Source organism: Hyperoodon ampullatus, assembly GCF_949752795.1.
Source record: "Hyperoodon ampullatus genome assembly, chromosome: 3".
NCBI classification, from domain to species: Eukaryota; Metazoa; Chordata; class Mammalia; order Artiodactyla; family Ziphiidae; genus Hyperoodon; species Hyperoodon ampullatus.
This window is the reverse complement of record NC_136916.1, coordinates 95,532,972-95,677,150: the sequence shown is the minus strand read 5'-3', so window position 1 is coordinate 95,677,150 and position 144,179 is coordinate 95,532,972. Positions and strand designations below refer to the sequence as shown.

At 40.6% G+C, this 144,179-nt stretch overlaps 2 protein-coding genes and 1 pseudogene across 4 annotated transcripts; 1 reads left to right on the top strand and 2 right to left on the bottom strand.

Moving 5' to 3' along the window:
• Nucleotides 1–43,011: 43,011 nt before the first annotated feature.
• On the bottom strand, nucleotides 43,012–80,872 carry EXD1 (exonuclease 3'-5' domain containing 1; the record flags this gene model as incomplete). Of its 2 annotated transcripts, XM_079699703.1 has the most annotated exons (11): nucleotides 43,012–43,671; nucleotides 48,927–49,118; nucleotides 49,854–49,997; nucleotides 52,289–52,369; nucleotides 52,452–52,556; nucleotides 67,177–67,263; nucleotides 70,502–70,560; nucleotides 74,220–74,347; nucleotides 74,637–74,694; nucleotides 77,562–77,630; nucleotides 80,740–80,872. In XM_079699703.1, 11 exons carry the CDS (start codon nucleotides 80,870–80,872, stop codon nucleotides 43,012–43,014), a joined length of 1,716 nt encoding a protein of 571 aa, XP_079555829.1. The 2 variants fall into 2 exon arrangements, with proteins under 2 accessions (XP_079555829.1, XP_079555830.1); XM_079699704.1 differs by lacking the exon at nucleotides 77,562–77,630.
• Nucleotides 80,873–84,210: 3,338 nt separating this feature from the next.
• Nucleotides 84,211–120,831, top strand: CHP1 (calcineurin like EF-hand protein 1; the record flags this gene model as incomplete). The annotated part of the gene is made up of 6 exons (XM_079700442.1): nucleotides 84,211–84,329; nucleotides 91,889–91,961; nucleotides 103,188–103,268; nucleotides 107,315–107,442; nucleotides 116,166–116,227; nucleotides 120,631–120,831. The coding sequence occupies exons 1-6, from the start codon at nucleotides 84,263–84,265 to the stop codon at nucleotides 120,829–120,831; spliced, it is 612 nt and encodes a 203-aa protein (XP_079556568.1). The 5' UTR covers nucleotides 84,211–84,262.
• An 8,327-nt stretch (nucleotides 120,832–129,158) lies between these two features.
• LOC307049584 (poly(rC)-binding protein 2-like) lies at nucleotides 129,159–130,303 on the bottom strand (annotated as a pseudogene). The gene has a single exon. The product of its transcript is annotated as a poly(rC)-binding protein 2-like (transcript).
• Nucleotides 130,304–144,179: the final 13,876 nt, after the last annotated feature.

Here is a 144,179-nt window from a genome sequence, read left to right as displayed (position 1 = left end):
ATGTAACTGTGAATATACTAAAACTGCTGAATTGTACACTTTAAATTGATGTATTGTGTGGTATGTGAATGTATCTCAATAAAGCTGTAAAATAGAAAAGAAAAGGAACAGCATGAAGAACTTAGAGACCAGATCTCCCCAGCAGCATCCTCCAGGGCCCCCTTCTTTTTCCTAGACAATGCTTAAAACAAAACAAAATGAAAACAAAAACAAAAACAAAAACTAGAGGTGTTCTTAAATTTATCTGTTAGTGGATGTGTCCACATTTTAGCTGTTCAGAATAATCCCAGCATGGTTATCACTGAACTCAAATAGAAAGTGATAATAGGACAGCCCAGAGACCAGGCTGGTTCTAGCCCAAATCTAAAGGTCCTGTGAGGCTGAGAGAGTATTCCTCAGTTGGTCCCTAGCAACCTTGAGTACCTGTACATGTCCCAGGCCTATCCTTATCTGAATTCATACCCCATAAATCTGGATCATATCTGGACAGATGTCAGGGACAGGATGAATAACTACTCATCATCTCTTCTCTTTGCCATTGCAGGCAATGTATGCCTGGGGAATGTTGTGTGTCAGATCTAACAAAGGGGAGAAACCAGTTTGACCTCATGCCAGTGCTAGAAGTGACATGACAAAGAAGGCTGGAACTGAACCATGTATGCACAATGGACTCTGAAGGAGAAGACAGGTTCCCCTCAAGTTTTAAAGCAAGAGACAAACTCAGTCAAGGGTTCTAGGTTGTTTCTACCACCAGCCTATTTTCTTTCCCCATGTCGGGAGCATACTGGGCAGGGTCTAGAAGAGCTTCCATGTGCTTGTCTCCCATTGATATGTGCTCAAGCCAAGTCCCAGGGAGAGTAAACCCCTTGCTCCAAGAGGACGAAATCCAGCTAGCTCTTAACAGGTCCACTCATTCTATGAAAAACATAATAAACAACAAGATCCTACTGTATAGCACAGAGAACTGAATCACTTTGCTGTACAGCAGTAATTAACTATACTTCAATGCTGTACAGCATTGTAAATCAAGTATACTTCAATTTAAAAAAAAAAGTGAAAAGCATGAAACATTCAGGCAGTTTTCCAGCATCCTCTCCACCACAGTCAACTCTTAGAAGTCCTCTCTGGTTTTCAGGCTCTTCCTTCACCAGAGAGATGGCAGTGCTAGGCCTCGCCACTCAAGGAGACACTTCGTTCCATTTCAGTCAACAACACACTTTCCACAGTACCCTTTGCCCTACCAAACTCCATTTCTGGGATTGTAAAAACATATTGGAGCAGAGTTCCCAGAGGACGGGGACATTAACCAGAAGGAAGCATCGTGTGTTCCATCTTTTTCCTTAGGAACTGTGGTTCTGTGGTTCTCTGTTTTCTTTCCTCTGGACTCAACTTGTAAATTTGAGGGAAAGTTAGTGAAAAGGAGTCAGTCAATGAGAACCAGGTCTGGAGTGAGAGGCACAGGGAGACACTGAGTTCATGCTGGTAATGGGCTATCCAGCAGACTGAAAGGTCAGCGCAGCCTTGGTTTAGACCTTTACTCTCATTTTTCAAGACTTCTGACACAGGCAGAACAAAGCTATACCATTAAAACATAGTTAAAGTATACATTAATGCATTCAGGGAGAAACCCAGAAGCTGACTGGAAACTCCTGGGTATCTATAGTTATGCTAGGGTACTTTTCTTATGTATGTACAGGATCTTCTGGTCCCCAGCTGGCTGAACTGGAACAATGGATTCTTTTTTTTTTTTTTAATATTTATTTATTTAGGCTGCGCTGGGTATTAGTTGCTGCATGCGGGATCTTTTAGTTGTGGCCTTCGAACTCTTAGCTGCAGCATGCATGTGGGATCTATTTCCCTGACCAGGGATCAAACCTGGGCCCCCTGCATTGGGAGTGCAGAGTGTTAGCCACTGGACCACCAGGGAAGTCACTGGAACAATGGATTCTGATAGACATCCACTACCAGCGCATGGACTTGTAGAGGGGGAAGGAGATTTTCAAAAAGATGGGGTGTTCCTCTGGGTAGCCAAAGCAGCAAAACTGTGTCAAATGGAAAAATAAAATCATAAAAGTACTAGAAGAAACATAGATTATTTTTTAACCTTGGAGTGAAAGATCCCTTTTGAGCCTGCCATAGAGTCCAGAAGTCATAAAGGAAAAGACTGATTGTAAATCAACTATACTTCAATTTAAAAAATAAATAATAATAACATAAAATAAATAAAATTATTCCAGAATTAAAAGTTCACTAAAAATAAACAGATAAATATGAATTTTAAAAAAATAAAATAAAGGAAAAGGCTGATAAATATAACAGAAACAGTTAATGTAACAACCTAAAAATCACCATAAGTCACATAAAAAAGCCAATTTCTTTAATATACAGAGAGCACTTATACACCAAAATTTAAAAATTAACAGCCCAATAGGAAAAGAGGTGAAAAAGAGAAAATCAATTTGGTTGTTCAATAGGTATTTACTGAATGATTAGTGTATTCAAGGCATGGTTCTAGGCACTGGAGATGTGGCTTTGAGAAAAACAACATAGAAAAATAAATATCAAAGTTTAGTAAACATATTAAAATATTCTCAACTTCACTTAGAATAAATACAATTTTTTAACAAATTGAAATAGTGTTTTTCACTTACCAAATTGGCAAAGATTAAGCTTAGTACAGGCAGTGTCCAAGGGACATACACACCACTATACATTAATGAAGAAGTCTAAACTGGCAGCATCCTTTTAGAGAACTCCTACCTCTCACTTTAACACGTCTGATTTGTTTGAGTCTTTTTTTTTTTTTTAACAAGGATCTACTTAACCTTTATAATTTAAAAGGATTATATTAAAAATGAAATCATAAAATATACCTATCCTTTTGTAAGGGCCTTTGAAGCTTTCTGATTTCTATGTGTGTTGAAGTTAGAAGACATTTTATTTATAGAGGCACACTCTTCTGGGCTTAAGTAATCTACACTAACTCTAGCTCTGTATTTTTATTATTCACTTTTTCATTCAGCAGACATCTACTAAGCTAACTGCTTTATGCCAAGCAATGTGTTAATCACTGGCTATTTAGTCTGATGAGGGAGCCATCAGATTAATCACAACATAACAAGTGCAACAAGAGAAGTATGTACAAAATACTTAGGAAGCAGACAGGAGGCATCAATAACTGTCAACAGACTTTAGAGAAAACTTTCCAGAGGAGAGATATTTAAGCCAGTTCATGAGAGGAGTCTTTCTTCTCATGGGTTTGCCACCCAATAAACAAATGGGAAATGAAAAGAATGCATTAACATCAAAGTCAGAAGAAAGGTAGATTCAGATAGGGCCACCATACTTGAATTACAATGTGGTGAAATCAAGAAGGGAACCACTGAGCGTTGGAGGAGGCTGCTGAGATGGAAGACACCTGAGTCCTGACACTGAAGGCTGAACGTAAACATGATATCATCATAAATATCTCCCTTATGAAATTTGAGGGACCACAGGCTCCTCACAGAAAACATGATTACAGGAACATTTTGGATGGACACTGTTGTTCTGATTATTGCTGTTGATAATGGTGAATACTAAGTATTTCAAGGAATGGGCAAACTGGTGAGCTTGGAATATTGGTCTGTATTTTTCTTTTCTTGAAATGTCCTTTTCAGATTTTTATATCAGGGTAATGTTGCCCTCACAAAATGATTTAGAAGTGTCTTCTTTGTCCTATGGAAGAGTCTGTGTGATTATTTTCTTAAGGCCTTATTTGTTAGAGATATACACTGAAATATTTACAGGGGAAATTATATGATGTCTAGAATTTGTTTTAAAATACTTCAGAAAAAAAAGAATAGATGAAACAAGAATGATAGAATGTTGATGTAATGTCTGGGGGTTTATTATACTATTTTCTGCACTTTTAAGTATGTTAGAAATTTTCCCTAAGAAAAAGGTTTTTTTAACTTTTAATTTTATATTGGAATATAGCCAATTAACAATGTTGTGGTAGTTTCAGGTACACAGCAAAGGGACTCAGCCATACATTATATGTATCCATTCTCCCCCAGACTCCCCTCCCATCCAGGCTGCCACGTAACATTGAACAGAGTTTCCTGTGCTATACGGTAGGTCCTTGTTGGTTATGCACTTTATTTATTTATTTTTATTATTTTTATTTTTTAATTTCAAACATAATTTATTGTGTTTTTATTTTTATTTTTTAACATCTTTATTGGAGTATAATTGCTTTACAATGGTGTGTTAGTTTCTGCTTTATAACAAAGTGAATCAGTTATACATACGTCCCCATATCTCTTCCCTCTTGCATCTCCCTCCCTTCCACCCTCCCTATCCCACCCCTCTAGGTGGTCACAAAGCACTGAGCTGATCTCCCTGTGCTATGCAGCTACTTCCCACTAGCTATCTATTTTATGTTTGGTAGTGTATATATGTCCATGCCACTCTCTCACTTCATCCCAGTTTACCCTTCCCCCTCCTCGTATCCTCAAGTCCATTCTCTAGTAGGTCTGCACCTTTATTCCCATCTTGCACCTAGGTTTTTCATTACCTTTTTTTTTTTTTTTTAGATTCCATATATATGTGTTAGCATACGGTATTTGTTTTTCTCTTTCTGACTTACTTCACTCTGTATGACAGTCTCTAGGTCCATCCACCTCACTACAAATAACCCAGTTTCATTACTTTTTATGGCTGAGTAATATTCCATTGTATATGTGTGCCACATCTTCTTTATCCATTCATCTGTTGATGGACACTTAGGTTGCTTCCATGTCCTGGCTCTTGTAAATAGAGCTGCAATGAACATTTTGGTACATGACTCTTTTTGAATTATGGTTTTCTCAGGGTATATGCCCAGTAGTGGGATTGCTGGGTCATATAGTAGTTCTATTTTTAGTTTTTTAAGGAACCTCCATACTGTTCTCCACAGTGGCTCTATCAATTTACATTCCCACCAACAGTGCAATAGGGTTCCCTTTTCTCCACACCCTCTCCAGCATTTGTTGTTTGTAGATATTTTTATCATGGCCATTCTGACCGGTGTGAGATGATATCTCATTGTAGTTTTGATTTGCATTTCTCTAATGATTAATGATGTTGAGCATTCTTTCATGTGTTTATTGGCAATCTGTATATCTTCTTTGGAGAAATATCTATTTAGGTCTTCTGCCCATTTTTGGATTGGGTTGTTCATTTTTTGATATTGAGCTGCATGAGCTGCTTGTAAATTTTGGAGATTAAGCCTCTGTCAGTTGCTTCATTTACAAATATTTTCTCCCATTCTGAGGGTTGTCTTTTCATCTTGTTTATGGTTTCCTTTGCTCTGCAAAAGCTTTTAAGTTTCCTTAGGTCCCATTTGTTTATTTTTGTAGAAAAGGTTTTTTTAAAATGGAAAAAAATACTGTCTAGTATGTTTCAGCACACTCTACTTGTGTGTGACTGCTCTTGGAAACTCAGTCTTCACTCAACCTACAGTGATGGGACCAATCCACCCTTCCCCTGGAGGATAAGACATAGGGATTGTCAACGTGACTAGTCGGCTGTAGAGGCAACGCAAGGCTTCAAACAGTGTTGTTTCAGTGGAGAGCCCTTATGGGTGACTTTCTATGCCTTGATCCAGGGCATGTTAGAGTTTGACTAGGACAACTTGTCCCCACTTCAACCAGAAATGCTACTGGATCTGGGTTTTAGCCAGTTTTCTTACTATGCATAGGTAATGGCTTCAACAATTTCCTATTTTATCTTCTGGCTGTGGGGTGGCTCAGTGGGATCAATTTTGTTAATACCATCAGTCAGTTGTTTCATACCTGGTATTATTACTGATGCTTTCAAGTCGGGCCCCAAAAAGTGTCCTCCTGCCCCGTGTCATTTGGGACGATTGAAAAAGACAGAGTTTGGTTCATAAGCAAAGGAGAGCTTTATTCTCTGATCAGAGAATGAAGAGGTGCAAGCTTCTGCTCTAGAGCACAGGCTCTCCCCGCAGGCCGTGGGCGGGGCTGCTTTATAGGGTTCTGGCCAGCAGGGAAGCTGCGGAGCTCTCTCCTGTTGGTCGCTGCTGTGCCTCCAGACTTGTAAGGTGCAGCGTCTCTGCACACAGCCCGCTGCCGCTGCCACCATCTTGAATTGCCGTGTCATGCAGGCAAGGGCTTCTGCTCACAGCCCGCCCATCGAAGCCATCTGGCACCAGGAACTCTGGTCTGAAATGCCAGGTGCAATGCCTTTGCATGCGGCAGCCTATGAACAAGTGAAACTAGAGTAATGACAAATGGGGAAAAAAGGTTAGACTTTATTTTATTACCCAGACTCTATTTTTATTTCCTGAGCATTGTTAATGGTCTTTGCCAGTGACAAATCCCTCCTCTGATTTTTGGCCTGCTCCTCATTCTCGAGGGGTGCTGAGGGGAGAAGTTCCGACTTCTGTAGCTTCTTTCTGCTGATCTGGGGGGTCGTCATAACCCTGGGTAGAGGAGCAGAACTTCTCCCCAGCTACCTTTACATATGTTTGTCACCAAGCCTTTGCCCTGACTGTGCATATCCCTGAGTGACCACCATTTGTCTAACCTTGGGTTTGCTTGTTTTGTTTTGGCCGTGCCACGCGGCTTTCGGGATCTTAGTTCTCGGACCAGGGATTGAACCTGGGCCCCAGCAGTGAAAACACTGAGTCCTAACCACTGGACTGCCAGGGAATTCCCTGTCTAACCTTTTGTAGACAAGGGACACCAGACAATTTAAGATACATGGCCCAATTAAAATAAATAAATAAATAAATAAATAATTTAAAGATACATGGCTCAAGTATTAGCAAGAGCAAATTTTTCCTAAAAATGCAGGTATCTAGGTCTTTTGCCTGTAGGCAAGTGTGCCCTGATGTTGAGGCACACTACTGTGACCTGCATATCCCTGGTAACACTTCTGTTGTTTTTCAGAAGAGAAGCTTCAGGTCAGAGAGAAGTTCACATGAGTAGCCAAAGGGGTCCATTGCCCCAGGTTGTCTCTCCAGAGTTTGGGGCTCGGGGTCCTCTTTACTTGAGGGTGATGTAACCACAGTGTGATCCCCTGCAACTTCAGGAAAGAATGGGTGGTTAGCATTGTTGCAGGAGAGGAAAATGTCATGTCCTGGGACCCACAAGAGTCCTTAAGACAGACAACCAAGTGAGGGTCCTTGGCATCACACAGGAAAGAATTCAAGAGTGAGCCAAAGAAAAGTGAAAGCAAGTTTACTTAGATACACACTCCATAGGCTGAATGCAGTCTGTCTCAGAAAGTAAGAGTGGCCCCAGGGCATGTGGTTGTTGGTTTTTATGGGCCGAGTAATTTCATACGCTAATGAGTGGGAGGAATATTCTTGCTATTTCAGGGAAGGGTGGGGATTTCCGAGAAATTGGGCCACTGCCCACTTTTTGGCCTCTCTTTTTTTTTTTTTTTTTTTTTTTTGCCTCTCACTGTTGTGGCCTCTCCCGTTGCAGAGCACAGGCTCCGGACGTGCAGGCTCAGCGGCCATGGCTCACGGGCCCAGCCGCTGCGCGGCATGTGGGATCTTCCCGGACCGGGGCACGAACCCGTGTCCCCTGCATTGGCAGGTGGACTCTCAACCACTGCGCCACCAGGGAAGCCCTTTTTGGCCTTTTATAGTCTGCCTTGGACTTTCAAGGCATAAAAGGGGGTATGATTTTTTAGTATTACAACGAAAGTATAATGAGCTAAAGGTCAATGACCGGACTATTCTCGAAGTCACCTTGGTTCCAGCCAGTTTTTATTGCATCCTAATAGCTGCGCCCCTTCTTCGTTTATCTAGCTGTTGTGTCCTGCCCCTTTCCCTCCTGTCTCAGAATCACCAAATGGGGTCCGTTCCACTCAGGAGTGAGCTGATCTTGCAGGCTTCCAATTTTCCAGGCTTTTAGATACACCTAGTCTCCTGGTGGGCAGGAACAGTACCTGGTTACCATATTCCAAGAGAGCTTTCATGGTTTCTCCTACCTGGAGGGCATAGTTGAGTTGTTCCATTTCAAGGGAGTTAAGGTGTCCTTTCAGGCTTGGCGAAGGGGTCTACTACACATGAGTTCAAATGCACTTCCATATAGTGATTGGATTGTTTAAAGAAATGCAACCCTGAGTAAGAGGTCCCAGTTTTTGAGCTAATACCCCAAGGGCCATTCCCCTTCTCTCCTGAATGTAAGGGTCAAAGGGTTTAGTTAAATCTAGGAGGGCCAGGGCAGGGACTTGAAGTAACTGCTTTTTCAATTCCTGAAAGTCCCCTTTACATTCTGAATTCCATTCAAAAGGATCATCCTTTCCTTTCAACTCTTCATACAGAGGCCTCACTATTAGACCATATTTAGGGATCCAGATGCGGCAAAACCCAGCCATCCTCAGGAAACCCCTAAGCTGTCTTCCAGTTTTAGGATGGGTGAGGCTGCAAAGGGCTTCTTTTCTTTTCTAGGGTAGGCTTCTCTGACCTGTGAGAATGAAGCCTAGGTAGGACACCCTAGTTTGTGATATTTGAGCTAAATCTGGGACAGCAGTGTGTGTCTGGGTTTTAGATGGACTATCACGGGACTGGCTCCTACAGCTAGTCCCACCCGTCCCTGTGCCTAGACCTCAGGATTTACTCCAAGGAGGTCGCTTGCTCTGTCTAGGGAGATTTTTCCTCAGCCATTACCATTATCACCTTGTGCCCCTGTCTAGGGGAATGCCCATCTCGTTTGTCTCCCATTAGGTGGATAGTTAGCCCCCAACATATGTAGGACATCTCTTCCTAGCAGGGGTATAGGGCATTCAGGGACATACAGGAAGGAATGAGTGAGAATGTGTTCATCCACTTTACATTCGAATGGTTCTATGAATGCTCATTCTTGGGCCTTCCCTGATACCCCCATAATTTTACAAATCTTGTGACTGAGTTTGCCTGATCTGGTGTTCAGAATCAAGTAAGTGGCACAGGTGTTGATGGGCTTTCTCCCTATGTCCAGTGTCAGCAGGGGTTCCTTAGGGGTCAATTGGAGTGCCAGCTTAGGAGTCCCCTGGCCCCATCATTCTTCACCTATGTGGATCATCTGCCTTCGAAGGTAATAGCTGGTACCTGCCATTTCCGTCGCTTTCCGGGGCGGGGCAAGGGTATTCTCCCTTCCAGTGTCCCTCTTGTTTACATATGGCACACCGATTGGGTCTGCTTTCCTTGCCTTGCTATCCCTCCGTGTGGGCCAGCAGTCACTCACTGGAGTTGAGAGTTTCTGAGGGCAGTTAGTCCAGACCAGTTGACATTGGAGGGCAACAGCCAGCAAGTGGACTTTCCTCCAGACCTTTTTATCCTCTGATTTTTCCTCCTCTGTATCTTGGTTATTAAACACCTGGTAGGCAACCCCGACCAGGCGAGAGGCAGGGCTATCTGGTTCTATTTCCAGTTTCTGAAGCTTACGCCTCATGTCCAGGTCACTTTGAGAAATTGAATAGGACCTCAGGATTGCATTCCCTTCCAGTGACTCAGGGTCAGTGGTGGTATAGATTTGGAGGCATTGCCTGAGGCACTCTAGGAATGCTGAAAGGTCTTCTGTTGGCTCCTGATGATTTCCTTTATCTTATTCCAATTGACAGGTTTTTTTCCTGCTGCCTGGTGCTAGTTTCTCTGAAGTAGGCAGGGGAGCCCTGTGAGCCCTTTGTAAGACCAGGAACCTCAATATCTGGAAGACATGTGAGCTGCTGGCCAGAACAAGAAACACCCACTGCCCCCCCCTCAACTTGTGAGGTGAACCTTGGGTGATTATCGACTGAGGTTCCATGAGCTCTCCTCCTGGTATCAGCACAGAATACCGGCTGCCCCAGCAGTCTGGTGAGTACCCCATGGGAATCCCTCGTGCTTTTAGCTCTCACCTGGTAGGAAGTCTGAAACACCTCCTTTTTGGCTGAAAGGAGGAAAGGGAAGACCCCTGACTCAGAGAGCTGTGCCACTCCCTAACAGACCAAGTTGGTTAGGAACTAATGTGCCTAAGCTGCTCTGGACCAGAGGCAGTCCGGTCTTACCTCCTGCGGGATATTCTGACTGAGGAGGGACTGTCTTAAGCACAGGCTGTTACAAATTCAAGGCAGACCCCCAGCTATATCAGAGTCTGCACCATTTGGATGCCTCCTATTTTGGTCTTTTGAGCAATCCATTAACAGTTTGGGGCTGGTTCCAAATCTCCCGAACAGAAATCTTATTTGGGTCGAATCTGGTGGTATTTGTGTGACTAAATTCCAAGCCAGGGTCCAACAACCTTCCAGGATTCCCTTTGAGGCAGGTCCCTGATGGAGAAGGAGGGCTCATCCAGGTATACGTCCCCTTTATGAAGGCCTCTGCACATGGCACACAATGAGCAAGTGAAAATAGACTAAGCACAAAGGAAAAAAAAGTTAGTTTTATTTTATTACCCAGATTCTATTTTTATTTCCTGGAAATTGTTAATGGGCTTTGCCGGTGACAGTATGTAAGCCAGAAGAACAAGCTGGAACATTGGAGGGAGGTATACCTCAAAACACACACACAGCCCTTTGGAAAGGTCCGGATTATAGGTTCAAGGCATTTAAAGTTTTCTCTGTCTACTCGTAAGCTGACTACTAAGCTAACTAAGAGGAAATATCAAACGGACACTTAGGTTGTTTCCATATCTTGGCTATTATGAATAATGCCACTGAACATGGGAATGCAGACATCTCTTCAAGATCCCATTTTCATTTCCCTTGGGAATATACCCAGAAGTGGGATTACTGATAATATAGTTCTATTTTTAATTTTTTGAAGCCCCTCCCTAGTGGCAGTACCAATTTCTGATCCCACCAGCAGTGCACAAATATTCCCTTTCCTCCACACCCTTACCAGCACTTGTTAGCTCTTGTCTTTTTTATAATAATCATTCTAACATGTAAGATGATATCTCACTGTGGGTTTTTTTTTTACTTTTTAAATTTTATTATTTATTTTTATTTTGGGCTGCGTTGGGTCTTCGTTGCTGTGCACGGGCTTTCTCTGGTTGCAGTGAGCGGGGGCTACTCTTCATTGCGGTGCGCGGGCTTCTCATTGCAGTGGCTTCTCTTGTTTCAGAGCACGGGCTCTAGGTGCGCGGGCTTCAGTAGTTGTGGCATGCGGGGTCAGCAGTTGTGGCACGGGAGCTCTAGAGCGCAGGCTCAGTAGTTGTGGCGCACAGGCTTAGGTGCTCCGCGGCATGTGGGATCTTCCCGGGCCAGGGCTCGAACCCATGTCCCCTGTGTGGACAGGTGGATTCTTAACTACTGCGCCACCAGGGAAGCCTCTCGCTGTGGTTTTGATTTGTATTTTCCTGCTAATTAGTGATGCTGAGCACCTTTTCATGCACCTATTGATAATTTGTATGTCTTCTTTGGAAAAATGTCTATTCAGCTCCTCTGCCCATTTTTAATATCAGATTGTTTGTTTGTTTGTTTTGATCTGTTGCAAGGCAAGGGTCAAGGTTTATTTTTTAGCATATGGATTTCCAATTTTTTCCACAATATTCTGGATCCTTTGTTTTTTCATATTAAATTTTAGAGTCAGCTTACCAATTCTATCTCAAAAGGCTCCTGGTATTTTGATAGGGTTTATGTTGAATCAATAGATAAATTTGGGAAGAATTAACAGCTTAACAATACTGACTCTTCCAATACATAAAGTATGCCTCTCCATTTATTTAAGTCTTCTTTAATTTCTGTCATCAATGTAGTTTCAAAATACCAATCTTGTATATATTTTCTTAGTTTTATCCCTAAGTATTCTGTGATTTTTTGCTATTGTAAATGGTATTTTTAACATTTTAATTTCCAGTTGCTTATTGCTATTATATAGAAATATGATTGATTTTTATATATAAATCTTGTGTCCTACAACATTATAATATTCACCTATAGTTCTAGTAGCTTTTTGGTAGATTCTTTGGGATTTTCTACATAGACAATCATGTTGTCTTTGAATAAAGATACGTCGCAGAGAGACAGAAGGTAACTAAAGGGGGGATCCCACTGGTCAAATATGGGACAATTTGAGCATCAAAATAAATAATAATAGTGAGAGATTATTATTTACAATATAAGAATAAATAAGCTGATATAAATGGATATATAGATAAATGAGGGAATGAGTGAATGAATGGTGGAGAAGGGAAAGCTCTTCTTTAGTTAAATGTAAATTAATAAGTGAGGAAGGAATGATAGAATTGGAAAATGATCATTTGAAACCTATCATTACACACTACTATATATAAAATAGATAACCAACAAGGACCTACTGTATAGCACAGGGAACTATACTCAATATCTATAATAACCTATAATGGAAGAGAATGTAAAAAAGAATATATGTGTATGTTTATATTTATATATATGTATAACTGAATCACTTTACTGTATACCTGAAACTAACACATTTTAAATCACTATTTTTCAATAAACCTTTTTTTTTTTTTTTTTTCCTGCGGTACGTGGGCCTCTCACTGTTGTGACCTCTCCCGTTGCGGAGCACAGGCCCCGGACGCACAGGCTCAGCGGCCATGGCTCACGGGCCCAGCCGCTCCGCGGCATGTGGGATCTTCCCAGATTGGGGCACGAACCCGTGTTCCCTGAATCGGCAGGCAGACTCTCAACCACTGCGCCACCAGGCAAGCCCTCAATAAACATTTTTAAAAACCCATCATAATAATTGATTCAGGCAAGTGTCTTCAATGTATGTTTTTCAGACTGGCTGGTGAAAGTTTGAAGAATAAGAAGATATTTACACAGTCTCAAAATATCTCTCTACAAAATACTTATTAACTATAAAAAGTAAAAAAGTAATGTCATAGTGGAGAAGCCTGGCAAACATCACCTTAACCAACCGATCAAAGCTAATAAAGTTAGTATCACTGGTAACGATGTTAATTGACAGCCTGTGCCTTCTGCTGTGATGCACTTCTGTGGAACTGTGGCTAAATTAGTGTAACCCAAATCTAATCACGAGAGAATATCAGAGAAACTCAGATAGAGAAACATTAACTCACAAAATAACTGGATTCCCAGAAAGGTGGAATAGATAAATTTCCCTATTCCTTGTACTAATTACAACTAAACCCCCTAAACACTATATATAAAACAAACATAAGATTCTAAAACGTGGAGAGAACCTCAGGACCCAAGGAATGACATGTTGGCAAGTTCCCTGGATTTTCTTTTTGTCTCATGGATAAGACTTGGATCTGAAGAAGCTGGCAACGGTGAAACAAATGGGTGCAGATAAGAAAGCCCCAACAAAAGCCTGCTTCGTAGCTAAAGGACCAGGAAAGGGGCCACCTAGCGAGACTGAAAATTTTTAAGCAGTAACCATTTAACTCCAGCCAAATACCACAGAAGAAAACTGTGGCCCGGCCTATATTCTTGCCAACAAAGGCTGCGGGGAGTCTAGACTTCCACCCTTGCAGCCTGTAACAAGGTGCCTCAACAACCCTGTAGGGTGACATCAGAGAAAGCCAAGTAGGGAGCCAGGACTTTCATCCCCATCTGGGAATAACAAGGATCACTACCCCAAGGCATCAGTGGAGACCGTGAGAAGATCTGGAACTCCAGTCCCCCAATCAGCAGTAATGATGAGCCCCTTCATTTAATATCAATGGAAACCAAGTGAGGAACCTGGATTTCTGCCTCCACCTGGCGGTAACAAGATGGCACCCCCTACGTTCCCTTGCTGGAGTGGTGTCAGAGAAGGCCAACTAAAATAGATTTAGGGCTTCCCTGGTGGCGCAGTGGTTAAGAATCTGCCTGCCGGTGCAGGGAACACGGGTTCGAGCCCTGGTCCGGGAAGATCCCACATGCTACAGAGCAACTAAGCCTGTGAGCCACAACTACTGAAGCCTGCGTGCCTAGAGCCTGTGTTCCGCAACAAGAGAAGCCACCTCAACGAGAAGCCCATGCACCACAATGAAGAGTCTGCTCGCCGCAGCTAGAGAAAAGCCTGCGTGCAGCAACGAAGACCCAACACAGCCAAAAATAAATAAATAAATAAATAAAAATTTAAAAAAATACATTTAGATAAGACCCAGAATCATATTTAAAGACATAATATGAAAATGTCCAGGTTTCAGTGGAGAATCACCAAGAACCAAGAAGATCTCAAACTGAATGAAAAAAGACAATCAATAGAAGCCAACACTAAGGTGACAGAGTTGACACATTACCTTTCAGAAAAAAATAATTCGAATGAGAGTGGATTTCTTATCAGAAACTGTGGAGGCCAGAAGAAAGTGGTACAATATTTTTCCAGTGATGAAAGATTGACAACTCCGGAATCCTATACCCAGTGAAAATGCCCTTCAGGAATGAAGTGGAAATCAAGACATTGTCAGATGGAGAAAAACTTCATCTGCAAAAAGAGAATTTGTAGTCACCAGACCTATCCTAAAAGAATGAGTAAAGGAGTTCTCTAAACAAAGGAAATTATAAAAGAAGGAAACATGGAAACTCAGAAAGAAAAAGAAAAAAACTATGATAATTTAAAACATAGGTAAATAAAATAGGCTTTCTTTCTACTCTTGATTTTGACTCAGTTTTTGTTGTATGTTTGTCATACATATTCCTCTTGATTATGTTTCACAGTTGAAGCAAAAATTATATCACTGCTATGGGCTGAATGTTTGTGTCTCCCCAAAATTCTTAAGTTGAGGGACTTCCCTGGTGGTCCAGTGGTTAAGACTCTGAGCTCCCAGTGCAGGGGGCCCAGGTTCAATCCCTGGTCAGGGAACTAGATCTCGCATGCCTCAACTAAAGATCCTGAGTGCTCCAATGAAGATCCCACATGCCACAACTAAGACCTGGAGCAGCCAAGTAAATAAATAAATAAATAAATAAAACTATCAAAACTCTTATGTTGAAAACCTAATGCCCAAGTTGATGGTATTAGGAGGTAGAGTCTTTAGGCTCTAGCAGAAGAAGGTGATTAGGTCATGAGGGGGAGCTCTTGTGAATAAAAGAGCTTTATAAAAACCTTTATAGGGACTTCTCTGGTGGTCCAGTGGGTAAGACTCCACACTCCCAATGCAGGGGGCCTGGGTCTGATCCCTGGTCGGGGAACTAGATCCCGCATGCTGCAACTAAGAAGTCTGCATGCTGCAACTTAAAAGATCCCACATGCCACAACTGAGACAACCTAAATAAATAAATAAATACTCTAAAAAAAAAAAAAGCTTTATAAAAGAGACTTCACAGAGCTCCCTAGCCCCTTCCACCATGGGAAGACACAGTGAGAAACCAGTGTCTGCAACCCAGAAGAGGGTCTTCACCAGAACCCAGCCATGCTGGCACCCTGATCTTGGACTTTCAGCCTCCAGAACTGTGAGAAATAAATTTCTGTTGTTTATAAGCCACCCAGTCTATGGTATTTTTTTACAGCAGCACAAATGGGCTAAGACAATCACTGTCTGATGTTCTAAATATATGTAGAGGAAATATATAAGACAACAGAGTGCTGGAAGTTCAGGAAATGCAATAAGGCAAGTAATGAAAATAAAAGGCATTCCAATTGGAAAGGAATACATAAAACTGTCCCACTGGAGATGACATGATTGTCTACATAGAAAAACCAAAGAATCCCCCCCTCCAAAAAAATCTAAGAAGCAATATGTGAGGTCATCAAGGTTTCAGGATACAAGAAAACCATAAAAAAATCAACTGCATTTTTATATACTAGCAATAAACATATGGACACTGAAATTAAAATACAATACCATTTAAACCACTCAAAAAAAAAAAAAGAAATAAATACTTGGGTGTAAATCTAGCATTGTATCCTATGAAACACAAAAGATTTTAATTTTGGTAAAGTCCAATTATTATATATTTTTTCTTTTGTTGCTTGTGCTTTTGGTGTGATATCTAGGCAAGCATTACCTAATCCAAGATCACAAACACCAACTGAATTGCAAAAAGCAAATCAATGGAAGAAAGAGTCTTTTCAACAAATGGTGTTGGTGTAACTAGACATCCATAGGTAGAAAAATGAGCCTTGACCTAAGTTTCACGTCACATAAAGAATTAACATAAAGTATATCATGGACTCAAATGTAAATTGGTTTTTTAAAAAATATTTATTATTTATTTATTTTGGCTTTGCTGGGTCTTAATTGCGGCATGCGTGCAGGATCTAGTTCCCCAACCAGGGATTGAACCTGGGCCCCCTGCATTGGGAGTGCAGAGTCCTACCCACTGGACGACCAGGGAAGTCCCTCAAACGTAAATTGTAAAACTATACAACTTTTAGGAAAAAATATTGCTGACAATCTTTGGGATATAAAATAAAGCAAAGAGTTTTTAGACTTTAAACCAAAATTGTTATCCATAAAATAAACTGTTAAATTTTACTTCATCAAAATGAAAAACTTTGGGCTTCCCTGGTGGTGCAGTGGTTGAGAGTCTGCCTGCCGATGCAGGGGACGCGGGTTCGTGCCCTAGTCTGGGAAGATCCCACATGCCGCGGAGCGGCTGGGCCCATGAGCCACGGCCGCTGAGCCTGTGCGTCCGGAGCCTGTGCTCCGCAACGGGAGAGGCCGCAACAGTGAGAGGCCCGCATACCGCAAAAAAAAAAAAAAGAAAAAAAAGAAAAACTTTTACTCTATGAAAGACCCTGTTAAGAGGATGAAAAGACAAGCTACAGACTGTAAGAAAATACTTACAAACCATATATCCAACAAATACAAGTATCTAGACCATAAAAAAAATTCTCAAAACCCACCAATAGCCTTTTGTCTTGTTGCATCCATGAAAACAAGATGTGTCAGCAGCAGTTCTACTGGAGTTACATATGAAAATTCAGTCAAGATTCTCACTGTTGCTGCTGGGCTCCCTAAACCTGCGCGGTTTGATCTGGAAATATCATGTGTCCCACCAGTGTCTATGTCAGTACACAAAGGATATGGACTTCATCAAACTGGAATAAACAATCTTCCTTAAATGGATCATTCTAAACATCTACCAGTCAAAAGAAAAAATGCTAGCTCTTCCTACAACAACAAACTCCACAGTAAAAAGCAAACAATCCACAGACAAAAGACATGAAGAGACATTTCAACCAAGAAGTCACACAGATGGCAAATGAACACATAAAACAATGTCCAACATCACTAGCCACTAAGGAAGTGCAAACTAAAATCACAATGAAGTACTACCTCACCCCACTCACACTGCTAAAATAAAAACTACAGACAGTACGTACCAAGTGTTACTGACAGTTTGGATTACTCATACATTGCAGCTGGGAAAGCAAAATGGTATAGCCACTTTCAACAACAATCTGGCAATTTCTTCAAAAACTAAATATGTGGGACTTCCCTGGTGGTCCAGTGGTTAAGACTCCGCACTTCCGATGCAAGGAGTGCGGGTTCGATCCCTGGTCAGGGAACTAAGATCCCACATGCCGTGCGGTCAAAAAAAAACCAAAAACTAAATATGTAATTGCCATACGACCCAGCAGTTGCACTCCTGGGCATTTATCCCAGAGAAGTAAAGACTTAGTGTTCACATAAAAACCTGAACACAAATGTTTATAGCAGCTTTATTCATAACATTAAAAAAATTGGAAACCACCCAGATGTCTGTCAACAGGTGAATGGTTGAACAAACTGTGGTAGATCCAAACCATGGAACACTACTCAGCAAGAGGGAACTACTGATGCATACAACAACCTGGATGAATCTCCAGAGAACTATGCTGTGTGAAAAAGACCAATCCAAAAGGCTGCATACTATGTACAGTAGTTCTATTTATATAACCTCACTGAAATGATGAAATTATAGAAACGGAGAACAGATTACTGCTTATCAGGCTAGGGGTGGGAGAGAAATGGGGGTGGCTATAAAAGAGCAACATGAGGGATCTTTCTGGTGATGGAAATGTTCTGTATCTTGACTGTATCAGTGTCAATATCTGGGTTTTGATATTGTGCTATAGTTTTGCAAGATGTTACCATTGGGCCAGATGTGTATGTTTGATATTTTTATAGTAAGATACTATTACAGGAGAAGGGGGAGCGAGAGAATGGTCATTTCCCAAGTCTCAGGTGAGTTCCTGGGATGGGCCACCAAGTGAGGGTGTGCTTGACTTCACATAGGAAAGAATTCAAGAGCGAGCCAGAGTAAAGTGAAAGCAAGTTTATTTAGAGAGATACACATTCCATAGACAGAATGTGGTCCCTCTCAGAAGGTGAGAGCGGGCCCTGGGATATGGGGTTGTTAGTTTTTATGAGCTGGGCAATTTCATACAGTAACGAGTGGGAGAATTATTTTAACTATTTTGGGGAAGGGGCAGGGATTTCCAGCAATTGGGCCACCACCCACTTTTTGGCCTTTTATGGTCAGCCTTGGAACTGTCATGGCACCTGTGGGTGAGTCATTTAGCATGCTAATATATTACAATGAATGTATAATGAGTCTCAAGGTCTACTGGAAGTCAAATCTTCTGCCATCTTGGGCCTAGCTGGTTCTAACCAGTTTTTGTCATATTCTCAGCAGCTGTGTCATTCTTTTAACTGTTGTGTCCTGCCCCCTTCCTTCCTGTCTCTATACCAGGAAAAAAAAGTCACTAGAATAAAACAGTATATATTCAGAAATTGTTACCAAACAGAAGTTTGTGTCACACAGTGAGGCCAAACAAACTGTCCACACTGAGTTTGGAGCAGAGAAAAGTTTATTGCAGGGCCAAACAAGGAGAATGGTTGGCTCAGGCCCAAAAAACCTAACCGCCTCCAGTGGTTTTCAGGGAGGAGTTTTTATAGGCAAAATTTGAGGGGAGGGCTGCAGGGTGTGTGTGACTTTCTTCTGATTGGTTAGTGGTGAGGTAACGAGGTGGTGTTCCAGGAGTCTTGTGCTCAGCCTGAAGTTACCATCCTCCACCTGGGTGGGGGCCTTAGTTGCTGCAGAACTCAAAGATATTGTTAGGTATATTCGTTTGGGAGGAACCACGACCTTGCCCCATCGTGTACTATTGTTTCTTGACTGCTCCTCCTTTGTTTCTGCATCCCTTCACTTCCATGATAAGCAATTGTTTGAATCTGCCCTTTGGAACTCAGGGAAGTCTAGGGGGCTGAAGCCCATTTCCAACAAGAAATGGGGAACACAGGATTTATACCCAGGAGGGCCCCATGGGGTCCTGCTCAGTTTCAGCTTTTTGAAAAATTCTAGGATTCAATTGCATACAAATAATGAAAATAATTTAACTCTGTCACTAGGCCACAATTTTGATGAATTGCTACATAATTTTAATCATAAGAAGGGCTCCAGGTGTGACCTTGTTAACTCAGACCAGTAAGTTTCATTTTTCAAATTTAGCATTGATTTCTCAAGCTCTTTTCAAATTTTCACTCCTCCGTGAAACTCTTTTTGATTCCCCCATCTCTCTTGTTAACTCCAGTCAAATTGGATCTATACCTCTCTTATGTAAAAGTCCCATTCTTAAATGAACTGCTTCCTGCTTGTTCCAGCCCGTCCTGGACATTTGTAGGCGCTGAGAGCCTGCTACTTGCAGACTTTGCCCCACCAGCCCCAAACTAATGAGGAACTTGCCTGGCACAATTTCTGTTCCTTTTCCTCCAATGGGGATGTGTCTTCTGCCTTCGGCCTTGTGTAAACAGTCTTGGATGTCTGCAGGAACACTGAATTGAGTCTTCCTGTTTACCCCTCCAATGTGCAGTCTAGACAAAGACTTCTGGCCTAGGTCCCTGGTTCTCACTCCAGTTTCCTGCCAGGGTTGCAGCCTGCCCCTGGAGCGTATTTCTCAGCCGGAGCTCTGACCCCTTACACAGTTTCAAACTATCATTTCTTGCAGTATTGCTTACACTGACTCATATAATTCTCTCTTTTCTACTTGTTGGCCAGTATCTGCACTGATAAGAAATCCTGCAACCATGTCCTGACCCCTCACTTTGGGATCTTCAGAGACCAACCCCAAAATTATGTTCTTTGGACTCAATGATGGGGCTTCATCCCAGCATCCCCTGCTTGATCCTGATCTCCCCCATTCTTAGATCCTTACTAGAAGGTCCCAGCATGTGAATCTGAGAGCTGTGTTATTACAACAATTATTTCCACACATCTTATTTTTCCAACTATAAGAGCCTTTAACGTAAAAGTTAAGTCTAATTTCTCACAATACTTAGCACATTTTTTGCATAGAGTAAATAAATCACAGACTGGCCAAAATATATAACAAATTAGAGGGTTCCGAGAATATTTTCATCAATTGCTTGGGAAAATAATTCTCACCCCCAGTCAAACTGGACACCTAGGTATGTCCAAATACATTCTGTGCTTGCTGGGCTTGCACCTACTTTTTGTGTGTGTGTGCCGCTCTGTGTGGCATGTGGAATCCTAGCTCCCCAACCAGGGATCAAACCCGCGGCCCCTGCAGTGGAAGCACAGAGTCTTAACCACTGGACTGCCAGGGAAGTCCTACACCTTATTTTTTCTTAATTTTTATTTATTTATTTTATTTTTGGTTGCGTTGGGTCTCCGTTGCTGCGAGCTAGCTTTCTCTAGTTGTGTCAAGCGGGGGCTACTCTACATTGCAATGCATGGGCTTCTCATTGCGGTGGCTTCTCTTGTTGTGGAGCACGGGCTCTATAGTGCAGGCTCAGTAGTTGTAGCACATCGGCTTAGTTGCTCCGTGGTATGTAGGATCTTCCCGGACCAGGGATCAAACCCGTGTCCCCTGCACTGGCAGGTGGATTCTTAACCACTGCGCCACCAGGGGAGTCCCTACACCTACTTTTTAACTACATGTATTCTCAGGATTCACCCTAAACTCACTGAGGAGCAATCTCTGAGGGTAAAGTCACAGTGTTTGTTGTATGGGTAGGGGCTCCACACACAGTTTTACAGAGCAAATTATTACAGGGGCTCAGATGCTAGCACTAAATCACTTACTCCAGAGCCCCCTCACTTTAGGGTACCACCTGGGGAGATTTTCAAAGGCAAATTCCTTAAGCCCAGTTCTGAAAACTGGAAGGGCTTGACAGGAGGCCCAGAAATCTGTATTATAAATCAGCACACAGTGGTTGTGATGCTGGCAGTGCTGGGACAGGCTGTGAAAAACACAGACTTGAGAAATTATCTTTTCACCCGTAGAAATTCCTGTCATTCCCTCTTGGCTGGCATCATCACAAGGAATGCTTTCCCTTGTGTCATTTGGTCCATCTGAGAGTCTCACCTCTAAAATCTGGTACACATTCCCTTAGCTCCCCAGTGTGACCACCTGCCAAATCCCCTCTCTGATATAGCATCAGATCCTGTTCCACTGTACCAGCATGCCATCTCCTACAACCTGTTCATCATTCATTCATTCATTCGCTCCCCCTTTATTCATCAAACATATCAAATATTGACCATGTACCAGACAACTGGCCTACAAAGTTGAGCAAGATCTGGTTCTTGCTTAAAGATTGCAGCTTGAGGAAGACAGACCCCAAAACCAATCAGTATGACTCAATGCAGTGAGTGCAAAGATAGGGATAAGCATGGGGAGCTAAGTGACACTCCTAACTCAGTTTGGGGTGGTGATGGGGGAGGACATCAGAGTTCTCCTGAAGGACAGAATACCTGAGTAGGAGTTGTCAGTTCTCCCCCTTCCTCAGGGAAATCACTTTAGAAAACCGACTATATCACTCTCACTCAAGAACTACCTCAGTTCTATCAACCCAGATAAAGAGACTTACCAGCCTGAAAAACATTAGCAAATCAGCCATCATAAACATCCTCAGTGTAGAAGAGAACTGCTGCAATTCCAATCCCGAGGTCTCTCTGGAACATACTCTACAATGACTTAAGAATTCCTTCTCGGAATGTAATGAACTGGGGAACTAAGAATACATACTTGACATTATACACTTCCTTCCAGGTTTTAACACTACCTGCAAGAGACATGAATTTTTTTTTCAGTACACACTGCTCTTTTTCAAATTCAAAAAGTATTACTAAGTGTTCATTACTGAAAATTGGATAAAGAGCTTAAAAAAAAAAATCAGCCATAATCCCGCAATGCAGAGATTACCACTGATAGTGTTTGGGTGCATTTTCTTCCCATCTTGTTTTACTATAGATTTTCAAAAACAAATTTAATTTGTAATGCTGATTATTGCTTTCTAAAACATGTAGTATGAGCATTTTTCCACATTATTAAAAATTCTTCATAAGCATTTTAACAGATGCATCATGTAGATTTACCATAATTAATTTAACTCTTCTTATAATGCCTAAGCTATTTCTAAATTTTTTCATAATTAAAAATAATGCTGTGGTTAACACGTGTCTACATTTCAGTTTTTTAAAAAATTTTATTTATTTTAATTAATTTATTTTTGACTGTGGTGGGTCTTCATTGCTGCACGCGGGCTTTCTCTAGTTGCAGCCAGCGGGGGCTACTCTTCGTTGCGGTGCGCGGGCTTCTCATTGGCGTAGCTTCTCTTATTGTGGAGCACGGGCTCTAGGTGTGCTGGCTTCAGTAGTTGTGGCACGTGGGCTCAGTAGTTGTGGCTCACAGGCTCTAGAGCGCAGGCTCAGTAGTTGTGGCGCACGGGCTTAGTTGCTCTGCGGCATGAGGGATTTTCCTGGACCAGGACTCGAACCCATGTCCCCTGCATTGGCAGGTGGATTCTTAACCACTATGCCACCAGGGAAGCCCTACATTTCAGTTTAAATTCTTAGATTTGATTTTTTTAAAGTAGAATTACAGAACCAAAGGGCTCAAACATCTTTATACCTCTTATATTATTGTTGAGTTCTCAAATGTTTTCACTGAGGCTGTTTCTTCTTACTCTCTTTTGCGACCCCTTTTTAAAAATTTTAGATATAATGTATATATAAAATTCACCCTTTTACAATGTATAATTCAGTGGGTTTTAGTATAGTCACAAGGTTGTGCAATCATCACCACTATTTAAATCCTGAACATTTTCATCACCCCCAAAAGAAACCCTGTGTCCATAAGCAGTCATTTCTGATTCTTCTTCCCCACGAGCCCCTGGCAAACACTAATCCACTTTTTGTCTCTATGGATCTACCTATTCATTGATTCAACAAACATTCACAGAGTACCTCTTATAGGCCACATAATCTTCTAGATACAAAAGATGTGTAGGACTTCTATGGGAAGAAGTATTAACCTTTTTAGAGAGGTGTTAAAGAAAACCTGAATAGAGAGGTATGCCAAATTCATGTTTTAGAATTTATTATTTAGTAACAATGTCAATTCTCCCTAAAGCAATTTGTAGATTCAATGCAATCCCAATCAACACTCTTAAAAGTTTTGTGGCACTTACAATCTTAACATTTTTATGGATATACAAAAGGCCAAAAAGAGCAAAGATTCTTTTGAAGAAGAACAAGAATGAGTGGTTTTGGAATACCAAGATCTATTATAAAGCTATAATAATTAAGACAGTGTGTTATTGACATAAGATAGACAAATCCCCGATAAACAGAAGAGAGAACTCAGCAACAGACATTGACACTGGATGCACATAGTATATCAACGCTGGATATCAGATAGTGGGAATAATGCGCCTTACCAATAAATGGTGCCAAATAATCAGGAATCTGTATTAAAAAACCCAGTAAAATTGGATCCATACCTCATATTATATTTAAAAGTCAATCCCAGGGGCTTCCCTGGTGGCACAGTGATTAAGAATCTGCCTGCCAATGCAGGGGACACGGGTTCAAGCCCTGGTCCAGGAAGATCCCACATGCCGTGGAGCAACTAAGCTCATGTGCCACAACTACTGAGCCTGCACTCTAAAGCCTGCAAGCCACAACTACTGAGCCTGCATGCTACAACTACTGAAGCCCACGCACCTAGAGCCTGTGCTCCGCAACAAGAGAAGCCACCACAGTGAGAAGCCAGAGCACCGCAAGGAAGAGTAGCCCCCCACTCACTGCAACTAGAGAAAGCCCATGCGCAGCAATGAAAACCCAAAGCAGCCAAAAATAAATAAATAAAATAAATAAAAATTTTTTTAATTATGAAAAAACAATTAAATTAAATTAAAAGTCAATCTGGGTGTATTATAGACCTAAATGCGAGTGGCAAAACCAAAAGGATATAACAATGGAAATATCTTCAGAAACTTGGAGTAAAAACGTTCTTAAGACAAAAAAGCACTAACTGAAAGAAAACAATGATATACTGGATATCATCAAAGTTAAAAACTTCTATTCATCGAAGGATACCTTGATAAGCGAAAAAGGAAACAACAGAGTAGGAGAAAAATGGGCAAAAGATCTGAACAGGCACAAAAAAATTCCTAGTCAATTAGTATGTATAGCAGCGTTCAATCGCATTAGTATTTAGGGAAATGCAAATTAAAACCACAATGAGCTATAACCATTTACTTACCAGATTATATTACCTAAAATTCAAAAACTTTTACCTAGAGTCAGTAAGGATGTGGCATATTTGGAACTCTTGTACACTGTTGGTAGGTATGTAAAACCATTTTGAAAAACAGTAGGCATGCCTAGTAAAGTTGAAAACACACATAACTAGCAATTCCACTCCTGGAGAAATTCATGCACATTTGCACCAGGCTACATATACAAGGAAACTCATAGTAACACTGTTTGTGACAACCAAATATGGGAACATTGATAGTGGTGATGAATTGTACCACATTTCCTTTTCAAAGAACTATATATCTTTCCCCACCATGTGACTTGTCATGCGTCCTGGGGGAGGCGTATACATACCACCTAATTAGCTTTTGATTTGGCCATAACATATGCTTTGGCCAACAGAGTGTGGGCAGAGTAGACATAATATATATTATATCCATGAGTTTCTGTCAGAGCTATTGCTTCTACCTCTTCCACAAAAAGTCATGTCCCAGAGTTTGCTCCTTTACTCTGTGTCCTGGAATGAGAAAACACATGGAAAAGAACCAAAGCTGATACAGTTTACAAGTATCAAGAGCAAGAAACAAATGTTTGTTACTGTAAGCCAGTGAGATTAAAGGGTTGTTTACTGCAGCAAAACTAATACACAAAAATGGGATAGATAAATTGTGGTATATACCAAAAATGGGATACCATATAGCAATGAAAATGAGACATACACACACAATATATATAACAACAAAATAATTTTGAATAAAAAGAAGCCAGATACATGGGAGTTCCCTGGTGGTCTAGTGGTTAGGATTCAGTGCTTTCAGTGCAGTGGCTGGAGTTCAATCCCTGAGATCCCACAAGCCACGTGGCACGGACAAAGAAAGCCATATACAAAAGAGTATATCCAGTATGATTCCATGTATATAAAGTTCAAAAACAGGCAAAGCTACTCATCTGCTGGAGAATTCATAGGTAGATGGTGACACTGTAAAGAAAAGCAAGGACATGATTGCCATAAAAGTCAGAATAATGGTTATCTCTGGGGGTGGGGAAGTAGAAGGGAGTTGTGACGGAAAATGATACAAGGTAAGGTTCTATGTTACTGGCAATGCTTTAGTTCTCGAACTGGGTGTTCATTTTAGAGTTTTCTTTAAACAATGCATTTTCATTATATACATGTCTATGAATATTTCACAACAACAAAAAAAAGTTTTAAAAAATTCCCTGTCATTGCTCATTTGTTCCTCTAAGCCTTCTTTGAAAGTTTCCAGTTACCACTCTCACCTGGAAATCACTATAAATTAATCTCGTAATTGAGATTTCACAAGATGCTAGCTCAAAATGCTTTACTGATAGTCCAGTCTAGAATATCTAATACTTCTCTTCTTCTCTTGTTCCTGGAATTTAAAATCCAAAAACCCCCCAGAAAACCACTCACGCCAATCTGGCAAGGTCCACTATTTATTATTTATCATTGCTGTTGATTAGTCAGAATTCCTTCATCCTTTAGAGGCTTACACATTTTTTCTTTTTAAATATTTATTCCACTCTTTTATTTAAGGTTGAGATCAGAGTTGCATGATGATTTCCAGGAACATTTTTTGAAATTCATGTATTTATTCCTCATTCTTCCCTAATTCCTATTACTTATTCAGCGCCTGCAATACAGATGGAGATGAATGAAAATAAAATGATATATTGTTGAGATTTTAGAAAAATTACAATAAAGAGAATATTTAACCCATGCCATATAATGAGAAGCACTATTAATGGACAATGCTTTGATTTCCTTTTTTTTTTTTTTTTTTGCGGTACACGGGCCTCTCACTGTTGTGGCCTCTCCCGTTGTGGAACACAGGCTCCGGACGCACAGGCTCAGCGGCCATGGCTCACGGGCCCAGCTGCTCCGTGGCATGCGGGATCCTCCCGGACCGGGGCACGAACCCATGTCCCCTGCATCAGCAGGTGGACTCTCAACCACTGCACCACCAGGGAAGCCCTCCATGTTGTTTTTTAAACATTTGCAATGAGTCATACGACAGTACTGCTCTTTGCAGTTCATTGTGACTGGGCCTTTTCTCCCCCTTACTGAAGGGAGATTTTCCATGTACATTCAGCTTTTCGGTCATCTGCCTGACTTTAATTTTCTAATTCCTCCCTGGTTATCAAATTTTGTCTAGTTTTATTTATTAGATATTACTCCAAAGACCACTTCCTTTCCTACAGTTACAATTCATTAATATACCATTTTCCAAAACATCCTTGCAAGTTTTCCTCATCTAATTCCAACTGCATCTCTGAAAACAGGTTTGTCTTATACCTCCAGGCATTACATGGGTGGCAGGACACAGATAAGACCACACAAATCCATGCAATGTAATTTTCTGTCTCTGGGAGAAATCACAGATGATTGTGGTAAGCACTACAGGTACCCTCTTAGGACATAAAAACTATGTGGTACACCCCTATATCAGTCAGGATCTAACAAGGAAAGCAGAAAGCAAAAATATACAGATATAATATGATTATCAAAAATTGTGGAGACAGGACTTCCCTGGTGGTCCAGTGGGTAGGACTCCGTGCTCCCAATGCAGGGGGCCCGGGTTCAATCCCTGGTTGGGGAACTAGATCCTGCATGCCGTAACTGAGAAGTCCGCATGCCGCAACTAAAAAAAAGATCCTGCACACTGCAACAAAGGATCCTGCATGCCACAACGAAGATCCTGCATGCTGCAACTAATACCCGGTGCAGGCTAATAAATAAATAAAAATTTTAAAAAAAAATTGTGGAGAGGATGGGGACAATATATGGAGAAAAAAATTCTTTTCAGTAATCATAACTTGGTGGTGTTGATTACTAGTGATTACTAGTATCACTATTATAACACTTCAGCATGTATAAAGTAGATAAAGCAAAGGAATAGTTATAGGATATTCTAACATCCTCTGTAACCTTCAGAACCAGAATTCTTTATGTGGAAGAGATACAGATATAATATGATTATCAGGATTGTGCTTACTTTTAGAGAGAAGCTAGGGACTGTGATGGAGTTGGGGTGTGTGAAGGATCTTTTGAGATGGTAGGCAAAGTCCTACTGCATGACCTGGGTGGTTTCTACAAAGAGTGTTCACCTTATTTTAGTAAGCTATAAAAATATATATCTCCTAAAAGTAATTACACATCCAAAGTATTAGCTAAAGAAATATTTAAAATAATTTGTGGTTAATGATGCAGTCACTTTGAAAAACAGTTTGGCACTTCCTCAAAAAGTCAAACATATAGTTACCATATGACCCCGCAATTCCACACTTAGGTAATGAAGACATGTCCACACAAAATGTTCATAGCAGTTATACACAAATGTTCATAGCAGCTTTACTCATAGTAGCCAAAAAGTGGAAACAACCCAAATGTCCATCAACTGATGAATAGACAAATAAAATATGGGATATCTATATAATACAATGTGATACAGCAACAAAAAGGAATGAGGTACTGATACATGCTACAACATGTATGACCCTTGAAAATTTATGCTAAGTGAAAGAAGGCAGCCACAAAATAACATGTGGTGTATGATACCATTTAAATGAAATACTCAGTGTGTTGGTTGTTTAGGTCTGGGAGAGGTATGAGGGAGGTGAGGGGTAATAACTAATGGGCATGGTGTTCCTTTCAGGAGAGACAAGATGTTCTAAAATTAGATTGTGGTGGTGGTTGCACAACCCTGAGAATATACTAAATAAAACCTGAATTGTATATTTATTTATTTGGCCGCACAGCATGAGGGATCCTATAGTTCCCCAAGGATCGAACCTGTGGCCCCTGGATTCTTAACCACTGGACCGCCAGGGAAGTCTCTGAATTGTATACTTTTAAATGGGTGAATTGTATGGTATGTCAATTATATCTTAGTAAAGCTATTAAAAATAGTTTGGGGTTCATATGTTCACAATGTGTTCATCAAACCACAGTGAATTATCTTCTGGTTTACATGAATGTTCTTCCTATTTGTCTGCTCCTTCTTGGTATCTGTGTGTATCTCTTTCTCCATACCCTCCTTTTGGAATGTGATTCTCATTCCTTTTCTCTTATACTCCATACTCAAAACCTTGAAAATATGGTACATGTCCATGACTTCAAAGACCATTTACATAGTGATACATTCCAAATCTCTCTAGCTCAGATCTTTTTCTTGCTCTATATCCACATATATCCAACTGCCTATTAGATACATCCATTTCAAAATTCCAAATGTATCCTTAATGGGAAACATGTAAAATTCAACTTCCTATGGAATCACTGTTCCTCTAACTGACCTCTCAGTGCAATCTGTCTATAAATGGCACCAACTTTCAAACAGATGTTCAAAACAGAAACCTGGGAATCAACCAAGACTCTTCCTCTTCTTTATCACCCATATTCAATTGGTCTTTTGATTCATTCTACTTACTAAATATCTTTCAAAAATGTATTTCTCTTCAGATTACCAACTTCCATATCCCTGTCAAATGCAAGCATTCAACATCTCCCCCAAATCAATGCAAGAGTTTTTGTACAAGTCTCCCTCATACTATTCTTGCCCCCTTTCAGTCCATCCTCCAATTTAAACCAGGATTATCTAAAATCTACATTTCTGATCATCTTAGTTTCTTATTCATAATTCTTCAATGGTCTCCTTTAGTCTACAGGGTAAAACATAAACTCAACAACACATATCCTCAGTGCACTTACATTCCTTTGGGAATTACCTTTTCCCCACTGTGGACAGTGTTGCCTGCCTCAGTAGGATAATAAATCAAGGTGCCCTTGATGGGTGGGTTTATGATATAAAGTCAATTACGCCCTCTCAGAATTTTGAATCCTGAGTCAAATTATGCAGGGATGGAAAAAAAAAATGTACTGGCACTCAGTCACTCTGACAGAAAGTTGAATAGTTCCTGCTGCCTAGAGTTCTGCAGCTGCCCTTGATCCTATTTCCAAGCCTAGTTCTCCAGCTTTCCCATCAATCCTGTGAGCCACTCATCTTTCCAATAAATCCTTTTTGTTTACATTAGCCAAGTCAGTTTTTTTGCTTATGACCAAAAAACTGTAACAGAAACATGGACCCTATTTCCCAGCCTTATCTCTCATAATACACCCTACATGTTTTCCTCTCTTGTAATAGTGAACTCCTTGTAGTTTTCTTAGCCAAAATGCACCCTTTCCCTACCTGTTTCAAAGCCCTTTGACACACAACACAGTTGCAAGGGCAAGTGCTATCTCCTCTCCAAGGCTACTCTGCCTCCTTCATCCCAACCCCCACCAGCAATTCACTGGTACACCTTAAACATAACTATTATTAAGCAAACTATGGATGGCATCCCAACAAGTTACACAATAATGAAGAGAATTTCTTTCTCTTTTCTCCCTCATTCCTGGAACTTGCCATTTTGGCTCTTCTTAAGGAATGTTTTCTTTAGAACGTGTTTCCATTACAAAGCTTTTATTTAAAACATTCAGGGTTTAGCCATCAGGTGCCTTTCAAGTTATAAACAGTAATGCTCTTTGGGGAATTTGAGAACTCCAGAATGTGGAAATATCTCATATAAATCAGAGAGGCTACTGTTGCAATGTGGAGAGATCAGCAGCATTGGGCTTAAGTTACTGGCTCTTCTGGTTTACATTACAATTAAATGCTTTTCATCAACTGCTCCATATCTACCAGTTTACATTCTAGTTCATTGAGGAAAGAGAGGGGAAAATAAAATATTAAAAGTGGATGCCGGGCTTCCCTGGTGGTGCAATGGTTGGGGGTCTGCCTGCCAATGCAGGGGACGCGAGTTCGTGCCCCGGTCCAGGAAGATCCCACATGCCGCAGAGCGGGTGGGCCCGTGAGCCATGGCCGCTGAGCCTGTGCGTCTGGAGCCTGTGCTCCGCAACGGGAGAGGCCACAACAGTGAGAGGCACGCGTACCGCAGAAAAAAAAAAAAAAAAAAAAAAGTGGATGCCTCTGGGGAAAAGTACTAAGGTCGGGAAAGGATGGGGCAGGGATATTTATTTTCAGTATAAGCCTTTCTCTATCATTTATTTTATAACCATGTGCATATATTACTGTTTCTTTTTAAATTTGTTTAAATTTTATCTGACTATATTAGCAACACATATTTGCTTATTTTGTCCATTGATATCGTTACCAAATTGTTGCAGGAAGGTGGACCCCTTCCAGGGCCTGAGAGTGGGCTCTCGTCTAACACTCGGAAATGAATTGTCTGAGGAGACACAGGTGCTGACAAAGCAAGAGACGTTATTGGGAAGGGGCACCCGGGTGGAGAGCAGGAGGGTAAGGGAACCCAAGAGAACTTCTATGACACATAGTCACAGTCTCGGGATTTATGGTGATGGAGTTAGTTTCCGGGTTGTCTCTGGCCGATCATTCTGACTCAGGGTCCTTCCTGGCTCTGCACACATCACTCAACCAAGATGGATTCTAGCGAGAAGGATTCTGGGAGGCTGGTAGGACATATGGACTGGTGTCTCCTCTCTCCTTTTGACCTTTCCCGAATTCTTCGAGTTGGTGGTAGCTTGTTAGTTATGTCTTCCTTACCAGGACCTCCTGTTGTAAGATAACTCATGTGAGTGGTAATTATTGGGCCTGGCCAAGGCGGGCAGTTTCGGTCAGTGGTTCCCCTAACAAAATTAGTCAACTGGACCTGCACTGGGGTCCTAGCTTGGGCAGAGACCCCCTGTCTCAGCCAGGTGGGTTTTTTTTCTGATTGGAGTCATGCAGCCAATAATGAAACTGATGCTGAGGATGGAACAGCACAAGCTTTATTCAGTGGCCAAAGAATGGAGAAGCAAAGAACCTAGTTTGCAAAGCAGCTTCTCAACTCAATTTCTGTGGAGACATCAAATATACAGGAAGGTCGAGTTAAAAAGGAGGGAATTGGAAAGAGTGGGAAGAATATTCATGAGTTATCCCAGAACAGGGGTGTGGTTTGGACCTGGAACTGATGCAACTCTCCTTTTCAGTCCTTGTATGGGCTTCTCTGGTTGTGGTCATGGCAGTCGTCAACTGTCATGGCTTTGGTGGATGTGTCATTTAGCATGCTAATGTATTACAGTGAGTGTATAATAAGGCTCAAGGTCTACTGGAAGTCAAATCTTCCACCATCTTGGGCCTAGGTAGTTCTAACCAGTTCTTGTTTTTTCTCTTTGCAGCTTCCTCCGAAAACTTTAGTAAGAGTAATTAGTTTCTATTCAAGGGAGGGGCAGGGTTATGATTCTGGGGCTACAGCCTTGGTAACAATATCGTTTAACAAAATGTTGCAACTCTAATGATTATTTCCCCCATACCCAGTAGACCAGTGGCTTCCAAATGTTTTTAAAATAAACTTTATTGAGGCATAGTCTATGTACAATAAAGTGCACGTACATTTCAATGAGTTTTGACAAATGTATACATTGGTGTAACCACCACCACAATCAAGATATACAACATTCATATCACCTGAAAAAAATTCCCTTGTGCCCTGTTGCAGTCAATCCCCAACGCCTTTCCCTAGCCCCCAGCAGCCACTCATCTGCTTTCCTATCACCATAGACTAGTTTTGTTTTTACTAGTTTCATATAATAGAATCATGCAGCATGTACTCTTTTGCACCTGGCATCTTTTGCTCAGCAAAAGTTTTTCAGATTTGTCCATGTTATGTGCATGATAGTTTGTCCCTTTTTATTGCTTAGTACTAGTCCGCTGTATGGATATGCTGCTTTTGGTTTATCTATTCACGTGTTGCTGGAAATTAGGATCCCAGTTTAGGGCTATTAAGAATAAAGTCAGGACTTCCCTGGTGGCGCAGTAGTTAAGAATCCACCTGCCAACGCAGGGGACACGCGTTCCATCCCTGGTCTGGAAAGATCCCACATGCCGCGGAGCAACTAGGCCCATGCACCACAACTACTGAGCCTGTGTGCCAAAACTACTGAAGCCTGCACACCTAGAGCCCATGCTCCGCAACAAGAGAAGCCACCACAATGAGAAGCCCGAGCAACACAATGAAGAGTAGCCTCTGCTTGCCGCAACTAGAGAAAGCCCATGTGCAGCAACGAAGATACAACGCAGCCAAAAATAAATTAATTAATTAATTAAAAAAAAAAAGAATAAAGTCATCGTAAGCATTTGTGTCCAAGTCTTTGTGTAGATATATGCTTTCATTACTCTTGGAATAAATCCCTAGGAGTGGATGGTGGGGGTGAAACTGGCAAACTGTTTTCTATAGTGGTTGTACATTTTATTTTACTTTAAAGGGTGGTTTTTAGTTTCTTTTTTCATTAATTAATTTATTTACTTTGGGCTGTGTTGGGTTTTTGTTGCTGCGTGCGGGCTTTCTCTAGTTGCTGTGAGCCAGGGCTACTCTTCGTTGCGGTGCACGGACTTCTCATTGCGGTGGCTTCTCTTGTTGTGGAGCATGGGCTCTAGGAGTGCGGGCTTCGGTAGTTGTGGTTCGCGGGCTCTAGAGCGCAGGCTCAGTAGTTGTGGTGCATGGACTTACTTGCTCCGCGGCATATGGGATCTTCCCGGACCAGGGATCGAACCTGTGTCCCCTGCATTGGCAGGCAGATTCTTAAACACTGTGACACCAGGTAAGTCCCAGTGGTTGTACATTTTATAGTTCTGGTTGCTCCACATTCTGCAACACTTGGTATTTTCAGTCTTTTTTTTAACTTAGAAAAAAATCAACTTTATTGATGCATAAATACTGAGGAGTTGAATTTCTGGATCATATGTGAATATTACACTTTTAAGAAATAGCCAGAACTTTTCCCAAACTGGTTGTGCCATTTCACATTTTCACTAATTATGTATGAGTTCTGATTGCTCCACATCCTTACCTATATTTGGTGGTATTGGTCTTTTTAATTTTAGCCACTGCAGTGATTGTGTGGTGTTAACTCATTGTGGTTTTAATTCACATGATAAAAAATACTGAACATTATTTCATGTGTTTACTGGCCATTCTTATATCTTCTTTCATGATGTTTCTATTGAAATTTTTTGCCCATTTTTAAATTGTATTGTCTTACCGAGTTATAAGATTTCTCTATATGTATTGGATACAAATCCTTTGTCAGAATATATGTATGTCAAATATTTCCTCCCAGTCTGTGGCTTGCTTTTTCATTTTCTTTGAAGTGTCTTTCAAGGAGCAGAACTTTAAAATTTTTATGATATCCAGTTAATAGGTTTTCTCTTTATGGTTTGTGCTTTTTGCACCCTAGGAAGGAAACTTTTGTCTATCTCAGTGTCATGAAGATTTTCTCATATGTTTTCTTTGAAATTTTTTATAGTTTTAGCTTTTACATTTAGGTATATGATTCGTTTTGAGTACATTTTTTATATGTCGTAAAGTAAGGACTGGCTTCTTTTTTTTTTTTCCATATGGATACCTAGCTGTTCTGCAACCATTTGTTTAAAAGACAGTTTTTTCTTCCATCGAATTTACCTTGACACCTTTGCCAAAAATTAAAAATATTGGCCAATTAATATTGGACTTAATATGTGTGGCTCTATTTATGGGCTCAATATTCTGTTCCATTAATCTCATGACTACCTTATACTAATACCATACTGCTTTGATTATTGTTGCTTTAAAGTCTTTAAATCAGGTAGTAAAAATTCTCCAACTTTATTCTTCCTTTTCTAAATTGTTCTAGCTAATCTAAGTCCTTTGCATTTCCATATAAATTTTGGAATCACCTTGTCAATTTCTACGTAAAACCTGCTTGGATTTTTTTAAAAATATTTATTTATTTTATTTATATATTTCCTTATTTTTTTGGCTGCGTTGTGTCTTAGTTGCGGCACACAGGGTCTTCGTTCAGGCATGCAGGATCTTTCGTTATGGTGCACAGTCTCTTCGTTGCGGCACTCGGGCTTCTCTCTAGTTGTGGTGTGCAGGTTTTCTCTTCTCTAGTTGTGGCGTATGGGCTCCAGAGTACGTGGACTCTGTAGTTTGCAGCATGCAGCCTCTCTCGTTGAGGCGAGCGAGCTCAATAGTTGCGGCGCGCAGGCTTAGTTGCCCCGCATCATGTGGAATCTTAGTTCCCCGACCAAGAATCGAACCTGTGTCCCCTGCCTTGGAAGGTGGATTCTTTACCACTGGACCACCAGGGAAGTCCCGCCTGCTTGGATTTTGACTGTGATTGTAATGAATCTATACATCAATTTGGGGATAATTTACATCTTAACAATACTGAGCTTTCCATGGTATAATTCCCATTTATTTACATCTTCTTTAGTTTCTTTCAGAAATACTTTGTAGTTTTCAATACACGAGTCTTGCACGTATTTTATTGAGCATATCCTTAAGGATATCATGTTTTTGGACATTATTGTAAATGATATTTTAAAAAATTTCAGTTACTGATTGACCATTGCTAGTATTTTTTGTATACTCACATTTTTTTATATTGGCAGTATACCCTGTAACATTGCTAAATTCACTTATGGGTTCTAGTAGCTTTTTGTAGATTCCTTAGGATTTTATATGCACATTATCACGTCATGTAAAAATACAATTTTACTTTTAAAACTTCTAATCTATATGCTTTTTCTTTATTTTTTCTGGCTTTATTCCACTAGTTAGTACCTACAGTACAATTTCGAATTGAAGTAGTGAGAGCAATTATCTTTTCTTGTTCTCTGTTATATGGGGGAAACATTCAGACTTTCACCATTGCAAGTGTGATGTTAGTAATAGTTTTTTCCCCCAATTTAAAAAAATGTGGGGGCGTCCCTGGTGGCGCAGTGGTTGAGAGTCCGCCTGCTGATGCAGGGGACACGGGTTCGTGCCCGGGTCTGGGAAGATCCCACGTGCCGTGGAGCGGCTGGGCCCGTGAGCCATGGCCGCTGAGCCTGCGCGTCCACAGGCTGTGCTCCGCAACAGGAGAGGCCACAGCAGTGAGAGGCCCGTGTACAGAAAAAAAAAAAAAATTGTGGTAAAACACATATAAAATTTACCATCTCATTCATTTTTAAATGTGCTGTTCACTGGTATTTTTAAAAATAAATTTATTTATTTACATTTTATTTTTGGCTGCATTGGGTCTTTGTTACAGCGAGCGGGGGCTACTCTTCATTACAGTGCATGGGCTTCTCATTGCAGTGGCTTCTCTTGTTGCAGATCACAGGCTCTAGGCACGCAGGCTTCAGTAGTTGTGGCGCATGGGCTCTTAGAGCGCAGGCTCAGTAGTTGTGGCGCACAGGCTTAGTTGGTCCGCGGCATGTGGGATCTTCCCAGAGCAAGTCTCGAACCCATGACCCCTGCCTTGGCAGGCAGATTCTTAACCACTGTGCCACCAGGGAAGTCCTGTTCACTGGTATGAAGTACCTTCATATTGTATTGCAACCATCAATCTCCAGAATTCTTTCAACTTGCAAAATTGAAACTCTACAAACAATAACTCTCCATTTCTTCTTTCTCCCAGCCCGAGCAACCACCATTCTACTTTCTGTCTCTATAATTTTGATTACTCTAGATACCTCATATTTATTTTTTGTGACTGGCTATTTCATTAACCATAATGTACTCAAGTTTCATCCATGTCATAGCTTATTGCAGAATTTCCTTCCTTTTTAAGGCTGAATAATATTCCATTGTATGTGTATACCACATTTTGCTTATCCATTCATCTGTTGATGGACACTTGGCAATTGTTAATAATACTGTTATGAACATGGGAAACAAATATCTCTTCAAGACTCGGTTTTCAGTTCGTTTGGGTATATATCCAGAAGTGGAACTGCTGGATAATATGGTAATTGTTTTCAATTTTTTGAGGAACACCACGCTGTTTTCCATAGTAGGTGCACCATTTTACATTCCCACCAACAGTGTACAAGTGTTTCAATTTATCCACAACCTTTCAAACATTTATTTTCTGTTTTTTGATAGTAGCCATCCTAATGGGTGTGAGGTGGTATTTGCATTTCTCTAATGATAGTGATGTTGAGCATCTTTTCATTTGCTGATTGGCCATTTGTATATCTTCTTTGGAGAAATGTCTATTCAAGTCTGTTGCCTGTTTTTGAATCAGGTTGTTTGTTTTTTTGTTGCTGAATTTTAGGAGTTCTCTATATATTCTGGCTTTGAATCCCTCATCAAATACATGATTTGCAAACATATTCTCCCATTCTGTGGGTTGTCTTTTTATGCTTTTTTTTTCTTTCTTTTTTTATTTTTTGGCTGAGCAGCGTGTGAGGTCTTAGTTCCCCAACCATGACTCTCGAACACGTTTGCCCTGCAGTCCTGTAGTGGAAATGCGGAGTCCTAACCACTGGACTACCAGGGAATTCCCTTTACTCTTTTAATATTGTCTTTTCATGCACAAATTTTTACAATTTTCACAAAATCCAGTTTGTCTATTTTTTTCTCTTTTTGCCTGTGACTTTGGTGTCAGTAGTAGGTTTTTTAAAAAAGAACTTTATTAAGTAGAGTAAGTCCCCTGCTAATCCTAGTTTGCTGACAGTTTTTTTGTTTTTGTTTTTTTTTTTTACCATGAATGGATGTACAATTTGTCAAAAAATGTTTTTCAGTAGCTACTGAGATAATCACATGGTCTTTCTCCTTTATTCTGTTAATTCGATGTATTACATTTTTATGTTAAACCACACTTGCATTCCTGGGATAAACTCCATTTGGTCATGATGTATTATTCTTTTTATATACTTCTGGATTCTATTGCCAACATTTTGTTAACACTGCAACTTTAGTGTCTATGTTCATAAGAAATATTTGTCTGTAGTTTTCTTTTCTTGCAATGTTGTTGTCTGCTTTTGGTATATGGTAATGCTGGCCTCATAAAATGAGTTGGGAAGTGACCCTTCCTTTTTTTTTTCTTGGAAGGATTAGTATTATTGCTTCCTTAGATAGAAATTCACCAGAAAAGCTATCTGGGAACAAAGTTTGTTTTAGGGAAGGTTTTAAATTATGAATTCAATGCATTTAGTTGATTTTGGGCTATTCAGGTTTTCTATTTCTTCTTGAATCAGTTTAGGTATTTTGTGTTTTTCAATGAATTTGTCCACTACAACTAAGTTTTTCAATTTGTGGGCATAGAATTGTTCACAGTAGTCCCTTGTTATCCTTTTTTTTAATATTATTATTTATTTTTGGCTGCATTGGGTCTTCATTGCTGAGCGTGGGCATTCTCTAGTTGCGGCGGGCGGGGGCTACTCTTCATTGCGGTGCGCAGGCTTCTCATTGTCGTGGCTTCTCTTGTTGTGGAGCACAGGCTCTAGGTGCACCGGGTTCAGTAGCTGTGGCACGAGGGCTCAGGAGCTGTGGCTCGCAGGCTGTAGAGCACAGGCTCAGTAGTTGTGGCGCACGGGCTTAGCTGCTCCATGGCATGTGGGATCTTCCCGGACCAGGGCTTGAACCTGTGTCCCTTGCATTGGCAGGTGGATTCTTATCCACTGCGCCACCAGAGAAGTCCCTATCCTTTTAATATATATATATAGGATCTGTAATAATAATCTTTCATTTCTGATATTGGTAATTTGTGCCTTTTAAAAAAAAAATCTTGGTCAGTATGGGTAAAAGTTTAACAATTTTACTGATCTTACAGGTTTTGGTTTTATTGATTTTCTCTCTCCACTTTTAGTTTTATTGATTTCTATTCTTATCATTATTTGTTTCATCCTACTTAGCCCAAGTTTAATTTATTCTTCCTTTTCTAGCTTAAGATGGAAGCTGCGATCACTCGTTTTAGATCTTTCTTGTTTTATTGTGTAAGTATTTAAAGATATAAGTTTCCTTCTATGCTTACCTTGAGCTGCTTTTTACTGCAACCAATAGTAAAAGTACACACACTCTAGCATACAACAGAGAAAAAAAGTTTCACAAAATGATACTTTCCTTTACTATGTATAACGCACTCTGATAGTCTCTATTCTGTTCCATGTTTACGAAATGCTGTTCATGACTGACTAAATTGAAGCATAGTTTCGACATTCTTTATTTGCAATATATATATTAAGATTGGGTTGCTGATTATACCCTGATTACAATTTGACAGCTTTTCCTGTTTAAGGAGGTCTATTAAATTATAGAGTTACAGGCTCAACTCCTGTTGAGTATGTGGAATAGAATGTATTAAATTTTGTCTTAGGGTAAACTAGCAATTTAGCTAAGATTCTTTCTCGTTTCGTGTAACAATAAATATCATTTTCTATGACATCCCTGATGAGAGTTCCAAGACATTTCAAAGAAGTCTTTCATCATGAGTATATAGACTTTGGTTTTATTTTAGGGTTTATGTAATTAAAATATTTTACCCATAATAATGTCCTTATTTAGAGATCAGGCACATTTATCAGAATTCAAATATTCCCAGTATGTATGTTTTCATTAATCTTCATGGTATCTATGCAGGTAAGTTACAAAATATGACAAGAAATCTTTCAGGTTTATGGATAAAGAAGTTAGAATTTTGAAAGTCAAAAGCATGCAATGCCTCTCAAGAAAAAAATCTAATGCTCTCAATGATGCGTCATTACTACAAAAATTGGAGTGGCAATATAATTGGTTAACACTTTTGAAAAGTAACTTAGCAAGAGCTGTAAAATACAAAACCAAGAAAACCTCTTTGACCTACTTCTGGAATTTCATTCTGACAAAATGATTCAAAACATGGAAAAAGCAGGAAATAAGGAATGGAAACACCCTGAATATACCAAAACAGAGCTAAGTAAACCATGGTGTATCCGCTTAGAAATATTATGTAGTCATAAAAATCCTGGGAATTCCCTGGCGGTCCAGTGGTTGGGACTCTGCGCTTTCACTGCCGAGGGCTCGGGTTTGATCCCTGGTTAGGGAACTAAGATCCCACAAGCCGTGCAGCACAGCAAAAAAAAAAAAAAAAAAAAAATCTTGGTACTTCCCTAGTGGCACAGTGGTTAAGAACCACCTGCCAATGCAGGGGACACGGGTTCGATCCCTGGTCCGGGAAGATCCCACATGCCACGGAGCAACTAACGCCATGTGCCACAACTACTGAGCCTGCGCTCTAGAGCCCATGAGCCACAGCTACTGAGCCTGCACGCCACAACTACCAAAGCCCACATGCCTAGAGCTCCGCAACAAGAGAAGCCACCTCCTGCGCACCTCAAGGAAGAGTAGCCCCCACTCGCTGCAACTAGAGAAAGCCCACGTGCACCAATGAAGACACAATGCAGCCAAAAATAAATTTAAAAAAATATATATTTTAAATCTTTACAAAGGGTGTATAACAGCATAGGAAAACATTCATAAAGTAGAGTGTATATATATAACTATGTAGAGGGTAAAACCTATGCATAAACACTGACATTAACAAAAATATTACCTGATTTTTCTGTTGGGTTAGAGAAGTGAGTAAATTTTTTCTTATTTTCCTCTATTTTCCGAATTCTATTTAATAGCATATTATTTTAAAATGAAACATCTGTTTAAAATGTTGGTTGTTAGGATTATAAAATGGAGAAATACTTGACATAAAAAACACAATAAATGTATTTACGGTATGGTTATGATTGTGTGTGTGTAGAGAGAGAGAGAATGAGAAAGGAAAAATTGAAAGAAAAGTGCCAAAATGCTAGGAAGGGTTGTATAATGTGGGATGATAGTTGAGTATTTTTTTCTCATTATTTTCTAAATTTTTCTGTAAGGTATTTATTGATGTTACCTTTATAGTAAATGCCTTTTTGATAAGTACACCTGGCTAATCACCCTCAGCTCCCCAAGTATGCACCAAGTCTTATCTTGGCTTGCTGCTGTGACTTGCCTTGTGTCAAAACAACGACAGGCCTATAGTGATTAAAATTCTTTTTTTTTTTTTGGCTGCGTTGGGTCTTCATTGCTATGCGTGAGCTTTCTCTAGTTGTGGCAAGCTGGGGCTACTCTTAATTGGGATGCACAGACTTCTCATTGTGGTGGCTTCTCTCGTTTCAGAGCACAGGCTCTACGTGCATGGGCTTCAGTAGTTGTGGCAAGTGGGCTCCATAGTTGTGGCACGTGGGCTCTAGTGTGCGCAGGCTTCAGTAGTTGCAGTGCAGGGGCTTAGTTGCTCCACAGCACGTGGGATCTTCCTGGACCAGGGATCGAACCCATGTCCCCTGCATTGGCAGGTGGATTCTTAACCACTGCGCCACCAGGGAAGTCCCAGTGTATTAAAATTCTGTTGTGTCATGTTAGGCTTTATCAAGCTCACAGCCAGATTGGAGGCAAAGCTGCTGCAATGATTTTTCATACTATAATTGAAAGAACACTGAATGGACCAAGAAGTAAGAAACACTGGTTCTATTCTCAGTGCAGCACTTTTATTCAGGGAAGTCTGTTTCCTAATTCGCAAATTAAAGGGATCAGATTGCTTGTGAGAACCTCTAACTGCAGATCATGTACAGAAAGGTCAGACCTGAGTAGGACAGATGCAGGAATTCAGTGTAGACTGAAGCAAGACTCCAAGAGTTTGGGAAAGCAGGCAGTATGGTTTATAAACTCTCAACTAGAAAAATATAGAGTAAGAACTCAACAATTGGTTGGGTCAAGAACCAAAGATTTTCCAAAATTCTGAGCAAAATTTAGATAAGAAATCTAAGTAATGGCACAGAGCACTAGCAACAGGGCTTGGATAACCCAGGGATTTTTTTTCACTCTATCCAGGAAAGGACAGAAGTTCATGGTTGGATCTGAGCACATGGAATTTAGGTAGGCACTCCAGGCTAGAATGAGAATATGGAGAAAAATGCAGTTCCAGTTATGTGACTGTTTCACTAAGAAAATACCGTGATGAAACCCGGAAGGCTCATTTAGTTCCGAGAGTCAAAGTACTTCTCAAATAGCAGTGTCCAATAGAACTTTCTGGAATGATGGAAATGTTCTATATCTGTGATGTTCAATATGGTAGCCACTGGGTACATGAAACTATTGAGTATTGGACATATAGCAAGTGCAACTGAGGAACTGAATTCTTAATTTTATTTCATCTTAATCAATTTAATTTTAAATTTCAATAGCCACATATAGCTACCATGTTGAGCAGCACAGCAAAGGTCCAACAGAATCCTGTTGTTCTTTATTAGTCACAAAATACATAATGAAAGAAGAATCCTTTTTTTAAATATGAAGAACATCACATTTTTCTTTGTAGCCTGTATATTTACATGTATGTATGTATAAAAATTGTGTGTGGTATGGTTCCATAAGAAGCTAAATCAATTCTATGAATTTCACAGAAATTCATGCCCTTCCCAGAGTAAACCTAGATTAACCACTTTCTGGGCTCAACCTGAAAACACATTCACCCAGGATGAACCAGAAACCACCTTGGCCTCCAATGACCTTCTAAACTATGGACAAAGTGAGGGACAGCAACTGCAGGGCTGAGCTGACTGTTCTTAGTCCTGCCTTCATCTTAAGCTTAGACCAGATCTGGGCTCTGGGATTTGGAAGACACAGCTGTTCTTTCAGTGGTACTCATGATAGAATCTATGAGCACAGACAAGGATGTTCCTAATTATAGACTGTCCCTGTCTCCCCTAAGTAGTAGAGGCCTGTATAACAGTCAAATTACAGATGTCTAGGGAATTCCCTGGCAGTCCAGTGGTTAGGGCTCGGTGCTTTCACTGATGTGGCCCAGGTTCCATCCCTGGTCAGGGAACTAGGATCCCACAGGCCATGCAGTGCCGCAAAAAAAAAAAAAAAAAAAAAGTTACAGATTTCCCACTGGATTCTAGACCTAGAAATCCAGACACATTCCAATTTATTCCTACCCTGACCCAATGAAGAAAAGTGAAAGATAACCTAATACCAGACAGGTTTACTGGTTACTATACACAAAAAAATGAGCAACTTGCAAGTATTCAACATAAAAAGGGCTCAGTACAGGCTACCTTCCTTTCACCCTAAGAAGGCATACCAACTCCAGGCAAATAGAGTGGAATCAAACTTCAAGTTTACATAATAGACATACTCTAAAGAAGGCCCTGCTTTGTTAGGGAAATGGACAAAACTCTCTAAAAGTAAATGGAATGAAAAGAAATTAAAACTGGGATATTGATTCCTGTAATAACATAAACTATTGTTTGTCTATGACATAAGACAGACCGAACATTTAAAATTCAAAAATAAAGTTAATATTTTTCATCTTTATTGAGGTATAATTGACAAAGGTAATACTCTAAAAAGGAAAAAAGTACAGGTAAAGTTGTCAGGTACTAATATTTTTAAACTTATGGCTAAGAGTTTTACCAACACCCTTCAAATCAGAAAAAACAACAAAAAATTTTAAGTATAGATTCTTCCAGACACTAAGTCCAAAATTTTTCCCTTCTTCAAATCCTTTAAACCCAAACTATGAGAAATAATTCAGTCTGGCCACAGGGAACATTTCTACACAGTGACATAATCAGAACATTTACTTCTTCCATTATTTAACTTATTCATCCCCATCCTAATCAAATTCCAAGAATATAGGAGTAAGCAAGAGGATATAATTTCCCCCAAAGCCTGTGACTAATTTACAATACAAGAAACTTAAGCACTGAGGAAGGTCTTGATGGCAGAGGAAATAAGCCACCTTTATTGGCCTCAAGAACAAACTGCAGATCTCTAAGGCAGATTGGGAGAATCTGGATTTATCCAGGAATCAGTCTTCTCCAAAACTGGGCAGGGAGGAAGTGTGGGAAGCACAGCTTTTCTAAAAGGATGAAAAATGTCACTTGGAGACACTCTGGTTTCCTGAGGAAGGGAAGGAGACACTAAAACATCTTGTTTTGTACATTTTAGATCTTCCTTGTTTTCCACCATCAGTAACTGTTCTATCTCCTCTTTTAAAGATAAATTTGTCTGAAACTCTTGTTTAGGTATCTTGAGGTATTCTTTTTGAGTTATTCTCTGGTCCTTAAACCCCTCTGACTCAGGGCAAATTCGTTTGTTACTGGAATCTTCACTGACTTCTTCCTTTATGGGAGGTAGATGTTGAGGTTCCGCTGTGGTTTGCTTACTCTTAGATTCTTCTTTTAGCAAATTTACATCCTTGTGAGATGTAAAATTTGGAGCTTTATCTAGCCTAGAATTTTTACAAAGCAAGAAACCTCTTACTTTTCCCTCTTTCCCTGCTGTCTCTGTCATAGATTTCTTTGGATGTAGTACTGTCCTTATTAGGAGTCCCTGTGCATTTACTCTATATTCTTTTGCAGCTCTCTCTCTGCGCTGTCTCTGGAAGTCCTTCAGTTGAAGCAGTTCCTCTGGGAGCTCCATACATGTACGCTAAGAAAAGAAAATGAACACAAGTCTACTATAACTAAACTTCTGAACATGGTCCTTAAAATCACTTTATTTATTTATTTTTTCATCTTTATTTGAGTATAATTGCTTTACAATGGTGTGTTAGTTTCTGCTTTATAACAAAGTGAATCAGTTATACATATACATATGTTCCCATAGCTCTTCCCTCTTGCGTCTCCCTCCCTCCCACCCTCCCTATCCCACCCCTCTAGGTGGTCACAAAGCACTGAGCTGATCTCCCTGTGCTATGCGGCTACTTCCCACTAGCTATCTATTTTACGTTTGGTAGTGTATATATGTCCATGCCACTCTCTCGCTTTGTCACAGCTTACCCTTCCCCCTCCCCGTATCCTCAAGTCCATTCTCTAGTGGGTCTGTGTCTTTATTCCTGTCTTACCCCTAGGTTCTTCATGACATTTTTTTTCTTAAAATCACTTTAAAATTACTTCTACACTTAGTATTTGGCAAGCAAGGGCCTATTCAAATGTGTTCTTATAGCACCCTCTAGTGTCTTCAGCTATGGTAGTACTATTTTTCAAGTAATTTAAATATTTTTAATCCAATTTTGTGTGTATGTTGTGCATGTGTGTATGTATAAAGATTATACAATGAAAGTAGTCCATTCCAACCTCGCCCCAACTGCCTTAGCAGCTGCCTCCTCTAAAAGCAGCTTCTTCTGTAGCCTCCAGAGACAGTCTTTGCATATATGATCCCTTACTAAATATTTATCTATTCATTGGATCACATTTTTCAATTTTTATTTTCCCCCAACTTTTTATTTTGATAACTCTTTCTAAAATTATTTTATACAAATGGTTACATAATATTATATATTCTTCTTCTTCTTGATTTTTCCAACTAAAAAATATGTCTTAGAGATTTTTCCATATTGGCAATTTTAATGGCTGTATGGATATATCATAGTTTGTTTAACCAAACCCTTGTGGATGGATATTTGGGTTGTCTTTAGTATTTTGTCATTACATAAATGCTACAATAAAGAATATATTAAGAAAATGTCCTCTTTGTTACATGAGGCAAATAATTTTTCCTAGGTTGCTTGCCCTCTGACTTTGTTCACAGTATTTTCGCCATACAAAAATTTTAAAGTCATATTTATTCATCTTTTATGAGTTCAGAGTATTTCTGTGTTGCATAGAAAAGCATTTCCTCATACAACTCAATAGCAAAAAAAGCAAATACTCTAATTTAAAAGTGAGCAAAGGACCTGAATAGATAATTTTCCAAAGAAGATATTTAGATGGCCAACAGGTACATGAAAAGGTGCTCGAAGTCACTAGTTTTCAGGGAAATGCAAATCAAAACCACAATGAGGTGTTACTGAAACCTGTTAAGATGGCTATTATCAAAAAGACAGATAACAAGTGTTGGTGAGAATGTGGAGAAAAGGGAACTCATATGCTTGATGCAATTTACATTCCCATGGAAAACAGTGGAAAACAACGTGGATGTTCCTCAAAAAATTAAAAATAGAACTATTATATGGTCCAGCAATCCCACATCTGGGTACATATCTGAAGCATATGAAAACAGGATCGCAAAGAGATATGTACATTCCCTTGTTCACTGCATCATAATTCACAATAGTCACAATATGTAAACAACCTGTGTCTATCAACAGATAAATGGATAAAGATGTGATGTATATATATTATACAATACAATATTCTATACAATAGAATATTATTCAGCCATAAAAAAGAAGGCAGTCCTGCCATCTGCAACAATATGTTTGAACTTGGAGGGTATTACGCTAAGTGAAATAAGCCAGACAAAGACAAATACTGCACAGTATCACTTATATATGAAATCTTAAAAAACAAAAACAAAAATCTGATTTCATAAAAACAGAGAATAGAATGGGGGTTCCCAGGGGTTGAGGGAGAGGAAAATGGGGAGATGTAGGTCAGAGGGTACAAACTTTCAGTTATAAGAAGAATAAGTTCGGAGGATATAATGCACAGCATGGTTACTGCAGTTAATAGTTCAGTATTATATACTTGTAAGTTTCTGAGAGTAGATCTTAAGCATTCTCACTACATAAAAAAAAGTTAGCTATGAGGTGATGGATGTTAGTTATCTTGATCTTGGTAATCATTCCACAATGTATATCAAATCATCACAATGTACACTTTAAATATACACAATTAATTTTGTCAACTATTCCTCAGTAAAGTTGGGGGAGGGGACATATTCCCTACTGTGACATAATTTTCTTTTAATACTTTGAAAAAATATTTATTTATTGGGCTTCCCTGGTGGCGCAGTGGTTGAGAGTCTGCCTGCCGATGCAGGGGACGCGGGTTCGTGCCCCGGTCCGGGAGAATCCCACATGCCACGGAGCGGCTGGACCCGTGAGCCATGGCCGCTGAGCCTGCGCGTCCAGAGCCTGTGCTCCACAACGGGAGAGGCCACAACAGTGAGAGGCCCGCGTACTGCAAAAAAAATTTTTTTTTTAAATAATATATATTTATTTACTTATTTATTTAGCTGCGCTGGGTTTTAGTTGCAGCATACAGGATCTTCACTGCCACATGTGGGATCTAGTTCCCTGACCAGGGATGGAACCCGGGCCCCCTGCTTTGGGAGTGCAGAGTCTTAGCCACTGGACCACCAGGGAAGTCCCAATACTTTTTTTCCAATACTTTTTTTTTTTTTTTTAGGCAGGCCTCTCACTGTTGTGGCCTCTCTCGCTGTGGAGCACAGGCTCCGGATGCGCAGGCTCAGCGGCCATGGCTCACGGGCCTAGCTGCTCCACGGCATGTGGCATCTTCCCGGACCGGGGCACGAACCCGTATCCCCTGCATCGGCAGGTGGACTCTCAACCACTGCGCCACCAAGGAAGCCCCTCCAATACTTTTATAATTCTAGTTCTTACATAAATACTTGATCCATGGGATTTATTTTGGTGTAGCAGAAAGAGATAACAATCCAACTCTGATTCTCCTCCCCCACAATGGTTAGTCAATTGCCTGAGGCCATTTACTAAATACATATCTTTTTCTCACTGACTGGAAATTTTACCTTTATCTCAACCATTACTGATATATATGAGATCTATTTCTGGGTTCTCTATTCCATCGATCTTCCTATACATGTACCGCTCGTATTTAGTGTAGACATATAATATGTTTTAATATCTGACAGGACTATTCTTATTTATGCTTATTTATCTCTATAAACACTATAATCACAGTTTGCCAACGTAATTATGGCTTTAGCATTTTTCTTAAAAGAAAGTTAAATTTAAAAGTTAATTTAGGGGGCTTCCCTGGTGGCACAGTGGTTAAGAACCCACCTGCCAATGCAGGGGACATGGGTTTGAGCCCTGGTCCAGGAAGATCCCACATGCCGTGGAGCAATTAAGCCCGTGCGCCACAACTACTGAGCCTGCGCTCTAGAGCCCACGAGCCACAACTACTGAGCCCACATGCCACAACTACTGAAGCCCCCGTACCTAGAGCCTGTGCACAAGAAGAGAAGCCACCGCAATGAGAAGCCCGTGCACCGCAACGAAGCGTAGCCCCCTCTCGATGCAATTAGAGAAAGCCTGCGCACAGCAACAAAGACCCAATGCAACCAAAAAAATAAATAATAAATAAATTTTTTTAAAAAAGTTAATTTAGGAATAATTGATTGCCAAAAATGCTTAGTGTCCCCATTCATTTAAGTCCTCTTTTATGCCATTCAGTAATACTTTAACATTTTTTTCATCTCTGTATTTCACATTTCTTGTTAGATTTATTTCTAGATAATCTATTTTTTGTTACAATGATAAATGAATTTTCCCCCCATTATATTCTGTAGTTGTACACAGGGATATAGGAAAGCTATTAAGTTTTATGTTATATTTGTACCCATTTTACTAAACTGCCTTTTTGTTTGTGGCAGTCTTTTTCAATTGATTCTCTTCAGTATTCAGGTATATCATAGGCAAGTCATCATTCCTATTCCTCCTGTTCAATTTTTATAGTTCATCTTTTTTTTCTAACCTCACTGGCTAATAGCTTCAGAAACTACTAAAGTAGTGGTGATAGTCACCATTTCTGTATTAAAGTAGTGGTGATAGTCACCATTTCTGTATATTTCTTGATATTGATGTTCCCAATCAAATATTAGGTAGTCTTCTTGCCTGAGATATATGTTTTATCATGTTAAAGTACCTATTCCAACTTTAATCAATAATGTATATAGAATATTATCAAATTTTTTCAGCAATAAACAGTGAGAACAAAATATTAAAAAGTTAAAAAACTGTCCTTGGCTTTACAATGATAAATGAAAAACATTAAAATTCTCCAATCAAGCAAACTATGAAAGGATTTTTACATTGCTCTTTTCTTGTTAAACAGTGAGAGCAAAATATAAAAAAGTTACAAAATAACTTTTTCAGCATTTATGAGATAATCATAAGACTTTCTTGGCCCTAATAAAATACAGAATTTAATATAATATTAAATATTAATAGATATTAATATAATATTAAACCATGCTTGTAACTAGAATCCAGAGACACATTAATAGAAAAGTATAATACATCTAAGTGGAGTTTGTACCAAAAATGCTATTATTTTATTTAGGATTTTGCATCAGTATTCCTAAATGAGAATTGTTTTTAGCAGTAACCTGTGAACTTTTTATGTAAGGAGTCAAATAGTAAACATTTTAGGCTTTGTAAGCCACAAACATGGCTTTTGCATACTTTTTTTTTTTTTAACAATCATTTAAGACTATAAAAATCATTCTTAGCTTGTGAGCTTTACAAAAATAGGCCATGGGCCAGATTTGGCCTAATGCAATAGTTTGCCAACAATGTAAGTTTTCTTATATTGTGCTGGCTTCATAAAAATAACTAATGAAATTTACCCTTTCTTTGAAAGATATATTTACTGGAAACATAACTTAATATTGTGAGAAAATTGGTACAATATTTAAGAAAGGAGTTAGGACTTCTAGCACACCAACTTTTAGTTTTATTGAAATACACATCACCAGTTGCATCATATGAAATAAATGTCAGTGATCATAAAAAATATATATATATTGTAAAAAAGTGCTTAAGGAGCTGAATTAAGCCCAAGCTATAGCCGCTTCAAGAATATTTATCATCAAGTCTGCTGAAAGAAATTTGGTGCAGCTGTGAAGAATGGGTATCACTATGGCCCCCATGAGGACACAGAGGTCCTGAAAACACAGCCACAGAGGGTGGCACCTACCTCCATGCCTCCCAGCCAGTCTGCAGACCCTTCTCGGTAGGTGTTTAGGTACCCGTCCACCAGGGTAGTTAGATCAGACATCATTTCATCTAGGAGTACCAAGCGAAGCGGGAGCAGGTAGGTAGCTTCCAGGGCCAAAATTTTTAGCAAAGAGGGTGAAAGAGGTCGTGTGAACCATAGTTCTGGGTTTTCCTAGAGACATCAAAACAATTTTCTCTGAATAGTAAGCAAATCTTTAAAGAAAATAATGGTTTATCTAAGTGCTGCTTAACTTAAATCACCATTACTGTCATTTTCTTCAATTATTACCTTCTACTTTCACACTATGGCTAGCCTTCTGAGAATATACACAGATACACATACACACACTTATTGTGTGTATACAGTGAGTGTGTGTATGTGATGGGGGAAAGATGTGGGGAGGGAGGGAGGGAGGGAAGAAGAGAGAGAGAGAGAGAGAGAGAGAGAGAGAGAGAGAGAGAGAGAGAGAGAGATCAGGGCTTCTCATTCAAAACTGGAGGCAGCAGGACTAATTAGATTATATGGCCAAAATTGCAGCCAATACGGTCATGACCTAAGTTTGCATGCAAGGCTATTAGAAGCTGAAGAAAATCTATCTTACTTTGGGAGAAATAATCAGCATGATTTTTGTTCCACTGCCTTAATCCAAATTCCCAATAAAATCCCCACTTGTCCAATTGAAAATTTATTTCAGAGTACTTTTAAATTGATAACCAACAAATCTGGATGCTGGCTTTTTTCCACTTGAGACCACAAACAAACTGTTCCCATTTGGAACAACTAAGATTTTGGCAATGTTCATAAGCTTACACAGCAGCTGTCGTTTCTCTATATAATATGCTGATAATCCCACTCACAAGACACTTGAAAATATTAATGTTATATGGGACATACGTTAATACTCACCTGAATCCGTTTTTGTCTCTCTTCCAGAAAGGAGAGATATTTAGGGGCTATTTTAAGGTGTCTGATTAAACTCTCCTGTAAAGTACTAATGCAGTTTGGAAGAAAGCCGCCTGTTTCCATGGAAAATTGAAGGACATCTGCTACCTGTGGCATTAAAAAAAGACAAACAGACCAGTCTGTAGGATATAGACAGAGAGCTATCTCATGACAGAAATAGCAGAAATACATTTAGAGAAACATCTTTAAATACCATTTTTCCCAAGGACCCACATGATAGACAATGCCATTAGAAAATTTAAAGTTGTTAGGTTATCTTATTCTGAAAAATTAGAAAAAAAAAAGAAAAGAAAAAGAAAAAGGATCACCCAACTTTAATGTGTCCCTGTCTATTTTCTTTTCCACTTCTTTTATTTGCCTGCCTTATGATTATTTATTACTCTTTGGTGCCTTCAAGGAATGGGGAAAGGAAGATAAAATTAAAGAATTATTTCTACTTATTAGCAACTCTGGTAAAGTTCTGGTAAGGAAAGCTAATAAAATTAAGAATTGGAATCATTATTTGTCTGTGTGTGGTAGGCTAAACAGCCCCCAAATATATCCACATCCTAATTCCTGGACCTGTGAATGTTATCTTAAATGGCGAAATGGACTTTGCTGCTGTGATTAGTTAAGGATATTGAGATAGGGAGATTAACTTGAATTATCCAGATGGGCCCTAAGTGTAATCACAAGTACTCTTATAAGACGAGGCAGAGGGAGATTTTACTACAGTCAGAAGATAAGGTGATGTGATGATGAAAGCAGAGATTGGTGCACTGTGAAGATGGAAGGAGCCACAAGCCAAAGAACACAGGTGAAAGCTGAAAAGCAAGGAAACAGACTGTCCTCTCAGAGCCTCCAGAAGAAACCAGCCCTGCTGACACCTTGACTTTTACCCAGTGCAAATGATTTCAGACGTCTGACCTCCAGAACTGTAAGAGAGTAAATTTATGTTTTAAGCCACAAAATTTGTGGTGATTAGTTACAACAGCAATAGGAAACTAATACACTGTGTTAAAGGAAGACAAATTGAAATAATTCTGAATTCCTGCTTCTTGTACTATGAAAATCTGAAAAGAAAAATATGGAAAGATATGCCAATGTCTTTATTAGACAAACATACGAGGTCTAATCAAGAAGCCTGATGGCCTCAAGGGAACAATGAGCAATTGTCTTACATTCTGGAGTAAGCATAGAAGCAATCTTTATATAGTGAACGCTCTTGAAAGAAGACCCAAAGGAACATGTAGACAAGAGAAGTGGCACAAAGTTCATTATAATCAGATACATAAAGAGCAAACTTAAACCACATACAATAACATAAAGTTGAACTTTTAGTAATTTCTGTTAAAAAATAATTGGCTAACTCATTATTTTAATGCCTCTCCAAAGGCTCTAGGTTTATATATTCAAGATCTCCCTTTCATGGCATTAACCTAGAAGACTAGAACAACTTAAAGAATACATAATGAAAACTAGTGGGTTTATGGCTCTTACAGCCAAACCAGAAACCCAGATCTAGTATAATCTGGGAATTTCTCATTTCTCTAGGTCCTTTATTTATTTATTTATTATTTTAATAAATTTATTTATTTTTGGCTGCGTTGGGTCTTTGTTGCTGTGTGCGGGCTTTCTCTAGTTGCGGCGAGTGGGGGCTACTCCTCGTTGTGGTGCACGTGCTTCTCACTGCAGTGGCTTCTCGTTGCGGAGCATGGGCTCTAGGCGCACAGGCTTCAGTAGTGTGGCATGCGGGCTCAGTAGTTGTGGCTTGCGGCCTCTAGAGTGCAGGTTCAGTAGTTGTGGTGCATGGGCTTAGTTGCCCTGCAGCATGTGGGATCTTCCCGGACCAGGGCTTGAACCCATGTCCCCTGCATTGGCAGGCGGATTCTTAACCACTGTGCCACCAGGGAAGCCCTCTAGGTCCTTTAGATCAGAGAAAAACCACTTATCTTCAGGCTATCTGGGGCCAGTATAGGCTTTGGGGGAACATCTAGGACAACCTGCATCCCTGAGCTAGATGCCAATTAGCCATTAGCCTTAACTGATACATATGTGGTAAAGGCATAGACATGACTGACTGTCCACCTCACAGTAAGAATCCATGTCAGATTTCCAAATGACCCCAAAATTGTTTGAGTTTCTGAATCTATGGAGCTTGCTTCTTATTTGAAAATTTCTGGAGTAAAATGAAGGGAAAAAACCCTAAATAATTATAAGTAACTTTTCTCCAGTACTTCCTCAGTGCACCAAATGTTCTCACATATTGTACAAACATCTTACATGAGAAGTGGGCAGGAATGAGGCACACACAAGACTTTCAATCATTCATCAGACAAGGCCTATTTTCTACAGGAGCTATATACACTGCATTGATTCCAGTGTTTCCCTGCATGTACCTGGGTGTCAAAGACATTATTCAGCAAAATTCCATACTGATGAGAGAGGCAATCAGAAAGCCAACGACAATCATGGATAACCTAAGGAATCAGAAGACAGAGAGAGAGTTATTAGAACCTGGCTGTTATTCTTACTAGCAGATGAACCAACTTACACACTCACCTTCAAAATTCTCTTGTCTTCTAATACCATCTGAAGTCCATTGATGAAAGCACGACTTCCCAGAAGGAAAATGTCAAATAAGTAAACTCGGCTATTTGTGGCCACCTACAACAGACCATCCAGACACACATAAGAACGAACTAGGGAAGGGGATCTGAGGATCAAGAAAGGCATGTGAGGGCTTCCCTGGTGGTGCAGTGGTTGAGAGTCTGCCTGCCGATGCAGGGGACACGGGTTCGTGCCCCAGTCTGGGAAGATTCCACGTGCCACAGAGCGGCTGGGCCCGTGAGCCATGGCTGCTAAGCCTGCGCGTCTGGAGCCTGTGCTCCGCAACGGGAGAGGCCACAACAGTGAGAGGCCCATGTACCACAAAACAAAAACAAAAACAACAACAAAGAAAGGCATGTGAAAAATATTTAACAGCCTCATCTTTAAAGTAAACAATAGGCACTCATTGATTCTTAGGGAAAACAGGTTTAAATTTACCTTAAGTAAAAAAAAGCAAAACACAAAAACACTATCACTGTGATTTTTAAAAGGAAAGAAAAGGACAAGCTAGTAGTTTAGCCTTTAGCTTTTTTTTTCTTTAATGTTTTATGTCTCACCTGTGGCATTCTAAAATCCAGGGATTATAGGTTTAAGGGAAATGAACAATGTTTCACTCTCGATAACACCAAAGGCTACTTCTCTGAGTTCCATAATATGCATGATTGTGTTGGGTGTTACATAAAATTACCCATAAAAGAAGATCCCTCTTCTCTAGCAGTTTACAACAGGCAACAAATACACTGGCACAAATGGTAGGATGTGAAATACTGTCACTTTGATCAATTTTATACAATTATAAGTATTCTAGGTTGTTTCTGATCATAAAAGTCACGAAGGCTGTACAGCTGGATAATCTACTGAATCAAAGAATGAAGGCAAGAACAGATCCAAATAGGTCTAGACAGCCAGCCACAGGACAGTCAGATGCCATCTTTGTCATTTCAGGAGCTAACTATTGATACAGCTACAATTACCAGGCCTACCAGGCACCCATTCTCAGATCTTTCACGTTGTTTGCCAAAATTTGACACCTGAAATAGTCAATCCCTGCTTTTCCTCTACCTCTTTAATTGTAAAAATTGAATAGACACATTATAGAAGTTTGGAAAATAATTCTCTGCTAGACTGTAAACTCTGTGAAAGAAGAGATTATGTCAGATTCACCACTCGTAACTGAAGCAACCACTAGAACAGAGTCAGGCACATAGACAGCTGTTATCCATCTCTTCAGTGAATCAGTGCATCATGCCACACAACACCCCCTTCCATTTTTTCATATAAAAATGTATAACACTCTAATAATATGCATTCAAATCTATATCCCACTTCTTTTCATAAACTTTCAAACATTTTTCTATGATGCATTTGTCATCGATTTTGACAGCCACATAAGATCTATCAAATGTACTGTAATGTCTGCTACTGTTAACTAAGTGGCTTCTGATTTTTCACCACTATAAATGATGCCAAAATGAATAGGTTCTCACAAAAAATTTTCTTCATGTTTTGAATTATTTAGGATAGATTCCCAGAAACAGCCCTGAGAAGTAGGCCAAAGGACCAAAAATACCTTTAAGACTCTTAAAAAATATTTGCTACCTTAAGACATAATATTATACCTGAAAATATCTGACCACAGATGAAGGTTAAACATTTAAATAATTTAAAGTTAAAGAAAAGCAGTGGGAGGGACTTCCCTGGTGGCGCAGTGGTTAAGAATCCACCTGCCAGTGTGGGGGACACGGGTTCAAGCCCTGGTCCGGGAAGATCCCACATGCCACAGAGCAACGAAGCCCGTGTGCCAGAACTACTGAGCCTGCACTCTAGAGCCCGTGAGCCACAACCACTGAGCCCATGCACCACAACTACTGAAGCCCACGTACCTAGAGCCTGTGCTCTGCAACAAGAGAAGCCACCGCAAATGAGAAGCTCGCGCACCGCAATGAAGAGTAGCCCCAGCTCGCCTCAACTAGAGGAAGCCCGTGCGTAGCAATGAAGACCCAATGCAGCCAAAAAAAAAAAAAAAGAAAAGAAAAGCAGTGGGAAATACTGACAGAAAGAAAGCAGATTAGAAAAAACAGAACAAAGAAAGAAACACAAAATGAAAATAAAGGTTTAGGAATTAAAGGTGACAGATACTGAGGACAGTGAGGAGCTGGAAATAGAGGGATAGGCTGGAGGTCTGTATGTGAAGAAGTAAGCCTCCAAGTTACCCCTTCCCACTCCCATGGAGGACAGAAGATACATTCTCTGGATAAATCCAACAAGGGAGGCTCTAGGGTTGGGAATATAAGATATAGAAGAGGGCAGAGGTTTGGTAATGGACTGAAAAATGAGTCTGCACACAATTGTGAGCCTCCAGACCTTTTCCCTTGTAGCTTCCAGCTTGGTACCACCAGCCTGTATTGGAACAGGAGGATAGAGGGCTCCAGGGAAGATGGCTTCAAGATAAAGATGCAGCACAGATTATCAGGATAGATGTAAGCATGTGAAAAACTACACTAAGGGGAAAATATGGGAAGGCTTCGTTACAAATGAAAGGAAAACAAAGCTAGTAAGATGAGGCAATTATCAATTCTATGAAAAACAAAAAGTTGGGCAAGAAAAGAAACAATCTTACTGGCCCAACAAGGAGCAATGGTTACATAGCCATAATCACATATAGCCTGAATCCTGTCTTAACCAAACATTGGGATATAACTTCCTCCCCAAAAAAAACCAAACACACTAATTTGAAAACATACACACACCCCAATGTTCACAGCGGCATTACTTACAATAGCCAAGACATGGAAACAACCTAAGTGTTCATCAGCAGATGAAGGGATAAAGAAGATGTGGTGTATATATACAATGGAATATTACTCATCCATAAAAAAGAATGAAATTTTGCCATTTGTAGCAACATGGATGGACTTGGAGGACATTATGCTAAGTGAAATAAGTCAGACAGAGAAAGAAAAATACTGTAGGATATCACTTATATGTGGAATCTAAAAAATACAACAAATGAGTGAATATAACAAAAAAGAAGCCGACTCACAGATATAGAGAAGAAACTAGTGGTTACCAGTGGTGGGGGGAATATAGGGGTGAGGTAGTGGGAGGTACATGCTATTGAGTGTAATATAGGCTCAAGGATGTATTGTACAACATGGGGAATACAGCCAACAATTTTGTGATAACGTTAAGTGGAAAGTAACCTTTAAAAATTGTATAAAAATAAGGGCTTCCCTGGTGGCGCAGTGGTTGGAGGTCCGCCTGCCGATGCGGGGGACGCGGGTTCGTGCCCCAGTCCGGGAGGATCCCACGTGCCGCGGAGCGGCTGGGCCCGTGGGCCGTGGCCACTGGGCCTGCGCGTCTGGAGCCTGTGCTCCGCAACGGGAGAGGCCGCGGCAGTGGGAGGCCCGCGTAGCGCAAAAAAAAAAAAAAAAAATTGTATAAAAATAAAATCTTTTAAAATTGGGGGGGACTTCCCTGGCGGCGCAGTGGTTAAGAATCCACCTGCCAATGCAGGGAACACTGGTTCGAGCCCTGGTCCGGGAAGATCCCACATGCCGTGGAGCAACTAAGCCCGTGCGCCACAACTACTGAACCTGTGCTCTAGAGCCCATGAGCCACAACTACTGAGCCTGCATACCACAACTACTGAAGCCCGCGCGCCTAGAGCCCGTGCTCCGCAACAAGAGAAGCCACCGCAATGAGAAGCCCGTACGCAACGAAGAGTAGCCCCCGCTCGCCACAACTAGAGAAAAGCCCGCTCGCAGCAACAAAGACCCAACGCAGCCAAAAATAAATAAATAAAATAAACTTTAAAATTGGGATATAACTAAACTGGGAAGCTCTAGGGAGGTGTGGGTGCTATAAGTGAGCAAAATCTTTGTTTAGCATAATAAAAGTTAATAATTTGTAAAACTGATGAATAAAGAGAGAGCAATAAGCATATTATCAAAAAAGGAAAATAGACACATTTCAACATGTTAAAAGTAGTTGCCTCTGTACTTTTTTTGTGTCTGGTTCCCTGGTTTTTGAGGATGCTACCAGAGGACACCCCTTGATGGCATGGATCTGGTGGCCAGGGTGGCTTGTATTCCTGGGTCTTGTGGGACTGTAGCAATTGGAGGGACAGTTCTTGGCAGGCTACCACCCCTAGGGCACTGCACAGACAGTGGACTGGAGCACACTCTCCAGTCTTTCTGTGAAGGAGGGCTCTTCGCTCATCCTGGAGCTTCAGCCTGAGAGGTAGGCTTCAGGATTGGTACACATTAGTGGCCTATGGAGTTGCTCTCAAGGAACATAAGCTGTGGACTCCATCTTGACGCTCTCCCTTGCTCCAGCTCACTTATATCACCGAGAAAAGAGCTTTGACACTCATCTGGAGCCCTGATTTCTGCAACTGCTGCTCAGGGGACACCTCCAGATTGCCTGGCTCTGGTGGCCAGCAAGGTTTATGCTTGTGGTCCCACAGGAATGTACATATTTGCATACTTAAAAAACTGATGCCTGAGGGTCTCACTTCCAGTCACCCCGAGTCTATGTGCTGAGATCCTCCCCTTTAGGACACTGACAGGTCTTGGCACATCCTCAACTACTGGGAGCTATTAAAAATATAATAGGCTGGGGCTTCCCTGGTGGCGCAGTGGCTGAGAGTCCGCCTGCCGATGCAGGGGACATGGGTTCGTGCCCCGGTCCGGGAGGATCCCACATGCTGCAGAGTGGCTGGGCCCGTGAGCCATGGCCGCTGAGCCTGTGCGTCCGGAGCCTGTGCTCCACGACGGGAGAGACCACAACAGTGAGAGGCCCGCGTACCGCAAAAAAAAAAAAAAAAAAAATTAAGCATACAAGTCCAAGGACCTGGTGGGAGAAAACATGCCCATTGACTTGCTTCCAGTCACAAAGACGATATTTGTAACCAACTGGATGTCCCCTCTGGTATCTAGACAACAAAAGGGGACAAATTAGGAAATAACCTAGAGGTGCCTAGGCCTGCATTACCAGGAAGTCCACCCTTTTGTTTTGGTAGAGACAGGTTTTGGTTTGGTTTCTTCCTCCCTCCCCAGCTTTATTGAGATAAAATTAGCATATAACATTGTGTAAGTTTAAGGTATATAACATGATAATTTGATGTAAGTATATACTGCAAAAGGATTACTATGATGAGGGTAGTTAACATATCTATTACCTCACATGGTTATCTATGTGTGGTGAGAACTTTTAAGATCTACTCTCTTAGCAGCTTTTAAGTATACAATACAGTATTGTTATCTATAATTACCATGCTGTGCATTACATTCCCATAACCTATTTATCTTATAACTGGAAGTTGTACCTTTCGACTACCTTCATCCATTTCCCCCATTCTCCCACTCCTGGCAACCACTACTCTACTCTCTGTTTCTATGAGTTTGGTTTTTTTAGATTCTGCATACAAGTGAGAGCATACGGTGTTTGTCTTTCTCTGTCTAACTTATTTTACTTAGCTGAATCCCTCCAGGTTCATCCATGTCATCACAAATGGCAGGATTTCCTTCTTTTTTATGGCAGAATAATATTCCATTGTACATATATATCACATTTTCTTTATCTATTCATCCATCTATGGACACTTGGTTGTTTCCATGTATTGGTTATTGTAAATAATGCTGTGATATGAACATGGGAATACAGTTATCTCTTTGAGATCCTGTTTTCATTTCCTTTGGATATATACCCAGAAGTGGGATTGCTGAACCATATGGTAGTTTTATTTTTAATTTTTTTGAGGAGCCTCCATACTGTTTCCATAGTGGCTCCACCAATTTACACTCCCACCAACAGTGCACAAAGGTTCCCTTTTCCCCATGTATTCATCAGCACTTATCTCTTGTCGTTTTGATAACAGCTGTCCTGTGTGTGGTGATATCTCATTGTAGTTTTTTTTTAAAATAACGATAGCTATATTTTAAAATATTTTATTCATTTTATTTATTTATTTTTGGCTGCTGTGGGTCTTAGTTGCAGCACACAGGATCTTTGTTGCAGCACACGGGATCTTCGTTGCAGCATGCAGGATCTTTCGTTGTAGCACGCAGGCTTCTCTCTAGTTGTGGTGTGCAGGCTCCAGAGCTTGCGGTCTCAGTAGTTGTGGCACATGGGCTTAGTTGCCCCGTGGCATGTGGGATCTTAGTTCCGCGAACAGGGATTGAACCCACGTCTCTTGCATTGGAAAGCGAATTCTTAACCACTGGACCACCAGGTAAGTCCCTCTCATTGTAGTTTTGATTTGTATTTCCCTGATGATTAGTGATGTTGAGCACCTTTTCATGTACCTGTTGGCATTTTGTATATCTTCTTTGGAAAATTGTCTATCCCAATCCTTTGCCTGTTTTAATTTTTATTTATTGATTTATTGATTGATTGATTGATTTACTGGCCACACCACACAGCATGCGGGATCTTAATTCCCCGACAAGGGACTGAACCCCTGCTCCCTGCAGTGGAAGCACAAATTCTCAACCACTGGACCACGAAGGAAGTCCCTGCTCTTTTTTTTTTTAATTTAATTTAATTATTTATTTATTTATTTTTGGCTACATTGGGTCTTCGTTGTTGTGTGTGGGCTTTCACTGGTTGCGGCGAGTGGGGGCTACCCTTTGTTGTGGTGTGCAGGCTTCTCATTGCAGTGGCTTCTCTTGTTGTGGAGCAGGGGCTCTAGGTGCGTGGGCTTCAGTAGTTAGTAGCACATGGGCTCAGCAGTTGTGGCACGTGAGCTCTAGCGTGCAGGCTCAGTAGCTGTGGTGCACGGGCTAAGGTGCTCCATGGCATGTAGGATCTTCCCGGGCCAAGGCTCGAACCCGTGTCCCCTGCATTGACAGGCGGATTCTTAACCACTGTGCCACCAGGGAAGCCCCCCGTCCATTTTTAAATTAGATTATTTGTTTTTTGCTATTGAGTTGTTATGAGTTCCTTATATATTTTGGATATTAACCCCTTATTAGCTATATGGTTTGCAAATATTTTCTCCCATTCCGCAGATTACCTTTTCATTTTGTTGATCCTTTCTTTTAATGTGCAGAGCTTTTTAATTTTTGTTTTAATGTTTATTTTTTATTTTTTTTTCTTATTAGTCATCCATTTTATACACATCAGTGTATACATGTCAATCCCAATCTCCCAATTCATCCCACCACCACCCACTCCCCCTGCCACTTTCCCCCCTTGGTGTCCATACGTTTTTTTCTCTACTTCTGTGTCTCAATTTCTCCTCTGCAAAGCGGTTCATCTGTACCATGTTCTAGGTTCCACATATATGCGTTAATATACGATATTTGTTTTTCTCTTTCTGACTTACTTCACTCTGTATGACAGTCTCTAGATGCATCCATGTCTCTACAAATGACCCAGTTTCGTTCCTTTTTATGGCTGAGTAATATTCCATTGTATATATGTGCCACATCTTCTTTATCCATTCGTCTGTTAATGGGCATTTAGGTTGCTTCCATGACCTGGCTATTGTAAATAGTGCTTCAGTGAACACTGGAGTGCATGTGTCTTTTTGAATTATGGTTTTCTCTGGGTATATGTCCAGTAGTGGGATTGCTGGGTCATATGGTAATTCTATTTTTAGTTCTTTAAGGAACCTCCATACTGTTTTCCATAGTGGCTCTATCAATTTACATTCCCACCAACAGTGCAAGAGGGTTCCCTTTTCTCCACACCCTCTCCAGCATTTGTTGTTTGTAGATTTTCTGATGATGCCCATTCTAACTGGTGTGAGGTGATACCTCATTGTAGTTTTGATTTGCATTTCTCTAATAGTGATGTTGAGCAGCTTTTCATGTGCTTCTTGGCCATCTGTATGTCTTCTTTGGAGAAATGTCTATTTAGGTCTTCTGCCCATTTTTGGACTGGGTTGTTTGTTTTTTTACTATTGAGCTGCATGAGCTGTTTATATATTTTGGAGATTAATCCTTTGTCCGATGATTCATTTGCAAATATTTTCTCCCATTCTGAGGGTTGCCTTTTCATCTTGTTTATGGTTTCCTTTGCTGTGCAAAAGCTTTTAAGTTTCATTAGGTCCCATTTGTTTTTGGTTTTTTTTTTTTTTTTGTGGTACACTGGCCTCTCACTGCTGTGGCCTCTCCCGTTGCGGAGCACAGGCTCTGGACACGCAGGCTCAGCAGCCATGGCTCACGGGCCCAGCTGCTCCACGGCACGTGGGATCTTCCCGGACTGGGGCATGTACCCGTGTCCCCTGCATCGGCAGGCAGACTCTCAGCCACTGCGCCACCAGGGAAGCCCTATTTTTGTTTTTATTTCCATTACTCTAGGAGGTGGATCAAAAAATATCTTGCTGTGATTTATGTCAAAGAGTGTTCTTCCTATGTTTTCCTCTAAGAGTTTTATAGTGCCCAGTCTTACATTTAGGTCTCTAATCCATTTTGAGTTTATTTTTGTGTATGGTGTTAGGGAGTGTTCTAATTTCATTCTTTTACATGTAGCTGTCCAGTTTTCCCAGCACCACTTATTGAAGAGACTGTCTTTTCTCCACTGTATATCCTTGCCTCCTTTGTCATAGATTAGTTGACCATAGGTGCATGGGTTTATCTCTGGGCTTTCTATCCTGTTCCATTGATCTATATTTCTGTTTTTGTGCCAGTACCATACTGTCTTCATTACTGTAGCTTTGTAGTATAGTCTGAAGTCAGGGAGTCTGATTCTTCCAGATCCGTTTTTTTCCCTCAAGACTGCTTTGGCTATTCGGGGTCTTTCGTGTCTCCATACAAATTTTAAGATTTTCTGTTCTAGCTCCATAAAAAATGCCATTGGTAATTTGATAGGGATTGCACTGAATCTGTAGATTGCTTTGGGTAGTATAGTCATTTTCACAATATTGATTCTTCCAATCCAAGAACATGGTATATCTCTCCATCTGTTGGTATCATCTTTCATTTCTTTCATCAGTGTCTTATAGTTTTCTGCATACAAGTCTTTTGTCTCCCTAGGTAGATTTATTCCTAGGTATTTTATTCTTTTTGTTGCAATGGTAAATGGGAGTGTTTCCTTAATTTCTCCTTCAGATTTTTCATCATTAGTGTATAGGAATGCAAGAGATTTCTGTGCATTAATTTTGTATCCTGCAACTTTACCAAATTCATTGATTAGCTCTAGTAGTTTTCTGGTGGCATATTTAGGATTCTCTATGTATAGTATCATGTCATCTGCAAACAGTGACAGTTTTACTCTTCTTTTCCAATTTGTATTCCTTTTATTTCTTTTTCTTCTCTGATTGCCATGGCTAGGACTTCCAAAACTATGTTGAATAATGTTGGTGAGAGTGGACATCCTTGTCTTGTTCCTGATCTTAGAGGAAATGCTTTCGGTTTTTCACCATTGAGAATGATGTTTGCTGTGGGTTTGTCATATATGGCCTTTATTATGTTGAGGTAGGTTCCCTCTATGCCCACTTTCTGGAGAGTTTTTATCATAACTCGGTGTTGAATTTTGTCAAAAGCTTTTTCTGCATCTATTGAGATGATCATATGGTTTTTATTCTTCAATTTGTTAAAATGGTGTATCACATCGATTGATTTGCGTATATTGAAGAATCCTTGCATCCCTGGGATAAATCCCACTTGATCATGGTGTATGATCCTTTTAATGTGTTGGATTCCATTTGCTAGTATTTTGTTGAGGATTTTTGCATCTATATTCATCAGTGATATTGGTCTGTAATTTTCTTTTTTTGTAGTATCTTTGTCTGGTTTTGGTATCAGGGTGATGGTGGCCTCATAGAATGAGTTTGGGAGTGTTCCTTCCTCTGTAATTTTTTGGAAGAGTTTGAGAAGGGTGGGTGTTACGTTTTCTCTAAATGTTTGATAGAATTCACCTGTGAAGCCATCTGGTCCTGGACTTTTGTTTGTTGGAAGATTTTTAATCACAGTTTCAATTTCATTGCTTGTGAATGGTCTGTTCATATTTTCTGTCTTCCCGGTTCAGTCTTGGAAGGTTATACCTTTCTAAGAATTTGTCCATTTCTTCCAGGTTGTCCATTTTATTGGCATAGAGTTGCTTGTAGTAGTCTCTTAGGATGCTTTGCATTTCTGCTGTGTCTGTTGTAACATCTCCTTTTTCATTTCTAATTTTATTGATTTGAGTCCTCTCCCTCTTTTTCTTGATGAGTCTGGCTAATGGTTTATCAATTTTGTTTATCTTCTCAGAGAACCAGCTTTTAGTTTTATTGATCTTTGCTGTTGTTTTCTTTGTTTCTATTTCATTTATTTCTGCTCTGATCTTTATGATTTCTTTCCTTCTGGTAACTTTGGGTTTTGTTTGTTCTTCTTTCTCTAGTTCCTTTAGGTGTAAGGTTAGATTGTTTTCTTGTTTCTTGAGGTAGGCTTGTATAGCTATAAATTTCCCTCTTAGAACTGCTTTTGCTGCGTCCCATAGGTTTTGGATCGTTGTGTTTTCACTGTCATTTGTCTCTAGGTATTTTTTGATTTCCTCTTTGATTTCTTCAGTGATCTCTTGGTTATTTAGGAACGTATTGTTTAGCCTCCATGTGTTTGTATTTTTTACATTTTTTTTCCCTGTAATTGATTTCTAATCTCATAGCGTTGTGGTCAGAAAAGTTGCTTGATATGATTTCAATTTTCTTAAATTTACTGAGGCTTGATTTGTGATCCAAGATGTGATCTATCCTGGAGAATGTTCCGTGCGCACTTGAGAAGAAAGTGTAACCTGCTGTTTTTGGATGAAATGTTTTATAAATATCAATTAAATCTATCTGGTCTATTGTGTCATTTAAAGCTTCTGTTTCCTTATTAATTTTCTGTTTGGATGATCTGTTGATTGGTGTAAGTGAGGTGTTAAAGTCCCCCACTATTATTCTGTTACTGTCGATTTCCTCTTTTAGAGCTGTTAGCAGTTGCCTTATGTATTGAGGTGCTCCTATGTTGGGTGCATATATATTTATTATTGTTATATCTTCTTCTTGGATTGATCCCTTGATCATTACATAGTGTCCTTCCTTGTCTCTTGTAACATTCTTTATTTTAAAGTCTCTTTTATCTGATATGAGTATTGCTACTCCAGCTTTCTTTTGATTTCCATTTGCATGGAGTATCTTTTTCCATCCCCTCACTTTCAGTCTGTATGTGTCCCTAGGTCTGAAGTGGGTCTCTTGTAGATAGCATATATATGGGTCTTGTTTTTGTATCCACTCAGCAAGCCTGTGTCTTTTGGTTGGAGCGTTTAATCCGTTCATGTTTAAGGTCATTATTGATATGTATGTTCCTATTACCATTTTCTTAATTGTTTTGGGCTTGTTTTTGTAGGTCCTTTTCTTCTCTTGTGTTTCCCACTTAGAGAAGTTTCTTTAGCATTTGTTGTAGAGCTGGTTTGGTGGTGCTGAATTCTCTTAGCTTTTGTTTGTCTGTAAAGCTTTTGATTTCTCCATCGAATCTGAATGAGATCCTTGCTGGGTAGAGTAATCTTAGTTGTAGCTTCTTCCCTTTCATCACTCTAAGTATATCATGCCACTCCCTTCTGGCTTTAGAGTTTCTGCTGAGAAATCGGCTATTAACCTTATGGGAGTTCCCTTGTATGTTATTTGTCGTTTTTCCCTTGCTGCTTTCAATAATTTTTCTTTGTCTTTAATTTTTGCCAATTTGATTTCTATGTGTCTCAGCTTGTTTCTCCTTGGGTTTATCCTGTATGGGACTCACTGGGCTTCCTGGACTTGGGTGGCTATTTCCTTTCCCATGTTAGGGAAGTTTTCAACTATAATGTCTTCAAATATTTTCTCGGGTCCTTTCTCTCTCTCTTCTCCTTCTGGGACCCCTATAATGTGAATGTTGTTGCGTTTAACATTGTCCCAGAGGTCTCTTAGGCTGTGTTCATTTCTTTCCATTCTTTTTTCTTTATTCTGTTCCACAGCAGTGAATTCCACCATTCTGTCTTCCAGGTCACTTATCCATTCTTCTGCCTCAGTTATTCTGCTATTGACTCCTTCTAGTGTAGTTTTCATTTCAGTTATTGTATTGTTCATCTCTGTTTGTTCTTTAATTCTCCTAGATCTTGGTTAAACATTTCTTGCATCTTCTCAGTCTTTGCCTCCATTCTTTTTCCGAGGTCCTGGATCATCTTCACTATCCTTATTCTGAATTCTTTATCTGGAAGATTGCCTACCTCCATTTCATTTAGTTGTTTTTATGGGGTTTTATCTTGTTCCTTCATCTGGTACATAGCCCCCTGCCTTTTCATCTTGTCTATCTTTCTGTGAATGTGGTTTTTGTTCCACAGGCTGCAGGATTGTAGCTCTTCTTGCTTCTGCTGTCTGCCCTCTGGTGGATGGGTAGAGCTGGCTGTTGCTCTGGTGGGCAGAGCTCAGTAAAACTTTAATCTGCTTGTCTGCTGTTGGGTGGGGCTGGGTTCCCGCCCTGGTGGTCGTTTGGCCTGAGGCAACCCAACACTGGAGCCTACCTGGCTCTTTGGTGGGGCTGATGGCAGACTCTGGGAGGGCTCACGCCAAGGAGTACTTCCCACAACTTCTGCTGCCAGTGTCCTTGTCCCTTGGTGAGCCACAGCTGCCCCCCGCCTCTGCAGGAGACCTTCCAACACTAGCAGGTAGTTCTGCTTCAGTCTCCTCTGGGGTCACTGCTCCTTCCCCTGGGTCCCAATGTGCACACTACTTTGTGTGTGCCCTCCAAGAGTGGAGTCTGTGTTTCCCCCAGTCCTGCTGAAGTCCTGCAATCAAATCCCGCTAGGCTTCAAAGTCTGATTCTCTAGGAATTCCTCCTTCCATTGTCAGACCCTCAGGTTGGGAAGCCTGACATGTGGCTCAGAACCTTCACTCCAGTGGGTGGACTTCTGTGGTATAAGTGTTCTCCAGTTTGTGAGTCACCCACCCACCCAGCAGTTATGGGATTTGATTTTATTGTGATAGCACCCCTCCTACCATCTCACTGCGGCTTCTCCTTTGTCTTTGCCTGTGGGGTATCTTTTTTGGTGAGTTCCAGTGTCTTCCTGTCGATGACTGTTCAGCAGTTAGTTGTGATTCCAGTGTTCTCAAAAGGGGGAGTGAGAGCATGTCCTTCTACTCCGCCATCTTGAATCAATCTTGAGCTTTTTAATTTGATGTTGTCCAAATTGTTTATTTTTGCTTTTGTTGTTTGTGGAGGTTTGTTTTAAATAATTTGCATTTGTGCTGCTAACTCTAACCTAGTCATCTAAAAGCTAAGGTTTACCTAGAAAGTGCATGAAACAAGAGGGAAGCAATTTAATCCCTGAGCAAAACTGGGCTTGATAACTCCATTCCTTACCCTTTGAGAAAGTAAACATTCCAGAGGAAAGAGTTCAAGAAGGCAGATTGCCAATCCTAATAAAAATATTCTCTCAGTAGGCTGATGTAGGTCTTCACTCAAAGGATGGAGGACATTGATTGGGAATTCAGCTGGCTTTCTTGGCCCACTCCCCCTTAAATACTGATGATACTGAGTTTGGTCCAAAGGTGGTTACCCATCCTCTAGCTATTCAAGGCTCACTACAAAGTTCTTTGGATATAATGGATATCCTCACCTACATCTCCTTGATCCAGGAAAATGAGACTGATGTGGCAGAAATCTACTGTGGAAATCTACCAATCAGAGGAAAGATAAGAAATTCTCCATATTTCGGGACTTCCCCGGTGGTCCAGTGGTAAAGAATCTGCCTTACAACGCAGGGGATGCAGGTTCAATCCCTGGTCAGGGAACTAAGATCCCATATGCTGTGGGGCAACTAAGCCCGTGCACCAGCTACTGAGTTCGCACACCTCAACTAGAGAGCCCGCATGCCGCAAACTACAGAGCCCACACAGCCTGGATCCCGTGCACCGCAATGAAAGATCCTGCATGCCTAAGCGAAGGTCCCGTGTGCCACAACTAAGACCCGACACAGCGAAAAATAAATACAATAAATAAATAAATAATAAATCTTAAAAAGAAATTCTCCATATGTCTAAGGCAAGAGAACAGAGCTGGGAAAGAAAACCTCAGGTAGAGCCTCTGAGACAGCAGAGACAGCAACGATGATTGTAAAGCTCTTTCCTTTTTTTTTTGGCCGCACCACACAGCATGCAGGATGTTAGTTCCCGGAACAGGGATCAAACCTGTGCAGTAGGAGCACGGAGTCTTTTTTTTTCTTAATTTATTTTTGTCTGCGTTGGGTCTTCGTTGCTGCGCACAGGCTTTCTCTAGTTGCGACAAGCGCCGGCTTCTCATTGTGGTGGCTTTTCCTGCAGAGCACGGGCTCTAGGAGCGTGGGCTTCAGTAGCTGTGGCACACGGGCTCACTAGTTGTGGTTCGCACTCTAGAGTGTGGGCTTAGTAGTTGTGGCACATGGGTTTAGTTGCTCTGCAGCATGTGGGATCTTCCCCGACCAGGGCTCGAACCCGTGTCCCCTGCATTGGCAGGCAGATTCTTAACCACTGAGCCACCAGGGAAGTCCCAGAAGCAAGGAGACTTAACCACTGGACCACCAGGGAAGTCCCTAAAGCTCTTTCCTTTGAAAATAATAAACTGAGTACAAGAAAATTGAAAGGCATTCCAAACAAGCTATAGGATAGTGACACTGGGGTGACATAAAAAAGACAATTAAAATAAATTTACCAGTGAATCTACAATTATTTCAAAATAAAAAGTTTTAAGAAATCTTTTACCTGAAGCCAACATAGTCTCCCATGACGACACACATTAGCTCCTTCTGCTGCCACACTCAGGACACTTTGCTTCTTGATGTGGAGCATCTGGTAAGAAAAGGAAGAAAATAAAAATCTCCAGGAAATAAATGCTGCAATTATGACATCATGAATGGCACAAGTAAAATGGCTAGAAATAAACAAAGTGGATCACCTTCTTTTAAACTTACAAAATCCGAAACATGTGTCTGCTTCATACACACACACACACACACACACACACACACACACACACACACACATCACATTGAATGCTTATGATCCTCTTTTCAGTGTTCACAAAGTTATTCCACAACTGGAAAATAAATCATTCATATTGCAAATGCTAATAAGAGTTGGAAACTCAGATACCTTTTGTTACCATTGATGTTACAGCGAAAGGTTTCTAGTCTTTATGGCAAGATTCCTCATGCAAAGAACAGCAATTTACTGTACCTAAAGGGAACTCACACAGTGGCTGAGTCTCACAGTATCTACTGTTCAGAATGAGAAAAACACAGACTCAACAGGTCCTTTAAAGTCTTGGATTCATTAAATTATTTAAAACTGAAATAGGGGTATCCTGGAAACACATGCTGGTCCTCTTATTATCTATATTCTTATTATATTTCAAAACATTATACAATTCTAAAATCTTTACTGCATAATCCATGAAAATATCTGCATGGCACAAGATTCTCCCCATTTTACAGGTAGATAAATTACTCAAGAATAGAAAGGCAAAGTAACTTACACTAGCACAATATCTTCCTTTACAGAGCATAAAGTGTTTTATATTCTGAGTATCTTTCATCAATGATAAAAAAAGGGGACTGAACTTCAGTTCCATTCTCAATCAACAAGAAGGCTGCAAAACTGGGAACAAAAGCTGTATTTCCCTATTGATAAGAATTTCCAACTAAGTCTTTAAATTTCCGGAGCAAAAGTTCTTATCCTATTATTTGTTGTTGTTGTCATGGACCCTTTAAAGCATCTGTTGATATATAAAGAATTCTTGTAACTCAATTAAAATGGCAAATGAATAGATATTTCTCTAAAGAAGATATACAAATAGCCAATAAGCCTATATGGGAAAAGAATCTAAAAAAGAGTGGATATATGTATAGGTATAACTTTGCTGTACACCTGAAACTAACACAACATTGTAAATCAACTTTACTCCAACAAAAATTTAAAAAAGAAATAGCCAATGAACACATGAAAATATGCTTAACACTATTAGCCTTCAGGGAAATGCAAATCAAAACCACAATGAGATACTACTTCACAGCACTAGGATGGCTATAATTAAAATGACAGATAATAGTGTCAGTAAGAATGTGGAGAAATTGGAACCCTCACGCCCTGCTGGTCGGAAAGTAAAGTGGTGCAGCAGCTTTGCAAAACAGTATGGCCAATCCTCAAAAAGTTAAACACAGAGTTATTACATGAGCCAGCAATTCCACTTGTAAGTATCTATCCAAGAGAAATGGAAACGTGTCCACACAAAAACTTGTATACGTATGTTCACAGCAGCAATATTCATAATAGCCAAAAAGTAGAAACAACCCAAATGTCCATCAAATGGTGAAAGGATAAATGAAATGTGGTATATCCATACAAAGGAATATTTTTTGGCAACAAAAATAAGTGAAATACTGATAAATGCTATAACATAGATAAACCTTGAAAATATTATGCTACGCAAAAGAAGCCAGGCCAATCACAAATGACCACATATCGTATGATCCCATTTATATGAAATGTCCTAAACAGGCACATTCATAGAGGCAGAAAATAGATTAGCGGTTGCCAGGGGCTGGGGGTACTCAGAAGGGATTAGAGGTGTTGGCTAAGGAATATGGGGTTTCCTTTTGGGGTATTAAAAATGTTCTAAAATTCACTGTGGTGATGGATGTACAATTCTGTGAATATGCTAAAATCCAGTGAAGTGTACATTTTAAATTGGTAAATTTTATGGCATGTGAATTATATCTCAATAAAGCTGTTTAAAAAGCAAAGAATCTGGGGCTTCCCTGGTGGCGCAGTGGTTGAGAGTCCGCCTGCCGATGCAGGGGACATGGGTTCGTGCCCCGGTCCGGGAGGATCCCACATGCTGCGGAGCGGCTGGGCCCATGAGCCATGGCCGCTGAGCCTGCGCGTCCGGAGCCTGTGCTCCGCAATGGGCGAGGCCACAACAGTGAGAGGCCTGCGTACCGCAAAAAAAAAAAAAAAAAAAAGAATCTGCTGAAAGCTAACCCTCTCTTAAAAAATACACCTGTGCATACATGAGCATAAGCTTGCTTCTAAACAAAAAACTTAACGACTTCCCTAAAGTCTAACTGTGAACCATAGCCTAGGCTGAATAATTAGTTACTGCCACATCTCAAATTAATAAAATATTATAGAGAAATTGCCTAAATAGAGCATCTAGACTGGTCTTTTAAAAATAGAAGTAAAAAAATTTCTGACTCTCCTCTAAAACTGCCAATTGCTCTCCATCTTACTCAAGTCAAACTCAAAATCCTTATGTCTACCTGACCTGCCTCCTGCCCCCTTCCATTCCCTAACACTCTTTTTCACTGCCACAATGACCTCCCTGCTGTTCCTCCACACAAGTCAAGTGTGCTTCAGCCTCAGGGCCTCTGCACTTGTAATTATGCCTTCTTTAAGTTTTTTACTAGATATCCACATGGTTAGCTCCCTTACTTCTTTTAGATCTCTGTTCCAATGTCACCTCTTCACAGAGGTTTTCTCTGTCTACCCTAAATAAAATAGGAACTCCCTGTCATTCTATTCACCATACTACACTTTTTCTTCATAGCACTTATCACCAGTTGATATACAATTATGTGTTTATTTTCTTGCATTAAAATAAGCTCCTTCAGGGCTAGAACTTTGTCTTGATTATTATTTTAACCCAGACCTCAGAACAATGCCTGGCAAATAGCCGGCTCTCAGATGTTTTGTTAACTCATTAGGAAAAACATTAATGATCTTTTTTTTTCTTTTTTTTTTTGCGGTACGCGGGCCTCTCACTGTTGTGGCCTCTCCCGTTGTGGAGCACAGGCTCCGGACACGCAGGCTCAGCGGCCATGGCTCATGGGCCCAGCCGCTCCGCGGCGTGTAGGATCTTCCCGGACCGGGGCACGAACCCGTGTCCCCTGCATCGGCAGGCGGACTCTCAACCACTGCGCCACCAGGGAAGCCCAACATTAATGATCTTATAATAAGAGAGAAATTTATGAGACATAGACATGATACCCATTTGCAGACAATATGGAGAATGATTGAAGGCAATACTTACTGCAGCACCAAATTTCTGCTGGAACTGATCAATGACTGTGTATGTCACCTCCTCTTCCTCTACAGGAGAATGTTATTATATATATTTGTCTTCCTTGGCAATAGAATAGCCCTCCCACCAATTTTAGCCATAATCCTAAAGTCCTACTCTATTGCAACTCAGATGTCTAGAACTACTGAGGCTAAGCCTAGAATACTGAGAACTATTTCATTATCACCTGCGTCAGTCCATCCCGTAGTGAACACTATTAGCATTATTTGTCAGTTGAGAATAAACAAAAGCCCCACTAATGATATCTTATAAAATAAAATATTTACTCATTTCCTTTGATAATCCAGTAATGTTTCCTTCATCATAAGTTTATATCTTGAATACTTCAAGACATGTACTTTTAAAAAAATTTTTATACAATTTTTGAAGGTTACACTCCATTTACATTTATTAGAAAATATTGGCTATACTCCCCGGTGTTGTACAATACATCCTTGTAGCCTATCTTATATCCAATAGTTTGTAACTCCCACTGCCCCACCCCTATATCCCCCCCACACTGGGAAACACTAGTCTGTTCTCTGTATCTGTGAGTCTGCTTCTTTTTTGTTATAGTCACTAGTTTGTTGTATTTTTTATTTTTATTTTTTTTTATTTTTTTTTTTTTTGTTGCTGTACGTGGGCCTCTCCTGTTGTGGCGTCTCCTGTTGCGGAGCACAGGCTCCGGACGCGCAGGCTCAGCGGCCATGGCTTACGGGCCCAGCCGCTCCGCGGCATGTGGGATCTTCCCAGACCGGGGCACGAACGCACGTCCCCTGCATCGGCAGGCGGACTCTCAACCACTGCGCCACCAGGGAAGCTGTTGTATTTTTTAGATTCCACATATAAGTGATATCATACAGTATTTAAGACATGCGTTTTCTAAAAGCACATTCATAATAAAAAATAATAGCTTAAAATAAATTAGTCCTGGAGATGGACCAATGTCCACACGTTTGGAATTCTCTGGATCCTGAAAAATTAATTATTTTTCTAATTATGTAATTTAAAAGATTAGAGGTATAGCATAACATATAGTTCTTCATCTCCCAAACTTTAAAACTCTGGAGTGGCTCAGGACATAGTCCATAAACCGCTTCCTTTTTTCTATCCATACTTACTCTCTTGGTGATCTCATCTAGTCTCAAGGCTTTAAATACCATTTATAGGCTAGATCTTGAATTTATATCTCCACCTCAGATCTTTGTCTTCATCTCTCAGCTTACACTCAAACTTAGGTTGACCAAAACTAAACTCCTAACCATCTCCCCAAAACCTTTCCCACCCAGAATCCTTCCCATACTTCAGGCTGCTCAAGCCCAAACCCCTGAAGTCATCCTTGTTTCCTCTTTTTCTCTCACAACTACATCTAATCTGTCAGTACATTGTGTTGGCTCCACCTCAATATACATGAAGAATTCCACCACTTCCTACCAACCATATTGCCACCACGAGGGTCAAACCACCATACCCACTAAACAAAATTATTTCAGTAGCCTCCTAACTGGTATTCATGCTCTTACGCTGGCCCTCCTCTCAGCATCTATACAGCATCCAGAGTGATTTTGTAAAAACAGAAGTCAGATCATGTTACTCTTCTGCTCAAAACTCTCCAATGGAAAATAGAAGTTTAAAAAAATACCTTCTATAATAGTATAAAAATAGAAATACTTAGGGATAAATATGGCAAAAGATGTGTAAGACATACAATGAGAACTACAAAACACTGCTGAGAAATTAAAGATCTAAATAAATGTTGAGGTATACTGGGTTAATGGAATGGAATACTCAATACTGTTAAGATGTCAATATTCCCCAAACTGATCTATCAATTCATTGTAATCCCAAAAGAGACTCCAGCAGAGTTTTTTATTTTTTGGTAGAAATTAACAAGCTGATTCTAAAATTCATAGGGAAATGCAAAGAACAAAGAACAGCTGAAACAACTTTGAAAAAGAACAAAATTGGAGAACTAATACTACCTGTTTTCAAGATCTATCATAAATCAACAATAAACAAAACAGTCTAGTATTGGTGTAAAGATAGAAAAATTAGATCAATGTAACAGAATAGAATGTCCATAAATAAATAAACCTATATACATACGGAAAACTGATGTTTGACAAAGGTGAAAAGGTAACTGAAGGGAGAAAATACAGACTTTTCAATAAATGGTGCTGGAATAATTGAATGTCCATATGGAAAAAAAGAACCTTGTCCATATCACATCATATACAAAAATTAAAAATGGATCATACAGGAATAAAGACGCAGATGTAGAGAATGGACTTGAGGACACAGGGAGGGGGAAGGGTAAGCTGGGACGAAGTGAGAGAGTGGTATGGACACATATACACTACCAAATGTAAAATAGCTAGTGTGAAGCAGCCGCATAGCACAGGGAAATCAGCTCAGTGCTTTGTGACCACCTAGAGGGGTGGGATAGGGAAGATGGGAGGGAGACGCAAGAGGGAGGAGATATGGGGATATATGTATATGTATAGCTGATTCACTTTGTTATAAAGCAGAAACTAACACACCATTTTAAAGCAATTACACTCCAATAAAGATGTTTAAAAAAAAGTATATATAAACATTAAAAAAAAAGGATCATAGACCTAAATGTAAAACCTAAAATGTCTAGAAGAAAACAAAGGAGAAAATCTTTGTGACTTTGAGATAGGAGAAATTACTTAGATATGACATCAAAAGCACAATCCATAAAAGAAAGAAAATGGACAAATGGTACTTCATCAAAATTTAAAATGTCTGCTCTTCAAGAGATGCTTTAAGAGAATGAAAAGACAAACCACAGACTTGGAGAAAATATTTGCAAAGCATATATTTGAGAAAAGGCTTGTATCCAGAATATATAAAGAACTCCCAACACTGAATGATAAGAGAACAATCCAATAAGAAAATGAACAAAAGATATGGATAGACATTCACCAAAGATATTCAGATGCCAAATAAGTACATTAAAAAATCCTCAACATCCTTAGTCATTAGGGAAATGAAAAAAACAACCAACCAACCTCCAATGGCTTCTCTTCTCACTGCAGAGTAAAAGCCAAGTCTTTTCAATGATCTACAAAGTCTTCCATGATCCACTCACCCCACTTCATCCCCTACTGCTCTCCTTGCTCCAGCTACACTCATCTCCTTGCTGTCCCTTCAAGATCATGGCATGTTCCTCTCTCAGGCCTTTGCATCTGCTAATTTTTTATGCCTAAAAACCATTCCCCCCAGATATTCATACATCTTAGTCCCTCACTTCCTTCAAGCCTTTACTTCAAATGTCACTATTTCAATGAGACCTGTCCTGGATATTCAAAAATTGTAAAACCACCCTCTCCACACATTTCTTCTTTTTCTTCTGTTTTTTTCCTACTTAACATGTGGCACCAGCATACTATATAGGATACTAATTTATCTTATTTAGTGTGTTTCCTGCACCATAACTCAATGAAGGTAGAGATACCAAACTTTGGTATCCCCAATGTCTGGCATATAGTGTGCACTCAAATGTTAAATAAACAAATGAATCATGATATTTTATCTTAATTCGGACCCTAGAAACAACGGCCTAGCTGAGAATTCCACATAGAACCTTGACTTGGGGTTATACCAACTCTGAAGAGTTCTGAACCACAAGAGAGCCTAGAAAATTCAGAGCCCTGGTACTCACCTGATGGGCTGTACTTGAGGTCATTTAGCAGAGAGGTGGTTGGTGCCTCAGAGGCAGGAGAAGCAGCCTTATATGTATTTAGGTCTTCATCTTTTATTGTATCCATCCTGTTTCTTTCTGTATTTAGACTATGCTTACAAAAAAACAACACTTAGGTGAACTTGTTCTTTGTTAATGCCATACACACATCAGTGGTAATGACTCTGGATCTTTCATAGAGAACCCATTCATCCACTGTTTACATTGATTTGAAGATACCATCTAAAGATGGAAGGAAACATCCACCTATTTCTTCTCATTTTAGGAATTACACAGCTAGTGAATTATAGTTAAGGCTAATGTGTACATCTGGGTTAAGGCTAGATTATAGTTAAGGCTAATGTGTACATCATAATTAAGAAAATCATTCCATCATACCTAACAGAAGATGCCTTTTCTCCTACTGCACCTTGTTCTTCTTCATCCAGTAGTTCCACTGTAAAATAACCAAACGGCTTCCAACAGTACTTCCAATCGGAAAGCAGTTAACTATCCCTCTGTCCCCTCCACAGCCACAGTTTGATTATGTAACATAGACAGTAATTGGGAATGAAATGTTAGTCCATAGAGCCTTCATCGGCCAGCAATAAATAGAGCAGAAAAGACTATCCAAAGTACTGAAGACCCCTAATCTTACATCCCTACATAGCTTCCTTGGTCATTTAGCAGGATTAGGAACCTCTCTACATATCCACTTTACCCTTTTTGTTCCAGGACACCTTTGTGGTCATGCAGAATGGTTCTAGAAATATCTCTTCTTTCCTATTTATTCCCAACCTAATGCATTTTCCCTCACACTATGTACTGTTTGGGGGTTTTCTCTTAAATCATTCACACTGTCCCTTCCACTTTCTCAGGCTGGTGCATTAACAGTTCAGTGACGTGAAAGGTAATAAAAGCTAGACTGGAAATCACAAAAGAAATATGAGAGAAACATTCCACAGAGACTCTGAAACCATTTATTTTTAACCTAACAGTTCACGGAATACAGGGAAATATTGTATATCCTTGATTCTAAGATGCACATTTTAAACAACTCTGAAATTGGATATGATTTACAGTAAATGCGCATGATAGTTTAATTGGCAGCTTCTTTTTCTTTCTTAGGGTGGGAAAAGAAATAATGCACCTTGTCATTAATGGCATCTAAGATTCAATTAAGTACACTTAGGTACTTTTCATGGAAAAGGTTTCTCAGGGGCCACTATGTTTCAAATGTCTCTTTCTCCTACACTGTCTAGAAGTGTTGAGTCTGGGTCAGAGAAAGTAAAATTCACTAAAAACTCAGATTAATCAATTATTATCCTTTATCTTGATAATTCTTGTTCAAGGTGCTTTTCAGGGAGAACTCTCTATGGGTGATTGAGCCACAGGGCAAAGAAAGAAGAAGAAGGCCATCCTTTGAGCTTAGAGATTATAAACAAAGGCCAAGTTCTGAGAATGAATTTAGGAAGAAATGAATCCATGTGTACAGATCACAAAGCTGGTCAGTGGTCAGCCTTCTCCTGAGTTAGGAGATAGTGGTGATTCCTTCATTTTTCTTCACAAACTCATCCACAGCCTAGCTTTGTTCCAGTCCAGAGCTCTGTTCTACTGCAGAGTCTAACAGTTAACACACAATTAACAATCCCTCTACTTCCACCACCATCACTGCCATTTTAAAAAGGTGCTCAAGGGACAGAGTGTTTACAGTAGCGTACTCAGTAAGAAACGAGAATTATATAAGCTGGCTGGGGACTTCCCTGGTGGTCCCGTGGCTAAGACTCCATGTTCCCAGAGCCTGAGTTTGATCCCTGGTCAGGGAACTAGATCCCACAGGCTGCAACTAAAGATCCCACATGCTGCAACTAAAGATCACACATGCCGCAACTAAAGATCATGCGTGCCACAACTAAAATATCCTGCATGCCACAATTAAGACCTGACGTAGCCATAGAAAGAAAGAAAGAAATACTAAAAAAAAAAAAAAAAGCTGGCTGGACTTGTCTGCTTTAAAGTAGGTCTGGATTGGCAGGAGTCCTTTCCTTTCCTCATATCTGCCCCAACAGTAAGAAATGCACAGTTCTGTGAGGTCCCAGCTCACCCATTCCTCCACCCCACACTGATATTCACTCCTCCTTGGAAGGCTTTTTGCTTTTGAGTTCTTGAAAGAAAGAATAGTTCTTGTTCCTAACCCTTTTCCCTTACCCCATTTGGCTTGTCTGAAGCACACTGACCAGATGAGCTTCTATAGCGCTTCCTTTAGGCAAACAATTGTATCTATTCTTGCTAAATTGTTTTAGCTGGCAGAAATAAAGAACAGGGCTACTTCCCACAATTCCCAAATCCCAAAAGGTCTGAAAACCAAAAATTCTTTGTAACTCTTTTGGCAGCAAAACCTGAACTGACATACTATTTATAGTCCTACTTTATTCCACTTAATATGATTATCCATCCGTTTCTCTGTAGAAATGTGTTTTATTACGGAGTGCTGACCAGACCCACTCGAGGTGTTATGTAATGTGACCAGTATATACCCTTTGTTAGCTTTTCGAAAAATCCAGAACTAGCCTGAGATCTGAAACCTTTGGCCCCAAGGTTTCAAATAAGGGACTGTGAATGTACTGTGAATGTCTGGTGTTAAATTCACTTGCTGAGCAAGACAGTTCCTTTCTTTTTTTTTTTTAATTTATGTATTTATTTATTTTTTGCTGCATTGGGTCTTCATTGCCATTCATGGGCTTTCCCTAGTTGTGGCGAGTGGGGGATACTCTTCGGTGAGGTGCATGGGCTTCTCATTGGGGTGGCTTCTCGAGGTGCATGGGCACTAGGACTGTGGGCTTCAGTAGTTGTGGCACACGGGCTGGGCTCAGTAGTTGTGGCTCGCGGGCTCTAGAGCGCAGGCTCAGTAGTTGTGGTGCACGGGCTTAGTTGCTCCATGGCATGTGGGATCTTCCCGGACCAGGGATCAAACCCGTGTCCCCTGCACTGGCAGGCGGATTCTTAACCACTGCGCCACCAGGGAAGCCTGACAGTTCCTTTCTGTTCAGATTCCTAACTCTGCCTGCAAGCTGAGTCTCTAGTACTGAGTACCAGATGTCCTCACATTGTAAAACCAACATGATTAAAATTCTCTACGACTGCTCTGCTCATAGTACCAGTAAGATAAGGGACAATTCCCAAATACCAGTTTTAAGAGTCCGTAAATGCAAGATAACATCTTAGTTTTCCCTCCCACCCCCAAACACTGAAATGAGGTGGAGCAATGAGTTTATTGCTACTGAAAATCCCGATACCAGCATTTAGGGAACGTGAAGTTCTCACCATTTACAATCTCGTGTCCAAAAAACATCTTCACTCCTGGGACACTTTGATCAGTCTCCACATTCTTCACTGTTATAGAAAACAATTCATTTGGTTGATAAAAAGTAATATTCCCTAAAACTATAAGAAAATATGTCTCACAAAAGTGCCCAAATCTGAGTTTTATAAAAATCCCCAAATTATCTTCCCCAAGGAATAAAAAGTCAATAATAAATTACAAAGCTATAACCTTGAAACAAGTAGTATAAAGAACAGAGGGAACCCCAGAATGGCCCAAGATACACTAAAAGGGCAGTAGTAGTACACTGAATTTAAACTTCTTCCAAAAATATTCTAAGGCCTTTGGGGCTAAGGATTATCTACTTATTATATTTCTACTGATTTGTACTCCACCTAACTCCAGAAAAAAACTTAAGTCATCTGACTATTTCTAGAGTCCACACCCTGTTTCATGTCATGCTACATGCTTGAGCTATTAATTGTCGGAGACAACAATGCAACTCCTGGCCCAATTACAGGCTCTTCTATGAGTAGGTAAGGGAGTTGGGAGAAGTTTATTTGTCATGTTTACAATACAGTGTCATTTTTTTCTAGATGGCAGTGCTCACAGCAGCTGTATATTTCCACATTTCTCAGCAATCCAAAACAAATGAGTTTTACCTTCACTAGTCCACTGAATATATTCTTACATAGGTCAAAGACCACCAACTGCCTATTTGTCAAATCCCCAAAAAAGTTTACAGTCTTATACTTGGTTCCCATGCATCCACTGACAATACTGTTCTCTCCTTTCTTCTTTGGCTTACAAGACACTCTTAGTGTTTATTTCTTTTCCTACTAATTATCTAAAGCCACCACACTGAGCACCCACTCCAAACCAGGCATCTTGCTAATTACTTGCCTGTGTTTGACTATCCAGTAACATAATGAGATAGGCATTTCACTGTCTCCATTATGGAGGAATTTGAGGCTCAGAAAGGTTGAATAACCTGCTCAAGGTCACACTACTAGTAAAAGACAGAGTCAGGATTCAAAACCAGGCCTCAATGATTTTAATAAGCATCTTGTAACCAGTGTTCCACTGTCTCCCTGATTTGCTCCTTCGAGTCTCCTTAGCTGTCTCTACCACCACCGCTTGCCCCTTACACACTGATAATCCCTAGGGTGATATTCTTCATGCTTCTTCCTTCTCCTTGAATGATCACATCAACTTCCTAGTTGTCCTGACATACATTATTTCTCCAGTATGGATTATTTCTCTGAGCTCCACTCTCATTTTCAACTAATAGCAGACTTACTGCAATATTTTTCAAATTGATCATTATCTTCTCCCACTAACCAACAAACCTGTTCCTCTTCCCATTTCTATCAATTAATAACAGTACTATACACATAATCTGAGTTATAAATGTAGGAGGCTCTTTGACTATCTAAATCAGCAGTCCCCAACCTTTTTGGCACCAGGAACCAGTTTCGTGGAAGACAATTTTTCCATGGACTGGGGTGGGGGGATGGTTTCAGGATGATTCAAGTACATTACATTTATTGTGCACTTTATTTCTATTATTATTACGTTGTAATATATAATGAAATAATCACACAACTCACCATAATGCTAACAAGAGGTGGAGCTCAGGCAGTGCAAATGATGCGGAGCGGCTGTAAATACAGATGAAGCTTTGCTCGCTCGCCTGCCATTCACCTCCTGCTGTGCAGCCCGGTTCCTAACAGGCCATGGACCAGTACCGGTATGTGGTCTGGGGATTGGGGACCCCTGATCTAATTGATTACTAGGTTACTTATCCTCACTCCTAAGCATTTCTAGAATCTGTCTTCTCTTCTCCATTCCTTGCCAAACCTTAGCTCTGACTCCCATCATTTCCTCTTTATTGGGTCCCTTGATTGTCTGAATAGTTCCCTGTCTATTCTCCTTGTCTCTAGTTTATTGCTACTTCAAACCTTCCTTCATGCTGCTGTCAGAGTGATGTCACTCCCTGCTTTGTCCAAATGGTACATAAATTAGTAAGCAGGTGTAACAGTTCCACCATCAATTCCTCCTTTGGGAAGCCTTCCCCACTGTCCTAACCCTACCATTCTCAGATCTAAATTAGCTGAAATTTTTTTTCCATAGCATCTTGTGCGTCCCTCTATCACAGAGGGTATCACACTGCATTACATTTTTCTACTTGTTTACCTGTCTCCTTACTAGACAAAGTTTTTTGAGGACAGAGACCATGTTATTCTTATCCATATCCCTGGTACCCAGCACAGTGCCTGGGATATAAAACTCAGTAAATGATTACCAAATGAATTAATATTGCAAAAGCCTGGTATAGTCCCATCCTAGCCTACAAAAGTCTATTTTAACTCGTAATATGGCTTAACAATAACACTAATCTCTCAAATGTCATTTACACGTTTCAACAGTGAACTTGAAATTTATTGTGCCAGGAAATCAACTACTCTTAACAAGTCAATATTCTAGCTGAATAAAAACTATATATTGGGGCTTCAAGGTGAGCACATGGAGGAGGCTAAGATGGTGGCATGCCTAGAGAAGGTAGAAACTCTGAGCCCTTTCCCACATACCTTGCCCTATAAATCTCTTCCATCTGGCTGTTCCTGAATTTTATCCTTTAAAAATGAATTGGAATTGAAACTGGGAGGTGTAAAGGCTACCTTGTGACCAGGAGGATAACACATGGTCGCTGAGGTGGCAGAGCAGGAGCACAAGACACCTGATCCCTCCTGGCATCTTTCAGCCACCGCACAATTCCTCAGTAGTCTACCTCTGGGCTTCTTTTTGCATGAGAAAAATTAACCCCTTACTGTCTTTGTGAATTTGTCTGTTGAAGCCAAAAGCAATTCTATCTAATACAGTGGTTATTTTTAATTTCAAGGTGCATATGGAGCGAAATTAAAAGAAGTACCCAGTTAAAAAAAACTATATATTGAAAATTTCCACTCTCATGTCAATAAAAGTATAGAAGTGGGGACAAGCCAGCATATGCAGCCATGTTGCTCTGTTAGGGAAAACAGCATTCTAATCCTCCTCCCACCTCTTCCCTAAAATAGGAATAATGCCACTCTCCCAGGTGCCAAGGGAGCGCGGAACCATCACCCAAACTGAGTTATTAGTCTCCTAAAAGGCAGGAGATTATGAGAAATAAAATGAGACCTTTCTTCAGGACAACAATCTTGTTAGGGTCCACATGCTGGAGCACTCCCTCAAAGACGCCACAAACCAATGTGAGTTTCACTCTTCTCCACAAAATCTGGTTGAGGAAATGGTAGTCACTGCTGGGATCCATGCTATTTGATTCCAAAAGGAGTCTTCAAATAATCTTCTTTAAGTATCCAAACCCTTGAAAATAAAAGAGATCTATGATTTTTTAAATATTTTGGGGAAAATGGGGTTATTTTTCCTTTCCCCATACCTGGGATAAGAAAAATTAAAATATTAGAGAAATTCAATTCTGTTCATCTTTTTAGAATGATAATGAGAAAAATATCATTGCAAGCACCAACTCTGATTTATACATGGGAAACTGAAAAGTATAAGACTTCAGGCAAGGTGGGTTTGACGTCTTTGTCTATAAAATGGCCTAATATCACTTTTCCTTCCTTAGCTAAATGGAATAAGAAGAACATTTAGAGGCTTTTTAATAGCACATGCATACATCATTTTAACAGCAACCAAAAAAACGAAAAGAACAAATGAAAAAAATTGATATTGGCAAACACCTGCCAACACATTGCAATGAATTGTTTACCCAGAAACGTCTGGGATCTAACCTCTTCTAGATGAAGCCTGTTCTAGGTTAATCACATTTCCAGAGTTTCACACTGTAACCAACCAAAGAATAAGTGACTTAGAACTATCACAATTTATGCATTACCAATCCAGCTGCCATGTCACTATGAGGGCCATTCCACACCACCCTGGCCACAGCTCAGGGACTGGGCTGCTGTAATGTCACCAGTCATGTGCAGCCTGACAGATTAACTGACACATGCCACACAATGGTTTTGTAAAATTCAACTGTTTTTGTAAATATGATGCATGCTCATAAAAAGGATAACAATGCAGAAATGTACAAAGAAAAAACTTTATCTTGAAGAAACAGCTATCATTCATAGTAGACACTCTTATAATCCTTAGGGTAATACTGTAAATTAAAAGATGAATCCTTTTTTTAAAAAGTATCTTTTAGAACAATCCTGTTATTCGGATGTCTTTGTATTTAGAACCTTAGCTAAGTGTTCCTCCACAGTGGTTAAATTTAAAAGTGGCTTGCCTTTGCCCCACTTGGAATAGTCAACCAGTGAATTTTGCAATTTAGTTTAACTATAAAATACTGACCAAATAACTAAGGCCCAATTTGACTAGGAAGAGGTGAGAAGTTACATAGCATTTTTAACCAGATAAATAACTTACACTTTAATATTTTAAGGTCTAGCAAGTGCCTTCACAACTATTATTGTTGCCTACAACAACTACCTAATTTACAGATGTAGAAACTGAGGCTTAAAGATTTAAGACACCTTCCCAAAGTTACACAGCTAGAAGGTAATGGAACCTGCACTAAAACCAGGTCCTTAGTGGAGGATGTGTGCAGTCTAGTGCAAGACAAAGTGTTATGTATCCAGAGAGAACGTAAAACAAGTCACCAGAGTGCCTGGAAAAATCATTCTTCTGGGCTTCCCTGGTGGCGCAGTGGTTGAGAGTCCGCCTGCCAATGCAGGGGAAGCGGGTTCGTGCCCCGGTCTGGGAGGATCCCACATGCCGCGGAGCGGCTGGGCCCGTGAGCCATGGCCGCTGAGCCTGCGCGTCCGGAGCCTGTGCTCCGCAATGGGAGAGGCCACAACAGTGAGAGGCCCGCGTACCACAAAAAAAAAAAAAAAAAAAAAAAAATCATTCTTTGTTCAAGTCAATCAACTGGTAAAAGGGGAATTTTTACAGAAATAAAAGACAACATAAAACTGGAAAAACCAGCCCTTAATAGAGGTAAAAATTAATTTATATTTTTAAAAGATACATAAGAAATAAGCTTGTGAAATGCCTGGATAATAAAGAAATTTAAGAAATGTTAAAGTAAATCAGAAAAACATTAACACAAAGCAAAGAAAGCCTCGACTGAGGATGGCTGCAAAAGGTTAATATTCAAGATTAGGAAGGAGCAAGTAAGGTCAGGACCTAGAGATGGGCTTCAAGACAGACTCAGAAAATGGACATTCACGTCGGTGACATCACAGGTTTTTCTACCATACTTAGGCTCTCAGAATAAAAAGAAGGTCCTGTGGCCTAGATGGGCATATCCAACATGTCACACTCTGCTTATTCAGGCAGACATCATTAGGTCAGACAAGAGGAAGTCTATCGTGAAAACAATTCAGTAAGACTAGAACCTCAGTCTCCTGCTAAGCCGTCAAAGCCTTAGGTAAAGTTTAAAACTAGTAACCTAAATTGACTTGACCAGCTCGCTAATACAGTGTCCTAGTGCTTAAGTACTAAGTGATAGCGGTCATAATTTGATTCTTCCATAACTCAAACCAGTTCTGTACAAAGTAACACTCGAGGGGTGGGTAAGGGGCGTAAAGGCACTGAAGCCACAGGAAAAGAACTGGTTCACCTGAAAGGGTGTACTAATTTAACGGGTGGCTTTAAATGTTTTCAAGAAAACAAACAAAAATATGCCACAGGAAAAAAAATGCAAGTTTCCTCGTTTTTAAGGCAAAATAAGAAACTTCAAATAAACGGCGGGCCATACGCTAGAAATTCTCTCCTCCGCCGTTAGGTTTGTTTTTCTTTTTCCTCCGACGAAAGTTTGGGAAATCTTGTCTCTATTTCAGCCCAATGGTGAGTTCCTCGAGCTTCAGTCTTGAAGTGAAAGAAGAGGGACTGCTGTTAAGGAAGAACCCTCCGGGAGCTCCAAACCCGCGGTGGCGGCTATCTACGGACAGTCCCGAAAACTAACTAAAGTACGCAGCCTGCGAACCCACACTACAGGTCGGACGCCAGCCGGCCTGAACAAGAGGTCGCGTCTGTTTCCCGAGGAGCCAATCGGCGCGCGGTCCCGAGGCTGGCTCCCGAGCGCCCCTTGCGGCCTGGAGGAGAGAGGGCCCCCAGGAAGAATCAGGAGGTGCAAGTCCCAGCATGCAGTTCCCAGGAGGCGCACCCTAGCATTCACCCAAGCGACGTTTTGTCTGTTTTTATTATTTCTCTCCGCAATCCATGCCAACCGTAGGGTGGGATTTCTCGTGTAAGAGTTCTGTGAGAAACAGGTTGGTTACACCGCCTGCCACACGTTATTGTGTTGTAAAACAGTGGGTCAATGGCGTTGCCCTTTTAATTGAGGGCGCTAGGGTCAGAATTGCCCCTTTAAGGCCGGTGGCATCATGTTTCCGGGGGTGTGGTCCGTCTTTAGCTAGACCTGGCCCGGCGCTGGGCTGATTCATTCGGGGGCTGGAGCTAGGAACGTCGACGTCGGCTCCGGCGCTGAGCTCAGCCTCACTCCCAATTGGCTGGGCCTCCGGGCCGCCCTCCCCCGCGCGCCATCCCTGGGTTCCCTTCCCAGTCCACAGTAGAACCACTGCCCTCTCCCTTCTTGACCCCTGGCTCTTCCTCCCCTTCTTCCCTCCCTACCGCCGCCGCTGTCGCTTTTGGCGCCGCTGCTCCCGGAGGAGCTCCCGGCTCGGTGATGGGGTCCCGGGCCTCCACGTTACTGCGGGACGAAGAGCTCGAGGAGATCAAGAAGGAAACTGGCTGTGAGTTCGGGTAGGGGGTGGGAACGCGGCCGAGCGCCTCCGGCTGGCCTCAGGACCAAGGGCGACTGTCGCTGAGGTCTGGAGATGAGGTGCCGGGAGGTTGGGGGCGTCCTGGGCAGCCTCCAGCGCTGGAGCTTCGGGGATGATGGAGGACCTGTTCTTAAGCTACAGCTACCTGGAGCAGGGCAGTGCCTCTTGTGGGGCTGTCCTTCCCACCAAAGGCGGGAGTCACGATCACCCGCAGATCACTGATCCCGCTCTTTTCTCTTCCCCCTGCTCTTGAAAGCCCCCGAACTCTTTTCCTTTATCTTTCCTCGCACCAACCTCAAATTCAGGAACTGTGGATGGATTCTGTAGAAAACATTCTGTCCGTTCCTGTGACGTTTCTGGGCAAGGACTTAAAACCACTGACAACTGTGGGAAATCAAACAAATTCTTGCCACAACCGGAAAAATAAATCCAGAAAGTGAGATCGTACAGTAAGGCTTTGGAAGACGGGACGGGACACCTTAAAGAATCAGGGGTCTGAGTATGAGACTTTTTCATTCTGAGCTTGTGGAGAGAAAGCACGGATACTGTGACTACCAGTTTTTTATTTACAGTGAGGATGCTTGCTGTCCTAATTTCAGATCTATTGATTTCTACTATGCTGGTGTACTTCATACAGTCGCCGTGGAAATTGGACGTGCTGCAAAAACCTCAGTGTGAATTTGTACTGATTTTTTTACAGTCCAGTCTCTTCCTCATTAACTTGAAAGGGGCAACAGAGTTTTGGGAATTCAGAAGCCCGGTAAAACACCATCATACATTTGTGTAGCCCTTGATAATGCATACATTATTTTCTCTTCTCAGTAATTCATTATGACTCTTGTATTTTACATGAGTTATGTAAACATCTGGGCTCTGAGTCTTCATGATACCTGTCTTTGATAACGAGATGGCCAGTAAATAACTCAGTGGTCCATTCGCAGATAATATTGAGTGCTGGGGGAACCTCAGAATTATTCAGGCAATGGTGGCCTGAGATAAATTAAATGCTGTCCCATGCTTTCTGACAAGTTCAACTTTCTAGAATCTTCAAATTGGAAGGGGTGTTATCCAGCCTCATCCCTTGTCAGATTGGTTTACTGCTTTCAGCATCTCCTAACTTACCGTCATTAAGCCTCTCCATAAAGACTTTAAGGACCTCACCGCCTACCAATGTAGTCCTTTTGATGATTTTGAATGAATGACAGAAAGTAGTTAGCTGTTTATAATGTGCAGTACTTATTTGGCCACTTGACCTTATGGTCATTTTATGACTTACCCTGATTCCAAGAGTAGAAACGTAGGCAGTTTGGATTCAGCAAGCATTTTATTACATTTTGTGATTATGACCTCTGGCCACACTTGTGAGAACATAAGAACTACTGTAGGGCTAAGGTGACACCAGAGTTAAAGCATTCATGCTTAAAATAAAAAGTCACATAATGAGGGAGTGTAAACCAGAGTGAGGGTGGGAAAAAGCTATTTTTGCCTCAAGAGGAAGGGAGCAATAATCTCATTCTGGTTTTATTACATTTGACCAGATGGAAGTGGCCTCGATTGCCTTAGGACTCTGGATTATATTTTACTGTGTGACCTTGTGAGAACTGAGTACTCCTGCAGAGCTGTTTTCCTAGTTGCCGAAAAGTGAATCAAGGCTGAGGGAGAGTCTCAGCCACAACCAGTACAAATGTATGTATTGAGCCAGAAAGCCTAATGAAACAAGTACTTACTGAATTTTTGCAATGTCTGTATTCAGTACGATACTGGGTACTCAAAGCAGATGGTGACAAAAGATGCTCACAAACCTGTCATAGAGATAAGCCCACAGGAGTTAGGATTAGCATCAGGACATAGGGTACCTGAAATTGTGTAGCACCTCTTTCAGAACTCAGGGAAGAGTCCTTGTGAGCTGGCCTTGAGGAGGACAGGAATTGGGCCTTGATACATGCATGAATTGATTAGATTTGGATAAATTAACCTAGGGCATTTTTGGTGGCTTCCAGGTGCTTTCTCCCCCAGCATGCTACCTGTCATTCTTCTGCTCTGGGAGTTGAGCCATCAATTTATCCAGTTAGTGCTGATCAGCAGAGTTGATTTTTAAAACATTAATCTTAGCATGATGCAAAAGGTTTAGAAGAATAAAAACAACGGATACCTGAGGGTAGGGTAGAGAGGTGGAATTAGTCCTATTTTCCTCTGCATCTTGTTCTGTTAAGAGTTTGGGGAACTATCAATCAGAAACACTTAAAGTTAAGAACAAGTATAAGACATTTCTTCACTCGCTTTGCCAGTAAGAAAATGTAGCATGATTGAGTAAAACTGACTTTATATTCAGTATGAAAGCTTTGCATTCATAAGTCTAAATTGATTAGAATTCATGTATGACTAGGTTATCCGGTATTTGAAATTTAATCTCTAAGTGTTTGGAAAAGTAGTTCTAAGTAAGAATTCCTTGTAAGCCTCAACTTTGTCATCTGTAAATGGGAATAATAATAGTACCTACTTTATAGGATTCCTAGTGAGAATAAAATGAGAAAAATGTAAACTACTTAGAATAGTGTCTGGGTATGTAATGAGCACCAGGTGTTAGCTATTACCTTTTGAACCATAGATAACAACCATCTTATTGGGAAAATACCATTAGCATATGCTAGTTATAAAAACTATGTCTAGAGCTATATAACTGGAGAGGTGACAGCATTTTACACTTTTCCTATTTTCAGGGAATATTTGATTAGGAATCATGTTTTCCCAATTCTAAGGAAATAAAACTTTGAAAGGAGTAGAAATCCTTTTGTTTCTAACAGTTTAAAAAACACTGTCTGAAAACACTTTGTGTTGGCGTAAAACATTTGCTATATTGTCTTAGTTCTATCACCTTCTTTCACTCATCAACATTTCCATAAATTAAAATCATTTCAATAAAAGTTGTCATTAAGGGAAAGGTCATAAGTGTCTTGGGAGTTTCTGTATTCTCCACCTTTAGTTCACTTAACTGTGTGGCAATAACCTGGCTGTGAATTACTTAAAACCTTTAAAAAGAATAGCCACATAATCTGTGAGAAACAACTCATGCCAACTGAGTAGTAATAAATGTCGATTGATTTATTTTTAGCCTCTACCTTCTGGTGTGTGTCATGTGACATGGCAAAGATATTGAACAGGTTTGGGAAGTAAGTTTTACAGGCCAGTGAGGTTTTGTTTGTTTGAAAGGGTGTAGTGATGATAGAACTAGTGTGGGTTTCTCTGTAGTTGCAACAAAGAGCACAAGACAGGCAAAGGCAATTGCTTGAGAATAATTTCCTGGGCTAGAATGTAAGCGGAAGTTCAACTTCAGGCTGCTCCTGCCTCAAAATGCAGGACCCCTTCATGGCCCTCATCTGCCTTGCCATAGTGCCTGAAGGTTCTGTCACTACAGAAGACCCTGCTGCTGTGTTCCAGCTCCTATTTTTTAATTTATGGCTGTGTTGGTCTTCTTTGCTGTGGGCATGCTTTCTCTAGTTGCAGCAAGCGGGGGCTACTCTTCGTTGCGGTGCACGGGCTTCTCATTGCGGTGGCTTCCCTTGTTGCGGAGCACGGGCTTCTCATTGCGGTGGCTTCCCTTGTTGCGGAGCACGGGCTGTAGGCGTGTGGGCTTCAGTAGTTGTGGCATGTAGGCTCAGTAGATGTGGCTCGTGGGCTCTAGAGTACAGGCTCAGTAGTTGTGGCGCACGGGCTTAGTTGCTCCGCAGCATGTGGGATCTTCCCGGACCAGAGCTTGAACCCGTGTCCCCTGCATTGGCAGGCGGGTTCTTAGCCACTGCACCAGCGGGGAAGCCCTATATGTATTTTTTTGATGAACCATTTTAAAGTTGCCGATATTAGAACTCTTCACCCCTTAAGCCTTCTGCATGTATCTCCTGAGAATAGGGATTGTTTTTCCTACATAACTAGAATACTATTATCACACCTAAGAAAGTTGACAATAATTCTATAAATATTATCTATCATTCAGTCCATATTCAGACATCCCCAGTTATAAGAAAGTTTTTGTTTTTGTTTTTAATCTCTTTTAAGTCTCTTAATCTATAGGTTTCCTGAGAGAATAGGCCAGCTCTTGAAGTCCTCTTGCCAGGGGAAATGCGAAATATTGGGGTGTGGAGTGTTCAGGAGGAATGGTTAGGGTTGCAGGCTTCAACCTCTCAATCTTTTGAGAGTTACCTTCGGTTGCACGTATATGCTTTACCTAGGTTATTAATCTGTTCTTCTGTGTTAAGATTTAGGATAAAGGCAAGGGCAAAATGACTTTTTTCCTTATTCCCTTTTCATTTTTACTCTTCACTTTGCTTTTCCTCCTTAGTGCTTGGCATTTCTTTGAAATGCCTTCTTTCTCTGAGCACAGTAATGATAGTCAGAAAGGCTTTTAGTCAGAAGATTAGCAGTGTGTTTTAAGTAACCTTTCAACAATAGAAACTAATTATTTGCCCATCAGTGGAGAAAAATATAGCTTCATTGAAGATATGCCCACATTCACAGCCTTTTCTGAAAGTAATTGTCAACTCCTGAGACTTCCTTTGGGTTACCAAGAATGATGCAGGTTTTGGGCACTTGTCCTGCTAACCTAGCGCCTTCTGGTGAGAATAGTTTCCTGGAAACTTGTCCTGCCTTCATTTGGGGCAGTTCCAATACCTTTTTGCTCCTTGAAGTTACTCTGAGGTATACACCTTGGAGTTTGCTTTATATTCTTGGTCATAGTGAGTTTAGCACCTGAATTAAAGCCTGCTTACTTGCTGCTGCTGTTGCTGCTGCTTCTTCTTTTTCTCCTCCTCCTTCGTCTGTTCTAACAGAGCTCTTTGTAACAATATCATTATAACATTAGTTCCGAAATTTAGGAGGTAGATTGAGATGTAACCATATTGAGTTGTGTTCAAAGTTGGCATTTGGTTGTACATTTCTCCACTGATTTCCACATAGCCCAGTTTGTCCTGGAAGATAGCAGTTTTATGGTTGTTTGGTTACTTATTTACACATTTGTTTTTAACATATTGGTAAATTATGAACTCAAGCAGCCATAAACTGATCTCTTTTTCTGAAATATGGGATGTAATGTCATACATTCCCTCACTAAGGGAATTTTAAAAATCGTACTATAAGGTTTCAGTATCCCTTTCTTTTGGATGGTGTTCTAGATTAGAAAGATGACTGATGGCTCACTCGTTAGTTGAAGAAGTTGGACAAGGTGACAACATTTCTTCCAACTTAAAAATTTTATAACTTGCTGTACATACTTATATGTACATACATATGGAATTTCTAGAAGGATTCACAGTAAACTGGTAATAATGTTTGACTCTGGCAACGGAGACTGAGGAATGCGGTTGTTAGGGTGACTTTTCATTATGATGACTTTTGTACCATTTTTACCATGTGAATAGATTGTTTTCTCAAATTAAAAAAAAACTAGTATAAAAAGAACTGCAATATGAATGTGTTCCTTGTTAAAGAAAAGTAACCTGAAATATATAATACTCAGTGGACTAAATATTATGCAGTTATTAATAAATGAAAAATAAGCTATTATGTTTATGTAAAGTACACAGTGACATGTTAGATGATATATGAAGAAATGAAAGCAGTGATGTTGAGATTGTGAACGAATTTTGTTTTTTGAAAAAATCTTTTGGGAAAGTTAGTCATTCTTTTTTTCTTTTTTTTTTTTGCGGTATGTGGGCCTCTCACTGTTGTAGCCTCTCCCGTTGGGGAGCACAGGCTCTGGACGCGCAGGCTCAGCGGCCATGGCTCACGGGCCCAGCCGCTCCGCGGCATGTGGGATCTTCCCGGACCAGGGCACGAACCCATGTCCCCTGCATCAGCAGGCGGACTCTCAGCCACTGCGCCATCAGGGAAGCCCATTTAGTCATTCTTTAACTGACTTATTTTGTGAAAACTAAAGGGAACTTTAGTTCTAGAGCAGCCTTTGAGGCCCGAGGCCAAAGCCTAGTCAGGTTCCTGAAGAAAACGGTTGTGACTGGCAGAATCAGGAGAAAGCTGGCGATTAATTAGTACAGCAGTAAAACTGTACCTGCAGGTGCACAATGTAAGGATAATGATGATAATAGCTAACCTGGAGCACTTACCAAGTGCCAGACCTTTGCCAAGCACTTTCCTCTCCTGGATTCTGTTAGTTCATTCCACAACCCCACTCACTCACCCCTCACTGGTAAGCTGTGGTGCCGTGATTGGAATCAGAACCTGTCAACCTGACTCTCACAAGAGTGTACACCAAGCTACTGACACCTGCCTGACTAGCAGAAAGGTCCACAACTGCTTCAGTGTCTGGACCCCTGCTGGCTCTGCCCTGGCTGGGCATTCACAAAAAAAAAAAAGCATCAGTGGCTTTATCTTTTCCCTCAGGACTGATCTTCAGGTAAAAGATCACCACAGCCTTGGGTCAGCCTCTTCTCTGTGATGGCATGACCTCCACTGAGTTCCCAGTAAAGGAATGGGCTCCAAGAAAGGAAATTAGGTAATTTGTAAAATGGTCATGTTATCCTCAGATGACATCTACAAGGAAGCTATTTTGCTCCTCATTTTGGACTAACTCAGGCACAAGCTGACAATTATGAGGTAATAACTACAGGTAGACAATGAAACTTTGGAAATGCAAAAAGAAACTTCTGGGAAATAGTTTAGTCTCCTGGCAGATTGGAGGTAGGAGGAAAAAAAGAAGTTATCAGAGAAAAGACAACAGCCAAAAAGGGTGTGGCAAGTGTGGACTTTGTCCTAGGCTGTACCTTCACGGGTAAAGGGGTGGCTGAGGGAGTCCTGATAGTTGTCTTCCTCCCCCAGCTCAAGAAACAAAAATCCACCTGCAGTTTTAGGAACAATGGGATAAAATAAACAGGGGCACAGGCAGGAGAAACAGGAAGTGAGTGGCCCAGAGCTAGGAGGAGAGGACACACTGGGCAAAGCTGTGAATTCTTCAGCGTCAGGTTTCAGCGCAGGCTGGGCTCCGTTCTGTACTACTGGCTCTCTAAGGAGAGTAGAGAGCAGAGGAGAAGGCCACTGCGCCACCAGGGAAGCCCAGCCCCGATCTTTAATTCAACACAAGTTACCTACCCAGCTGTGCCAGCCTGAAACATCAAACTGATTAATAGAGATGTGTTTTTAACCAAAGCGTGCATTTTCATAGCCTCTAAGTCAGGGTACTGAAAGGTGAAAGTTTCACAATTTCCTTTTAAACTAAATTTGGCCTTGTTTTGTTAAATCTTAACTACCTGCCATTTAACACAGTCTTAATTAAGCCTAGACTTCATTCCTGAGAGTCAATTTTGTTTACTCTGGATTTAGTTTATTTTCTAACTCCTTTCATTCTTTCTGCTTTGACACTCTAGAGGTGAGTTGGAGTTGAGATTTCGGCCCACTTTACTGACTTTGAAGCATTTAATGTTGGCCTGGGACCAGAATAGCAGCTGGCTTCTGAAGGGCCACATTCAGGTTCAGTTCGAGTGGAGGGCAACTTCTCCAGCTGGGACTAATTTTGTGTTCTTTAGTTTCCCACAGTCAGATCACCCGCCTCTACAGCCGGTTCACCAGCCTGGACAAAGGAGAGAATGGGACTCTCAGGTAGGCAGTTCTGTTCTTTATTTTCTGACAACGTCTGAATAGCTGCCTTTATCCAGAGAGCAGACACAATAGGCATCTGGCATGCAGAGAACAGGGACCATTTCTTCACTCATCTCTGAGTATCATTGATCCACAGGGGACTTACATACTAAGCAGGACAATGAATTTACTTTTATCACTAGGTGCTTGCTGTTTTACTCCAGCTCCCCTTAGTTTGGGTGGCCATTGCTCTGGTCCTATGAATGTACCTTTGGGAATTTTGGCTCTCTCTGCTTGAGTTTTCCCACAGCTCTTTTCCAAACATGTTAGCTTTCAGGAGGCTGACCCATAGCAATCCAAGATGGTGTAGGTTGTTTTGTCCTTTCCCCTCTCATTTCCCAACCCAACCCAACCCATATTCCTAGGGTACATCAGTTTATATGTATTAATGTTAGATAAGATGTTCAGTATTTTCGTCTAGAGCAGTGGTTCTCAACTGAGGGCTATTTTCCCTTGGGTGGCCAAATATCTGGAGACATTTTTGATTGTCACAGCTGGGGAATGCTACTGGTGTCTAGTGGGTAGAGGCCAGGAATGCTGCTAAACATCCTAAAATGCACAGGACAATCCCCCCTAAATGTCAGTAGTGCCACAGTTGAGAAACTGGTCTTGAGTAAGTATATGATTTCAGAGTAATGTAATGCTGTATCATTTCATATTTGTAATTGTCTTATAGTCAAATGAAATATCTCCTTACCACCACCTCCCAACCTAACTCAGTAGCAGCATTTTGTTACTATTGTTCCTCAGCTTTGATTGACTGATACAGAATGAAGCTGTTTGCCTTTCTGGCGGCTGTCAAAAAACAATGGAGGACTTCTTTAGAAGCCTTGTAGCATAGGTGTGGGGTGTAGCATAACAGGGGGAAGAATATAGTTTCTGAGCCTTTGTGCATAATCCTCAGGCAGAAGAGCTAGAAAATGGCTGATAAATCCATAGGGCCATGTTTGTTTAGGGCAAAATATGGCTTCACTGCAAGCTGGAATTGACCAAAACCATGCTGCCCAGTCATTAAAGTCAATGACTACGGAATACCTGTCACGTGCAAAGACCACACTAAGTACTTTTTCTTTTTCTTTTTTTTACCGCACTGCTCAGCATGCAGGCTCTTAGTTCCCCGGCCAGTGATCGAACCTGAGCCCCCTGCAGTGGAAGCGCAGAGTCTTAACCACTGGACCACCAGAGAAGTCCCCTCTTTTTTTTTTTTTTTTTTTTTTTTTTTGCGGTGTGTGGGCCTCTCACTGTTGTGGCCTCTCCCGTTGCGGAGCACAGGCTCTGGACGCGCAGGCTCAATGGCCATGGCTCACGGGCCCAGCCGCTCCGCGGCATGTGGGATCTTCCCAGACCGGGGCACGAACCCGTGTCCCCTGCATCGGCAGGCGGACTCTCAACCACTGCGCCACCAGGGAAGCCCCCCCTCTTTTTTTAATTGAGGCAAAATACACATAACATAATATTTACCATTTCAAAGTGTACATTTTAGTGGCATTAAGTACATTCACAACACTGTATAATACGTTTATATATTACCACAGTCTAGTTGCAGAACAGTTTCATCAGCTCAGATGGAAACCTCATACCCATAGAGCAGTCACTTCCCATTCCTCTCTCTATGGACATTTCATATAAATGGAATCATGCAGTATGTGGCCTTTTGTGACTAACTCTTTCATTTAACATAATGTTTTCTTTTTTTTTTAACTTATTTATTTTATTTACTTTATTTTTGGCTTCCTTGGGTCTTGGTTGCTGTGGGCAGGCTTTCTCTAGTTGCAGTGAGCGGGGGCTACTCTTCGTTGCAGTGCATGGGCTTCTCACTGTGGTGACTTCTCTTGTTGTGGAGAAGGGGCTGTAGGCACGTGGGCTTCAGTAGTTGTGGTTCGTGAGCTCTAGAGCACAGGCTCGGTAGTTGTGGCACAGGGGCTTGGTTGCTCCACGGCATGTGGGATCTTCCCAGACCAGGGCTTGAACCCGTGTCCCCTGCGTTGGCAGGCAGATTCTTAACCACTGTGCCACCAGGGAAGTCCCCTAACATGTTCAAGATTCTTCCATGTTATAGTGTGTATCAGTACTTCTTTCCTTTTTATGGCTGAATAATATTCCATTGTATGCATAGACCACATTTTGTTCATTCATTCATCAGATGGTGGAGATTTGAGTTGTTAACACCTTTTGGCTACTATGAACATTTTTATGTGGACTTATGTTTTAATTCTCTTGGACATATACCTAGGAGTAGAATTGTGGGTCACATGGTAATTTTATGCTTAATTTATTGAAGACCCACCAAACTCTCTTGCACAGCTCTGTACTGTTTTACATTCCCACCAGCAATGTAATGAGGGTTCAAATTTCTCTGCATCCTCATCAGCACTTATTATCTCTCTTTTGATTTTAGCTATCCTAGTGGATGTGAGTGGTAGATCACTGTGGTTTTGATTTGCAGTTCCCTAGTGGTTAATGATGTTGAGCATCTTTTCTATGTGCTGGTTGACCATTTGTATGTCTCTTTGGAGAAATGCCTATTCAAATCCTTTGCCTATTTTTTAACTGGATGTTTGTCATTTTGAGTTTTTTGTATGTATATGTATACACACACACAATATATATGTATTTTTTGGTATATTTATACAAAATGAAAAAGAAAGTAGGGACTTCCCTGGTGGTCCAGTGGTTAAGACTATGCACTTAACCCACTGCAGGGGGCATGGGTACGATCCCTGGTCGGGGAACTAAGATCCTACATGCCACGCAGTGCAGCCAAAACAAAACAAAACAAAACAAAATGTGTGTGTGTGTAACGATAGATAGAAATGTAAGAGTCAAACTTTATTTTTTGGCCTGTGGATATCTAGCTGTTCCAGCACCATTTGTTGAGGAGACTATATAAATTTGTATTAGAAAAATTAACCAGACTAGAAATTTCTATTTTTCCTTCAGCCTGAATACTTGAATAATTTACTTGAGTTTGGGATTACGTCTTCCTCATAAATTCAGATTTAACCACTAAGTGAAGATATAGAATTCACATTAGTTTTGAGTCCTTTTCTTCTTTCTAGAAAGTGGGTGATTTGTAAATGTGTGCTTTAATCACTTTCATTGTTTGCTGGAAAACAATGGAAAATCTTTTGTAAAAGGAGCTGTTTCTCCTCAGAAAAGGTGAAAACTTTCCATGTGTCAGTTAGTCTTACCTGCTCCTTAAAATCTAGGCAAGATTTGCTCTGCCCCTAAAACATAACTTCACACTCTATGGAAAGCCAGTGAACTAACTCACTCATTTGATAGGTATTTATTGAATACCTATGATGCACTAGGCACTGCTTTCTGTTCTGGTTTCTACAAATTCTTGGTAGGGGAAGAGGTGGTAGGAAGTGATAGGGTAATTTTTGATTTCATGGTTACCTGAGTCTAGCTGATTCTTTTGTATTCAGCTTTACAAAGCACTTGGTCTGAAATCTGTTCTTTGATCTCCATCATGGTATGGATTAAAATACGGGAAAAGCCCCAAGCCAACTTGAGTGCCAGAAGAAATTACCCCATTGTACTACATAGTAAACAACTAGCATGTTACAGTTGACCCTTGAACAATGCAAGGGTTAGAGGTGGTGGCCCTCTGCACAGTCAAATCCGAGAATAACTTATAGTCTGCCCTTGGTGTACGTGGTTCCACATCTGCAGATTCAACCAATGATGGATCCTGTAGTACTGAAGTATTAACTATTGAAAAAAATCCAAGCGTGGATGGACCCACACAGTTCAAACCCATGTTGTTCAAGGGTCAACTGTGTATATATCAATAAATCATTTTGTTGGACCCTCCCAATATCAAGGATTTCACAGTGGCTGTGCCTCCGACAATGGCCATCTCAGCCTCTGGCCATCTTGTTATAGATTGTCGTCCCCTCTCCCCCAACCCCATCTTTTCTACTCCTTCCAGCTGTAGAGATAACCTGGTAAACTCAGAATTCTTTTATAGTAATAGAGTGATTTATCCCTCTCCAGCCTTTACTGCCAAACTCAGCTCAAGGCCTGACTTGACTTTTCTAGAACCCATTAGGGTGCTCAGCTGAATATAAGTTACCTCCAGTCTTTTGTTACCTTTAACATGCCCCACTTTCCTAAGAAAGTTAGTAGGAGAAATATTTTTCCTTCCACATTTTCTTCACTTTCCTCTCCCAAGATGCTCTATGTTTGAGGCTTGAAGCCAAATTCTGCAGAGTGAGAGACTATAGTGTACTGTCCAAGGCATTCTGTACTCCTTTTTTTTTTTTTTAATTTATTTAATTTATTTATTTATTTATTTAGCCTGTGTTGGGTCTTTGTTGCTGTGCGCAGGCTTTTCTCTAGTTGCAGCGAGCGGGGGCTACTCTTCGTTGTGGTACGCAGGCTTCTCATTGCGGTGGCTTCTTTTGTTGCGAAGCACAGGCTCTAGAGCGCAGGCTCAGTAGCTGTGGTTCACGGGCTTCGTTCCTCCGCGGCATGTGGGATCTTCCTGGACCAGGGCTTGAACCCGTGTCCCCTGCATTGGCAGGCGGATTCTTAACCACTGCACCACCAGGGAAACCCCTGTACTCCTTTTTTAAAAGTGTCAGTCTCAGTGGGAACATGAAGCAGAAACTATAGAAGGCTTTGGTTAGAAGTGGAACTTCTGCAAAATGCTTTCAGAGATTCACCCCCAAAGTATGTTTTATAGAACACTAGTTCCTTGGCCTACCAATAGGTGTTGAGTTAAAATGATTGGTAATCTTTAGATCGGTATTTCACAGAATATAAATATATACTATAACCTCACAAATCTTACTTTCTTCAGGTGCCATTATTTTGGGTGAAATATTTCTACCACTGCCATTGAAACTGGTCTTTGAAAAGCCAGCTGGGTCCTATAAGGTGCCCTGAAATGGTCCTTTGTAGGTCAGATCAGGGTGAGAGCCTGGTCATTATCTGGATACAAAGAAGGTTTCTTTTGTTTAAATATCCTTGGTGCTGATCTAATCTGTGTTAGATGTCAGGATAATGACTACCCTTTGAGGAGGGGAGCAGATAGAGACACAGAGAACATGAAGGAGGTATCTGGGTACTGATAGTAATCAATTTTTTGATTTGGGTGCTGGTTATAATCTTCACTTGGTGAAAATTCATCATACTGAATGCTTGTGATTTCTGCTCTTCCTTGTATGTATGTTATACTTCATTAAAAGTTCACTTTAAAAATATCCTGTGTGGGCTTCCCTGGTGGCGCAGTGGTTGAGAGTCCGCCTGCCGATGCAGGGGACACGGGTTCGTGCCCCGGTCTGGGAAGATCCCACATGCCGCGGAGCGGCTGGGCCCGTGAGCCATGGCCACTGAGCCTGTGCTCCGGAGCCTGTGCTCCGCAAGGGGAGAGGCCACAACAGTGAGAGGCCCGCCTACCGCAAAAAAAAAAAAAAAAAAAAAAAAAAAAAAAAAATATCCTGTGCATTGAGCAATTTTTTTGAGCAATTTTAATATTGGATTTTTGTCAGATACTTTTTCTCAAATAATACCATGATGAAAAGTATTCCTGGATAGTAAATTCATGCAGGTTAAATTGACTACAGGGGACAGTACAGACCAGTTAAACTCTGCAAGAAAGTTATTACTGAAATTACTAGTTGGCTGTGTTGTTATATATCACTTTTAAAAAGATCACCTCTAGGGAATTCCCTGGTGGTCCAGTGGTTAGGACTCAGCACTTTCACTGCCGGGGGCCCAGGTTCACTCCCTGGTTGGGGAACTAAGATCCCAAAAGCCTCAAGGTGCAGCCAAAAAAAAAATTAATAATAAATAAATAAGCAAATAAATAAATAAGATTACTTATAAATTCTAAGAGATTGTTTCCTGAATGGTAGCCATTTATCTGCTTAAAAACTAAGTGCTTTTGAGACTCATTTTATTCTTTGACTTTATCCAAGAGGGCAGATGATTTCAATATCCTGGATAAGCACTTGCTTTGTACACAATGGTATCAGTCATTCCAGAATGGAGTTTCACAGAACCACAATGCCAGTCTAATTCTCATTCTTTTAGTAGATAATCTTTTTTTTTTCCTCTCTGAAACCTTCAAATATCTCCTCCTAATGTTCTGAAATTTCACAAAGTTGTACCTTTTTGTAGGTTATTTTTCATTATTCATTGCTCAGTATCAGGTGAACCTTCTCAATCTAAAAATACATCCTTTAGGGATGTCCCTGGCAGTCCAGTGGTTAAGACTCCACTCTTCCCATGCAGGGAACGAGAGTTCAATCCCTGGTTGGGAAACTAAGATCCCACATGCTATGCAGCATGGCCAAAAAAAAAGTTAAAAATATGTCCTTTAGCTGGAAACTTTTCTTCTGCTATTTCTTTACTTCCTCCCCCTCTTATTTCTTTATTGATTTTCATGGCATTTCTGTTGATTGGCTATTGGACCACCATGACTCAATTTTCTCTCATATTTTCTGATTTTTTTCCATTGCTTTTTGACAGATATCCTTGAATTTATTTTGCAGACCTTTTGATGAACTTGTCTACAGTCACATTTTTAATTTCCAAGAAACTGTCTCATTCTCTGACCTCTGCTCTATCATAGTAGCTTATTTTTGTTTTACAGATGCAAGAACTTATCAAATATCTATTGCGTTACTTACTAGAATCTTTCAGAACTCCTTTTTGTTCCCTGAATTATGATTATCTCTATTCATCTTGATCCTACTTTTTTATGTTATTGATTTTCCCAAAATGCCGGTAAGTGTTGGTTGTCCATTCATATTTATGAAAAAGTGTGGATGGATTACTGTAGAAAACTGGCATGGGCTTGTTTGTGGTTGCTTTCTCCACAGGTCTTTGCCTGGATGGAAGGACTGACTTCAAGCCCTCTATACTCTGAGCAGGGCCAGTAAGTTGCTAGACCTCACTTTAGGGCATACGGTCAGGGAGCAAGGGGACAAATTTGCAACTCTCTTCCCAAAATAAAAGGACTGTGTTCCTGGGGAGCCAGCCTCCCACACTTGGCCGAAACCCTGCCCAGGTGGATCTTTCAGTTTCTTTCCATAGCAGTTCTCCATTTTTATCCTGGGGACAAATGGTTTTATATTCTTGGGATGGGTCCTGGCAACAGTGGGCAGCTGACCCATTCTTTAAGAGTTCCTTTAATTAGTTTTTCTAACTGCTACTTCCCTCACCTGGCAAACCTGAAAAAAAATTGTATTACCAAGACAAAAAAAATCATTTTTATCAATTTAATTTAAAATATTAAATGTTTTAGATAATGGAAATTATTATCATTTCAATGTTAATAAATATAAATAATTACATAATAAATACAAGTAGTAAATGATTTATCTCTATTATACTAAAATGTGGAAAACTTCTTTTTTTTAATTAATTAATTATTTTATTTATTTGGTTGCACCAGATCCCAGTTGCGGCTCCAGGCCTCCTTAGTTGCAGCAGGTGGCCTCCTTAGTTGTGGCATGCAAACTCTTAGTTGCAGCATGCGTGTAGGATCTAGTTCCCTGACCAGGCATCGAACCCGGGCCCCCTGCATTGGGAGCGTGGAGTTTTATCCACTGTGCCACCAGGGAAGTCCCCAGAAAGCTGTTTTCTTAATTGAATGTGTGTTCCCACAGGTATGTCCAACTAGCAGACTTTAATGTCCTCATTATGTATAAGTTATCTAAGCATCTACCCTGAGTCCTTAAAATATAAGAAGTTAACTGTGAGGCTATATCTCTGTATAAGAGAAAGAACTTGCACAGTGAAGATCAGTGTAGAGGGCTGGCATTTCTGGTTACTGAGGTCTCTAAAACTGGTTTCCCAGAGCATCTCTGTGCTTGTACATATCTGGAAAACAATTCTTCATTGTGAATATTTTGGCCATAAAAAAATGCCATTATACATGGTTCTGCTCTTAGATTTGCCTACTACCAGTAATAATGTCTTAATCCTCAAGGAAGATTTTCCTAGGTATACTATGAGATAGAATATAATATTGGTATGTTTTTTAATGAGCACACAAAAATTTGCATTTTGAATGAATTATAACACTTGTGGTATGTGAGCTGCTTGGAGTATTTCTTTTTCTCCATTAGATTTGTGTTGGCAGACAAATTTGAGAAGCTGAGTTTTAGAGATACTGTCCAGATGATCTCCATTCCACTATAGAACAACCAACAATAATAAACTGTATATTGTTTGACAGTTTATAAACTATTTTTTATACTCTTTCATCTTTATATTTATATTTTCAACTGTATTCCCCTTGATCTTGTAGACCCCATTTTATATACAATCTAAATTCTAAGAGTAAAGTTTAAAATTGTCATAAGACAAGGTTTAGGTCCTTATTGACATTGGAAGTCCACGACTAGATTCTTCATTGAGACCCAAGGGGTTAGGCTAGGTTGTGGACTCAGCACGTGATACTAGGCCTGGTATTTAAACTGTATCTTTTTGCAGCTAAAATTACTTACGCTCATTAGACATTAAACTGAGGTATGTGGCCTTGCAATTCAAATCAGCCTTAATCTTCATTTAAAAGGGAGTAATTATTGTTTCTTAACCTCTGTCAAATAAGAGGAACTACATTGTGTTGATAATGTAGACTTTGTATTATAGAACACATTATATAATAAGAGCTTAGTACATGTTTGTGGAATTAAATAATCAGGACCTCAGTAATTTTCTTTCTTTCATCATTTTAAGCAACCTAGTTATCTTATGAATGGCTTCTTCTAATTCATTAACTGATATAAAAATTATTACCCTAAATGATGAAAGAAGATTAGAATCTGGAGTTATTTTACCAGAACTTTGTGCTTAGTCCCCTGGGTCATTTTCTACCTGTGTAGAAAATGACCAGATGTGGTGGAGATGAGCTTGTTGAATTAATTAAGCACCCTGTAAATGTTAAACCACGAGAGGACCAGAGAGTTGAAGGCTCCTGGGTAAAATACGAACATTCCATTAGCTTCTAGTGCAAAGAGGGTGAAGGAATAAGTTTTATCTCTTCTGTTAGTAAACGTCTTGAAGGCAGGAATCACCTTTTGAGTTTGTATTCCTTTTTCCCCCTTTTTATCTGGAAATAATTTCAAACTTACAGAAAAGTTGCAAGAATAATGCAAAGAACTTCATATACTTGATACCCACATTTACCACTTGTTAACATTTTTTTTTTTTTTTTTTTTTGCAGTACGCGGGCCTCTCACTGCTGTGGCCTCTCCCGTTGTGGAGCACAGGCTCTGGACACCCAGGCCCAGCGGCCATGGCTCACGGGCCCAGCCGCTCCGTGGCATGTGGGATCTTCCCGGACTGGGGCACGAACCCATGTCCCCTGCATTAGCAGGCGGACTCCCAACCACTGCGCCACCAGGAAAGCCCACTTGTTAACATTTTGCCACATACTTCAGTGTGTATTCCCTATAACAAGGACATTCACATATCAAAATCAAGAAATTTAGCATTTTGATACAGTACTATTATATAATATTCCATATTTTATATGGTACATATTCCATTTTTACCTATTGGCTCAGTATTGTCCTTCATAACAGTTTTTTTCCTAGTCTAGGATCATGCGTTGAGTTCAGTTTTATGTCTCTTAAGTCCTCCTTGATCTAGAACAACCCTCTGCCTTTCTCTGTCCTTTATGACATTGATATTTTGTACATATAGTGTCTTTGTTGTAGGTAGCTTTATTTTTTTGGCACAGAATATCAACCAAAGAATTTTTTAAAAAAACAGTTACTGGGCTTCCGTGGTGGCGCAGTGGTTGAGAGTCTGCCTGCCAATACAGGGGACGTGGGTTCGTGCCCCAGTCTGGGAGGATCCCACATGCCACGGAGCGGCTGGGCCTGTGAGCCATGGCCGCTGAGCCTGCGCGTCCAGAGTCTGTGCTCTGCAGCGGGAGAGGCCACAACAGTGAGAGGCCCGCGTACTGCAAAAAAAAAAAAAAAAACAGCAGTTACTGAATGTTTTTTGGGAGAGTCCCTTTCTTTCAAAAAGTTTATGTACTATGGGAAAGAAGTGTGTTTTTTTAGGAAAAAGAACATGTGCTTTGACTTACAGACTTAGATTTAAATTGCAGTTCTGCCACTTTTTGCCTCTGTAGCACTGGACGAGTTACTTTATCTCACTGACTCTCAATATCCTCTACTCTGGGTCTTCCCTGGCAGTCCAGTGGTTAAGACACTGTGCTCCCATTGCAGGGGGCATGGGTTCAATCCCTGGTCAGGGAACTAAGATCTCACATGCCACATGGCACGGCCAAAAAAAAAAAAAAAAAATCAATTTCCTCGGCTCTAAAAGGGTATAGATAAAGTGGTGACATAAAGAAATGAGATGAAGCATATAAACAGAGTTAGAATGGCACATAATGTATATACAGTGAATGATAACTAACAATATTCATTTCAACAGACTTCAAGTTCTGAGAGGATGACTGCTCTTGCCATATTCTGTGGTTAAATACTTCTAGTCTGTAGAAGGCAATGGAGAAAAGGCCAGGCAGTTAGTTGTCACATTTTATGCTTTTTTTTTTTTAGCTGCACCAGACCTTAGTTGTGGCACATGGGATCTTTAGCTGCAGCATGTGGGATCTTTTAGTTGTGGCATACGGGATCTAGTTCCCTGACCAGGGATTAAACCCAGGCCCCCTGCATTGGGGGCGTGGAATCTTAACCACTGGATCACCAGGGAAGTCCCTGTCATGTTTTATTCTCTACTTAGATGTAAATATCACCTAAGAATTCCTTGCATTTCATAAGTGCTGTATGTCTTCTTATCAAGGGTACGGAGCACCCTCTGAATTTTTCCTCCCATATTCAAGCTCTGCAGTGTTTGATACTTTGCAGTTGCTCTCCATTCTCCAAACTTACTAAGTACAAAATAGTAATGTTCAAGGAATCATTTACAGGGATAGCTTAGTATTTGTTTGTCAGTTGGTTTACTGACATAACCTTGTGCTGAATTCACTAGAATGCGGCATAGTCAAACCTGGTTTCTTCCACTCCAGAGTTGGTGCAAGAAACACTTGGCAGCTATTAAAGTGCTATTCTTTGCAGTTATTTGGTATAATTTGCCACGGAAGTAAATTCCAGGAGGTAATATCCTTGCTAGGTTGTACTCTAGCATGACTGAAGGAGTTCCTGCTAAGGGCCAATGGTCTCTAACCCAAGGTGATTCTCTTGGCAGCCGGGAAGACTTTCAGCGGATTCCAGAACTTGCCATCAACCCACTGGGGGACCGGATCATCAATGCCTTCTTTCCAGAGGGGTGAGTCCCTGCATTTATTGGGCTTCCTTTCTGAGGCTAATCTGGAATGTTGCTATCGGTTGGGTCATCTCAGACCATGATCCTCCTGATTACATTAGGGCTCTCTAACTCAATCATATCTAAAATATCTCTACCCTCATCCTTGTTTTAAACTTCAGATAGGTCTATTAGCCCATCTTCGAAGTTGTCTTTAATCTCTGTTTATCTTTGATGTAAAACTAAACATTTTTAAAACTTTTATTTGGAAATAATTTCAAATTTACAGTAAAGTTGCAAAATTTGCAAACAGTATGAGGAACACCTGTATGTCTTTTACCCAGAAGCATCTGTTGTATTGTTAACATTTTGCCTCATTTGTGTATGCTCTCTGTCTCAGTCCTAGCTAATAAAAACATCATTCACGGGCTTCCCTGGTGGCGCAGTGGTTGAGAGTCCGCCTGCCGATGCAGGGGACGCGGGTTTGTGCCCCGGTCCTGGAAGATCCCACATGCCACAGAGCGACTGGGCTCGTGAGCCATGGCCACTGAGCCTGCGCGTCCGGAGCCTGTGCTCCACAACGGGAGAGGCCACAACAGTGAGAGGCCCATGTACCGCAAAACAAAACAAAACAAACAAAACAAAAAAAACATCATTCAGGCCACATCATTCAGGCCATACATAATTACTACAGATTTTCTAGTAGTCACATTTAAAAAGTAAAAATAAACACGTTAAATTAATTTTGGATAAGCAAGTTAAATTAACTTTGGCAATATATATTTTATTTAACCCGATATATCCAAAATATTCAATGTTATCAATATTTTTAAATTATTATTATATTGTATATTTTTCATATTAAGTCTTTGAAATCTAGTGTGTAATTTATACTTAGCAACCTATCAAGTGCTGTAATAATATTAATATGAAATATTATGTATTCTTTTTTTCCAGCTTTATTGAGATGTGACTGACATATAACATTGTATAAGTTTAAGGTGTACAACATAGTGATTTTATATATGTATATATTGAAAAATGATAGCACAATAATATTAATTAACACATTCATCACCTCACATAGTTACTTTTTTCTTTTTTTTCTCTTTTTTATTTTTTAGTTACTTTTTTCTTGTGATGAGAACTTTTACCTCTCGTTAGCAACTTTCAAAGATACAATTCAGTGTTGTTAACTATAGTCACTTTGCTGTACATTTCACCCCCAGAATGTATTCATCTTATAACTAGAGGTTTGTACCCTTTGACCACCTTCATCTATTTCCCTCATTACCTATTGTATTCTAATATATTACGGATATTCCAATTTTATCAGTTTATCCAACAATCTTTCTAGCATGTCCCCTTCCTCCAGTATAGGCTCCCAGTCTGGCTCAGTTGTCATATCTCTTTAGCCTCCTTTAATCCAGAACATTACTTTACTTTTCTTTTATGACATCGACTATGGATATGTTCCCCTACCACACACACACTTTCTCAAACAGATTTAGGTTTGTGTAATGTAAAACTAGGCTTTTGATATGCTTCACTAACCTAATACACTGCCTTCAAAGTGCTGAGTCAATATTTAATGATTCAATTAGGTACCTTTTCCTGAATAAAGCTTATCATATAATCTTGTTTTAAGTAATCTCTTTAACAATGTCTTCCTGGTTCCTTGTGACTTGTTTATATGACCCAGAGGACTTTAAAATGTTATATGTTTGCCAGTTCTTAATAATGAGACTAAGTGTCAGTGAGTACACCATCAGATAAAATGCGTGGAGAGGAAATTTTAGAACTCTGAATTAAGAGCAAAGGAATTTGCAAGTTGAGAAGACGGTCACTCAGTAAATTTGAGTGACAGTCAAAGGGGAAGACTAGCAGCCAGTTCATGTGAAGATAAGACTCAATCAGACTGAGACCTGCCCTTTTCAGATTCATGTTGACCATGAGTAATCACTTACACTTCCTCATTTCCTGATTTTTTTTTTTCTCTCCCTGAAATGCCCTGTTTGTTTCAGGTGTGGTTTTAGTGCTGAATTCTTGCCTTTTTTCACTTCCTTTTTTTAGCCCTTGCAGAGAACTGTTCAGAGATAACTTTCACTGCTGTTTTGTATCCAAACCTTTTGCAATGAAAAGTAAACCCCGTAGAGTCATTTTGCCAGCTTTTTTTTTAGCGTTCCTTAGTCACCATTGATTATTTGAAGAAGCAGCTTGTGGAAAGCTGTTTTATAAAGGCCAGACCACCTTTGCTGTGACTACAGTGTTGTCTGTCATCCTTTTCACTGATCTCTTTCTTGCTAAGGACACAATGTGTGCTGATGTACTTGAGGTATATATGAGGAGGCTGAGGATGGCGCTGGACTACACTACTCGGCTCTTAGCACGCTGCACCTCTGCTTCTTGCTCAATCAGATACAGATATTTGGCTTCTGGGTTTTTTGTTTTTCTCTGGTCATATTTAGGTTCAATTTGTTTTTAAAGAATGAGATTTGAAAGTAGGACATTGGTATTTAGTTCCCTTTTACTCAGAGACATGCCGATAATATATGTACTCATTTATCTGTTTGTTCTAGCATGTGACTCAGATCTTATTACACATTCCTTGATTCCTTAGCTCTTACTCGAATTTTTTAGAGATAATGCTCCATTAGCAGTATAGCTACCTTAAAGAATGAAAGGTCATTCCTTTGAGTACAAGTGGCTCACAAGCTAGCCTTTGAACTCTACCTTTAAAAGGTCTCTGATCTCTGTGTTGGCTGGCACTTAGGAGACCCGACATACCACATCTATTCAATGGGGGCAAAGACTCAGATGTATTTTTAAGTAGCCACAGGAACCAGGCAACCTGTTCTTTCCATGACTGTCTTAGATAAATAACTATGTCACATGGGACATTCTTTCTTAATATTAAAAACATTCTTTATTCATTCAAGTTTTAGAATTATTTCTTATAGGGTTACTGATTAGCCTGTGGTGTGATAAAAAGATTTTCTCTCATCTTAAGTACCCAAAAAGCTTTATACACAAAGAGGTCTTTCAAAACATTATGAGGAAAATATCTATCCAATTATGAGGGAATAATAAAATCATGATACAGCCACACAATTATTATGCAGATGGTTAAAATGTTTCAAAGTGTTTATACTGATCGTAGACATACCTAAAAGTTTAAAAAAAGCAAGCTACAAAATTATGCAGTATGTTCACAATTATCCAAAAAACATAGAAAAATTACTGGGAGATATATTAACAATGATTGTGATTGATTGGTAGAACTAGAAGTAGTATTTTTCTCTTTTCTTTTTATCAAATTTCCATAACTGTGTTTATTGCTTCTATAACTAAATAAACTTTATTTCAAAGGGAGCTTTTACATAATATGCCTTAACGTTAAAATATCACTACGTACATGTGACTGCAGGGGAGACATGAGAGGTGGTTAGGGAGACACTGGGTTGAAATGACCTAACTTGCTGTTTGCTGCAGAGTCTGAAGCCAGTGAGTTCAAGTTCTGGCTTGTCTGATAGAACAGCCCTGCTGCTACTTAAAATCCTCTTTGGGAAAAGAGAAGTAAATTCTATAGGTAACTGACTCTGGTAAGTCCTGTTACCTCTCTAAGTCTGGTTAATAATTTGTAAAGTAAGAATAAAACCTCACAGGCTTGTGGCAAGACTTAACTGAAGATATTTTATGAGCCCTAAAATACCATGCGTATGGAAAGAGACCTCATTAAATGGACTTTCAGGCCACTCTAACTAAACCTGTTAATGTATTGAATTCATAAGAAATAATCGGGCTTCCCTGGTGGCGCAGTGGTTGGGGGTCTGCCTGCCGATGCAGGGGACGCGGGTTTGTGCCCCGGTCTGGGAGGATCCCACGTGCCACAGAGCGGCTGGGCCTGTGGGCCATGGCCACTGGGCCTGCACGTCCGGAGCCTGTGCTCTGCAACAGGAGAGGCCATGGCAGTGGGAGGCCCGCGTACCGCCAAAAAAAAAAAAAAAGAAAAGAAATAATCACCTTGCCTTCACTGACAAGATGTTCTTTTTGTTATCTTTCCTGATCAGAGAGGACCAGGTAAACTTCCGCGGATTCATGAGGACCTTGGCTCATTTCCGACCCATTGAGGATAATGAAAAGAGCAAAGATGTGAATGGACCAGAACCACTCAACAGCCGAAGCAACAAACTGCACTGTAAGGAGATAAAGTCTTCTGGCTTAAAATATTTGCTTTTCATTTCTCACAAATCATTTATTTACTCATTCATTCACTGAACAAGCATTTATTCAAACATAGTGGTTAAGAGCTCAGACCCTGGAGCTAAACTGGCTGGATTTGATTTAATTTAATTAATCTATTTATTTTTGGCTGCGTTGGGTCTTCATTGCCATGCACAGGCTTTCTCTAGTTGCGGCGAGCAGGGGCTACTCTTCGTTGCGGTGCGCGGGCTTTTCATTGCGGTGGCTTCTCTTGTTGTGGAACACGGGCTCTAGGTGCGCAGGCTGCAGTAGTTGTGGCACACGGGCTCTAGAGCACAGGCTCAGTAGCTGTGGCGCACAGGCTTAGTTGCTCCACAGCGTGTGGGATCTTCCCAGACCAGGGATCGAACCCGTGTCCCGTGCATTGGCAGGTGGATTCTTAACCACTGCGCCACCAGGGAAGTCCCAACTGGCTGGATTTGAATCCCAGCTCTGCCACTTTTTGGCCCTGTGTCTTTGGGCAAGTTACTTAAAATCTTTGGGCCTCAGTTTCCTTTTCTGTAAAATAAAGTATTAAGGGGTTTCAAACAGGAAAGTTTGAAGGCAATAAGAGTTAGCTGCTAATATATCCTGTGTGCCAGGCACTGTGATAAGTGCTAGAGTGACAACAGTGAGAAAGACCCATCTCACCTTAGAATTTGATAGATACTGGGATGTGACTTAAGTAGGGGTGGACAGCTAGGTTAGTGCAAGACTTAATTTTTGTCCCCATGCCTCTTGCCGCCTTTCCTTGGATACTTGTTAGATTTCCCTCTGCCCTTTGTTGGTTCATGTATGATATTGCCTAATCCCTTACAATACTTTTACAAGAAATTAAAATTAAATTTCTCTTTTCATTCAACACAAGTTGAAACTGAAATTGTATTGAACTGGGGATTTCCCTGGTGGTCCAGTGGTTAAGACTCTGCGTTTCCACTGCAGGGGGCATGGGTTCGATCCCTGGTCGGGGAACTAAGATTCTGTATTCCATGTGGCGCAGCCAAAAAAAAAAAAAAGAAAAGAAAAGAAATTGTATTGAATTGATTGAGCCTGAGCTTCTCTTGCTTGGGTGCACAGTGAAGTCTATGAAGCCACAGAATAAATGGGGCCCATCAAGTTTTTTGTTTTTTTTTTTTAATTAATTAATTTATGCCCATCAAGTTTTTACTGAACGATTTAAAGAAAAATTAAAAGCTTTCTTAATATTGAAACCAATATAGATAAACTATAGAATATAATGCCAAATTTACATACATTTGAAAGATAGTACATGAAACATAAACTTTTAATTTGTAGCGCTTGGGCCATATCCCCAGATCTCCCTTGCTTATAGGAGTGTGAGTTCACTCTGTTAGTATTTCAGGTAAAGAGTTTGAGAAGTACTAAAATAAGTTTTGTTGTATAAGACAGGGAAGATTTTTGAACCAAAATAATAAAACACTGCTTTTCTTTACCACAATATCATATACCTTAATGAAGAGTGGAAAATTTAAGTGCAAAGAAAACTAAATATAAAAGAAAACAGAATTCTAATGAATTGTTCTCAAATTTATTGGATACTTTATGTTTATTAGTGAATTTCACTTTCTTCTTTCAAGACTAAATACTGTTTGAGACAAACCCTTGTGTCTTAATGTCTTATGAGTTTTAGTATATATTTATTACATGTTTGCCTGATGCTGGCATTAATGTAGTAGAAATTTTCTCATTTAAAATGTTGTCAGACCAGGAGTTGATCAGTAATTGAAAAAGTCAGCTAAAGCATAGAATCATAGAAAAGGATACATGGCTTAACATTTTAATTTACCTTATATTATTTAAAAACACATTCACTGGCCAGTCTTTAGATGTAGGACCAAGAGTTGTTTTGTTTTGTTTTGTTTTGTTTTGGTAAAGTTCTGCTGATGGGAGGTGTGTGACGTTTTTGTGTAGAACACATCTATAATGTATAGTCTAAGGTTTCTAGTTGCAGTTTCTTTTCAGTGGAAAGAGAACTTAAGGGTACTTATAAAGCATTCTGAGAATAGAATCTTCCTGCTGTTAACATTTTTTCCTTGATCTTTTGCAGTTGTCCTGCCACACATACTTTAGCAACAGTTTGGTGGGGTTTTTTTTCTTCAGTGCCTTAATATTGAGTCTTTCAAAAGCAGTCAATCTAATATTCATTTAAAAAATAACTTTCTGGGCTTCTCTGGTGGCTCAGTGGCTGAGAGTCCACCTGCCAATGCAGGGGACGTGGGTTCGTGCCCCGGTCCGGGAAGATCCCACATGCCACGGAGAGGCTGGGCCCGTGAGCCATGGCCGCTGAGCCTGCGCGTCCGGAGCCTGTGCTCCGCAACGGGAGAGGCCACAACAGTGAGAGGCCCGCGTACCGCAAAAAAAACCCCCAAAAAACAAAAAAAACAACTTTCTTTTCACACGTTTCACTTCCTATAAAATTATGTAGTTTTATGAAAAGTACAAATAGCACAGTTCTAGGACAGTTGACACACCTGATTCTCGGTAAGCATACAACTCAGCAGGTGGAGTAGACACTCCAGAGTTGCCCATTGGTTACAACTATGCAGTGTGCTGCCATATCAGCTAGAACGATTTGCAGAGGGGAGGGGGAGCATCTGTGAATCCAGTGAGTTGGTTAAGAAGACAGTTAAGAAACATTGTGTGCTAGGGACTTCCCTGGTGGCGCAGTGGTTAAGAATACGCCTGCTAATGCAGAGGACACGGGTTTGAGCCCTGGTCTGGGAAGATCCCACATGCCGCAGAGCAACTAAGCCTGTGTGCCACAACTACTGAGCCCACGTGCCTAGAGGCCGCACACTGCAATGAAGAGTAGCCCCTGCTCGCCACAACTAGAGAAAGCCTGTGCGCAGCAACGAAGACCCAAGGCAGCCAAAAATAAATAAATAAATTTATAAAAAAGACAACATTCTGTGCTCTACGAAACTATGCTTGCTTTTCTAATCCAGGATTAGAGGAGGCTTTAAAGGTTATCAGGTATAACACAGACCTGTTACCTGAATTCCCTCTACAGCCTGGGCTCTACTTTTTTCAAGTCACGAATTCCCTTGGCAGTCTGGTGAATCCTGTCGACCCCATCTCGGAATGTTTGTGAATGCATAAAATGAAATACATAGGATTATAAAGGAAACCAATTATATTGAAATACAATAAACAAAATGTCAAAACAACTTTGTGATACAGTAATAAAGGTGTTTATTATACACTAAATAACAGGATGTGACATTGGAGCCCTGTGGCTATGGAGCAGCTCTGTATCTTGAATGTGGTGGTGGTTACATGAAACTACATAGGTGATAAAATTGCATAGAACTACACACACATGCACATACACACATGGTGAAATCTAAATAAACTCTGTGGATTGTACCACTGTCAGTTTCCTGGTTTTCATGGTGTATTATAGTTATGCAAGATGCTACCATCAGGAGAGGCTGGGGTGAAGGGTATATGCAAAGTCTTGAGGAGATATTTGTACACTCATGTTCACGGTGGCATTATTCACAATAGCTAAAACAAGAAAGTAACCCAAGTGTTCATCAATGAGTGAATGGATAAGCAAATTCATTAATACACATTGACCCTAAAGAAAATATTCCAGGTAGCATTAGGGGATTTGGTAGTTACTTAGAGTATCAGTGAGGATGCCTTCAGCTGACTCAGCTGACTTCAACAGTAAGGAGATGTATTACCTCACTTTACGAGTGAGGTGGGGCAAGCGTCAGGGTTGATTGTGTTGTCAAGGACCCAGGTTTTTCCTATTGCTCTGCTCTGCCATCCTTCGGGTCTGTTTCATCCAAAGGCGTGGCTCCTCATGGTCACATGGTGGCTTTCAGTGGCAGCTGGGCTATGTGCTTCCCTATTCATATCTGATAGTGGGGAAAGAAAGACAGAGACAGAGAGACAGAATGCCCCCTGAAGCCATGGATGAGCTTCTTTTAGGAAGGAAGAAGGCCTGAATGCCACCGAAATGGCAGACTTTAGGGTGAGATAGAATAGTAAGTGCTGTGCAAGTTATGCATGGTTTTTACCATTACTTTAGTCTTGGCTTTCAGATCAACTTTTATAGGAAGCTGAACATGAATTAGAATTCTGTTGCATCCTATATGTTAGGATCACATTCATGTAAGTAGACCAGTGAAACCAGAGCTACAGAGGAGTCCTGGATGTCTTTTTCTCTGTCTGTATTTTGGTTTTCTCTGAATTTCCCACAGAGCTGTGGAAGCAGCAAGACGGCGCTTCTTGTTGTAGACTGAGAGCAACTGAACATCGTACACCTAGACCACTAAGGCAAATTTGTTTATAGTCCATCTTCCTCAGAGAATAGTCTCTTCAGGGACTCTGAGAGCATGCTTTGTCCTATTTCTTTTTTATACCACAGTGAAAGAATGTCAAGGACAATCAGCAAGGCTGAACTGTACCTATGTAGGCACAGGCTCAAGCACACATAGTACTACTCTCTGTTTGTCTCCCAGGAATGGTTCCCTTATTGTTCTCCTCTTCAGGTCAGTGAGGTTATAAAGTCTGATGTGGAAGGTACAACCCATCTTAGAATGCTCCAGGGCATGGTAAGCTTCCTTTTTGATGTTCTAATTGTCCTCTTAAATAGTTTAAGTTTTTTATAACACATAATGAGTAATGTGGGAAATGAGTCTGCATGAAGATACTTTATCTGGACGATAAGGAATATTGGTGATGTGGACTTTGCGAGAGTAGCCAAGAAGAAACTGAGCAGCATTATTCACAACAGCCAAAAGGTGGGAGCAACCCAAGTGTCCGTCAACATGAATGGATACACAAAATGTGGTATATACATACAATGAAATATTATTCGGCCTTAAAAAAGGAAATTCTGTCACATGCTACAACATAGAAAAATTTACTTATGCTAAATAACAATAAGCCAGACACAAAAGGGTGAATATTATTTGATTCCTCCTCTATGAGGTTCCTAGAGTAGTCAAATTCATAGAAAGTTGCCAGGGCCTAGAGGCAGGGGGAAATGGGGAGTTATTAATGGGTCAAAATTTCAACTGGGGAAGATGAAGAAGTTCTGGAGATGGATGGTGGTAATGGTTACACAACAGTGTGAAAGTACTCAACTGTACACTTAAATTTTATGTTTATTTCACTATAGTGTTGTTTTTTTTTTTAAGAAGTAACCGTGATTAAAATGTAAAGGTTTGACTGAGATCATTCATTTGGTCTTTCATTAAGCAAATGTTTGAGCAACTCCTGTATGCCAGGCACTGTTTTAGGCCTAGGATACAATGGTGCATAAATCAGATAAGGTCTTTGCTTTCAGAGATCTTACAATGTAATAAGGGAGATAGACTATATGGAAAAAGACAAACGAATAAACAGGATTTATGATCGTGGCACGTTCTGTGAAGGAAATGAATAGGTAAGATGAGAAAGCGATGGGGGAGGGTGTCACTGCTTTAGAATGAGTGGTCAGGGAAACCTCTCTGAGGAGTTGAAACCCTAAGAATGAGCCAACCATGCCAAGAATAGCAGAAGAGCACTCCAGGCAGAGGGGACAACTGGTGTAAAGGTCCTTGGGTAGAAATGAGTGCTTGGTGTTCAGAGAACAAAGAAGCATTATCAAGAAAGGAGTGAGTGGTAGGAGAGGAGGGCAGAGAGGTGACGGTGGGTAGATGACACTGATTGAGCTCTTCCTGTGTGCCAGGCACTGTTTAAAGTGCCTTTTGTGTACTAACTCATTCAGTCCTCACAACCCTATGAGGTGGATTCTGTTACTCTTATTTTGCACCTCTTGGGCAACTGAGACACAGAGAGATTAAGTAACTTGCTCACGTAGACATAGCTAGTAAGCGGTCAGGCAGGACTAGGCAGAGTTAGAGTCTTTTTTTTTTTTTTTTTTTTTTTTGCGGTGTGCGGGCCTCTCACTGTTGTGGCCTCTCCCGTTGCGGAGCACAGGCTCCGGACACGCAGGCTCAGCGGCCATGGCTCACGGGCCCAGCCGCTCCACGGCATGTGGGATCTTCCCAGACCGGGGCACGAACCTGTGTCCCCTGCATCGGCAGGCGGACTCTCAACCACTGCGCCACCAGGGAAGCCCAGAGTTAGAGCCTTAACCACTGTACTGTATTGCTCTGCTGTCAACATCAGGAGCTCAGAGGAGGTGTCCAAGCTGGAGATGCACATTTGGGAGTCATCAACATTAGATGGCATTTAAGGCCCTGGGACTGGAGCTGAGAGATCACAGCTCTGGAGACAGGCGAGTCCAAGTCTCCTGGATTAAGGATGGGGGGAAAGGGAGAGGAGGAGAGGAAAGAGAGAGAAGCTAACAGAATGGCTCAGTCATTTGGCATTTGACCATTCATTATCTCGGGGAAAATGCTGGTTCTGCTGGTTCAGGACCAGAGCTGAGTGACAGGAATCCACGTCAGTTCAGAAATAACCACTGTTGCTGTAGTTTTTTCTAAAAGATCCTATCGTGTGATCGCTCTGGTTACCCCTCTGCTGGTGTCTTAGTCTGCTCAGGCTGCTATAACAGGATACCATAGACTGGGTGACTTAAGCAGACATTTCTCACAGTTCTGGAGACTGGACTCTGAGATCAGGGTGCCAAAGTAGTTGGGTTCTTGGTGGGGGCCCCCCTTCTGGTTCAAAGTCTTCTTGCTGTATTCTCACGTGGGGAGGGAGGTGGAAACAGAAAGAGAGAAGGATAAAGAGATCTCCTGTCGCCTCTTTTTATAAGGGCATCATGAGGGCCTCACCCTCATGACCTAATCTAACCCTAAATACTTCCCAAAGATTCCACCTCCTAATAGCACATTGTGAATAAGTTATGGTTCCAACATAGGAATTCTGGGGGAGACACAAACTTTCAGTCCATTGCAGTTAGGTTTCAAAAATTAGCTTTTCAGCTTTCTGTAAATACTTTGGCAGAAAGGGATGTAAGTGTTTATTACAGTTACCCCCCAATTAAGAAATTCAGAAACAGATGTTTATGGGTTATATAGCAAACAGATTTCCATCGCAAAATCTTTAGTAAATAACACATTTTATGGTATTTTAGAAAGATGACAGCATATGCAGAAGAGTGTGTGTGTGTGTGTGTTTAGTTTGGGGAATATATATATTTTTTTCCATTCATCTGTTTTATTTTTATTTTATATTGGACTATAGTTGATTTACAATGTTGTGTTAGTGTACAGGTGTACAGCAGAGTGATTCACTTATACATATACATATACCTATTCTTTTTCAAATTGGGAATATATTAAACACACATTCCTTTAGGAACACTTATGATCCTTGTCTCCTTCCCCTTGGAATCCAAACTTCCTAAGCATATACAGTCTCAAATTTGATAAAGTTAGTTACTCAACTAACCAAATTAAAGAAAACAGACAAACATCAGAGAACGTCTCTCCTAGTGACTCCCCCTTCCAGAATTTTAATATTGTGCCTTACGAAAAGTAAATTAGATTTTTCTAAAAGTTTTTCTTAGACTTTTAGTGGACTCAGCATGCCCCCCCTTTTTTTTCTTTCGGTGGAGGCAAGGAGTAATGTTTAAACTTTTATATATTCATCCATGTTCTCTTGCCCTTGTACCTAGTATTAGCTCTGCCTGGAATGCCACCCTTCATCAGATTTCTGTTTGTCTTTCAAGACCTTGTTCAAATGTTGCTTGAACCAGAAAGGCACATCTGCTATATGCTTTGTTCCCTGGTATTTCATATGTATGATAGCACTTGGACTGTATTAAAGTGCATAGTGTGTGTTGCTTTCCTCTACTAGCCTGTGGGTTCCAAGGACCAGATCTAAATCTGTATATCTTAATAACTCTGAAGCTGGATTTGGGCCTTTTAATATTGGCAGTACCTACTGAAAACCAAAAATCTTAGTGGCATACTTGAAATGATTCAAAACTACAGTATATTCAGCTATAATTATAAGGTAGTTACTTCCTCAGTGTGATTTGTCACAGTGCCAAAAAGTCATCCAGTGTTACCATACTTTTCACTTGGTGGCCCTTCAGGAAAATGGCACTGTCTGAATGATTTTTGCTCTTCTGAATTCTCTCAGATATCCTAGTTTCTAAAAGACTTACCTATTGTTAAAGAGGGAGAAGCATGAGAAGGCCAGGACATTATCAAATTCTTGGCATTTGTTTGACACTGAAGTTCTTTACCTTCAGGATTCCCAAGTAGTTGAGGATTATTTGAAATTTGACGTGAATTTGCTGAAGTGGTCATTTTTCCAGAGTAATACTTTGTGTAGTCAGCTGTTTGGTTGCCTCTGTGGCTCCTATTGTTGGCTCCCCCTGAGTGCGGTGCACGGTAGACTTGGGCTGTGTGAGATGGCCTAACTGACAGAGCCACTTACGGGTTTTGGATTTTTTTTTAAACATTCTAAGTTAAGAAAAAGGACATTCTACTTATTACGTTATTGATTTGTGCAATAAAGGGCCATACTTCATCCAAGCTAGGATGCCATCAATTATGAGATGCATCCCAGTTTCTTAAATGTTACAATGTCTTTAAAAGCTGTACAAGTAATTGCACTTGCTCTTGGAAAAACTATTAATTCATTGTCAGTTTTCTGTTAGGTGTCCTTTATATATTTAGTTCCTTGAGAAGGGGCAAAACACTATTGAATTTCCACTAAATTCTTGTTTTTTCCTACCAGTTGCTTTTCGACTGTATGACTTGGATAAAGATGACAAGATCTCCCGTGATGAGCTGTTACAGGTATGTGGGAGAGTTCCCATGCACACGAATAACTTGTGTTTGGGCCCTGCCGGCTTATTCTTGTGGACAGGAATTGTTCTTTCCTTGAGTAAGCATTTATTTAACACCTGCTGTATGCAGAGTCCTGTCCTAGATATAAAGCAGAGCAGATGACCTGGGGAAACTTGAAATGGCTCCTTGAGTTCTCACAGATGTCTCCACTATTTAAAAGCTAACTAAATGTCATTTAAGTGCAGACTGGCACTAAAATATGTGAGATGATTTAGATCAGATAGTTCATTTATTGTCAGCTTATTGGTAATTCTGATGACACGAAAGTAAATGCTGCTGTTACGTATGTCCTTAGGCCTGATGTAAGAGTCAAGGAACTGCTGCTGGGACAGTGTAGCTGAGCCACTACTCACTCGCCTTTGTTGCTCCCCCTAGATAATTCCCTGTTCTAATAGCAGTGACTGGCATTTCATCCTATTAGCATTGCCGTTCTCTTTCTCCCCGCTCCCCTTTCCCTAAATACAAGCTTAGGTGGGGAGAAAATTCTCCTTTTTTCTTTTCTTTTTTTAATATTTATGAATCTTGAGGGGCTTCTGGTGGTCCAGTAGTTAAGAATCCACGCTTCCACTGCAGGGACACAGGTTCGATTCCTCATCAGGGAACTAAGATCCTGCATGCTGCGCGGTGTGGCAATAAATAAATAAATAAATAAGTTAATTAATTAATTAATTAAAGGTATTTTAAAAAATATTTATGAATCTTGAGGACCCTAGGGGCTAACACATTCAGGAATTTCCATGGGGAGATTTCCCTATTTCAAGATAAAACTAAAAAGTAAAGTGGTTTCTACTCACCCTGAAGTAAGTCTGAACTCATTGCCTTGAGAAGTCTTCTAAGTTGAGGTTAAGGACCAACCCAGGGTACTCCTACATTTCTGTGTCTGAGTAAAAACCAAAACAGTCTGCAGGTCAATGATAGTGTCCTTTGCTTTTGAATTGGGGACATCTTTCTTTCTTTTTTTTTTTTTTTAAATAAATTTATTTATTTAGTTTTGGCTGTGTTGGGTCTTTGTTGCTGTACGCGGGCTTTCTCTAGTTGCGGCGAGCGGGGGCTACTCTTCGTTGCGGTGCGTGGGCTTCTCACTGCGGTGGCTTCTCTTGTTGCGGAGCACGGGCTCTAGGTGCTCGGGCTTCAGTAGTTGTGGCACACGGGACTCAGCTGCTCCGCAGGATGTGGGATCTTCCCGGACCAGGGCTGGAACCTGTGTCCCCTGCATTGTCAGGCAGATTCTTAAGCACTGCGCCACCAGGGAAGCCCTATAGTTGCATGTTTTTATCCTCTGGCCCAAATCTAGCTGCCAGAAAGATATTTTTTGGAGTGGAAGGTTGATTTGTTTTCTATTATTAGGATAAAAAAGCCTGTGGCAGGGAGTGGGGAGGAGATCATATGGCCAGAGTGCCAGTCAGTGACTAGGGTGTTCCTCAGGCCTGAAATGACTTTAGGACAAATGTGCTCAAGGGTTGTTGAGGTGTCAGAGAACTAATTTTACCCTAGCAAGAAGAGGATTTGAACATTTTACCAAAGTTTACTTTTCTAGACACTGCCATTTCTAAAACATTTGGTAATATGTAGTTCTTAATTATTCAGTTGGTATTAAAAAGTTTGTTCTTGGGACTTCCCTGGTGGTCCAGTGGTTAAGATTCTGCTCTTCCACTGTAGGAGGCTCAGGTTCAATCCCTGGTTGGGGAACTAAGATCCCTTCCACACGCTGTGAGGCACAGAATAAGATAAGATAGGATAAGATAAGAAAATAAAATTTCTGGTTGAACTTTTGGGGGTGATGGATATGTTTATTATCTTGATCGAGGTGATGGTTTTACAAGTGTGAACATATGTCAGAACTTATCAGATTGTACATTTTAAATGCGTACATTTTACTGTATATCAATTATGCTTCAGTAAAGATAGTTGCTAGACTCATTTTATGAGGCCAGCATAACTTGGACATGAAAACCTTGTAAAGACTGTAGGAAGAAAATTACAGCGCAGTCTCCTTCACTCACATAGATATAAAAATCCAAAACAAAATATTAATACGTCGAATCCAACAATATAAAAAGGATACTATATTATAGCCAAGGTGGCTTTATACCAGGAATTCCAAGAATTCAAATTAGAAAACCAATCAATAGTATTTCTCCACGTTAGCAGATTAAAGAAGAAAAGTTGAATGGTCTTTTCCATAGAATTTTAATAAAATTCATCTTCCACTCATGATTTTTTTTAAGGTAGCAATGTTGACTTTTTTTTTTTTTTTTTTTTTTGGCAGTACGCGGGGCCTCTCACTGTTGTGGCCTCTCCCGTTGCGGAGCACAGGCTCCAGACACGCAGGCTCAGCGGCTGTGGCTCACGGGCCCAGCCGCTCCGCAACATGTGGGATCTTCCCGGACTGGGGCATGAACCCGTGTCCCCTGCATCAGCAGGCGGACTCTCAACCACTGCACCACCAGGGAAGCCCGACTTTTTTTTTTTTTAATTTTAAAATTTTTATTGGAGTACAGTTGATTTACAATGTTGTAGTTTCTGCTGTACAGCAAAGTGAATCAGTTATACATACACATAGGCCCACTCTTTTTTAGACTCTTTTCCCGTATAGGTCATCACGGAGTATTGACTAGAGTTCCCTGTGCTGTACAGTAGGTCCTTATTAGTTATCTGTTTTATACATAGTAGTGTGTATATGTCAATCCCAATCTCCCAATTTATCACCCCCACCAATTCATGATTTTTTTTTAAAGTCTTAGAAAAATAGAGACGGGAGCTTTCTTAAACTGATAAAGGGTATATACAAAAAACCTCACCATGCATTAAAAAAATAGTAATAATAAAATTTCCATTTGCTAATAAACTTCTGACTGGAACCAAAAGTGACACCATGGAGAGGTGGAAAGAGCATTGGCCCGGTGTGGAGGCCCGGGCAGGCGGCTCGGGCCAGTGGCTGTTGGGACCTGTGTCCAGGCACTTCTGGACCTTTATGTCCTCATTGACAGACTGGATGAGTGATTTTTAAGACACCACCACTCCTGTCCCCACCCCACTGTATACACACAGCACACATGCACAATTCAGTTCTATAATTCTAAAAATAAAACACTTCAGAGAATAATTAGACTGTGACCTGAAGATGAGGATGGATTTGTCTAGTTGGCCACACACAGTCAGGGAAGATGGCAAATGGCTTGGCCGTTTAATAATTTTGTTAGCATTGCCACTTTTTATTTATCCTTCAATTTGTATACATTTCTACCCAAATGTACAACTTCCGATTTTCAAGAATTGATTTGTGGGTCGGGGGTGGGGGGAACAGTCTTGATACAGATCAATATTTCAGCTCTTCTTTTCTTTTCAGAAAATCCTATAATATACTTTAAAAAATCTATTTCAAGAGATTGGGGAAGGATGTAAAGGAATAGGGGAAAGGGAGTCCTGTGAACAGCTGGGCTAGAAGGCCTTGCTTTCCTGGGGTAAAGCTCACCTCTTAACCTGTTGAAGACAAAGGTGGTTGACTAGGGCAATGCAAGGCATCATAAAAGCACCGTGTCCCCCATTTCATATTGTCTAAGAGCCATGTCATTAGAGTTGCTTGTTTTGCTTAAGGTAGCAGTTTTCAGTGTATATTCACACCCTAAAGATGTTAGCAGAATAAGTGGGGAGCAGGCGATCCCTTTGTTACATCTGAGAACAAATTTGGAGAAACAGTGTTTAATTCTCTTTTTTTCCACATTTCTCGCAACCCTTTAAATGTGCTTGTCATTTTTCTAAAAGGGGTGATTTAGTATTTAACTCTTCAAGGATCTTTATGTTTCTTGACCATACTTTAGGAATAGCTGGGCTAATGCACTGCCTCAAAGAGGACTGCATTCGGGTGAGATTCCAGAAAGCCCTACCAAACTGACTTAAACTTATAAGGGACTAGTTTGCCTCGTGCAACAAGAAGCCTGGGGATAGATTGTCCAGGTTGGTACAGTACCTAAATGATGTCCAGGAGCCAGGCTTCTTCTTGCTCTGGCATCCGTAGCACATTTGACTTTCACCTCATGGTCCCAGGATGGCTGCTGTACCACTAAGCATCATATCAACGTTCCGGGCAGGAAGAATGGGGAGGACCAAAATGCAAAGGACTCTCCCTGAAGTGAGGCTTTGCCTTCCTATTCAGTGACCTTGCCAGAGAGTTCTGCTCACATCATTGTCTAGAATGGCCTAGATGTGAAGATAAGGGTTTCAGCTTTTTGGCTGTTACATTTGAGGACATCAAAGGAAAAGAGGGTGGGGGTGGCTTTTATCTTTAATTTTTGTAAAAGAGTCCTGCTCACCCCCAAGTCTCCAGTAATTCCTGGCTGTTGGTCCTGCAGGTGCTACGCATGATGGTTGGAGTGAATATCTCAGACGAGCAGCTGGGCAGCATCGCAGACAGGACCATCCAGGAGGCTGATCAGGATGGGGACAGCGCCATATCTTTCACAGAATTTGTTAAGGTCAATCACTTACCTCTTGGTTTGAAAAAGTTAAATCCTACTACACAGGAGGGAGGGAGAAAAACATTATTCACATAAGAGCTTGAGACAGTATCTCCTGTTGTGACCTTCATAACTGTCGTTGGGTTTTGTTTTTTTTAACAGGTTTTGGAGAAGGTGGACGTAGAACAGAAAATGAGCATCCGATTTCTTCACTAAAGGACTGAGACCAAACTGTTCCTTGCTTTCTAGTATTTAAGAACTGGAACTTGAAAGTCCTCCTGTCCACCAGCCCCACCTCCATCCCATCATTCCCCTTCTCCCAAAGTACTACTGCTGTTGCATGACAACCCCAAATATTTTCCATCAACACAAACCTGCCTTTGGTGTATAAACAGGGCATTACAGAATGGTACACCCCGTCTAATTCTGTTCAGTATCATTCGCTGGATATCTCCATTTCTAAATATCATCTCCCCCTGTTCTGCTGCTGAATGCCACGTGTCCATCCAGTCTGAGAAGTGAGAGGGATTCATGCCAAGAACCAGCCAGCAAAGCTCTTTGACTGGATGTGGACCGTAGCCATGCTGCCCTCCCCCCAGCTTGGCTCTGGCATGCTCCTTCATCCTTTTTTATACGTCCTTTGCTTCCTACTTCTCTTTCACCAATCTACCATTCACTTAATCTTTCAGTGTCCCTGCTTTTTATTAAGCTTCAATCCCCTCTGTTCTACTTGGCACCCCAAGCTCTGCCTGTTAAATGTATTTCTGACTTGGCAGTATAGTTCAGTGGTCCGGCGGTTTTTAATCTACTTTTACTCTTAAATGGGTCTTTGGGATGTTGCCTCTTCAGGAGCTTTTCGGTCAATATTTCTCTCAGAAGAATGTCTTGACCATCTCTTGGTCCCCTCTGCTCTGTCACCAAAGGGCTGTTGGTTGGAGATGTTCTTGAAAGATAAGGGTTATAGAGACAAGTCTTCTGGGTGGCTTGCCCAGGTCGCTCTACCTCTGGCCTCCGATTCTCAACATACATACCTACGTGGCTGCTCCTGTTAGTACAGTGTTGACTCTCCACAAATTAGTCATATGCCTGCAGGCTTGCTTAGTTTGAGGATGCTGTCACCACCAGAATAGCCGCTCTGACAATATGCTTGTCAGGGGTGTTTCTCATGGCTGCTTGAACAAGGAGACTGGGCACCCTAAAAGTATTCCCACCTCTGCAGCATGGTTTATGCCTCAGTGCTGTGTGCCCAGGAATGTTTTTCACTTCACATTTCTAAGTAGAAAGATAAGTGCCTAACTTATCCCAGTCCACAAGATTTAAAGATTGTCCTCAGTGTCTTGAGGTTTTACACAAAATTCTCTATGAATTTTACACCTGGCACATGTTACTGCTGGAAGCCATAGTCAGCTCCTAATACAGGTCCAAAGCATTGAATGTATCGTATCATTAGCTGCCTGGTTACAATGACATCCTAGCTCCTCTCTTAGACCACTGCTAATCCCTTAGGAACAAGGGCTCTGGCACTGGTGGCACGACCTGAGGTGGCATTATAGGCCTTTGCATGAACCAGAGCAACTTCTCTGCCTAAGTCAGCTTAGTATAGACCTCATTGAATCAGGCTGTTATTATCCTGACATCTGTCTTTATGAGTCTCTTCATCCATATCTTTCCTTGGCTGATTTTCTCTGACTCATTGCTTGCTTGCTGTTTCCTTGCTTTGGAAGGCTATCCAAGATGTATACACAATACTTTAGGAAGGGAATTACTTTAAAAAAAAAAAAAAACACTGCAAAGGGATTAGGAAGAGTGGAGAAGAAAGAGTGGCCAGGCTGGATGACTCAAGTATAAATGACTGAGGAATTCTTGGTGAAGTATCAGTCTTACTTTGTGATCAAGTGATGTAATATAGGAATTGTATAAAAGGGAAGAATTGTCTGACACTGGTCTGTTAGAGAGGTACTTCAGAGGCTCCTTGACCTGCATATTTAAAGTTCCTAAGATTATGGCTTTTTGCTCCTTTTGGCTGTATAGCAAACTGTTTTAATCCACAGTTGTGCCTTATTGTTCCATTAAAATTGTATTCTTTGATCCATCAGTAAATACTTGTGGTTAAAACAAAATAACTTGGGTGATTTTTGTCCCTTTGTTTTACAAGAATTTTACATAACTCAGTCCCCTTCAAGTTTGAAATCACAGTGTGTCTCCCTTACTCGGGTTTATATCTGTGCTATCAAATGCCTTTATTTGAACATAATTGGAACATGACATGAGATTCTATCAGCTTTTATATCTGCCGCTGCCTGGACATAAGAGGTGGGAGCGTTCATCTAGGGGCCAGTACCATATGGCTCTGGGCATGGCTTTGACAGCCTTAGCCACTGCCCACTTGCTCCAGGTAGGATTCCATTTCTGTTCTTGACTCTCTGACTCCTTAAATGTAGAAGAGGTCTAAAATAGGGTATCTGTCTATTGCTTGTTAATAAGTTGTCTACCCCCTCATGTACGTACAGTCTCAATGACATATTGTACCCAGATGTTGTTACATGGCTTTTCACAGCTTCAAGTTTCAGTCTGCTGTGTAGGGTATGAGTATCTCTTCTTATTTTAAGGTTTAGTGTCACGCCACAAGACTCGAAAGAGTAATAGCTAGAGTCATCCTATAAATTCTAACACAATACCCTCTTCTTTTCCAGTCCCTCTGCCTCAAAAGTCCATTCAAAATGACTTGCACTGTTTCAGCTTTGCTTCATTTTGAGTGTAATTTTAGGATTTGGAGAAAGTGACAAATAGATGGAGTGACCATGCCGTCGGTTTTGGAGGAAGCTTAATGTTACTGACCATGGCCATAGGTATACCAGTCTGTGACTAAAATAAGATATTCATTGATACTGTAAAAAAAAATTTTAAGAACGTTACAACATTACCTGCAGTTTGAAGAGAATCCCCTTAACTAATTTTATTTCCCTTGCTCCCTTCTGGTCTACCCATGCATTACATATTTCTAAAGTAAGTGAAATAGAACATGAGATGATAACAGCTTTTAGAAATTAACATATTGTAATATTTCCCCATGTTAACTGTTCTTCCTTGTTTGTATCAACAGTTACATAATATTTTACCAACTTGATGTAATATTTTCTTAACCATTACCTTACATGGCATGTGGGATCTTCCCTGACCAGATATCAAACCCACGTCCCCCTGTGGTGGAAGCACAGAGTCTTAACCATTGGGCCACCAGGGAAGTCCCATTACTTTATTTGCTTATTGTTTCCAATTTTATGTTATAAAATAATGGTACAATGAATGCCTTTTTGCATATAACTCTTTCTTTTTTCTTTGAAAAAATTTTATGGGAGTGGGATTACTAGAGCAAACTTTAGGCATTTACTTACAGCTTTTGATAGGCTTCAAGAGAATGCCAGAAGCAAGAAAAGGGAACACTCTTGCACTGCTGGTGGGAATGTGAATTGGTACAGCCACTATGGAGAACAGTATGGAGGTTCCTTAAAAAACTAAAAATAGAACTACCATATGACCCAGCAATCCCACTACTAGGCATATACCCTGAGAAAACCATAATTCAAAAAGAGACATGTACCAAAATGTTCATTGCAGCTCTATTCACAATAGCCCGGAGCTGGAAACAACCTAAGTGTCCATCATCGGATGAATGGATAAAGAAGATGTGGCACATATATACAATGGAATATTACTCAGCCATAAAAAGAAACGAAACTGAGCTATTTGTAATGAGGTGGATAGACCTAGAGTCTGTCATACAGAGTGAAGTAAGTCAGAAAGAGAAAGACAAATACCGTATGCTAACACATATATATGGAATTAAAAAAAAAAATGTCATGAAGAACCTAGGGGTAAAACGGGAATAAAGACACAGACCTACTTGAGAATGGACTTGAGGATATGGGGAAGGGGAAGGGTAAGCTGTGACAAAGGGAAAGAGAGGCATGGACATATATACACTACCAAACGTAAGGTAGATAGATAGTGGGAAGCAGCCGCAGAGCACAGGGAGATCAGCTCGGTGCTTTGTGACCGCCTGGAGGGGTGGGATGGGGAGGATGGGAGGGAGGGAGATGCATGAGGGAGGGGATGTGGGAACAGATGTATATGTATGACTGATTCACTTTGTTATAAAGCAGAAACTAATAAAAAAAAAAAAAAAAGAGAATGCCAGAAGCAATCAAATTACTCTCTTTTACCTTCAGTATTCTTTTTAGAGTGTTCTTCATGGTCACCTATTTTTTCAAATTGATTATAGAATCCTGTCAAATTTTGTGTTTAAAACACTATTAGAATAGATTGTCTTGATTGGGATTTAGAGCAGGTATTTACTGTAGAGACGCCTCATGGAGGACTGTCTTTACAAACTGCATTTCTTAAGCTACAAGCCAGGTGTCTATCCTGTTTCCCAAACACTGAAAGCAGAATTGCTTGGAAGGAAGTCATCATTACTGGACTGAAATTCCCTAAATTCACATTCCTTTGGCTGAGCTTTGAGTCAACTAGTGATTCAAACTGAAGATGGCTGATTTGCCAGTACAGACCATTTAACATCTAGCTTAATAGAAACTCCAGTTTAGAGATTTTCATTTTCTTTTCCTCTATGCCAAGCAGTGATGAGAGATTTACCTGGTAAGTTTGTGAGGTACTGCAGGCTGTTTCCTCACAGGTCTGAGATGGAGCAGATAGCAATGAAGTGTCTCGTGTCTTTTAAGATGGAGCAAGTAGGGAATTCCCTGGCAGTCCAGTGGTTAGGACTCAGTTCTTTTGAAGTAAGTAACTGGCCTGACATCTTTACCTAAGGTATAAGCTGATCAAGAACATGGTCTTGAGATGCCAAGACTCAGTTTTCTTCTCTAAGCTCTTAAGTCTCTAAGCACTAGATTCTGATCTCATCAAAACTAGCAAAGCTCTTTGTTTGGAGGCATGGTCCTGACACTTCCCACCACCCTTTGCAGTCTATTCAAGAACTGAAGCAGGTAGGTGAATTGTTATATCTAGTACCTGAATGTGGCTGGAGAAATAAGAATTGATCAAAGAAGGTCTCTGGGCTACCACAGTAGATATCAAGCACCATTAACCAGAGTTTGTGTTTTATTCACAAGAAAATCTCGTATTCCCTAAAACACACACACACACACACACACACACACACACAGATATTCTTTAGAAATAAATCTGATAAATTCTAATAAACCTGGTGATATGGTCATCCAGCCCATAACAAATTGGAAGTATTTAAATATACAGGCACTACTAGAAACTGATATGCTGATAACCAAGAAGGGCAGCTGACAAAGGAGGAGACAATATGAAAAACCAAGTAACTCAGTAAACATTTTAGTGTAGACCAGATAATCCTAAGCAGTTCATTAAACCTGAAGGCATTTCAACAACATGTGTTTATAGAAAAGACCTCAAGTCATCAAGAAATTGTGCTGGTGCTTATAAGTTTAAGCTTCAATAAAATAGAAGTGTACTTAGGTGAAACATCCCTGATAATACTAAAAAATTAAATGTTATTACATGTAATTCAGGCTGCACCTAGTTCTGTACAACTCAATACTATTTGTACTGGTCGATCTCAGTAATTTCCTGCCTGGTTTTTCCTTTTCCTTTTCCACATCTTTCTCCTTATCATTTTGTAAAAAGCAATGGTTGATGGTGACTTCATGTGGTGGCATGGCTTAGAGATATCTGCAAACAACCTTATGGGCGGTGGAGAGAAAAAGCGTTATTCTCTATGACACTATATTTCTTGGGGGTAGGTGTTATCTTTTCTCTGTCAACTTGGGAATAGCAGATTTCTAGCTGTTATTAAATTATCCTCTGCAGGATATCTCTATGGGAAGAAGGCTGCCATGGAGACCCTCATTATTTGATGAAACATTTTCTCAGAACAGACTCAATCTCTGTATAAAAACTTTCAACTTTAGCAGAATGCACATGCTGTACTTTAAATGATTTTGTGCTGCCTCCTACCTCCTCCTGGCAGATGTGGAGCCAAATCACAAACCTGGGATAGCATACAATCCGTGTTTGTAAAACATGACTCTGCATTCTGTGAGCTCCTCCTCTGTGCCCGTGAAATTAGGGGCAATTCTGGTAGCTTTGTAGCCACAGAGACATCATAGATATTGCGAGATGGTTAGAGAACAGAAAGAGGCAGATACTAGCAAAGTTTGAAAAAGGGGAAAAGGGCAGATTTCAGAAATGATCCACTCATTTGTTTGACATTATTCCCCAGCAGAATTTTAGAATAAGTCATTACATGGTTGTGAAGACATGGAAAAGAATTTGACGATCACCAGGATGCTGATGTTTTTGGCAAAGAATTAAGTACAAATTAAACAAAATTCCTCTCACTTATTTCAAAGTTTTATTAAATTTGTGTGTCAGATGAATGAAATAGGCAGAGTGTTGAGTGTTGCTTTTTTAAAAATTTATTCATTTAGTTATTTTTGGCTGAGTTGGGTCTTCGTTGCTGTGCGTGGGCTTTCTCTAGTTGCGGCGAGTGGGGGCTACTCTTCCTTGCGGTGCGCAGGCTTCTCATTGCAGTGGCTTCTCTTGTTGCAGGGCACAGGCTCTAGGCACACGGGCTTCAGTAGTTATGGCACACAGGCTCAGTAGTTGTGGCTCATGGGCTCTAGAGCACCAGCTCAGTAGTTGTGGCACATGGGCTTAGATGCTCCACGGCATGTGGGATCTTCCTGGACCAGGGCTCGAACCCGTGTCCCCTGCATTGGCAGGCAGATTCTTAACCACTGCGCCACCAGGGAAGTCCCCTAGAGTATTGTTTTCAGCAAAACATATGACTGGGTCTCTCATAGTATTCATAAGGTTAAGATGGATAAAATTGTGTTGGATTACAGTTGATGTATTTGAGGATGGTAGCTGAATAACCATACACCAAAAAGCTAAAAGATCAGTATCAGCAGTCTTGAAAAAGAGGGACAGAATTGGAATCACACTTCCCAATTTCAAAATTTACTTACTACAAAGCTACAGTAATCAAGGCATGAAGATGGACTGCCTCATGCTCTAGTCCATAGAGCAATGGACTAGAATCATGTGTCTAGAAATAAATCCTCACATTTGTGGTCAGCTGATCTTTGACAAGGATGCCAAAGCAAACTGGTGGGGGAAACAGTAGTCTTTCGATACAACTGGGGCAATTGGATATCCTTATGCAAACGAATGAAGTTGGACCCCTACCTCACACCATATGCAAACAACAACAAAAAATCAAATGACTTTAAAAAATGTATGAAAGGCTATGAAAGAGCTAAAGTTACAAAACTTATCGAAGAAAACATAGGCATAAATCTTCATGACCTTGGGTTAGGCAGTGGTTTCTTAAATATGATACCAAAAGCACAATCAACAAAATAAAAAATAGGTAAACTGGACATCATCAAAATTTAAAACTTTTGGGACTTTCCTGGCAGTCCAGTGGTTAAGACTCTGCACTTCCACTGCAGGGGGCATCGGTTCGATCCGTAGTCAGAGAACAAAGATCCCACATGCCACGTGGCATGAAAAATAAAATTTTAACTTTTGTTGTTCAAGAAAGTGAAAAGATAATCTATAGAGTGGGAGAAAATACTTGCAAATCATATCCTGATAAGGGACTTGTACCCACATTATATAAATTACATCTCAACAATAAAAAGACAACCCAATTATGCAACACTTCGGCACTGTTGCTGGGAATGTAAGATGGTAGAGCCACTGTGGAAAACAGTACAGCTGTTCCTCAAAAAATTAAAAATAGAATTACCATATGATCCAGAAATCCCACTTTTGGGTATACAACCAAAAGAATTGAAAGCAGAGTCCTTTTTTTTTTTTTAACCACTGTAGCGTCCAGTTTCTATTCACAAAGAAAAAGCTCCAGTCCATCTTCTAACTTTTTTTGAAAAATTCCTGACATTACAGAAATAAACGGAAATGTATTAATATTCCACTCACGTTTCTGTGACAAACAAACAAAAAGTTCATGAGCCAAAAACACAAAAAACAAAAAACAAGGAGAAGCTTATAAAACTAAATATGGATCTCAGCATTAGCAGCTGAACAGAGAAAGGAATTAAAATGCTTTAATTAAAAAATCACGAGTGGGGCCTCCCTGGTGGCGCAGTGGTTGAGAGTCCGCCTGCCGATGCAGGGGATACGGGTTCGTGCCCCGGTCTGGGAGGATCCCATATACCGCGGAGCGGCTGGGCCCGTGAGCCATGGCTGCTGAGCCTGTGCATCCGGAGCCTGTGCTCCGCAACGGGAGAGGCCACAACAGTGAGAGGCCCGCGTACCACAAAAAAAAAAAAAAAAAAAAAAAAAAAAAAAAAAAAAAATCACGAGTGGATGATAAAGTGTGTAGAAACTGAAAATTTACAAACTATTTAAAACCTGGAATCGCTGACTGTACTCAGATGGATCATGGGTAGTGATGAACAGCAGAAAGGGATTATGGATGAATCTGCATTGTTCTGGATGCTCCTCATGCCACCTGTCTCCGAGGAAAGCCTGACATTTATTAGACATTGAGCCAGGCTAATGCTGGCAGCAGATCCAGTGATGGTAACCTGCCTATCAATAGATCCTTCCACTGGGTTCGCAATTTTGATCTGCATCCCAGATATCTGACAGATCTCATTGATTTTGGCGCCTTGACGCCCGATTATGCAGCCAATCAAATCGTTGGGAACTGTGAGTTCATGAAAAGTAGTGTGAGCAGATGCATCCAAACCACTGAATCCGGTGTTGCCATGTGTCATGGGAAAATGAGACTGTTGCATTGCCAACTGGTGCAGCTTGGTCAAATCTGGCTGTGGAATGGCATACTGTCCTTGAATGGTGTAGGCCTCTAGAGGCAGTCCCTCTAGGTCAGCATTGAGGCACATGGACGGGGTGGTGTGGGGAGCTCGCACTGTCCATGTCTGTGCTGTACCTGTCCTGACCACCTGCAAAGATGACCGGAGAACTGGAGGCTTGGGCCAGTATGGGATGGTTACACCCTTTGTGGGGGTGGACTGAGAGAGAGTCTCCAACATGACCACGCAGATCTGTTTCACACCCTCAGTGATGGATTGTGGAATGCCAGCAAGAATGATGGTCTGCTCAGTCGAGCTGGGGAGCATATCCCCTGCCACCTGGACCTGAGCCCCTGTACTCTCTCCTATTTCTTTGATCTTGCAACCACCTTTCCCAATGAGAGCTACACTGACCAGCAGGGGCCACCAGCCTCAGGGTGACTGGGGGTCTACTGGCAGCTGTGCTACTGGTCATAGAGCTGCTGATGTCCTCTTCCAGTTTGTCAATGATCATAACAAAGGCTTTGAAGATGGCATTAGTGGGTCCAGCCAAAGTGATAATCCTCTCAGGACAATTCCCTCCTGAGATGTTGATACGTGCACCACTCTCCTCGCTCATCTTCCTAACTGATTCTCCTTTCTTTCCCGATGATACTGCCAACTTTCTTTCCATGCATAAGTAGCCGGATGGTGAGAGTGACATTTAATCCACCTTCATTCACACCAGTGTCCATGTCAAGCAGTGTTCTGAGGAGCTGGACTCTGAGTGGTCAAGTCTTTGGTCACTGGTGGGGGTGAAAGCCAAAAACTGCAGGCGAGACGACTGAGGGGAAAAAAGGAGCCAGCGGGAAGGGGAAGGGCGGGAGGCTGGGGCGGAAAAATAGGGGCTGGCGGGAAGGCAAGGGGGCCCCTCCGGAGGCGAGGAGGAGGAGGAGGAGGAGGGGGAGGAGGGGGAGGGGGAGGGGAGAGGAGGGGGTGGAGGAAGGGCGAAAGAGACCCCGGGGCGAGTGGAGGGCAGCGGAGGGTGGGCAGGTGGGAGAGAGCGTGCTCTGGCTGCTGCCTCAGCTGGTCTGGGAGCGTAGGGTCTTAAAGAGCTATTTGTATACCTATGTTCATAGCAGCACTGTTCACAATAGCCAAAGGTGGAAGCAACCTAAACGTCCACTGACACATGAATGGAAAACCAAAATGTGGTATATACATACAGTGATATATCATTCAGCCTTAAAATGGAAGGAAATTTTGACCCATGCTACAACATGAATGAACCCTAAAGATATTATGCTAAGTAAAAGAAGCCCATCACAAAAGAACAAATACTGTATGATTCCAGGGCCTGGAGGAACGGGAGATTAGGGAGTGATAGCTAAGGGGTGTGAGGTTTCTTTTTTTGTATTAATGAAATGTTCTAAAATCGTGTTGATGGATATATAATTTTGTGACTGTACTAAAAGCCATGGAATGGTACATATCAAATGGATGAATTATATGACATTTGAATTATACCTCAGTATAACTATTTATTTATTTATTTATTTATTTATTTATTTATTTATTTATTTTAATCTTTGGCTGGGTCAGGTCTTAGCTGTGGCATGCGGAATCTTTTTTTGTTGCGGTGCGCTGGCTTCTCTCTAGTTGTGGCAGCCGGCTCCAGTGTGCGTGGGCTCTGTAGCTGCAGAACGCAGGCTCTCTAGTTGTGTGTGGCCCAAGGGCTTAGTTGCCCCACAGCACGTGGGATCTTAGGTCCCCCACCAGGGATTGAACCTGAGTCCCCTGCATGGGAAGGTGGATTCTTAACCACTGGATCACCAGGGATGTCCCTCAATATAACTTTAAATAAAAGATCAGTGGGAATCCCCTGGCAGTCCAGTGGTTAGGACTCTACACTTTTACTGCTGAGGGTGTGAGTTCAATCACTGGTTGGGGGAACTAAGATCCTGTCATCTGTGCAGTGTGGCCAAAAAATAAAAAATAAAAATAAATAAAAATTAAAAAAATAAAAGATCAGTGTCAGACTTAAGGAAAACCTTCCATGACATGCCATGGGATTTACTGTCAGTACTCAGTCCTTTTCAACATCCAAAGACAAAGCATAAAAGTAATGTTTATTAATTTTTTAAAGTAACATAATGCCATAAAAGTAGTTAATAGTAGTCCCTCCATGGGAGAATAGAGGCTAAATTATCTTAATAGTTTGCGTTCAATCAATAATAGCTAACATTTAAAAAATAATAATTTTATTTATTTATTTTTGGCTGTGTTGGGTCTTCATTGTTGTGTACGGGCTTTCTTTAGTTGTGGTGAGCGGGGGCTACTCTTCGTTGCGGTGCGCGGGATTCTCACTGTTGTGGCTTCTCTTGTTGCAGAGCACAGGCTCTAGGTGCGCAGGCTTCCGTAGTTGTGGCACATGGGCTCAGTAGTTGTGGCTTGCGGGCTCTAGAGCTCAGGCTCAGTAGTTGTGGTGCACGGGCTTAGCTGCTCTGAGGCATGTGGGATCTTCCCAGGCCAGGGCTTGAAGCCGTGTCCCTTGCATTGGCAGGCAGACTCTTAACCACTGCGCCACCAGGGAAGCCCAATAATAGCTAACATTTATGTGGCATTTACTATATGCAAGGCACTGTTTTGTGTGCTTGACAGATATTAATTCTAATCCTCACAGCAACCTTAGGAGGCAGGTACAGTTATTATCACCATTTTACAGGTGAGGGTATTAAGCCCCAGAGATGCTAAATGATTTTTTTCTCCCAAGATCAAAGTCACACGGCTAGTTAGTGGTAGAGCATGGATTCAAGCCCAGGAACTCTGCACAGTCCATGGTCTTAATCATTTCACTCTCCAACAACCTTTATTTTTAACAAAGATAGATGTAAATTCCTGTATTTAAACTAAAAAGAAGAGATGGCAAGCAAGAGACACCTGTGTATTTTAAGATATCAAAAATTTGAAGACCATCACCTTTTAAGGACATTGTCAAAATGATGTATCCCCAAGAAGCAAAATGGTGAAGGGTTCAGGGCAACTTACTACCTTGGGCAAGTATAGGAACTAGGGCTTTAATCTAGAGAAAAGAAAGTCGTTATATTAAAATATTTAGTATCTATATTATTCATATAGCTAGGGACCTGTCCTTGAAAGGCTCTATTTTGTTTTTTCCGGAGGACAGAATTAGGTGGTTTAATGTAGAATTTGAAAGCATGGACTTTGGAAACAGATTGGATGGGTTCAGATCCTGGCATTACCACTTAACCAGACACACGAACTTGGGTAATTCTTCTGTGTCTTCTTCCTTAACTGTAAAATGGGGATTATGATGATAATGATAATACTACCAACATCATAGGTTGCTGTGAGGATTAAATGAGTGACTGACACATGCTAAGCATTATTATATCAGTTTTATTAACGAGTGGAAGTGATAGGTTGATAGATTCCAGCTTATTCTAAGGAAGAATTTCCTAATAATTATAACTGTTCAAATGAGGAACAGGATGTTCCTCAAACTAGTGCATTCCCTAGCCCTTAGTTGCTAGAATTGCTTAAGCAAAATCTTGAATGAACACTTCTGTCAGCAATCTTGCAGAATTCCTAAATTACAATACAGGTTTACCTAGATGATCTAGAATTCCTGCGTGTTAATTCATAATATGATTACTAGGTTCTCTAAGTAGCTATAACAGTATTTTACAAAAAATGTTTTGTGTTTGTTTTTTGTTAAATAAATAAATAAATTTATTTATTTATTTTTGGCTGTGTTGGGTCTTTGTTGTTGTGCACGGGCTTTCTCCAGTTGCGGCAAGCGGGGCTACTCTTCGTTGCCGCACACAGGCTTATTGCGGTGGCTTCTCTTGTTGCAGAGCTCGGGCTCTAGGCTTCCGATTTTCAGTAGTTGTGGCACGCGGGCTCAGTAGTTGTGGCTCACGGGCTCTAGAGCACAGGCTCAGTAGTTGTGGTGCACGGGCTTAGTTGCTCTGCGGCATGTGGGATCTTCCCGGACCGGGCATCGAACCCGTATCCCCTGCATTGGCAGGCGGATTCTTAACTGCTGCACCACCAGGGAAGTCCCTTTGTATTTGTTTTTGTTTTTAGGAATATACATAAGAGTATCTGCAAAGGACTTAAATATCTACAAAGGACTTATTAAATTTTTCCTAAGAATTTTATCGTTTTTGATGCTATCGTGAATGCAGTTGTTTTTTCTTTCTTTTTTTTAATATTTATTTATTTGGTTGCGCTCGGTCTTAGTTGCGGCAGGAGGGCTCCTTAGTTGCGATATTCAAACTCTTAGTTGCGGCGTGCATGTGGGATCTAGTTCCCTGACCAGGGATCGAACCCAGGCTCCCTGCACTGGGAGCGTGGAGTCCCATCCACTGCACCACCAGGGAAGTCCCCCAACACAGTTGTTTTCTTAATTTCATTTTTGTTATTAGTATAAAGTTGATTTTTTGTATACTGATCTTGTATCCTACAACCTTGCTAAACATGTAAGTTCTAGTAGTTTGTTTTGTTTTTGTTTTTGCTGTGTCTGTGTTTTCCTTATGACTTTCTACAAAGGATCATGTCATCTGCCAAGGAAAGCAATTTTATTTCTTCCAATCTGGATGCCTTTTGCTTACTTGCCTTTTCACACTGGCTACACCCTCCAGTACAATGTAGAGTAGAGGTGGTGGGAGACTGCGTCCTTACCTTGTTTCTGATCTTAAAGGCAAAGTATTGTCTCACCATTAAATGTGATATTAGCTGTAGGTTTAGATGTCCTTTATCATAAGCTTCTGTAAAAATAAGATTCCTTGGCCTCATCTGAAGACTTAGGGAAGTGGATCTCGGAGAGCTGCAGCCGTGGGGAATCTGTACTTTCAGGAAGCAGCTCAGATGACAGCCTTGATGGTGTCTGAGGACCTATACTGCCCATCGCTTGTCGCGCGCCGTTAGAGGAGCTCCCATTTACACTCCCTGCCTTTCCTGGAAGAATCACTGAAGAAAGAATCTCAATACTCCTACAGTTGGGTGTAGTAAGCAACAAGACTGTCAGTTATAACAGTTTGACATTCTGCAGAATGGCCCTCAAAGAAAAGTGACGAATCTGCTCTCGCGCACTGACCAGAACTATAAACGGCAGTCTGGCGTTTGGGCTCTTTAGGAGTGGAAATGGGTCAAAGTCAAGAGGCAAACTTGAGCTATTAAATTGGCTGCTTAGGTGTCGTATTATGCCCAGTATTAAAAGCTCCTAGGCCCTGAGAATGAAATTATTAGTTTAATCTATAGCTTAATCTAACGATGGCTTAAAACTGCCATGCGGCCTAGCCAAACTACCTATGAAGCGACACTACTTCTACGCGGAAATAATTTTACACCCCTAAGCAATGAATTACGAGAACATTTTTCCCTATTACCTCAACCCTGAGATCCAATCAGACGCAAAAACGGACCGAAAAAGAAACGCTGGCGCTATTGATTGACGTACATTTCAACCAATCTACAACGGAAGAAGAACGCGCCTGCGCAAGTCGTTATCCAATCCGTACTAGCGTTAGCGGAAGAGGCGGGGGTTGTGGAAACGGCCGCCGCAGGGTTGGCGGACTTGAGAAGGAGCAAAAATGGCGGAGTGAGGTTCGTGGAGGTCCCCTGGCCTTTGGGCCAGGGGGAGGGCCGGACCCCGGGCGCTCGAGTGCTTCTGCTGGTCCGTGCGAGGTAAGTAAGCCGAGAAGGCCAAGACGGGAACTAGCAGGAGGTGGCGCGGCCCAAGCCGTCCGAAGAACGGAGTGCGCGGAGCCTGCCCGCAGCTGGCACGGGCCTTGGCCAGGCGCGGGTTTCCTTCCGAGCGGCCCCAGGGCGGCAGCCCGCACTTTTCGGCGGGTGTTGCACCGTAACTCAGACCCGACCTGCCACTGACCTTCTCAGTGCCTTGCCTTTGGCTGCCTTTGTGCTTTCGGCTTGTTGCCCGATGATTGCGCCCACCCTTGTGTATATGTGGCATTCTCTGCGTCGGCCATCGGTTTATCTTTGAAGAATATCTTTGTTTTATTGATTTATTTATGCTCCTCGCCTCACGAACTTCGTGTCCACTGTTTTGCCTGAGGCTCGGGTCTCAATCGAGGCCTGTTGCGGCTCTGAGTATTTTGTGTCCCTGTCCCTTTGACCTTGAGATTTGGTGTAACGGGTTTCCCCCACTTCCTGGGATTTAATTTGAGTCTGTGTATAGTGTACGTTCTCTTGCTTACCTTTATTATATGCATTCGTTCCCACTCCCACCTCTCAAACTTTTTGAAGATCTGCGAAAGCAGCTTTGTCCTCGTATGACCTGATAGTTGCCTAATGGCGCATTAATCTCAGCTGACTCTAGGTAGAATTAACCGTAGTTTTCCAGAACTAAAGGAGTCAGTGTACAATTTTTATTTATATATATAGAGAGAGAATGAGAAAGAGTTTGGGGAATTATTATTATAAAGTAATTTGTATAATGGGGTGGGGTTACAAAGTATACTACTGTCAGGCATTTGTATTCGGTTCTTGTTTAATTTTATGGGATATCTTTTTTTGTAATTTGGGTTGTTATGACCCCTCATTCGGCCTTTCAGTTAAATTGTGGGAAAGGTTTCTGAGTTGGTGAAGCCTGTTTAAAACTGGCACATTAGTTAGGCCCAGTTCGAATGACATGTCCGAATACAAATGAATGTGTCTGGTATGCTTTTTGCTGGCCCTGGATTTAGCAGAGCTGAAATTACCAGGTAAAGAAATACTTCTAAATAAGACCTTTCTGTTGCTTTTGTCCAGAGTAGTTTTTTCATTTCATCTAGGAGAAGAAAGAAGATACTGGGCAGAGGAAAGGAACAGAACATCCTTCCTACCTCACAAACAGGGGAGTGATCATTTATACTAAAGCAAAGGTCTTTTGTGGGAGAAGAGTGTCCATAGCATCATCAGATTCTCAAAGGGGACAGTGTTTAAAAACTCGAGAACCACTGCTCCAGGAGTTTTGACATCTTTATAAAATTAATGCCAGTGCAGGTAGAGAGTAAATTCTTTTTGATTGTTCCTTCTGAATAGTTTTTGATAGTGATGTTCTTAAGACTAGTTTGGTTCATTTGAATAATTTTGCACATAAATGCATACAGCAAAAGTGAGGGCTGTATCCTTACTGTAATGTTCTTTTTATTTTTCCTTATCACAGGAAGAACATTTTCCTTGACTTGTAGGTGCTTTTATATTCATCTCGAAAAGAAAACAAAATTCTGAACTCAGGATTTGGCAAGTGAGTAATAGTGGCTAATGCTTTCAAATACTGTTTACGCAGATTGGAAATAGCTAGAAGTAGAACAAGAAATCATTAGCTTCAACAGAGGATGAACGTCAAAAGTGACTATAAATTATTGGTATAATCTCTCCCTGAAGGCACTAGGGAAGGATTTATTCCACGCTTTTCTTCTAGCTTTGGGTAGTTCTTTGGCTTGTGGCACCATAACTCCAGTCTTCACAAGGCATTCTCCCTTTGTGTGTCTATGTCCTAAATTCTCCCTTTTATAAGGACACCAGTCAGATTAGGGGCCCACTTGGCCCACTTGGCTCCACTTGACCTCATCTTAATTAATTACATCTGCAGTGACTCTGTTTCTAAATAAGGTCATATTTTGAGGTATTCATATGACAACATAGGAATTTGGGGAGGACACAGTTCAAACCATAATATCTACTTAGTCATATACCTTGATTGTATTATATGAAAAACATTGAACTGCTTTAAGGATTAAAATCTTGTATACCACTTGTATAAGGAACTTAGAGTAGTTAAAATCATAGAGACAGACAATAGAATGGTGGTTGCCAGGGGCTGCAGGGAGGGGAAATGGAGGTTTATTATTTAATTGGTACAGTTTCAGATTTGTAATATGAAAAGAGTTCTGGAGATGGATGGTGGTGATGGTTGCACGATAATGTGAATGTGCTTCTTACCACTGAAGTGAACACTTAAAAGGGGTTAAGATGATAAATTGTAAGTTGTGTGTATTTTACAATAAAAAAATTGAAGAAAGATGAGTGAAAAACTCCAACTATATGTATTTCAATATTAAGAAAAGGAATAAGAAGAGGGAAAAAGGAATAAATACCCTTTATCTGGTAGAGTCTTTATCATATACTTTTAGAGCCAAGGCTTTGTTGCTTGGATTGTAACCTTAATTAAGTCCAGGCAGACTGTTAAATAACACAAATTCAACTGAGTAAATTAATTAATTAATTAATTAATTTATTTATAAGTATAGTTGATTTACAATGTTGTGTTAATTTCTGCTGTACAGTAAAGTGACTCAGTTATACATACATCTATATTCTTTTCCATTTTGGTTTATCCCAGGACATTGAATCCCAGGACATTGTATAGTGTGCTTTCATTTATGGGGAGGAAATAAATCCACTTCAGCACATCTATATTAGTATAGTCTAGCCCACACCTGGGGGCAGAAACTGTCCAACAAACCCAGCATTTGTTTTTCTTTTTCTTGTTTTGGCCGTGTGGCATGGGGGATCTTAGTTTCCAGATCAAGGATCGAACCCATGCCCCCTGCATTGGGAGCACAGAGTCTTAACCACTGGACTGCCGGGGAAGTCCCAGCATTTGTTTGTTTGTTGTTGTTTTTTAATAATTTTTAAAAAATTTTATTTATTTATTTATGGCTGTGTTGGGTCTTTGTTGCTGCACACTGGCTTTCTCTAGCTGTGGCGAGTGGGGGCTACTCTTTGTTGTGGTGCATGGGCTTCTCACTGCAGTGGCTTCTCTTGTTGTGGAGCATGGACTCTAAGCATGCGGGCTTCAGTAGCTGTGGCACATGGGCTCAGTAGTTGTGGCTCATGGGCTCTAGAAAACAGGCTCAGTAGTTGTGGTGCACGGGCTTAGTTGCTCCGCAGCACATGGGATCTTCCCGGACGAGGGCTCGAACCCGTGTCCCCTGCTTTGGCAGGTGGATTCTTAACCACTGCACCACCAGGGAAGTCCTACAATACTGCTTTTAAGCACAGATGTTTTATTTTTTTTTTTAATTTTTAAATATTTATTTATTTTTGACTGTGTTGGGTCTTTGTTGCTGCGTGTGGGCTTTCTCTAGTTGTGGTGAGCAGGGGCTACTCTTCGTTGCAGTGCGTGGGCTTCTCATTGCGGTGGCATCTTTTGTTGCGGAGCACAGGCTCTAGGGGCATGGGCTTCAGTAGTTGTGGCTCGCGGGCTTAGTTGCTCCGCGGCATGTGGGATCTTCCTGGACCAGGGCTCGAACCCATATCCTCTGCATTGGCAGGCACATTCTTAACCACTGTGCCACCAGGGAAGTCCCAACACAAATGTTTTATATAGAATCATTTCATGGACTGTATTACTCCATTTGCATAAGAGGAAGTTAACGTGTATCTCGTTTTATATAATGCAAGTTTTTATATAATTTTAGCTTTTTGTATCATACTTACATAAGTTTCCTGGCTACTGCTTCTGCTTTTCTTTCTTTCTTTTTATTTATTTATTTGTTAGTTTGTTCTTATTTTTTGTATATTTATTTTTTTGGCTGCACCCTTACGCATGTGGGATCTTAGTTCCCCGACCAGGGATCGAACCTGTGCCCCCTGCATTGAAAGGTGGAGTCTTAACCACTGGACCGCTGGGGAAGTCCCTGCTTCTGCTTTTCTTTCTTTTTTTAAAAATAAATTTATTTATTTTTTTATGTTTGGCTGTGTTGGGTCTTCGTTGCTGCGCACGGGCTTTCTGTAGTTGCGGTGAGCGGGGGCTACTCTTCGTTGCAGTGCACGGGCTTCTCATTGCGGTGGCTTCTCTTGTTGTGGAGCACGGGCTCTAGGTGCACAGGTTCAGTAGTTGTGGCTCGTGGGCTCTAGAGCTCAGGCTCAGTAGTTGTGGCGTACGGGCTTAGTTGCTCCGCGGCATGTCGGGTCTTTCCGGACCAGGGCTTGAACCCGTGGCCCTTGCATTGGCAGGCAGATTCTTAACCACTGCGCCACCTGGGAAGCTCCCCTGCTTCTGCTTTTCCAGTGATAATACTGAATTTGTTGGTGTAGTTGGACATTTTCTTTTAAACAGTATGTAATCCAAAAAATTTTCTTCTGTGTGTTTTAAAATACTATTTTTAAAAAGTAAGCTCATATAGAAGTACCTATCTTAATCTTCCTGTTTTCAATTTATTTTGTATTTCCAGGTATTTCTATGTTGTCTCCTGGAGTGGGGTTGTCCTGCTTCTTTTATCGGGCCACCTTCCCTATTCTTGAAATGTGGATATCTCTTCTCTACACTTTACCTCCATGATTTGGACTGGAAAAGGCTGCTTTTCTTTTTGTTCCACCTCTCAGATTCGAAGAAGAGAAGCACCTGGGATGCAGTCATCCTGCTAACTTCTTTTTTTTTTTTTTGTAGTACGCGGGCCTCTCACTGTTGTGGCCTCTCCCGTTGCGGAGCACAGGCTCCGGACGCACAGGCCCAGCGGCCATGGCTCATGGGCCCAGCCGCTCCGCGGCATGTGGGATCCTCCCCAACTGGGGCACGAACCCGTGTCCCCTGCATCGGCAGGCGGACTCTCAACCACTGCGCCACCAGGGAAGCCCCATCCTGCTAACTTCTCTAGGAAGAAAGAAGCAACTGACATGCATCTTCTGCTGCAATTTGCTTAATCACAAATAATTTTACAAGCTGAAGGCTGATACCATTTGAAACAGGTGCTTAGATGGTGATATTTGTGAATTCTTTACCTTTTGTTCCAGACGAGAAGACGAAATAGCAAGCATGCGTGACATCAGGGTGTTTTTTTTAACGTCTTCCAGTTTTAGCAACTGTTGTGATAAGCACAGTTGAGACTTGCAGCAGTAAATTCCAAATATGTGTTCTAATTTGAAGTGAAAGAGATGCTTAAAAAATTACATATATATCTAATACCTGCCTCATCCTTTAGCATAGATTTACTGGATAAGAACAAAGGTCCAATTTTGCAGTAAAACCTTTGATGTGATAAAGAAGCATAAAGACAAGATATCACAAGGTTAGTTGCATATGTGAGTACATCATCACAACTGTATAAATACACATTTTTACATGTGTAAGTCCACATTTTTGGATGATAAGAGGGATATTTCTCCTGGAGACGGAAGCTGTGGTGGACTTCTTTCTCAGAAGTCTTTGGATATATGGTATTTTTTTAATGTTTTTTCATTTTTCTAAGGAGTAACCACATTGTGCAGATGCTAACCCTATGAATGCATGCTTGGGTTTAGTGAAAGGTTGGTAAAAGGAAACTAAACAGTTTTGAGTCCAGGGATGGAACCCTCTTCACCACCCTAGGATGAGAAGCTACTGTATTAAAATTAGTTCATTCTTTTTCATGCAGTCTTTTTTATATAGCACTTGAGACTTGGTGTTACATGCTGCTAAGGCTGGAAGAAAAGTGGCAAAAGTGGTTTTTCTGTTCAGAAGATCTTGGGATGGACCCTACAGTATGACCTGCCTTCACCTTTGGACATACAGGAGTGGAGAAAAAAATGAGGAAAGTTTCCATATTACTCCTTTCTCCTAAGAAAAAGAAGTGAAAATGCTTTATGCAGCTCCACCTGACTTTATGGCGTTTCACATTCTATAGCTCTGTTTTTTGTAAAAGGATAAGTAACTTTTTTCCTTTGATCCAAGATGGGTTCTTGGGTATTTGATTTATTTTTCTAGGCAATAGGTGTATGTTCGGCTGAAAAGGCTGGGACTGAGGTAACTTTCCCCAGTTGGAACTGAACTTTCTCATCAGAGAATGGGCCTCAGAAGAAATGTTCCCAGACTGTGGTTGGGTCAATGTAGATTTAGAAGAAATCCAGGGTCTGAAAAAACTCAGACAAGAAAAATAGTTCCAGTAAGAAATAATGAATTTCCTTTCTTTCTGTTAAAACTTACAACTATCTGATGAACAGACGACAGGGTAAAGCCGTCCTTGCTTCCAAATCAACAGAGGACCATTGTATGAATTGCCAGGTGTTTACATAAGAAGAATGAAACCTTTATAAGTTTTTGTGAGTAGAGAAAGAATTTACAGCTGGTTAGATGAAATTAAGAACAAATCATCTTAGATCATCTCTGTGATACAGGGAAAGTTTGCCCAGGGCCATGCATGTTGTGCTGCTGAAATCTTGGGGCAGATTTACCAGAATTTGAGAGTGATAGAAATAGCCCAAAATTGGAAATATTGAGCACTCTTACTGATTAAATTGGTCAGCCAATTTGAATTGGCATATGGAAGCGTTTTAGTAAAATAATTACATAATATAGATAAAATATAATTTCCTTTAATTGGGGGCAATTACTGAGTGGTAAAGCATAGTAGAAGTAACTTGGATAAAGGTAACTTAAATTTTTGTCTAAGTAACTTCTCAGCCACTTCCTGATGTTTTCTATCAGTATTTTGGAATCGATAAGGACAGAATGGAACCTACATACATGAGTCCTGTTGGTATGTTGGGAATATCATATCATAGAGAATTTGTATCTTCAGTTGTCTGTTACCCATCCTCCCCATGTTTTTTTGGGCAACTTTTTGGGTAGGATTGTTTGGCAGGGGATAGAGACCCTCTACTGTCAGCACCAGTGAAACCATCTCTGGCCCACTTGTTTGAATAATTGTGTGTGTATCAGACTCATCTTCTCCAGTTGCTTTACATATTTTCATTTCAGAGCTAAGAGAACCACTGTTTACTGCTTTCAAGTTGTTTCTGCATCTTCCATGATTTTCACCAGATGGCATTTAACAAAATGGGTATATTCCAGTTGTATTTGCCCAGTGTTTACTTAATACATCTACATTGTTTTTCCTGGTCTATTTTGGTCCACTTCATGATGGCAAAAGCTATAATTTTAGGCAGGACTGTGCCTCAATCTGTAGCTGTGCCTACATCCTTTCCTTTGCTCATCCATGTTAGCTGGCAGTTTTTCTTTTAAAAAGTTGAACAAAAATGGGATATGTGCAATAGAAATATATATATATATGTATATTTTAATACTTGTGGACAGATGTTACAAGTTGTTTAAGAACAACAAAATCACCAATGTCTTCCATTTTGAGATGTGTATAGTTTTGTAAGCATTAGTGCTTGGTAGCATATTGTAGTGCCATGTTAGGGGTTAGTGCATGAGCCTAGTAATAATTTAAACTTCAGGATGAATTATTGATAATAACTAATAGTGTAAAAAGAGTGGAAAATCTAGACCTTTTCTTTTCTCATAAATATCTGAATCCGTGATATTCTCCCTGGGGAAAAGAGATTGAGGCCAAAAAGACTCATTTATGAATAGAAATATGGGGTCACAAGGTGAGATACTGTCTTTGAGGATTTTTAAGCTTTCCATGAGGTAGGAAACCAGTTGCCTTTGTGTGTTATGAAACCTTATATCAAAATGAGGCCCCATTTCATGATTCTGCTTTGCTCTCTTTGAGGTGAGACTGTTCTTACACTGTTTTCACATTGTATGTCTTGTAGGTTTATTGTTTTCCCACTCTTTTTGCATCAGATTATTTTACATTTTGCATGTCTTACTGAGATGCTTTGTTAATTGCTCAAGTGAGTGCTTTTCTAATCTGAAGACCATTTATGTTTCCTATCTGCAGTATGCTACATGTTAACAGAAGAACACTGGTCAGTAGTTGAGTGTCCTAGATTAATTTCTCTTGGGCTTTTCCTGTTTCCAAATTTCCTGAATTGTGTATTGATGAGATTCCAGACCTTTTCATGAGAATTGGCAATGTAGCTAAATGGAGGCTACCTAGGTTGCCATGTATTAATATTAACTAACTCCCTGCTTGGTTATAGTAAATTGCCTCAGACAGCTTTCACTCTTTTCTCTTTTCCTTGTAGAAATAAAAGTTGTTTTGTTCTGAAAGCATAGCTTTCTGTAGAAAAGAAATTTCTACCTCTAAAAGCTTTCTTAAGAACTTGGAAATGGCAGTTTTCTGGGGTGATTTTTAAATCTCAGTATTAGGAGAGTCCAGGATTTATTGCCACAGATTCTATAGTTAGTATGATAGGAAATGCAAAACTTTTTTAATGTGGTGTGTCTTGTGTGCAGAAGCAGGCTTAAAGAAATTGACTCTTGGGCAGCAAATCTCGAGGGACCCAGGTTTAGATTCTTATAGTGTACTTAAAGTAGTTGTACTCTTGGTTCAATTAGTTTAGTGCCTGGGAGAATCCACTTCTGAAAAGCATTTAAACATTTAAAAAAATACCTCTGAAAAGGTAATGAATGCAAAATAGCACAGTATATAGGAAAGAATATTTCCTATTGCAAAAAAAAAAAGCCATAAAACAAACAATTTTCAAGAGGTAGAATTTCAGTAGCAATAACAGTTTTGCATGTATACTAAGTTGCATTAGGGTTGTACAGTAGAATACTACTTGAGTTTGAGGCTCTGTGATAACAGAATTCCATGAAAGGAAAAAGATGTTGTAGGTAAAGAGTATATAAAAGGTACTTTAAAAAAACTATGAATGTATATGAATATATCATTATGTGAGAAATAGCAACGTTTGTGCAAGTTAAAGGTTAAAGACCCTACTTGTTTGCTAGAGCAGAGGGTTAGAGCAATTTAAGCTTTTCTAATA